General features: G+C 43.5%; 2 protein-coding genes across 6 annotated transcripts in view; both read left to right on the forward strand.

Moving 5' to 3' along the window:
- The window catches only part of igsf9bb (immunoglobulin superfamily, member 9Bb), a 93,898-nt gene extending 62,127 nt beyond the window's left edge, over positions 1-31,771 (forward strand). The window contains 15 exon segments of the mRNA XM_076980277.1: positions 2,524-2,669; positions 4,966-5,108; positions 5,788-5,904; positions 5,906-5,929; positions 6,157-6,273; positions 6,487-6,637; positions 7,582-7,693; positions 12,966-13,141; positions 13,240-13,466; positions 14,653-14,737; positions 16,087-16,248; positions 16,700-16,745; positions 25,313-26,950; positions 30,070-30,197; positions 30,790-31,771. Of these exon segments, the coding sequence (XP_076836392.1) occupies positions 2,524-2,669; positions 4,966-5,108; positions 5,788-5,904; positions 5,906-5,929; positions 6,157-6,273; positions 6,487-6,637; positions 7,582-7,693; positions 12,966-13,141; positions 13,240-13,466; positions 14,653-14,737; positions 16,087-16,248; positions 16,700-16,745; positions 25,313-26,950; positions 30,070-30,197; positions 30,790-31,004 (3,487 nt within the window). The 3' untranslated portion in view covers positions 31,005-31,771.
- Positions 31,772-42,600: 10,829 nt separating this feature from the next.
- Positions 42,601-121,354, forward strand: arhgap32b (Rho GTPase activating protein 32b). Of its 5 annotated transcripts, XM_076980560.1 has the most exons (24): positions 42,601-43,110; positions 76,397-76,510; positions 82,062-82,170; positions 83,675-83,766; positions 83,986-84,070; positions 97,150-97,236; positions 99,686-99,823; positions 102,581-102,673; positions 102,895-103,017; positions 103,181-103,258; positions 104,633-104,714; positions 106,402-106,452; positions 106,873-106,947; positions 111,340-111,489; positions 113,175-113,277; positions 113,608-113,752; positions 114,390-114,472; positions 114,703-114,810; positions 114,901-115,046; positions 115,155-115,356; positions 115,461-115,681; positions 115,778-116,539; positions 116,789-117,456; positions 117,550-121,354. In XM_076980560.1, exons 2-24 carry the CDS (start codon positions 76,422-76,424, stop codon positions 119,779-119,781), a joined length of 5,922 nt encoding a protein of 1,973 aa, XP_076836675.1. In that variant the 5' UTR covers positions 42,601-43,110; positions 76,397-76,421; the 3' UTR covers positions 119,782-121,354. The 5 variants fall into 5 exon arrangements, with proteins under 5 accessions (XP_076836675.1, XP_076836676.1, XP_076836677.1 ...); XM_076980561.1 differs by lacking the exon at positions 106,402-106,452 and having other exon boundaries at positions 42,602-43,110; XM_076980562.1 differs by lacking the exons at positions 106,402-106,452; positions 106,873-106,947 and having other exon boundaries at positions 42,602-43,110.
- Positions 121,355-121,896: the final 542 nt, after the last annotated feature.

A 121,896-nucleotide genomic window follows, 5' to 3' on the forward strand; every position in this document is an offset into this window, starting at 1 on the left:
GCCCCTAGGTCTCTGCAACTGGGTAATTAGATTCATTTGACAGCTCAGTGAAATAACATTTCAGCTCTAGCTGTTTTGTGGCAGGTTGTTACTGTTATTTAAAATATATCACTCAGTGTTGTGCAACAAGCTTGAATGATATTATTCAAAGCATATAGCACCTGCAATTTTAGTTGGTTAACTACTAAGCAAATAATAATAATGGTCATATAGCTATATTTAAATAGCCCCTATTGTGAAAGACTACCAAATGTTTGTGAGTGTTTGATCCTTGATCCCACTTTCATTAAACGCACTTGATAAGATGTAGGTCTGATGTCAGTCTGATCCCACTGTCCTTCCGTGTCTGAGTTCTGAGGCAGCTCCACACTAATCTGAGTCTGAGCAGGAGCTTAGCCTCCTGGGCTTCTAGTGTCATTCTACTGCCCTGCTACCCCACCAGCACTGCCTAGTGCCACCACGATCATGTCATCATCTGCTCCACTTGTGTTGAGGAGAGGAGTATTATGAGGGGATATTTATAAGGGGGAGTATTATGAGATGAGTATTATGAGGGGGTATTTATGAGGGGAGTATTATGAGGGGATATTTATAAGGGGAGTATTAGGAGGGGATATTTATGAGGGGAGTATTATGACGGGATATTTATGAGGGGAGTATTATGAGGGGATATTTATGAGGTGAGTATTATGAGGTGAGTATTATGAGGGAATATTTATTAGGGGAGTATTATGAGGTGAGTATTATGAGGTGAGTATTATGAGGGGATATTTATTAGGGGAGTATTATGAGAGGATATTTATGAGTGGAGTATTATGAGGTGAATATTATGACGGGATATTAATGAGGGGAGTATTATGAGGGGATATTTATGAGGGGAATATTATGATTTGAGTATTATGAGGGGAGTATTATGAGGTGAGTATTATGAGGGGATATTTATGAGGGGAGTATTATGAAGGGAGTAGCCAGGAACTGTCCTAGACCTCTAGGAAAGACTCTATAGGAAAGGGGTTCTTATATTTTCTGTGGTTCAGTTTGGCTCCAGCGTGATTAGTGCAGAGCAGGAAGCACTGTGGTCTGGAGCTGGTGTGGTGTTGGTCTGGTGTTAGTGTGGTGTTGGTCTGGAGCTGGTGTTAGTCTGGTGTTAGTCTGGTGTGGGTCTGGAGATGGTCTGGAGCTGGTGTGGTGTTAGTCTGGTGTTAGTGTGGTGTTGGTCTGGAGCTGGTGTTAGTCTGGTGTGGGTCTGGAGATGGTCTGGAGCTGGTGTGGTGTTAGTCTGGTGTTAGTGTGGTGTTGGTCTGGAGCTGGTGTTAGTCTGGTGTTAGTCTGGTGTGGGTCTGGAGATGGTCTGGAGCTGGTGTGGTGTTAGTTTGGTGTTAGTGTGGTGTTGGTCTGGAGCTGGTGTTAGTCTGGTGTTAGTCTGGTGTGGGTCTGGAGATGGTCTGGAGCTGGTGTGGTGTTAGTCTGGTGTTAGTGTGGTGTTGGTCTGGAGCTGGTGTTAGTCTGGTGTTAGTCTGGTGTGGGTCTGGAGATGGTCTGGAGCTGGTGTGGTGTTAGTCTGGTGTTAGTGTGGTGTTGGTCTGGAGCTGGTCTGGTGTTGGTCCGGAGCTGGACTTGAATTGGTCTGGAGCTGGTCTGGAGCTAGTGTGGTGTTAGTCTGGTGTTAGTCTGGTGTTAGTCTGGTGTTGGTCTGGAGCTGGTGTGGTGTTAGTCTGTTGTTGGTGTGGTGTTGGTCTGGGGTTAGTCTGGAGCTGGTCTGGAGCTAGTGTGGTGTTAGTCTGGTGTTGGTCTGGAGCTGGTCTGGAGCTAGTGTGGTGTTAGTCTGGTGTTGGTCTGGAGCTGGTCTGGTGTTTGTCTGGAGTTGGTCTAGTGTTGGTCTGGAACTGGTCTGGTGTTTGTCTGTAGCTGGTCTAGTGTTGGTCTGGAGCTGGTCTGGATCTGGTCTGGAGCTGGTCTGGTGTTAGTCTGGAGCTAGTCTGGAGCTGGTCTGGTGTTAGCCTGGAACTGGTGTGGAGCTAGTCTGGAGCTGGTGTGGTGTTTGTCTAGAGCTGGTGGGGTTTTATTCTGGAGCTGGTGTGGAGCTAGTCTGGTGTTAGTCTGGAGCTGGTGTGGAGCTGGTCTGGAGCTGGTGTGGTGTTTGTCTAGAGCTGGTGTGGTGTTAGTCTGGTGCTGGTCTGGAGCTGGTGTGGTGTTAATCTGGAGCTGGTGTGGTGTTAGTCTGAAGCTGGTCTGGTGTGGTGTTAGTCTGGAGCTGGTCTGGTGTTAGTCTGGAGCTGGTCTGGAGCTGGTGTGGTGTTAGTCTGGTGTTAGTCTAGAGCTGGTTTGGAGCTCTCCGTCATTCCCTCTCTCAACAGCTCATATGTGCCTTTAGAAATCTTTTTAATTTTTGGGGATTTTTCAGGGTTGAGGTCTGATTAGAACTGGCCAGTTAGAATTTTGACCTCTTTACACACACGTGTCAATCTGTTTTTCAGTAATGGTTGTTTTGTATTGAATGTGTCTTTCTCACTCTCTGTCCAGTGATCTGAAGCGCAGAGTGAGAATTCTGATCGATGGCTCCCTCATCATTGCCCAGGTGAGACCTGAGGATGCTGGGATGTACACCTGCAGCCCTAGCAACAGCCTTGGCCACTCCCCCACTGCATCCGCGTACCTGTCAGTGCAGTGTGAGTCTGACTACACCCGACACACACTGCTCCACCCACTGGGTCTTCAACAGTGCCTCATCGAACCTTCTGTTGAATGCACCTTTATGCAACGCATATTTTTATTACATACAATAATCGTTAGGACTTTAACCTAAATCTTTAATCCCCACGTGCGAGTTTGGTCCCTGTGGTACGGTGGAACACATTCGATTTGGTTTCCTCTCTCTTCGCGTAGTCTGCATGCAGAACAACATGGCTGAGCAGTGATTTGGGTTCTGTCCGGGTTCTAGCTTGTCTGGGTTCTGCTCCAGTCTCCAAGTCCATTCTGCAGGCCTCAGGCCATGTTGGCTTGTTGGCGCACTTTCAATTTGCAGCCTGGCAATTGGAATCGCTTTGTGTCCCGAGTGAGGGCTTGAATGGAAACAGTGACCTTGAGTTAGTGGGCTGGAAGGTTAGTCAGGCAGGGTGCTCGTCTCCTGCCCTGATGGACACGTGTACGAGAGCTGCATGAAGAGGCCGTTTGGTCTTAGAGGCTTTGGCCTGGTGCTTTGGGCAGAGGACTGAACTGGACATGCAGTTCACCAAACGTTGGGGCGGCCTGGTGCTATAAATGTCCAGAGGAGACGTGCCATTGGTGGTGATTGCGGTATCCAAGGCAACAGACATTTTGAATTCCCTCAGTCTCGGGCACGAGATTGGCCTGGAAGTGTAGCGGTGGAGAGAGAGAAAGAGAGAGAGAGAGAGAGAAAGAGAGAGAGAGAGAGGCATTACATCATAATTTATCAGAACTGTGGTTTAGAGAGGGGGGTTTCAGGCTGTAGGGAACTCGTGTACCCTGACACATACATGCCTGAAACTCCAATCAGCTCTCCAATTCAGGAGCGTGGCATCGATTTGCTTGGCGGCGTTACGCAATCTCTCCCTCCGGCCGTCCTGCTGAAAGGTTAGACAGCTGGTGGCGGCAGCTGCTTTTTTGTGGAGGCTGTCTGGAGAAGCCCCTGTGGTTGGGATGAGAGGGGGATCTGGGCTGCGCTGGGCTGCGTTGGTGGCAAACAGCCCAGGCGACTCGGGGCCCGTCTCCAGCTCCTCTGAGGTCTCCCCTCCCCAACGCCCCTGCACACCGCCAGCCTGGGGCAACAGCACTCATCCCTGCACATGTTTGAAGAGGGAGAGAGGGGAAGAAATATGGAGAAAGAGGTAGAAAGAGGTAGAGACAGACAGACAGACAGAGAAAGAGAGAGAGAGAGAGAGAGAGAGAGAGAGAGGGTGAAAGAGGAGGGGGAGATGTAAAGAAGGTGACATCATCTTATGTGGAAACCCTCTCCTCTGCAGTGACATCATCTGCAGACACTTGGCAGGATGGTGGCGTGGGCACTGGCGCCCCCACTAGGTGACTGGCAGAACTGCAGTTCTGTTTGACACTTAATCCGAGTCTGCTTCTCTGCACCTCTCTCCCTACGAGTCTGCTCTCCTTTCTAACTGATCCTGCCCTCTCCTCACTCCTCTCCTCTCTGCTCCTCTCCTCTTCTCTCCATTTTTCTCGGGTCTTCTCATGTAATCTCACCTTTCTCTCCATTTTACCCAGGTCTTCTCATGTAATCTCACCTTTCTCTCCATTTTACCCAGGTCTTCTCATGTAATCTCACCTTTCTCTCCATTTTTCTCGGGTCTCCTCATGTCATCTCACCTTTCTGTTTTCTCCTCTATCCCCCCACCCGCCATCTCGTTTCTAAAAATGGAGCTTGGCGCTCTGCCAAGTGTAAAGATGGAGCGGTGGATTTCTTCAGAGTTCTCGTGTCTGAGAGCTGCGTGTAGTCCTGCTGCTTACAGTAGGCTGCGCTCAGCAGGTGTGAACACTAATGAACCACACTGATATAGCACCTTACTCATGCACGAGTGACTGCAAACCTGTCGTAGTGTTGTTAAAAAAACTACAAAAAAAAATCACACTTTGTTCACCTTCATTAGTGCTTCATTAAAGATCATACCTAGTTCATATTTTAAAAATGGCAGTGTCAGTACATCAGTACATGTGTACCGTTAGTACGTCCAACAGAGTTAGTCTGTCTTACCCATTGTGAGTGCCGTGAGCACATGATGCTTGGTTTGGGGACTCCGCCATGATACACTTATCTGACCCTTCAGATGGATTTCCTCTTGCTGTTGGCATCTGGGGTCTGTCTCCTTCCATCGCATTAAGCTAGTAGCTAAGAGCAAGCCAGAGGTAATATGACAGCACTTGATGGTTTCTCTCTCTCTCTCTCTCTCTCTCTCTCTCTCTCTCTCTCTCTCTCTCTGTCTGTCCTCTGTGTAGACCCTGCCCGTGTGGTAAACATGCCGCCCGTCATTTACGGAGCAATCGGACTGCTGGGCTTCATCCGCTGCCCGGTGGATGCCAACCCGCCTGTCACTTCAGTGAAGTGGAGAAAAGACGGCCTGCCTCTCCGGATAGAGAAGGTTAGTCCAGCTGCCTCGAGCCAATGAGGAGCCAGCCTAGAGCGGCAGGGCAGCGGAGGAGCCAATGAGGAGCCAGCCTAGAGCGGCAGGGCCGCGGAGGAGCCAATGAGGAGCCAGGCTTGCCCGTTAAGAATATGAGAAGGAGTAAAAGTGTCGTACCGGGCAGTGAGAGTCACATGGCGTATGTGGGCTTGAATCACGTCTGAATCACATCTCCGCCATTTATGGCCAGGAGTCCAAGAGAGTGCGAGTGGCCCTGTCTTCTGGCAGGCATACGTGGTCTAGTTTCCCTCTCCTGTTCATCTACAGTAGTTCTGGCTACTGCTGGGCATATGCCCACGCGATATAAAACCGGGTAGTCAGCGCTCTCATCCAACCAGTCAGCTGGTACCACCGCAGAGATTCAGACCGTGAATGGAGTGCGATGACAGCCTACAGTGAGGAGATAATAAAAAATAATAATAATAAAAGGCGTGTGAGGTTGGACTGGAGTTTTGCGCTGATCTCTGATCTCGATTTCAGAAGGATAAGTGACTCACCACTGATGCAGGGAACAAGGGCCTCTTTGAAACGAGTGCTTAGCTGTCCTTCCCTTTGAGGAGCTCCGAGCGGAGACGGCCCGTCTGCGAGTGCTGCGTCTCCGGCGTGTGGAGTGATGGTGTTGATCTGTCTGCTGCAGTACCCTGGTTGGAGCCAGATGGAGGACGGGAGCATTCGAGTGGCTGAGATGACGGAGGACTTTCTCGGCACCTACACCTGCGTGCCTTACAACGCCCTGGGTACCATGGGACAGTCCCCCCCCCGCCCCTCTGGTGCTAAAGGTGCTCGCATACACACCTGCGGCCATTCCTGCATGAAGCACACACACCTGTTTCCCCATTGTTCCCCTGTATAAGGCGCACACACACACATATACCTGTTTCCCCATGACCCTATAAAGCACACACACTCCACTCATCCTCCTTTTCTGGAGGGAAAGACAATGGCAGAATAAGTGGGGTAAATGCCCTTAAGACGCTTGCAGTGATGTGCTCTGTGCTGTTTGCAGGACCCCCCTAAGTTCCTAGTGGTTCCAGGAGGAGAGTACAGGCAGGAATCAGGAAGAGAGCTCGTCATCCCCTGCGAGGCAGAAGGAGACCCGTTCCCCAACATTACATGGAGAAAGGTAAGAGCCGGGACAAACTCACCTTAGCACGTCCCCTTCATCTCCAGCACTAGTGGACACATGGCGTCATATTGCTCTCTCTCTCTCCTTCCTTTTTTCTCTCTCTCTCTCTCTCTCTCTCTCTCTCTCTCTCTCTCTCTCTCTCTCTCTCTCTCTCTCTCTCTCTCTCTCTCTCTCTCTCTGTCTGTCTCTCTCTCTCTCTCTCTGGCGAAGGTAGGGAAGCCCAGCAGAGGCAAGCACAACGTCCTACCGAGAGGCAGCTTACAGTTCAAATCTCTCAGCAAGGAGGACCATGGGGAGTGGGAGTGTGTCGCTACCAACGTCGCCACGAGCATCACTGCCAGCACGCACCTCCTCGTAATCGGTAGGGGGCAGCACGGCGGCCGACACACGCGCACGGACGCGCACACGCTGGCTCCTAGCCCCTTTTCTCCTTCCGGGGGTTCGTTATGATTAGACCGTAGAGTCCAGGCTACAGTTCGGGTATTTTCCCTTGATGCTTTGAAGGCAAAGTCAACTGAAGCTCCTTTTACTCCTGGAAAGGGTTGTTACACTGGCCACATGCCTCTCAAAACCCTGACCTGGAACACTGCAGGACACGTGGAAAGAGCAGGTCTCCCCTGACCGGGACAGCGGAAACAGGACCGATGCCTCTTCAATATCCCAGAAGGCAGTGGTGCATTTTGGCGAGCGACAAGGTTTTGCTGGTTGGAAGGAGCTTAGATGAAGTAGCTGCGGTCGTTTCGTTTGATTTCGGAGGCGATAACGCCAGCTTAGTGTCCGCACGATGTCGGTGGTCCCGCTCTCTGCGTTTGACTCGCAGACGGGGCTCTGTGAAGTCAAATCGTTGGGGTCCCTCTGATTAGCAGCCAGACCAGCCTGTTTGAGTCTTTGCTTCTTATCTAGCAAAGTCTCCTTAACATGCCTCTGGTGCAAGAGTACCTTTCTACAAAAGAGCGTGTTTAATTGGTTTTAAAGCCACGGTGTCTGTTGTAAGTGACTTCAACCCCACTGGATGTTAACAGTCCTGCTGGCTTTGGTTTAAAGATACAACCTAATTGATTTTCTCTCTGTCTTTGTCTCCCTCCCTGTGCTTGTCTGTGTGTACGCGTGCACATGTGGGTGTATATGGAAGATTAACTGAGATAGTCAGTCTGACTAAGGCAACTCTGTCTGCAGACAGTGCTGCAGGACACGTTGAGAGTAAAATAAAAATAAAAATAAAATAATGAAAATGTAAAAGAAAACTATTATCAGCGCTGATATACAAGTGTATTTGTTTTGACAGAAGATATTCGTGTCCCACAGGCACAAGCCCTCATGCCCCAAACAACGTCCGCATTTCGGTCTCGACGACCTCAGCCAACGTCTCCTGGGACTCTGGCTACGACGGCGGTTTCGAGCAGACATTCTCAGTCTGGTATGGCCATGTGTGAGTCATCCCAGCATGCTTTGCTTCCTGCTTCCTTTCCTAACTCTTCCTTGAGTTGCATATGTATCACACATCCGTAGGCAGGAGTGCTTATCCATGCTCAGTGTTTAACTGTCTAGGTCACACCTGTTGTTGGATGGGCGGCCTGGCTCTGATGTTTGACACATATGGGCTCTGAGCTGGCCTGCTGCTGTGAGCCACTGAGTCTGTGTACTGGGTCGAGGGGGGGGTTGGGTTGGGTCGGTAGGGCCCAGAGGGCATCTGAGGACTACGGGTCCTTAGTAGGACGCTAGTACACACAGCAGTGTGCACATAGCCAGACAAACATGCACAGAGTATCTGTGGCAGCTTAGCCAGATTGCGCCCAAAATGGAAGGATGATGGACACTCTTTGTCTCGAATCATTTCCTGTGGTGCCTTTTATCCCAGAATGCCACTTCAGACCTCAGCCATGACCGTTTGCTGTAACATTTTTAGCTCAGTTCAATAATTGCAAAAGCATCTGGCCAATTGAAAAGTCATTTGTGCAGTTGTACAAGTCTGGTTTTCCTCAAGCAGAACTTGTCTGATCTGGGTCAACAGTGACCTGCTGGGCCATTTCAGTCCTTTGCTAGCAATGATCTGTGCCCAGTTAGCTTACTGCCTCACTGTGTAATGACAGCACATAATGATAAATCTGTGTTGGACCAATCAGCCTGAAACAGCCCCTTGATTCTCAGACATAATGCATACGAAACAATTTATTAGGACAAAAAGTCAATTATAGCATAGTGTGCAATTAGTCTGCCCTTTATTAAACACTACGGCCCAGTGAAAGGTAATAACATCTCCGTCTGATGTGGAGGCAGTGGAGGACTCCTGCGTAAACAGCCAGCGGGAACGTTTCTATGAAAACACACGCTTGGGTAAGGTTTGTTTACCCACTGCTGACCCAGAGAAGCTCGGAGAAATTGGCCTTGTGTACAATGTATTTTCTTTTTCCTGCATCGGTTCAGGTCTAGCGCATATAATGTGCTCTGATCCCTCTGCTTTCTTGAGAGATGCATGTTTCAGCTCGTTCATGGCTGAATGACCCAGGCGGAGGTGACCCATGCCTTTACAGTACTGTGACTAGGCAGACGGTAAGACGGGCTGGGTGTTTGTGGACCTGCTGTGTCGTTTTAATGTGTAGATTCTGTGTTATGTCCTCTCACAGTGCAGTGAAGCACACAAGTTGTGCTACAGTAGGTGAATCCAATACAAAGTCCATTATAGCCAGTGTTGTAAGTATAACACCAAAATATGACCTTTCCTGCTGTACACGTGGGTAAGAAAGTCATCGTCGCACCTCTCTCGCTCTCTCGCACTTGTGGCGGTCAGACAGTAAATCAAGCGTTGGGGGGGTTGGCTGGAGTGCGGGGGCGTGTTCTCGCCGCAGGCATGACCGGGCCCATCCCACCGAGCGCTCACCTCAGCTTATACCACCAGCAGCACGTTTCATGTGTGATTTGCTTCTGTTCTTCTTCCTCTCTCTCTCTCTCTCTCTCTCTCTCTCTCTCTCTCTCTCTCTCTCTCTCTCTCTCTCTCTCTCTCTCTCTCTCTCTGCTGCCTGCGCTCACCCCAGTCCTGCTACACATCAGCATATTCCACAGGAATATCAGCATTCTATAGCCCCCTTTGCTCTTTGCCCTATAGAATGGACATGCGCCTTGGCTTATTTCGTCTTTGTGGGTATGAGCAGGTTGTTAATGAATACAATTAACTAAACTAGCCGTAACTAAACCCAGGCTAACTGCTTACCTGACCGCCCCTTACCCGAACATGTAATGCCATATGTATATGTATTTTTGATTGTGGCTATTGGAATGGTTTTGTGGTGTGTGAAGTCCAAGCATTAGGAGAGCAGGCAGTAGTCGTGCTTTGAGCTGTCGGAGTGATTATGGACTTGACTCAGCTCTGCAGGGGGAGTGAGACTTGCAGCAGCTTTTGATATTTAGACTGGACTTTAGAGTGGACGAGGGAGGATCCAGGAGTGGCATGGAGGTGAGGACAGGCGTGGAAAGCTTTGGCATTCACGGGTGGAGGTGACCGGGCCTGTGTGCGCAAGTGAGCTCCAGGCATCACACACAAGTGCTGATGGAGGAGAGCAACACCACCACCACACCACGACCCCACCCCACTCTCCAGATTAAGATTAGTACTTATCTCCATGTCCTTCAGCTAATGGGGCAGCTGCCACACACACACACACACACACACACACACTTATAAGCACAGTCGTATGGCCCACATATGAAGGCTCATTCCTTCGCAGCAGTGCCCTCAAAAGCCCGTGCTGGAGACCAGAGGAGCATGTTCAGGGGGAATCCCAGGAACTTCCCCTCCACACATGGGTGTAGTTTGCCTTCCCCACCTGCTTGGGCCTGATCTGAATGCAGCACGCTCTCTCCTGAGTACGGCCTCTTGCCAAGAGTGGAGCAAAGATGTCAGCAGAAGAATGACTCATACTGAATCAGCACTCCCCTCTCAACCTTACGCATGCTCCTGCACACCTCTCCACACCCCTCCACACTCCTGCACACCCCTCCACACTCCTGCACACCTCTCCACAGCATCTCACGTCAGGCCTTGTCACACCGGCACTTGCCAGTTTGATTAATGTCCTCTCAGGCCTCCGTCCCACCCTAAACACAATCACCATCCTCCTCACAATCACCACCCTACACACAATCATCATCCTCCTCACAATCGCCATCCTCCTCACAATCACCACCCTACACACAATCATCATCCTCCTCACAATCACCATCCTACACACAATCACCATCCTACACACAATCACCACCCTACACACAATCAGCATCCTCCTCACAATCACCATCCTCCTCACAATCACCACCCTACACACAATCATCATCCTCCTCACAATCACCATCCTCCTCACAATCACCACCCTACACACAATCACCACCCTACACACAATCACCATCCTCCTCACAATCACCACCCTACACACAATCACCATCCTCCTCACAATCACCACCCTACACACAATCACCACCCTACACACAATCACCATCCTCCACACAATCATCATCCTCTTCACAATCACCACCCTACACACAATCACCATCCTCCTCAGTAATCACCATCCTCCACACAATCACCACCCTACACACAATCACCATCCTCCTCACAATCACCATCCTCCACACAATCACTACCCTACACACAATCACCATCCTCCTCACAATCACCATCCTCCACACAATCATCATCCTCTTCACAATCACCACCCTACACACAATCACCATCCTCCTCACAATCACCATCCTCCTCACAATCACCATCCTCCACACAATCACCACCCTACACACAATCATCATCCTCCTCACAATCACCATCCTCACAATCACTACCCTACACACAATCATCATCCTCCTCACAATCACCATCCTCCACACAATCACCACCCTACACACAATCACCATCCTCCACACAACCACCACCCTACACAAAATCACCATCCTCCACACAATCACCACCCTACACACAATCACCATCCTCCTCACAATCACCATCCTCCTCACAATCACCACCCTACACAAAATCACCATCCTACACAAAATCACCATCCTCCACACAATCACCACCCTACACAAAATCACCACCCTCCACACAATCACCACCCTACACACAATCACCATCCTCCTCACTATCACCATCCTCCTCACAATCACCACCCTCCTCACAATCACCATCCTACACACAATCACCATCCTACACACAATCACCATCCTCCTCACAATCACCACCCTACACACAATCACCATCCTCCACACAATCACCACCCTACACACAATCATCATCCTCCTCACAATCACCATCCTACACACAATCACCACTCTACACACAATCACCACCCTACACACAAGGTTGGTAGAGTTTGTGTTGTTAGTATTTGGTTGGTAGTGTTTGTGTTGTTCGTATTTTGTTGCTAGTGTTTGTGTTGCTAGTATTTGGTTGGTTAGTGTTTAGTTGGTAGTGTTTGTGGTGTTAGTATTTAGTTGGTAGTGTTTGTATTGTTCGTATTTGGTTGGTAGTGTTTGTGTTGTTCGATTTGGTTGCTAGTGTTTGTGTTGTTAGTATTTACTTGCTAGTATTTGGTTGCTAGTGTTTGTGTTGTTAGTATTTAGTTGTTAGTGTTTGTGTTGCTAGTGTTTGGTTGGTAGTATTTGGTTGCTAGTGTTTGGTTGGTAGTGTTTGTGTTGCTAGTGTTTGGTTGGTAGTGTTTGTGTTGTTAGTATTTGGTTGCTAGTGTTTGTGTTGTTCGTATTTTGTTGCTAGTGTTTGTGTTGCTAGTATTTGGTTGGTTAGTGTTTGGTTGGTAGTGTTTGTGGTGTTAGTATTTAGTTGGTAGTGTTTGTGTTGTTCGTATTTGGTTGGTAGTGTTTGTGTTGTTAGTATTTACTTGCTAGTGTTTGTGTTGCTAGTATTTGGTTGCTAGTGTTTGTGTTGTTAGTATTTAGTTGTTAGTGTTTGTGTTGCTAGTGTTTGGTTGGTAGTATTTGGTTGCTAGTGTTTGGTTGGTAGTGTTTGTGTTGCTAGTGTTTGGTTGGTGGTGTTTGTGTTGTTAGTATTTGGTTGCTAGTGTTTGTGTTGTTCGTATTTTGTTGCTAGTGTTTGTGTTGCGAGTATTTGGTTGGTTAGTGTTTGGTTGGTAGTGTTTGTGGTGTTAGTATTTAGTTGGTAGTGTCTGTATTGTTCGTATTTGGTTGGTAGTGTTTGTGTTGTTCGATTTGGTTGCTAGTGTTTGTGTTGTTAGTATTTACTTGCTAGTGTTTGTGTTGCTAGTATTTGGTTGCTAGTGTTTGTGTTGTTAGTATTTAGTTGTTAGTGTTTGTGTTGCTAGTGTTTGGTTGGTAGTATTTGGTTGCTAGTGTTTGGTTGGTAGTAAAGTCCAATGGCAGGTGCATGGTGCCCTTGCTCCTTTGGTAAGCTGGCAGATTCTTCTGTGTTGTTGGATATCACCAAGCACTTCCCACAAGATCAACAGGCCTCCTCTGTTTCTGAGAATGTGTCTAGCTGCGGGCAGCTCTTTCATCAATAGTGCAAGTGACATGGCGATTATTATCTGAGGGTGTGTGTGTGTGTGTGTGTGTGTGTGTGTGTGTGTGTGTGTGTGTGTGTGTGTGGGCGTGTGTGTGGGCGTGTGCGTAGGTGCAGATGTGGCTGAGATCAGAGCTGAGGTCTCTTTCTACGCATGTGGCTCCCCCTGCAGGGTGAAGAGAGAGCAGCTGGGCCCTCATGACTGGCTCTCCACACCCGTGCCTGGTGGGCAGCACTGGCTCCTGGTCCCGGGCCTGGAGCCCGAGACGGCCTACCAGTTCAGCGTCCTGGCGCAGAACAAGCTGGGGACGGGCCCCTTCAGCGAGGTCGTCACTGTGAACACTCTAGGTGAGTCCCGCCGTCCTTCCCAGGTCACCTACATGCCTACTAGGAATGGCCTCTTGGGCATTGAGTGACCACCCACACCTTCTGTTTGCCTCCTGCAGTATTTCCTGTAAGTACCCCTGAACCATTGGTGCTGCTTACCCCACCACGGTGCCTCACAGCCAACCGGACACAACAGGGAGTTCTACTAACGTGGATCCCCCCAGCCAATCACACGTCGCCAATCGATCACTATGTCATGGAGTTCCGCCTCGGTGAGAGGTGGGATGTCCTGGATGATGCAATCCCTGCAGGAGAGACAGAGCTGCTGGCCAGAGATCTGATTCAGGTAAACCTGCCGACAGTATCCCAGCACACCCCAGGATGTGTGACCCCGTCCAGCTGGTTTGGAGTAAATGATGTGTCCCGTTCTACAGCTGTGGATGAAGAACATGCTGAGTTTTGGGGCTCTGCTATGTTTGATTACAGTAAGCTGCAGAGTGTCACCATGCAGAGGGGAGGCACCTGGACCGTAGTGTCAGTTCTGTGAGGAGGGGAGGCACCTGGACCGTAGTGTCAGTTCTGTGAGGAGGGGAGGCACCTGGACCGTAGTGTCAGTTCTGTGAGGAGGGGAGGCACCTGGACCGTAGTGTCAGTTCTGTGAGGAGGGGAGGCACCTGGACCGTAGTGTCAGTTCTGTGAGGAGGGGAGGCACCTGGACCGTAGTGTCAGTTCTGTGAGGAGGGGAGGCACCTGGACCGTAGTGTCAGTTCTGTGAGGAGGGGAGGCACCTGGACCGTAGTGTCAGTTCTGTGAGGAGGGGAGGCACCTGGACCGTAGTGTCAGTTCTGTGAGAAGGGGAGGCACCTGGACCGTAGTGTCAGTTCTGTGAGAAGGGGAGGCACCTGGACCGTAGTGTCAGTTCTGTGAGGAGGGGAGGCACCTGGACCGTAGTGTCAGTTCTGTGAGGAGGGGAGCCACCTGGACCGTAGTGTCAGTTCTGTGAGAAGGGGAGGCACCTGGACCGTAGTGTCAGTTCTGTGAGGAGGGGAGGCACCTGGACCGTAGTGTCAGTTCTGTGAGGAGGAGAGGCACCTGGACCGTAGTGTCAGTTCTGTGAGGAGAGGAGAGGAAGCACCTGGACAGTGCCAGTTGTGTACAGGGTTTGACTGGTGTGTGTTTGCATGGTCATCCTGCTCCAAGCACACTAAGCGTGACGAACCCCTTAGCTCAGGTACTGTCATCATTAGGAGCTGAACCAATATGAAGGTAGACTCTATGGGCCCTTGAGGATTTGGTCGGGGCCACCTGCTCATAAATGATGTACATACCAGAACGCCTTAATTATGCACTTTAATTTGTGTCTTGCATGGCAGATGTTATGGCCAGAACTTAGCAACATGCATCAGTTCATTTGTGATCAGTGTGTGTGTGTGTGTGTGTGTGTGTGTGTGTGTGTGTGTGTGTGTGTGTGTGTGTGTGTGTGTGTGTGCGTGTGTGTGTGTGTGTGTGTGTGTGTGTGTGCTGCTCTCCAGGAGGCATGGTATGAGTTCAGAGTTATGGCAGTCATGGAGGACCTCAGCAGTGAGCCCAGCAATATAGTTGGAGTCTCCAGTACAGGTCAGTGGGGCACAGCCCACAAATGTGACTATAATAATGCTTCTCTACACAGTGCACTTTCTTAAGCCTTTTGTTTTTACTACAAACTTTATGCTATTGAGAAACAAAAGCATCTTGGAGGTCATAGAATAAGAACCTTAATGACAGCGTGGCTTATTTTGAGATATTGTGCTGCCATCTGCTGGAAAGTGTTGAGTGAAACATTGAATATATGTTGTGTAGTGATAATGCAGTTTACTTTATATAACATTTTATATACTTAAATTGTTTGGTCAATATGGTAAAAAAAATTACTTTTCTTTTAAGAATTTAGAATTCAATCTATTATTTCTATTAAAAACATTTGACAGTGAATGTCAGTTAATATTGTTTGTTTTGGGCACTGTAGATTTTGTAATATTGTATACATTTTTAGTTTTGTATACAAAATTTAAGTTCATATACCAACTTAAAGTGGGAAGCAAGTTTATGGGTAAGAATTGCGCCACTGATCTGGAAGCAGCACTTTCCTTTCAAGAAGGCATTTCAAATAGTGAGCCAGTCATTTATTCAGTCATGCTAAAGCAAATCAAATAAGCACTGACGTGTGACCAGCTTCACTGCGCTTAGTCCGTTCAGGTTCTAGGAGTGATGGTGAAGTCCAGTTTCATTCCCCTTCAATTCCACAGACCCAGAAGATTAACATAAATTCCTTCATGGCATCTCGTAGAGGCAGGATTAACAGAGAATACTAAAATAAAAGTCCTTTAGAGCCTGGGACACACTCTTACTGAGCGCTTACTAAGCTTTATAATGTAACCTCATCAATAAGGTTCCAGTCAGCTGGTAATTAAATGCTATATAAACTATAATTATAGTCATTCCCAATGCAAGTCAGGATAAACACGTTCATACCCAGCCCTTTCATTCTAGATTTTCAAAGATTCAACCTTTAAAACCTTTAACCTTTTTACGAACCTGTAAAATTGAATATATATAAATATATATATATATATATATATATATATATATATATATATATATGTGTGTGTGTGTGTGTGTGTGTGTGTGTGTGTGTGTGTGTGTGTGTTTATATATATATAGTTATTTATTTATTTATTTATTTATATTATATTCCTAAATTTAAATGATTCTGCTTTGAGGTCATTAAAGGGCCTATATCCTACAATTAATTTTTATTTAAAATGTTCCCTTCATGTCTTATTACAACATTTGTGTGACTTTATGTACCTGTTAAACTCCCTGGCTCATATGAACACATTAGCCACATAGGGCACATGTCTGTGGTAAAGTGCTTCCCGGGCACCATGCCACCACGTTCACCCTCAGACCCACTCTGTGTCTGTCAGACTTCTTCCCGCCGCCAGACATGGCAGACGAGGGCCTGGCGCGGCCGGTGGTGGCGGGCATCGTGGCCACCATCTGCTTCCTGGCAGCAGCGGTCCTCTTCAGCACGCTGGCCGCCTGCTTCGTCAACAAGCAGAGGAGACGCAAGCTGAAGAGGAGACGAGGTCAGTGGCGTCTAGACGCTCCCACGTCCGCCCAACCCCCCCTCCCCTCCCCCCACCCGACCATCGACGTGCGCTTGGGCCCACATCCCCCCCCCCCCCCCCCCCCCAATCATGCTACCACCACCAGCTCCATCACCACCAGCTCCACCACATGCTCACTGTTTGGAAACGATCTGGTCTGTGTGAGAACGCTTTGAGAAACATGGATGCAAATAGATGCGAACAGCTGAGCATCGTCAGGATTCCTAGCAGTGTTTAGTCATTGATTGCCCACTAACAACCGTGTAGAACGGAACTTTCCTGCGTGATATGGACGTGAACGTGCGGTTGTGTTAACTGTAGAGGAGGAAACACGCATCGAGGAAATGTTTTGAATCCTTCTCTCTTAAATCCCTCAGTGTTGTTTTGGTTTCGCTTAATTGTTTGTCTTTGGTCCTGCCTTTTCCCACAGATCCACCACTCTCGATAACACACTGCAGAAAAAGCGTGGAGACTCCGTGAGTAACTAGCACATGCCCAGACCCTGTGGTGTTTTTGTCTATTGATGCTTTGAATGATTCTGTGATATTCCACAAATTGACAGGCACACAAACTCATTTGAAGCCTCTGTTGGCCATTGTCTGTAATTACTGGTCAAATACAGGCCAGTAACTCGTGGATGTAAAGTGGTCCCAGAGCAGACAGTACAAGTTCAGCTCATCAAGCACATTAGCAGGTTCTACATTTCTTCATTAGTTGCTGGAGTGTTTAATATTTATTTTATATGTTTGCCTTAATTACTGTGTTAATCTACTCCAGTCACATACTCCAAGTAGTAATTACATAATTACACCTGCTCAGGGGGGAAGAATATGAAGGCATCAAGTAATCTGCACACTAACGTAGATTTATTGTTTGGTCTAGCAAATCACATGTCAACGAATCAGAGTAATGCTAAAGACTAGTGGTTATCCTACAATATCAGAGTAATGCTAAAGACTAGTGGTTATCCTACAATATCAGAGTAATGCTAAAGGCTAGTGGTTATCCTACAATATCAGAGTAATGCTAAAGACTAGTGGTTATCCTACAAGTAGCTCGCAAGCTGAAAACTTGTGGGCACCTCTGCTATAGACGTTTGCTACCGTCTACTGTTACATGGGCTTTGTGGAGGGAATGTAGGAGTGTGCTCTTCAGGAATGTGCTCTTTCAGGAGTGATCTTTCAGGAGTGTGCTCTTTCAGGAGTTCGCTCTTCCGGGAGTGCTCTTCTGTAGTGTGCTTCAGGAGTGTGCTTCAGGAGTGCTCTTTCAGGGATGTGCTCTTTTACAAGAGTTGAAAGTCCAGGTGCAGTATTTGCAGTTGCACAGCAGAATTAAAACCGAAGTAGCATAAACGTGCACTCCACAGAGCTTTAGAGACATAACGCTGTCACGCAAATAAATGCCATCCTGAAGACACTGTGATTCGTTTATTTTTTAATTACTATTGTATGATTTGACAAAATGCTTTTCACGGTTTCCCTGATGAGCTATATCTCCATAAGATTGTGAAGTGTTCATTTTAATTAAAAAGCTCTGCAGGCTGATGAAATTAATCTAACAAGAAAAAGTATTGTTTTTTTCTGTCTTATGTTACTGCAGTTTATTAAAGATGCAAAGCAATTCATGGACCCACTCATACTCCCTCATGCATTCATACTGATGAGTTAAAACTCACACACTCCCTCACGCATTCACTCAACACAATGAAGAGTTAAAACTCACACACTCCCTCATGCATTCACTCAACACACTGAAGAGTTAAAACTCACACACTCCCTCACACATTCACTCAACACACTGAAGAGTTAAAACTCACACACTCCCTCACACATTCACTCAACACACTGAAGAGTTAAAACTCACACACTCCCTCACGCATTCACTCAACACACTGAAGAGTTAAAACTCACACGCTCCCTCACGCATTCACTCAACACACTGAAGAGTTAAAACTCACACACTCCCTCACACATTCACTCAACACACTGAAGAGTTAAAACTCACACACTCCCTCACGCATTCACTCAACACACTGAAGAGTTAAAACTCACACACTCCCTCACGCATTCACTCAACACACTGAAGAGTTAAAACTCACACACTCCCTCACGCATTCACTCAACACACTGATGAGTTAAAATTCACACGCTCCCTCACACATTCACTCAACACACTGAAGAGTTAAAACTCACACACTCCCTCATGCATTCACTCAACACACTGAAGAGTTAAAACTCACACGCTCCCTCACACATTCACTCAACACACTGAAGAGTTAAAACTCACACGCTCCCTCACGCATTCACTCAACACACTGATGAGTTAAAACTCACACGCTCCCTCACGCATTCACTCAACACACTGAAGAGTTAAAACTCACACACTCCCTCACGCATTCACTCAACACACTGATGAGTTAAAACTCACACACTCCCTCACACATTCACTCAACACACTGAAGAGTTAAAACTCACACACTCCCTCACGCATTCACTCAACACACTGAAGAGTTAAAACTCACACACTCCCTCACGCATTCACTCAACACACTGAAGAGTTAAAACTCACACACTCCCTCATGCATTCACTCAACACACTGAAGAGTTAAAACTCACACACTCCCTCACGCATTCACTCAACACACTGAAGAGTTAAAACTCACACGCTCCCTCACGCATTCACTCAACACACTGGAGAGTTAAAACTCACACACTCCCTCACGCATTCACTCAACACACTGAAGAGTTAAAACTCACACACTCCCTCACACATTCACTCAACACACTGAAGAGTTAGAACTCCTATGGAAGAACCAGTGCTGCTTTGCATATTTGACACAATATCCTTTTATGGAAACATTAAAAAATGTAAAAATATGCAAAGGTGTGCTGTGGATGGCACAGACGCTACTTCAGCCTGGCACTTCTGAAGAAGACTTTTGTCTGATTATAGCTTACACACGTGATTACACACGAGTACAGTTCTCATAACAACAAAGTCATCTGGAACGAGGTCTTTGACGCTACCTGCTCTGTGTGAAAAGATGGCATATTGATATTTGGGAACATGACTTTAGGCTAGGGTTAGGGTTAGGGTTTGGGTTAAGGTTTAGCCCAGCACACTACAGCTCCATGTAAATGGGTAGTGCAATGTGACATGCTAGTATTTTTACAATAGTAAGTAACCACATTTGATTATATAATGATCCCATCAGCATGAACAAAGTGCACGTGAGACAGTTCAGCAGTCACAGTGGGTCAAATCATCGATAGCCATAATAATTATAATATAGTTATGCTTTCTAACAGCTCTAGAAGAGGCATCCTCGGGATGCTCAAAATTCTGTTCTAACCGGTTCTCCCTAATGCTGAACATCAGGCAGTGCGGGAGGTGTAAATATCAGTGCCCTGGCATTTTTAGACCTGGGCAAAGAGATGTAGGTGACTGAGGTGGTATTTTCTTGTTGTCTGGTTGTCTACATCAGAACAGTGTATGCTAGGATCAAGTGCTATTGAATGCATTCATGTGCTCTAAAAAGAAATGGAGGTTGTAAAATTGCTGTCAAGGTTTTCCATACATCATTCAGAACAGAGTTAAACAACAGAATAGTTCAGTGGTTCGAATATGTGGTCTAGCAGTTTAGTAACAATAGTATGTACAAATGAATCTGTACAAGCTGGCCATGTGGTGGACTGGCGGACTGCCCATTGGACCCCCCCCCCCCCCCCCCACCCCACCCCATCAGAGAGGCAGACCTTCTCGGTGGGGAGGCCGAGTTCTGAGGCACAGGAGCCTCACTGCACGAGTTTCGATGGCTGAGCAACTGCATGTAAGCTTTACATCATCAAGCAAGCCAGCTTTGGATAGTGTGGTGTAAGGCACACAGCCTCTGGACTCCGCAGCAGGGGAACCTGTTCTGTGGAGCGATGAAACACACTTCCCTTCCCTGATGAGTGTGGGTTTGGCGAGTACCAGGAGAACATTACCTGCCTGACTGCAGCGTGCCAAGTGTGTTTGGTGGAGGAGGGAGAGTGTTGGTGTTTGGTGGAGGAGGGTAGACCTCAACCTCATCAACACCTTTGGGATGAACTAGAACATGAGTCAGGTATATATTAGGTATATATTAGGTATATTAGGTATATATACCTAATGTTTGGAGGAATAGGTTTTGCTACTCTGTTTTAAATACACATGCTTTGTTCTGTTTTGGTATTAACATAAACATGGGCATAACATTTCCTTCACACCTGATACTGCCTCTTACTGCTTATATTTTATGCTCTTCTGCCTTATGCTGATATACCACTCCTAAACAATGTTCTCTGACCTTTATTCAGATAAAACAGCCGTGCTATTTTTTATTTATTTTCTTCCCCTAGTAATAAAAACTGCAATGTAGGATTATGATGAAATGATCATATATGCCTTTTTGCTCAGCAGGTATGCAGCATGTACCTTCTGTCCTTCATTGATTTGGGTCTTTTGAGGGTTGTAGAATATGATTACACACCAGTGACAAAGCTAGAAGGAGCCTGTCTATCTTCCCTCGTATTCACAGTAAGATTTTCTTCAGCTGTGTCTGAGCCTACGAATATCAAATGATATAGAAGAGTGCCTTTGGGGCATAGTCATATTAAAACAGATTGATCCTTAGCACTTACACTACATAGTTATCTTTCCATTATCCTCCTAAAGTGGGAGAATGTTTAACACGATAGTCAGTATTATGTGTGTTAGTAGAACCACAAAACAGGGTTATAGTTGTGTAGAATTATGCAGAAGCTTTCAGATGTTGTATCATAGTAGAGTAGCCACAGCTCCCACAACTTCATTAACTCACTTCAAAAGCCAGAACGTAGTCTGAGAAACTACTAGCCTTCATTCCACAGTCATTTTTAGTCTAGACTAGTGTTGAATGTTTCAGCTCTAAATGGCCACTTGTCAATTTTTCAATTTTATTTTTGTGGCGCATTTTACAACATATGCTGTCACAAAGCAGCTTTACAAACGCATGGGTTCAAGTCTCTAATGAGGCAGACTAGGCCATTGGGCAAGTCAAGGGTTTAGTTCTGCTGCACCATGATACTGTAAAATACAGAGAAATAAGTTCAGACCTCGGTCTTACCTGCATATACTGTGACAACAAAAACCATCCAAGTCCTATTGATGGTGTTGTTTAATAAATGTGGAACTGGCCCAATTGCCTTAAATCCGTGTCATTTCCTGTTCCTTTTAGCTTGTATTCTGTCTCCGCCTCCCCTATTCCCCTGCCCGCCCTCACCTGTGGATCGATTGGTTCTGTGGAAAAAAGGTTCTCACCGGTCCCTGGCCCCTCCCCCTCTTCTGTTATCTTTCCCACCGCAGGACTCCTCTAACCCCCTTGCCTGGCATAGAGCCCTTCTTGGAGGGGACGGGTGTGAGCAGCCAGCCGCCCCCACACGACAGTCCTCCATGAGTGCCTGTACCTAGTGCACCAGTGTGTACTGGCCTGGCCTCGTGTTGCCATGCACACTACTTGGCAGGGGCGTGGCAGTTGTTCTGCTAGGCCACGGATACCTTCCCCTCCCTCCCACTGCTGCGACCCCAAAATTCTTCAATCTCCTTCCGTCCCTGCAAACACGTCTCGCAGACATGCCTACCCAACTCTAAGCAACTAGGCATCCTTCACAAATGCAATTGTTGAGTCAGATGTGTCCAGCAGAGGGCGATGCAGCTTAGTGATGTTTATGGAATCCCCAGGCAGGTTTGGTATATGGAGAAGGAAGGCCTTCGCCTGATGCTGTTATGTAATGAAAACAGGGCACTGGTTAGCGACACTTTCACATTTCATACAAAAACTGTACGCATTGTACTTTGTAGATGTGTTGTGGCTGATTCAATACATTTACACCGCACAAATATGCACAGCTTGTGTTGTTAATTCTGCTCAAATTAACACTCAACCTTGAGATTGATAGCTCAGTTAGGGTTGACCAAAAGGGGGTGGAGGTGAATCTTTTTTTTTTTTTTTTTTTTTTTTGACCTCGCACGTGAAGCAGGTGTAGCTCCACCTGCCTGGGCCTCTAGAGGGCGCACTCAGCACCCTGCTGACCTTAAAGTCGGTTCTCCCCTCTGGATCTACCCGGCCAGGCCGCTGCCTGTCTGCCTCCGCCTGCACCATGGGAACTTGATCTGTGCAGACTCACAGCTCCCCAGAGTGGATGTGTTTGCACAAGCAGAGCAGAAATGTTTCAAGGTGTACACGATGTTGGTTTCGTCTCAGGCAAATGTAAATCCACATTTCAGTGGAACTATGGTGATTTTGCTCATGATCACAAGCATGAAACATGTCACTGCACCTGCCTAAAATGTGTTGCTCACAGGATAAAATATCAGACCTTGAGAAGATAATGAAGGGTATTTAGTACATATGATACATTTGGTTATCCCAAGTTCTATAAAACTCTTACATACTTTTAAAAAATCTGTTCAACAGTATGTTGGCATGTAAAACTTACAATGTAATCCTGAATTCTACATTATATTCTATTTTGTAGATTTTGTAGTATTTTATATGTAGAATACTTCAAGACAGACTCTTTTGCATAGTTTTAATTAATCAGTCCATGCTATCAATATCAGTATGTTGGTTTGTTTTTGTGCATTGTTTTAATGATCACTCCATGATGTTCGTTTCAGATGTTGAGGTTTGTCTGCTCAGCGTCCTCTGAGCCTGTTTCTGAACAGCCATGGCTGGCACACCAGAGCGTAACCACGCAGCAGCACACACTCCTGCCTCAAACCCACTCATGCCTCCTCTCTTAGATTTTGTTGGTGTAGGGTATTCCCTTGTACGTGTCTTTAGCTTACAGTTAATGTAACGGTAGACAACACAAAGATGCCAGCTTCGCACCTTTAACCATCGTCCTTTAGAAAGGGCCTCTGCACTCTGTGTGACATGATAGTGGCTTTAAGCTTATTCAGAGTTTTAGTATCAAGTGAGCTTGTGCAAGACAAATTTACCATTTTGGGCTCGTCAGATCCTACAAGCTGAATGGGCAGCAGAATGATGGCTTTGGAGACACGTTTAAATGGGTCTTACCTGAACGACCTTCATTTGCATTTCTGTCAGCACTCTTAGATGGTTACACAAGAGAGATACACTTTATAGTATTCTTTATAATCTATTTATTGTCAGTATCAAATTAAATATATCTTTGGTTAATTCATATCTTTGGAATTTATATTATATATATTATATACTGTATATTCTTAATAGTCTCAGATGTATATCAAGTTTTTAGGAATACTCGTATGGCCAATTTCATAGTTTCCATATGTCACGGTCACAGCTCCGGACCCTTCCCTGTGGGCGTGCCGCTACGTTGTCTGCGTGCTGTTATGTCCATATTAGTAGTTCTGTGGGTGTGGGTCGTTTGTGAGCGTGTTTGTTGTCGCACCTGTGCCTTGTCTCGAGATCACGAGGGTATGAGTTAAACACCTACTTATTGTGCGTTCGCGCAGTGTCTTGTGCTCGTCTTTGTCTAAAGCTTGTGTCAGTGTGAGTGTTACATGTTCAAGTGCTCGTTGTGCCTTCCTCGTCCCACCATAACACCATAGTGTTCTAGTTTGTATATCTATCTGTCCAGCAGGTAATAGACTTGTTACTGCATTGTCAGACTGATAAGAGCAAATAGATGTAAAGCAATGCATCTGTGTTTTGCCTAAAAAAAAAAGTATTTCCAGACAGCATAAAAGCAAAAGCTGTTTGCTTTATGTAATTGAATACAAATTGTAAGTTATTGACAGGTATTGAGCTGTTGTAATAGATTCAGTATTTACCTTGGGCCAGTTTCATGTCTGCACATATCTCATACTGTTGATGAGTGGAAATTCTCCTCCTCGGTGCATGATATTGTCTCTAGAAGCAGCAATGACCTCATTGCCTCCAATGTTGGTCACCGATTGGCAGTTGCCGTGGAAACACAGCTCCATCACTGCAGCCATTAAAAGCACAAGTGTAAGCTGTAGTGATTCAGCAGAAACAGAGATTCAGCCACCATGTGTGTTTTTACTACTAATAAGGAACTGAAGCCCCAGGAAAGCTCCAGATTTTATCCCTTGATTATGATTTTATCCCTGGATTATGGATTTGTTATGTCTTGTTTGGTTAAATAAATACTCTCTTAGCCCAGAATCTGATTTCTTTCTTCTTAAAAATTCTACTTAAAATGGTGATCACTAATTATTACTTAATAAGGAAGAACTCTTCTTCACCTAGATGCAAACACAACTTATAAGCACAATATAGAAACAGAGGCATTTATATTTGTACATTCTGGACTAATGAAGGTCGAGGCACTATGGAAGGTCACAGAATCAATGAGAGTGTGGTAAGATTTTTCCTGAAAGAATAATAATATAAGTTAATAAAACTTATCCTGGGTTCTCAACAAGACAAACAAGCTAGAATAATCCATAATTACACTCACCTCATATTACAGGCACATGACAAAACCACTATGAATGTGCAAAATAAATCCTACTATCATCTATATGTAGTGATAATGTTACAGGTCTGAAAGCACTATTGAATTGTATAAAATGGATATTGTTGGTATAAGTGAACAACATGTTTGACGTTACTCATCATTCAGACATTAACAACAATAGCAGCTAATAAATTAAGTCCAAGTCAGTGTTAAACTTAATTTGTTCCTGCAATTTTCAAACTTGATCAAAATGAACTGCAAGGTGACTTCATAAAGCTTTATCTCTCTATCAGAAAGATAGGTAATTGTTTATGTTGCTTGAGATGTGGCATTGGAGGTTGGAGGTTACATTATAATTTTATGATACCATTTGACCACTTGGTATTTCACACAGCAGGAACAGACCATCTTGACCTTTGACTGGCTCCAGAGTTTGTTTTCATTTTAAGGACCCGATAAACGCAGAGAATGCTTTGCTTCATGATCATATTAAGAAGCTGAAAACAGTATGTCGATGCTGGTGTTAACCTTGTAAGTAGTTTTGATGAACTATCTCCCTGACTTTCTTTTAGATCATCTTCTGGAAAGGTGAGTCCAGAAAGCGTCCGTTCGGTGGGAGCTCCATCCGAGTCCTCTGATGACGGATTAGGACCTAAAAAGTTTCCTCAAAGTCCTGCCAAGGAGAAAGAGCTGTCCTTATACAAGAAGACCAAACGAGCAATAATTAGCAAGAAATATAGTGTGTCTAAGCACGAGGCTGAAGCCACCACACCTATCGAATTGATCAGCCGTGGACCAGATGGTCGCTTCGTCATGGATCCCACTGACACAGAGACGCCCATCAAGCCCAGACGTATCGAGGGCTTCCCCTTTGTGGAAGAGTCAGACCTCTATCCTGAATTTCGACAATCTGATGAAGAGAATGACGATCCGGGTCCCATGCCTCCCATGATGGCCACTCTCAGACCCCATCAGATCTCCCCCATCTCTTCCAGCCAGGAGTCTTACTTACAACCGCCAGCCTACAGCCCTCGCTTCCAGAGGCCCATGGAAGGCATGACCATCATGGAAAGCAGTCGTCTCCAGGCCACAGGGCAGATCCGTGGTGCTCCTCATTTTCGGGCCTTTTCCCATGGCCAGTTCTACAGCTACTTGGGCAGCCCTGGAGAACCTGAGCCTCCACCACCTTTCTATATGCCAGACACCAGCCCGCTAAGCTCAGTCATGTCTTCACCCCCGTACCACCTCGAGGGGCCTTTTGGTCATCCCCCTATACCGGAGGAGATTGGTGAAGGAGAGATTCAACACTACGCAGTCTCGGGCTGCTCTCTTCCATTGACACACACCACCTCCCGCTCCCCGGACGTCTGGCAAAGGCCTGAATTCTCCTTCGCCACGCTTGAAGGTCCTCATTTTATATTCCCACCCCACCACCCTTTGCAGTTTCACCGGGAACCTCTTCTTCCTCCTCCTCTTCACCTCCCTCCTACCGCTCTCCCAACCTCTTCCATCCACATACCCTCATATCCTGGTATTCTGCAGCTGGAGGCCCCAAAGAGTCAGCCAGGCAAGTCTCCCAGCAAAGTCAGGCCTCAGGGCCTTCCAGCCAAGCGTTTACCTATGCAAGAGGCACAGAGTCTAGGGCAGCTAAGACACACAAGCCACGGTATGGGTGTGCCGGTTTTGCCTTACCCTGACCCAGCGTCTCACATGGTTGGCCCTAGCTCCTTTGGGAGCCTGGATACCCACTGGTATGAGCTAACTCCCCGGCTTAGCCCCAGGCAGCCCCGCAGGATGGAGCCCAGCATGGTGGTTCTCCAGCCGTCTCGCCTCTCACCACTCACACAAAGTCCCATCAGCTCCCACGATGGTTCTCCAGAAATTGTCGTGCGACCCAGGCCCCGTCCTAGCATTGTCCAGCCACACATCCCTCCTGAGATGTCCGAAATCACTTTGCAGCCCCCCTCTTCAGCCGTCTTCTCCAGGAGGTCCTCGCCCTCTTCTTCTCCTGCTCAAGGCCAGGGCAGCCGAAGGGCAAGTCCTAGCTACCGCTCCCACATGGCCTTTGCCACCTCAGCAACAAGCTATCCATCCCAGTCCCCATCACCTCCCATGGAAAGCAACATCTTTGGGCAGATGCCAACCCAGAGGAGGACTGAGGAGGAGATCCTTCCGTCAGAACCTTCTCCACCCCAGTTATCAGCTTCAGGGTAGGTGCTATGGATTTACAGGAAACAAATCAAATGACTAATGTACCATTTGCCCAGAGTCTAATGAATAAGACTTTGTTGAGGCCTCAGTCAAGTAATATATACATACACATACAAAACTTGGCTAAACTCAAAAGGCATTATTTGCTCACAAGTGCGAGAAAGAAGTTTTGTAATTTCCCATGGAGGTAAAGGACATGCTAATGTAATAGAAATTTAATTGATGCTAATTTAAAAGAAAATATTTGCATTGAACCTTTGCATTGAAAATTCCTTAGATGCCTTACATTTTCCAAACCATTCAAAATCATTTTTCTACATAGATGAGTTTTACAACATTGTAGCTCTCAGTTTCACTAATGCTGCTTTTCATATCAGACATCAAATTTCATTCATAAGGTCTGTGAAGCACTTAAAAACACTTGTCTTAGTCTAAAACTTTTAAAGGTTTGTTTTAATACTAAAACCAAATAGATCAACTCAAGGCATGATGGCTTATTTGCTTCACAGATATGGTGACAGACCTTTTGGGGCTAAATCTCTGGAGAAGTGCCATCTTAAGTCCATTTAAAATGCAGTAACAAAGCCCCATAAAATCTTGGAATCAGAGGAACACCACCACTGGACCCCAGCCTTTCCATTCTATGTCATGCTTTACCCTGCCTTTCACCCAACAGGAGGAACCCCACAAGTGCATCCCAATTGACCATTCTCAGTCAAAATGAAGCCCCGTTTTGACTAACTCCAGGCTTTTTAGGATGACTTACAGTATGTATGAAGTGGAGGTTGACTTAGACGTGTCCAGCTCAGCAGGCACAGGGCTTCTCTCCTGTTCCTTAGTAATCTGACCGCATGATTGCCTTCCCCATACCCCCCCAACCCCCTTTCTCCCACCTCATCACCCAGGTCACCCCAGCTCTGACTGCCAATGGGAGGCTTGTTGGGCGAATCGTGTTGCAGGGACTGTCCGCTCTCATCTGTTGTAATGTCGTCATCATCTCAATTAGGGGCAATTGGTCATTTTTGATGACTCCTGGAGTCTTACCTGCTTTGTTTTTGATTGATCTCAGCTATCTGGGCAGCGTTGTTGTGACCAGGTCCTCTACACCACAATAGGTAAGGGTTGGATCCATGTCTGAAAGGGGGGGGGCAGCAGGTGGGGCTTTTATTCACCTCGTTCTTTAAAGGGGAATACGAGTGTGTGGGTCTTGATTTCTTTAGTTTGTTACACCAACCTGCAATGTTTTTTTTTATTTTTGTTTTATAGGTAGCCACGCATTTAAGTTCTGCAGTCTTGAATCCTATATGCATTATCACATTGGTATGCATATGTGAATTTTATAGTAAGTAATTAATTATTGAAATACAGCATAAATATCATCCAGTCAACACAACCTCATGCTTTAAAGCCGGCTTTTTTTTTTCTTTTTTTTTCCTTTGGGTAAGTGCGAAGATTTGATAGTTAATACTAATTATATTTTTAATTAAGTACACTAAACTGATTGAGCGTTTTTGAACAACACACTATCATGTTCCATGTGGAACATACAGTATGTGTTTACAATGAAAAATATTCCTTGTAATCTAGTTCTGCTGCTGATTACACTATAAGAACCGTCCAACATATAGTGGTTGTGAATAATTCTCAGTGTCACAGTAGGGTACGAGCAGATTTACTTTCTGGACTTTTCAAGCATGAGACTGAGTTGCATATTGTAATTCACTTTGGGTAAGTGCTTTGATGTCCAGAAAAGACAATATGATTAATATAATATGGATTAACAAAAATATTGGCTTTTCTTAAGCACTCTTACTGACACTTATCATAAATCCAAATGTACAAGTTTGTACTAAACTGCACTTGTAGTTTGGACTGCAGAACATTCTTCCAATCATATGTGGAGAAAATATGCTTTAAAAACAGCTTATGCACTTTGTTAAGTAATGGGGAAAATACTACTGGCTCTGGGCACCAAATAACATAAATCTCTTTTATTTGTGGTTTTTGCCCAGTAAAAGTGCTTTTCAGAGTATTCCCCTTTAAAGTTCTGTTCCATGTGCAAAATTCCATGCATGCCATCGCTAAATATTGCTCCTCAGTTGAAAAACAACAAATATCTGATTAAATTCTTGTTACATTTGTTGTCTGAGTGCTTTGTTTTATTTTTCATTATGTGACTGTTCCCAAGTAGCCATTTTCCCCTCCCGCCATCTCTCCCCCTGTCAGCATGGTGAAGCCCATTGTAGACAGTTTTCATGTCTATGAACACATTTTTGATGATGCTTTGTCGCTGAGCTGTGATTTCCCCCCTTTACTAATGGCTTTTAATTTCTCTCGACAGCCCCAGCAGAAGGACAGCCTTTTTATAATGCTCTTTTCCTTGTTTTACCGTGCCTCGTCAGAGCTGCGCATATATCTCTGTGTGTGTGTGTGTGTGTGTGTGTGTGTGTGTGTGTGTGTGTGTGTGTGTGTGTGTGCGTGTGTGTGTGTGTGTGGCAGAGTATGTGGGCTGCCATTTTAAGTGCCTCCATACTGTCTTTGGATGGGAAGACTGTGAATACCACCAAAATGAGAATGCATGCCTTTATTTTCACAAAAGTATATCAGTCTTATCACTATATTAATACTGAATATTAGCATTCCTATTTCTTAGTAACATTATATTTTTATTTCCAGTAATTTATTTAAATGTATTACATATTATGTTGCCATAACAAGGTATACCTGTATATTTATTGACTCATATTAATGTGAAGCTGAGTTTTCAAAATTTTCAACAATTTTGATTGATTTGTTCCTCATTGTTTTGATCATGTGTAAAGACATTGTAAGGATATTGTAGACTGTGAGAAAGCATCTGTATGCCTCTATAGTTCTGAGTATACCTCTCCTTCCACTCAAATCACTTTGCTTCATAACTGTCATGCTGACCAAACTGCCTGATTCGGAGGTCTTGGACTGATCTATAGGTAATCTGGTGCGCCTATAGCTTGGCACTGACAGCAGCACTTGAGAAGGATTGGGCCAAGCCATACGTGACCAGTGTCTTCTCAGTCGTAGGCCACAGCACCGCCTTGCCTCCGTGTGATAGTTCTGCCTCTGTTTGTCCTCTGCACAGAAAACGTCGAGGTACGCCAAGTGGCCCTGCAGGGTCTGAGAGGATAGAAGCACTGAGATACCAGCGTGTGAAGAAAGCCAAGAAGGTTGCTGTCAACAATAACAACTCTAAGAGCAGAAAGAAAATGGGTGAGGTTTCACTCGTTGAACACCATTTGCAATAACGCAAAACTAAGGTGTTATGGTGGCACTGCTATCATCCTACATAGAGTCCTTACTCTACATCCCAAAAATTATCCACCATTGGACCAAAACTTCTGATAATATAAATTTTTGGCTACATCATTTAAGTTCAGACGTGATCTTCAGACATGTAATAAAGCACCTTCACTCATTTTACTGGACGGAAAGGTTCTCTTAAGATGGAGGAAATTCTCATTCGCCACATTTGCCATATTAAATATTCTTGCAAATTGCCAAGGCTTGTGGGGAAATAGATGTAGTAATTCAAACAATAATTTGCTAACTGCCAAAATATTTACTTTAATCCTTAGTGAACTCTGAAAACACTGCTTAAGTAAAAAAACTGGTTAAAAACTGGCTATTAAAAGTACTTTTCTACATTACCTTTAAAATCACACCACACATGTTAGGGCTTATTCCTGTTAGATTGTTTCTTTCTTTTCCATGTTAAGCTCTGTACAGAGGTCCATGTCTTTCTTAGTCCACCATAGTTGTATGTGTGCACACCTGTGATGTCTTGCACCTTCTCTGGACGCAGGTGTTCCAGCTTCTCAGGCCCCGCAGCCCCACACCTCTCAGGTCCTCCCTCCAGAAGAAGCGCTCTACCTCCGGAAGAAGAAGAGGAAGATGACCAGACAGGACCCGTACGCCCGTTTCTCTGCTCTGCTCTACCGCCGCCCGCCACGAGAGGACCAGAAAGCCATTTTGGCCAGTATGGACACAGTGGACCCAGACCACGCTACTCTTCTGTGAGGGCCCAGAGACCAGGCCACACTCTTCCCAAAGCCCACTGATCCTGCACTGAGCTTCCCCACCAACGCGGCTCAGCCACGCACGCTCTGAATCGGCACCTCGTACCCCCCTCCATTTTGTGTTTTTTTTTCTGTTCAGTTTCATTGTCATAAGATATCGATGGTTGGTAGTGTTCCAGGGTTTTGCTCCAGTGCAAAAATACCTCAAATATTTGTTTGTGTGTTTTTGCTTAGTTTTGCGTTTCTCATACAGCAGACACTATGTCCACATTTAGGCTTATGCATGTAGTTTACAACTCCTCACATTCCTGTATTTGTTCCATCCTGCCACTATTTTCACTCTGTCTCAGTAGAACACAGGGTTTTCAACAGACCAAATATACCTCAGAGTCGCCAGACTCATCAGCTCACCACTGCTCTGCAACCAGTCAATAACCTCCTAACACACTCAGAAATTTTACTCCTAGTATAAATGGATTAGGTTGAGTACTGACAGTAAGGGAACAGCACCTGGTCTTTGAAGGAATCTGTGCTATTAAGACCGTGATGGTATTATGTATTTACATACATAAATACAAAATAAGCACTGTTTGTGTGCAGACTTTTCCATTTACTTATACTGCAGACTCCATCATTTGCTTCTCCAGGAATGTGGAATAATCACTATTTCCATTTTGTGGGAGGACCTCACTTTTAAAGCACAACAGTTTATGCTTTTCTTTGTATACATCTGACAGGATAGTCTATATTGTCACTGAAACAAGAATACTGAAAAGGGGGGGAGGGTGGGTGTGGAGGGGGTTCATCCAGAGATGCACACGAATTATTTCCGCTTTAACAAGAAGCTGCTCCAGCCCTGTGTGTGCATTATTCTGGATTTTGTTTTCTGTGATCAAGTTTCTGCACTGGAGCAAGATCTTGGTAATCACTGTGATGTGATGCTTGGACTTCACCACTCTTGATTTCGTGAGCTCCTGTTAAAAAAGTACTAGATTGATGCCAAAATACCATAGCTTCTTTAAACAATAAAACTATGAAGCGTACTGTACTGTGAGGAGGATAGGGTTTCGTGCCATATTATACTGTAGTATTTTTTTCACCATTATGAGATTTCCCCCCTATATATCCAGAAAAGCATACTTAGGCCTTTAATAAGGCTCGTGAATGCTTGCCTAAATTTTGTTTATCTCTGTTTTTGTTTAGTTTATTAAACAAAGTAAACAACTGCCTTTGTGGGCCATTTCTGTAGCCTTTTGTTTAGTGGTTGAACCAGGCTGCAAGCAGAAGCAGCTCCCGAGAGCCTGTCTCGTTCCTCTGGACAGACCTTACGGAAAACGCCTGTGAGGTGAAGCGGCTTTCCCATGTGGCCAAAGTTTTTTTATTGTGTATCTATCATCCAAGGGTGCTTCTTTTCTACTGGTTAATATGTATTCTCACTGTCAGGACAGAAATATCTGGGCTAATGTGCATTTACTTTGGTGGCCAGTGCAAGAAGGGGAGTGTTGGTGGTGGTGGTGGTCAGGAGTGGTGTACCTCACGTGGGGTTTTCAAATTACTCTGCTAAAAAGCTCACCAGGGCATAGCTTGGCTCAATGGTTTACTGCTACTTTGGCCATCTTAATGGAACTCCAAAATTAAGATAGAATGAGGATTATCTGAGTTAATTGATTGTGTTGGTTTGTGGTCAAGCCCCTCCCAATGGCCAATAAGTACATACAGGCATTTTCAACAGCCTACTTCAGGTGCTATCGATCTTGGAGTCTTCAGACTGTAATCACTTGATGTTGCTTAATTTGACTATGTAGATCTTCCAGCAGACATGGCTGCTGCCTGTCACTTTAACACCATAGTATTTGATGTTTAGGATTTTGACATCATCCTGCATCATCCAGCTATTATGGATTAACCTTCCATTGTCTGCTGTGGACATCTTGAGGGTCAAAACTTAATGACTATCCGAATGCATTTTTAGAGTTAAGGAGTTCCTCATTCATACTTGACTTACATGTGGGTGCTGAATGTTATCACCAGTTCGCATTTATGTTTTTAACTACAGTGAGAACAGCTCAGATGCTAAGAAGAAGGGCAGCAGAATTCAAGTAAGAAAAATGTACTGCCTGCGGTGCTGGTATGAGGATGTAGTTTTATTTTGTTGTGACTACAGTTTGTCTAAAATAGGAAGTCCTTTGATGTATTCTCTGCTTATAAAAACTGACCAGCGCATTACAAGTGTCCCTGTGTAGCCATTGTGATTCTAAACGAACATCTTATGTGATTTTTTTATTTATTTGTACCTTGGTCATGGGATGACTGTCATGACTGTCAACTAAACATGCACCACTTTTACACATACTGTGCTGAGCTTGACAATTTTTGATTTAGCACAAATGTATGAGGTTGGTATGGATCACATCATTTCTTATGTTGTTTGAATAGTTTGCAATATGCAAATAATTTTTAAATGTCTGTAATTGTTGTTCCATTTATAATTTTAAAAACCTGTCTGATTAGATAACGATCATTCATGAAGCTAGGTGTGCTACATGAAGCTAGGTGTGGCAAGTGGCAACACACCTTTAGATAAATGTTACTAATAGGTCAAGTAGTATAATTTGAAGATGTGCTCATCAAGTATTTATATACATTAAGATGAGCAAACTTTTTGTCAACTATGGTGCTTTGTAAAAGATATAGAACTATTTAATTACCTAAATATTGTTATTTTATGTTTCTTTTTCAAAAGAGTAATATCAAGAGGATTATTCCAAATGCTAGGAATGTATTGTAATATGTCAGATAACTGTATATAATAGCATATATTGCACAATGTATGATAAAAATTTTAGTAATTTTGAATAAATTGGACAATATATGCATGCATCTAAATATATTCATAAAACATATTCCCATATTTTGGATTCTGTTTCTAACAATGTGCTTGTGTGGTACTTTTTCACGAGGGTTGCTTGAAAAAGTTTCAGAAAAAAAAATGCAAAAGAAAAACATTTCAGTTGACCCTGCATCTTAATATTTGATCAGTTTCACGTTTAGGGGGATTTCATCTTTAGTCATCTAGTTGATTTTAAGCTTCATGCAAGTGGGGTATAGGCCTTTATTTATTTAATCCATGAAATCCATGAAAGAATTCCTCTCTAGCATCATCTGGTAGTTTTTCCATCTGGTACATATTTAAGGTATAATAGGGGAATAATATTGGCTTATAAACAGTAGAATAAAACTTGCAATAAAAATTTTTGAATATTAATTTGAATATGACAAATTCTAAGGCTCACACAGTAGCATTGTAGTTGTCATAGTGTTGCAATGGCAGTTAAATAGGACATTTCTGAATGCACTGTGTTTATTTTATATGGCATTTCCAAGAACAAGCATATTGCTTTTCACCTTTTATTTCCAGAGACAATTTTCCATTCCAATCCATTATTTGAGTTTACATAATTTTGAATAAAACAACCATCTTAGTAAAGCTTGAGTCTTTGTTTTGATTGAGTTCATATCACTTTTTAGTTCCTTCATTATATATATATATATATATATATATATATATATATATATATATATATATATATTAGTGCTGTCAATTCCAGGTGCCGCAATTAAAAGTCCTCACCAGGATTTTGCTCAAGCTTGCTAAATTTTCTAATTAGCAATCCAGGTAAAATTGGAAAAGTGGAATCAACACAATCCAGGGAGCCTGAGCAAAATCCTGGTGAGGACTTTTAATCGCGGCACCTGGAATTGACAGCACTAATATATATATATTGCCATGCATGTTATCTGATGCTCTATGTCTGTGAGAACATAACTCCACCCAGAGAACTTCTAAACAAATCTGCTGCTGTTCTGACTGTTCCATCTCAGAGGATGTTTCATAATCAGATTTGTACTGTCATTGGTGCTATATGTATATTAACATGAATCATTGGTGTGAGTCATTATGGCCCACAATTGGGAATCCGTCCTTTAAGGGGTCGCAAAACAGTGGCTTTCTATGGCTTGCATCTGCTTATGAATGACACACTAACAATAATGAATGCTTCTACCAGCTGAGTTATATTAATTACAGTGTCAGTGTCATCTAAAGTACATACTTATATTAAATGTACTGTTGATTTCTGAGCAGGGCCCTGAAATGTTTACCAGTGATTTGTTTTCTTATCATTATTACATTGATTGAAGCTTAGTTAACATGTGTCACTGTTTTGACAACACTTGTATCATAATCAGGGGCAGGCAGATTTGCATGGTCTTGCTATTTTGTTGAACGTTATTATCTATTATAGATGTGTTTCAGCATGGGTGCAGGGGACTGTCTGCTATTGGTGTGCTTGAACAAAGTAGATGTATTTTCTTTGTTAATGTATTTATGTATTCGTTCATCCCACCTGTAGTGATGTTAGAGATGTGATTAGGAAAAAAAACACCTGCCAACATTGCCTATCATTGGTCTTTGTCTGCCATCATAAATTTAACATAAATAAACATTAAAACAAATTTATCAAAATATATTAAATAATATCAGGTCCAGGCAACTTTGTTATAAATAAATATACCATGTTGTTTGCAAGTGTTTTGTAGAAACATATTCTAATAGCTTTAGAATGAAAATATATGGCCATAAGATATTTTAATCCAAGTCTTGTTATAAAATGGTGACTTAAATTTGACATATATAATCAAAAGCAAAACATGAGAGAAAATAGTTTTGTCTAAACCCACTCTGTTTCATGCTTTTTATATATTTTGTTGGTGGTGTTTGTTTTTGGTGTTTTTTTTTTGTTGTTTGTTTTGAGTAGAACGAAAGTTTTAGTTCTAATGTCATAAAAAATCCAAAATTCCTAAATACTTTATAGAATCACTTTAGATCTATCTGTCTTATGAAAAATCACTTGTACCTCTGCAAAGCCTGGACATTTATATTTAACCTATTTGTAAATGGCTTACATAAAAGCTGATTTCTCGCAGCATCAGTACATCAGGGATTTAATGTAGGATCATTCTGCTTATTTACGTTAGGTGTATTTTTTTATGCACATTTTCAGATAGTGGAGGTAGGGGCGTGGTATCAGCACAATATAGAGAACTGGGAAGCATGGAATGACCTTATCTGACACCATGTTTGTTTGTTTAAACAAATTATCAGGACATCAGACCACAGCAGACACTCACGCATAGACACACAACAGTACTTTTGTTAAAAGGTGTAAATAAAGAAAACATATCTTGCAATACATATATTTTGTATATGAGAAATTGTTGCACACTGTGGATATTGATGGATGAAAAATGAATGAATGAAAAAAATAATAAGTGAACCATGTAGCTGGCCCTCATTACCGAAATAGTGTGAATTATAGTTATAAATTAGATAAAGAGCTCATAAAATTATATATATATATATATATATATATATATATATATATATATATATATATATATATATATATATATATATATATATGGATGGCATTATCTACTCTTGGGGGAGAGAAATATGTTTGCCTCTAGTGTGTAGTTCTGCTTCTAGTAATATAACATATTAAAGTATTTTCACAGTAAATATATCAGTTGTGTATCAAATGCCATTAAAGTAGTGCTCAAATACCAATGTCTGAAAATTTAATTTTGTACTGCAAACTGCAATTTTGTCAGACATCGGTTTTGCATGTGTAAAAATGAAGCATGAAGTTGCTTAGACATATCTGACTTGACATTCTCTCAATGGTTGTCCTGCAGGATGGTTACCATATATATATATGTATGTATATATATATATATATATATATATATATATATATATATATATATATATATATATATATATATATATATATATATATATATATCAACCAGTATGTGAATATGTTTTTGGGCTTATGTATAAAGTTGTAAAGTATCCATTTAACTCTACTACTACTTACCAGTTTAATGCAGACTTGATTTCTTAATCACAAATGTTACCACAATACATTGACCTGTAATGCTGTTTAGGTCTTCAGTGTTATTGATGTCTTGTCTCTCTAGCTTTAATAATGGCATTTGATTGTTGGGAGGTGTGGGATGGGGCAGGCACTATACATTTAGCAGCACAGTGCAGGATATGTGTAATATGTATTCTTCTAGTAAGCAGACTGTACAAGTAGAGATATTTTGATAGTGTACTGTAAGTATGAATAACAAATATTTATAGCTAATTATAAAATGAAAAGTGTGGAATTTTACTTTTTTATTAAGGTAACAGTCAAGAACCTGTGCTCTAATTTGGATGTCTTATGAAGATGTATGGTTTTGTTTCGCTTTTGTTTGTTCTGTTTCTGCTGCAATAGTAGCAAAAGTGTGATTATTAGCAACTCAGCAGATGCTCCAAACTGCTTTTATAATACACTCTTACACTCACAGTAACCCTTTGTAGAAACATCAGTGTGGCGCCTTCCCACTCAGCTATACCATTTACCATATTTTGACTTGGTGCTAATTCTGATCAAATTTGTGGGTCAGACAAGAAAAGACCTTCGCTCATGTTCAGTCAAAGCGCTCTCTCACACGGTACATCATATCACACATCTGTAGACTAAACTAAATATCTAGTTGAAAGTATTTTGTTAATGATATTTGATACAAAAAATAAACATAAATAAAAAAATCTATTACTTCTATGTCTTAGCAATGGTGTAAAGAATTGTGATACCACCACGAAAAATAAATTGTGATATTGTGATACTTACAAAATCCTATACACGTGCCCTGGTCAGAGACAATATCAATAGCTTTATATATATATATATAATAGCTTTATAGCTTTTATAGCTTTATATATATATATATATATATATATATATATATATATATATATATATATATATATATATATATATAATAGATTGTATTTACATTGCAAATTGTCCTAGAAGAAAAAAAATAAAGAGAAATAGTTACTTTTTGAGAATTGCCTAGTCACACCTTATTTTTAGCTATTAACTAGTTCTTCCCACCACATAAATATTTTATCATTTATTTTTTAAGTCAAAGAAATAGATAATTATATGTGTGTGTGTGTGTGTGTGTGTGTGTGTGTGTGTGTGTGTGTGTGTGTGTGTGTGTGTGTGTGTGTGTGTGTGTGTGTGTGTGCAAGAAGTTGTTCTTACAAATTTTTCTCATAACCCATTTTTCCCAGCAGTATGCAGTATGAGGAGTGTTTATGTTTTTAGCAGCTGCTGTATTTATATGTGTGATGTAAGTTCAGCCATAATTCCGCAACATTTTCCTGTTCCTAATAGCTATGTCTTGTGATTGTGATCAATGCCTAAATTGCTACAGATTTCATTTAATAATGTACTGCATTCATTTTCAGTTAATGCAGAAAAACAACAATAATGTACAGGAAAATTCACTGTAGTGAACATCTTAAGTATATCAAATGGCCATACACCATGGTTCTGAATCTTTAAAATATTAGGAGTTAGGAGTTTGGAAGCACCTACCTTTCCTTTAGTTTTACAATTTTCTCCATATTAGAGCTATGATTGATGTTTCTCCATGTGCTGAGCGCTTGCTGGCTACGGGACGAAGCTAAATAAGCTCATCTGCTTGTTTTACAAATCATTAAGATTAGGATTTAGATTATGAACAATAATTGTTTAATATTTTTATCTTATAAATATTTATGATGTCTTTAACATTATGAAAAACATGGATTTAATTTACATGCATCCCAACTTATGACTGGTGCTGTACATGCATATCATAACTTCAACCTAAAAACAAAAACACAAAATATAAAATGTATATTTCTGCTCATAAAGAGGTCATTATCAATTACAATTGCAAGTCAGGCAGGCTGTGCAAATGGAAAATATAATGGTGACAAGATTAATAGTGTTTGAAAGATCTAACGTCCTTTTATTATACTTCATGCAGCATATTTCAGCTTTTATATCTGTTCATTCAAAGCCTTCAAATCAATTTCAAATCAAAGGGACGATAGTGTGCATCATAGTGAAAAATGAAATATACACCACCCACCCACCCACCTCCAGTAAATTTCTGCATTTCAAATGTGAGCGCATTAGTAGCCTGTAGTGATTCAGGACTGTGGAAATGTCTCTAGGGTCACTCATAGGCTCATGATTTAATAACATGGCATGTCGTTTGAAATGTATAGTTCTAGTACTGAATGAGCAAATTCATCTGAAATATGAGTTTACTTTTTTTTGCATCCCCCATGCTTGGTAAATTTAATTGAGTTTACATGTTCAGATGCTACAGTGTCATGTAATCTTTACCTTGCTTCAGAAATGTTTTGTATTTTGATATAATAAAAGAATCAAAACAAATGCTTATTTGCCAGACTTTATTTAGTAGTAACTGGAGACTCATCCACAAATGTTTGGGGATAGTTCAAAAACAGAGGCATTTTTAAGATTTTAAAATATCCAGAGCTAGAGTCAAAAGGCATACAGTATATAACCATCCTTCCAGTGGGTGATCATATCTTTTTCCTTAACCATGGGCCTTCTACCACAGGCCTAGATCATCATTCCTGAAATTTGTTGGAGACACTTAGTGGTCACATACCCCCTACGAGCACAGGGACAACCTTGGTGTAAACCTTTCACATTCTCTCTGCTTCTTCTTTCAGAGTCTGGTATTTTTCCAACTTCTCTTTTTCCTTCCTTTGAATTTTTCTATCATTTGGGATTGCCACGTCTATTACTACAGCTGTTTCCTGTATCTTGTCAGCCACCACTACTATCTGTCTGTGATAAATTCCACAGAGGAACCTATTCTGACACCGCACCTACCCAGAACTGTTTGTCGAGAAGTTTATCGAGAGCTGATGATATTTTGATGGCAAATGTATACAGTTCATATATCAGAGATCTTGGATGTTGTTCCTGGGATCTGCTAGAGTCATTCTCCCAGTTTAGGAAGCTCTTCTCTCAGCCCTTGGTGTTTCTCAGGCTTTTTGTTTTGTGTGTTCCTTGTTGCTGACGGTTGGAATTGCTTCATCTATCGCTATGACCCTCTTCAGCTGTTTGTCCATTACTACTATGTCCAGTTTGTTAGCCATGTCAGTCTGTATCTGGAAATCCCACAGGATCTTTGCTCATTCATCCTCGACCACCTTCGGGAGTGTATTCCACATTGACCTTGGAACATCAAGCCCATATATAAACACAGATGTTTCTGTATACTTTGCCAGCCACTTGGTTATGGTGTCCCATGTTTGCTTTGCGTGCTAGCATCTTGCATCCTGATGTTCCTGCGTTGCCATGATCACTTGTGGCCTGATCTTGTCATACTCCTGGATCTTGGAAGTTTCATCCTGGATAGTAGTTCTGATGCTCACTGTTCCCCTCCTTCTGCTTAGTGTACAGTCTCAGAGAACTGGCTTTGGGATGAACCTTGGTGCATTGTGAGATGTTTACCTGTCTTGATTGCTTCTGACTCCTTCTTTGGCCAGCTTATCTAAAGACTGATAGAGCACAGGTGTTGGTAGCCCAGATCTTGTTCTTCTCATCGAGACTTACCTCACTCTTTGTAGGTAGCAGCTACATTCCCTGTAGCCTCTTCATGATTTCCATTTGCCTATATGGTTTCAAGACAGTCGTAGCTGCCCTCAGTATGTATCATGTTATCTTCTGGTAGAATAATACCCTTTGTTCTAGCCACCTTCTCTCTCCTTGTAACAATCAGGCCTCACATTCCAAATGACATGTCAATGTCATTGCTGTATATCCTGGTGATATGGATTACTGAGTCCATATTTTGTTAACTTCTAGCATGCAGCTTGAAGTCATCCGTGTAGAGGAGGCATTTGATGCTCCATTCAGTAGCTGTTATCAGTATACACACTTGGTGATAATTTCCCTGTGGGGAAGCTATGCTGAATAGCAGTGTGATTAGGGCTTCTCCTTGGTAAATCCTGTCCTTGATGGTGACTTCTGCTATTGGCCTGATGTTGGACTCCAGGGTCATCTTCCATAGCCCCATGAAGTTCTTACTGAAGGCTCTGACAGTGCTGTTATGAAGCTTGTAGCATTCTAGGCTCCATGTGTGGGGCACTGAATGATCAAGTCAGTTCAGGTGGTGCACATGTTGGTCTGTTTGGTCTTATAGTCTTAAGTGATTGTTTTATTCACCAGTAGCTAGTTCTTGGGTCCACTGGTTTTTTCCCACCTTTCTGGACCCTGATCACGAGGCATATGCCTACTCTTAGCTGCAATGAATTTAGTATACTTTTCCCATATACTTTCACTGAGAGTAAAAGCCATGAGGCTTCATTCAGCTTTTCTTATGTACCTCTTGAGGCATGCAACCAGTCTGCTTGGCTTGGACACCTTACTCATCATCTTTCTGCAGTTTGTGTCACCCTTTTTTCGATCTCCAAACTCTAGATAACATCCAGATACCATCCCCAGGTCAATGGCAGGTGGTGAGAGCTAACCAGAAGAAGGGATGGGGCTCACCCCCTTCAAGTACATGTTGGGGTACCAGTTGCTGCTGTATTCATGGAACTCCCCGACCTCAGACCAATGTGGTGCCACGGAGTGAGCAAATATGAGAGGAGACACAGTGGTGGCTATTCTCAGCCATTGCTACCTACAAGAGGAAGGTTCACTGATTGTGTCAGGAAGAACACCGATGGGCATCGGCTTCCCAGGTTCTGGACCCTGACCTAATTTTCCTTGTTTGCCCTCTCTTGTTCTCCCTATTATTTAAATCCACAGGTACCTGGCGTCTGTGCTGCCAGTCGCCCTGAGCTGAAGAGCTGTGAACATGTGCCTGAAGCGCTTCCTTGCTTGCTGCATTTTTAGTTTTATTTTTCGAGTTCGCTCTAGTCGAGTTGTGATGAAGAATAAAGATTCTCTTAACCTTCCCTTGCCTCTTCCCTACCTCTGAGCTGCCACACGTTACCCCAAAAATAACTTAAAAAAGCAACTTGATTATAATTTTATTTTTCGAACTTTTCTAATGACACACAAAGAAAAAAAAACCATGAATAAAAATCTAATCAAACAAACATGAAAAAAATAATACAGTGACTCCTCTTACAAAGCTTTTCATGATAAATAACAAGCTCAATCGATTGTTTAATAGACGATGCTAATATGATAATTTAATAGAGATGACATGTTATGAGATATTTCTACTTCACTGGCTGGTAGCTAAAACGTTGAACCCAAATTTGGTAACATTTGAGAGCTCGGCGGATAAACACCTGAGGGTGGTTTTAAATGTGAAACCTTTATGCTACATTTCGCGGTGAGCACAGTTCACACAAAGTATTTATTCTCACAGTTTGAAACAGGCCTACATCAAGATACCAACCGACAGGGATTTGTTTGTAGACAAACAACATAGATGTTACAGCTGGTAGGTAAGACTAAAATAAGCACCCCAAAATTCCACGTACATAAAGTGTCTCACGTTAGACTTGCTTAGGTAACGCGGGCGCGCTAAAAATAGCGTCCCCCCGACAAGCGCTCGGACACGGGGCCTTGCGAAACGCGCTGCTCGTGCGCGTCACGTCGGCGGCGCGCAGCGGCCACCTCTGCGCGGTCACGATTTCGAATGTTGAGCGAAAGTCTCCGCTGTGAGTGGCGGTAAGCGGCTGCTCTGTGGAGTGTGTTCCCAGGACCATTTTGAATAGTTTTTTAATGACAGGAAAACTACATTCCGCTAATTTCTAAAGCTATACACGGTCATTTTTAAAACGTAGAATACATATATATCTGGAGACTACAGAACCGCTTCATAAACAGCTGGTTGTTGGTAGCCAACCTCACAGCTAGCCTGTGTGCGCTAGCCGTACGTGCTGGCCACCAACCGACCATTTCTACGCGGATATTTTCTGAGGCGTTTTTTTTTTCGCTGACAACGTTTCGTAACATGTGATACTTCTCCACTAGAAACCATTTTTTTGGTTTTCGACTATTCGGCGGTGTTAAATGATCTTGGGTGAGATATGAGAGTGCGGGGCAGCGGGTTTCTCAGCTGGGTTTCCGCGGCGTCTGTGGTGGCCGACCACGGGGAGGTCTGGTGAGGCGACACTGACATCCAGACCCACGACTGATCCGTCACAGGTAACGACATTACTGGATACTCGCCGCCTCCACTCGTTTTTCTGCAGAAATATTTGCCCGCCTGTTAAAAAAAATCATATAACTATTTCAACGAGCTAGGACGTAACGACATGCGTTCATTCAGGGACGGTGGTGCTCGTGTAGTTCACCCAGCTGTCTGAAGACAGGGGGGTTGGATAATAATCCAGCCAGCCTGCTTCAACTACGACCCAGCTGGCTGTTAACGAACCAGTCTGTCCAGCAGAACCGAGTCGAGGGGAAAGTTCGTCCAGTTGACTTCACTGCATAGCTAGGTTATCTGCATTTATTCAATTATAACCACACTCTCCAGTCTCTGTGGGTGTAACGTTAGTGTTTCTTGTGAGTTGGGGCTTTTTTCCCCCCAGAGGTTATAACCAGAGATTCCCTTCTTCACAGGTAAAATGACCTTACTCCAAAATGTGTCATTGACAAAAATACATGTTGCACATTTTCAACTATTTTGCTTCTGTTGCAATGAGGGTTTGAGCCAGTGTTGTAGTCCCTCCACCCACCACTATGGTCTTCATTTTGTCTTTCTTCGCACTGAAGTTTCATATGGGCTCATTTTTACAGAGAACAACTAAACTGACAGTGTGATGTAAACATTCATGTTCTCCCAGGTGGTTTTCTCCACAACAACATAGGCTTGGTAGACCTGTTTTTGTACGATCACCTTTGTAATGCCTTTTTGAGTTGCACTTAATTGGAAGAACAGAATTGTTCCTGCTTATTGCTAAGTCTGCACTGGCAATGTGATTTCACATCAGATTTAATTGATTGCACAGAATCCACTGTGGATTTTACAATGTTTGCTATACAAGAGCATAGGTTAGTTCTTTCATGCTATCATGTTACACTTCTTGTGATCCTTAGTAGATTTTTCTGTAAATCAAGAGCAAATGTTTTACTGGTCTTACAATTTTTTGTGTTAGTGAGGTTTGAGGTATCCATGTTTTACTTCAGCATTCTGTAAGAATAACCTGCTTTACATTTAGACTAAGCAGTACAGCATGTTTGCACCCTTAAAGTATAAATATAGACTGTTATGTCTTTAGTTGGGTGACTGTATTGGAGTGCAGTAACCTCTGTACATTGTGTCACATTTGTGAGCAGATTTTGACCTAAGGACATGTATTACTAGCTTTGCTTTTAATTCATGTTTGATCTGTAGTTCCTCATACACTTACACACACACACACACACACACACACACACACACACACACACACACACACACAACCTGGCCCCAAGTCTGGGTTTTTCATTTGGCAATCGTGCTCTTTGATTACCAGACCAAAGCGCCAGCTCCTTGGCATGGCAACCAGAACAAGCATTTATCCTCTTGAGTGGTCTGTGCCACACTGCCCTCTCCTACAGGGGGTAATGGTCTCTGTGACCGTGCCTTATCCTTTGGGGCAGTACATCCATATGCTTCACATAGTCCTTGTGCGTCCACCCCTCACCCATGTTAACACCCAGGCCCTTCACAAGGAGGTCCACACTTTACACCATTCCCTCACAGCAGGGGAGGTTCCTCTGGCCATGAGTATGGTCCTGATGGCCTCACCATACCATCCCACTTAGGACACCAAATGTGAACAGAAGCAGCCGAGAACTGATAAAAGTGTACAAGACCTAATTAAGTGTCGTGTGTGTGTGTGTGTGTGTGTGTGTGTGTGTGTGTGTGTGTGTGTGTGTCCGAGACAGATGTGGTTATGTACTTTTTCACTGAATTGCAAGTGGAAACTTTACAAGAGGAATGAAGGAATGAATGAATGAATGTTCAATTTATATAGTACCTTTCAGAATACCCAAGGCGCTTTACAATTTTAGGAATACAATAAGGAAACATAATTAAATAAATTCCCCATGTCTGCAAAAATGGAAGAAGATGGTTTGCGGTATGTCCTCACTTCTAGACCCCTCATCAGGGTTCTCACTGGGCTTCACACCATCCCTCTACAGCAGGACTGGACCTTTCACCATCATTATGCTCCCGATTACTTCCCCACACCATATGTAGTGAGAGCAGAGGAAAGCAAACATACCCAGTCTCACGTTCAGGGCTTCCAGGTGGCAAGCCATTGCTGCTTGGCAATGCTGCCAGGGCGCACATTTATCCTCCTGAGTGAGGGTCCCTCCTGACTCTGTGGAAAAGGCCACCGCAAACATGACATAATTGTATAGAGAACAAGCCAAGTACAAAGCACTGACCAAAAAAGGATAATATCAAATTAACTGGTAAAATGGTGTATATATAAGATACTAAGTTTTCTCCACATAAAATCTTAGATAGCTAATGATATAGCTAAGTGATAAGTGCATTGTTTTGATTAGTAATATGTGACAGATGTGCTTTATATAGGCTACTTGATCAACTTTTTAAATTGGTGAAATGCTTGTTGTCTTACCAACATGTTTATTTTTTAAACCTGTTTTGTGTATATACATAAGGGCTCACAATGGTTAAAATAAGTTACTAGGCAACATTCAAATGAGTAAAGCTTATGCTTTTTTCCAGAATAGTGTTAAGGCAGGATGTGGACAGAAGCAGTATACTGCAGTTATTGCAGTGACATGGTTAAAGATTAAACTGATTGGTCATGTTGGACCATGTCAATGCTGTGACTCATCAGAACCCTTTCAGAACACATCTGGAACATCTGAAATTATTAAAAATGATTTGATGATTAAATGATGATTAAAAAGTGTGTACATCAGGCCTTAATGCATATTTTGTCACACAACCCACAGATGTATAATCCATATATTCAGTTTGTTAATTTTTACCTTTACACATGGATGGATGGATGTACATCACTGCTTGCACAGCAGATAAATGACATGTATGAAAACTTGTGTACTTCACAGCAATTTTGACTATATCTACACTGTGGTATGGCTATTTATTTGACTTGTTATGAGACATATATTGCTAACAACTAGGGTTGCAGCGGTAACCGGTTTCACGGTATACCACGGTATTAAAATGCACGGTTATCATACCGTGTGCGTTTGCTTATTACCGGTAAAAAGCAAGCCAGCGGAGAAACTGACCCGCGCATGCGCAACTACGCTCCGGTTCAGCTACTCAGCACACAGCAGTGAGAATGGCAGAAAGTGCATCAGACTTAACACATTTTTTAACAAAAAAAAAGCTAAACTAAAATCAGTGGCGAAAATGACGTAATCGCGGTGGCTCCGCCCGTGCGCGAGGGTCTCGCGCGCTGTCGATTCGCGAGGTCGTGCACCTCTCGAATTTTGTAACTAATGAACAAAGTCATGTTTGCAGGATTCATACACGTTTAAAAGGTGGAATTAAAACACTTGTACGTCACGTCACTTTAAAGGTCCGTTTCAATATTTCCCAGCACCTTAAACTTAATTAAGTTAAATATTTATACATATACTCGAAATAATTCGCTTTTTCATCACATTATTTAATGGTTGTTTATTTCCAAAACGCCCAATCTTAACGTCTTCACGTTCTCTCATGTTTCGTCCTGGAATTAAAAGAGGCTCGTATTTGTTAACGTAAGACAAAAGAACTGCGGAGTCGCGTGCTACGGTCACTAGTGAAAGTATAAACCTAGCTTTTTATGGTCCTTGCTTTCACTGGATGTGAAAGACGCTATTAATTTACATGCGTTCAAATTCTAACGTACCTGTTTTTGATATGTTAAAACCAGACTCGGTGTGAAAACCTTAAAATAGACATCTCTATTGTGATGATGTCAGAAATAAATCCTCTCTTCCTGCAGTATCTGGTTATATTCTAACTTGGCAGTACAACGGACGTTTACAACAGTTGTTGATCAGACACTGACCCAGGCTGAGTTTATCAGATATTAAATAATTTAAACTTAAATAATTGTACTGAAATCCATGATTTAGGTTTCTCTAATTTTGCAGTATTTATATAAACATGTGTACAGCTTATTTTTTTAAAGGACACATTTTGTATACAATAGTTCCAGGTTTCTACAATAAATAGTTAATTGAACAAAAATAACTTGTTGTAATTTCTTTAAGGGTCGGTGTATATTTTAATAATATACAAACTAACTGTGATACCGTGATAACCGTGATACCGCGGTATTTTCTGAGACGGTTATCATACCGTGAAAATCTCATACCGTTGCAACCCTACTAACAACAAACTGATATTTTTAACTACCAGTCAGTTTATTATAACAATTAGATTATTAGAAACAACTTGTATGGCCCATTTGTTGCAATGGACAGTTTGTGTTGGGTTTCCTCTAATCTTGCATTAGTGGTGATTAATGACAGTACCACCACTATTAGTATTTTGGGGTGGTGGATCACTCTCAGCTCAACGGTAACACTGAGATGTGTAAAAACCAAAACAACCCCGTTCGTGATTTTTACACTTGAATCAGCTCATCTTTCACACCCATGCCAGCAGTGTTTGTACTGCGTTGAAAATGGTCCATGACTTCAATAATAATAATCGTTCAGCAGTGGCCCTGAGGTTAGAAACTGACCACCAGTAAAGGGTGACTGATGAACTCTATATGCTGGCTGATGAGCTACAGTCTATTTGTTTACTTAATAATCTGCCTATACAATAGGCGTCTAAATGGTGGTAGTGAGGGTAGGTAGAACAAAGGTGTTTCTACTGAAATGACATGCAAGTAGGTACATCAATACAAATAATATAATTTTAGGTTAGAGCTTTTTGGTAATCCAATCATGCTCTTTAAATTGTATATAATGTGTAGCCTAGTACCTCTGTTTTTAGGTAATTCATATAAAAAAAACAATTTAATTATTTTTTTAAATTAAAAAAATAATTAATATGTGCCTTGCATATATTAATGTATTAGCCTAGTATTTAATAATTTCCCAAATTTAGAGGATGTAAAACAATAAAACAAAAAATCACATTGTTCTGTTTTAGAAACAGTCCTACTATAGGTAGGTTGTACTAATAAGCTTATGGAAAGTGTTGCTTTACCCTAAAGAAGAAAAAAATATAGTTACAGGGTAGCCTTACATTTGTGTAACTGCAGATGTCTGCTTTCCAAATGTTTAGAGTTATTTCAGTGTCTAGCCTATTTGCATATTTTGTTGTGTGCATGTGGAATGCCTTTAGGTCATAGCACTACACTGTGAACTGTACAAAAATCTAAAATATTTGGCCTAGTTGTAACTGTTAAGAATTTGTATTGAAAAACAGACTTGTGGCTTTAACAAACGATCATTTTGAGCCCATCAAGAATGTGTGTCAACTGAGATCAAACCAGCATTTATACCCTTGGTTTCTGTTCTAAATTTCCCTTGGCATATCATGAATTAAGGCACAGTCTGACTTGCTTCAAGTGAAACAAATTGAGTAGTATTGCCAGTGTCTATCATGGTTTGTTTTCCGTCAGTCACAGACGATGATTACTAATATAACATAGTGTATAGTGCGGCTGAAAACTCTCACACATTTCCATTTTGCTTGCCATGCATTGTAGTTTTATTCAGTTAATGGACATTCTATGTTTTAGAAGGACATATCAGTTGTGTAAGCGAACGGACAATTTGATAATTTAGCTCTGAATCGAGATTCTCTCTTTCTTGAATTTCTTGCATAACACCATTTTTTTGAGTCAAAGTTATAATGTAATGGAAGAGAAAGTGTCATTGAATGAGTGGAACCTTGAGGCATGTTGCTTAATTATGAGAGTCTCTGAGGGATGTGCGTGGCTCCTGGCTCAAATATGGTATATTTGATGGTTTCTTTTGCTCGGCAGTGACCAGGGATGCAATACGTGGGCTGTGGGGATTGCTTTTTGAAAAGCTGACGAGTGTGTGAGCCCTGAGGCGATTTGGGCAGGGCTGATTTATTGATGGGTGTTCCAGTCAACTCGTCGCATTGCAGCCTCACCAAGTAAGCTGAGAAAGCAAGGGAAGAGGGCCTCCCAGACGAGTGCTGTGTAACCGAGGCCTGCTCACCTTGAGCTGCAAAATGCTTGCACGCTGCGTGCAGGTTTTTCCTCTGTGCTCTGCTTCCCTCCCAGGGATATGTCACGTCAGCAGTTATATTATCTGTGTGGTTCTGCCATGTTGGATATATTGGACTTTCACATTATTTTGTTCTTGTCCTGGTGAGAACAGCATAGTGTGCACCTGTTTTGTTCTTTAACACTTTGGTACCAGTTATGTGTTTTATTTTTGCTTGGAGCAAGGCTTAAGGTAGTTTTTTTGTACTAATGGAGTCAATGATAAATCCATCTAGAGATGATCAATATGTTATTTTTCAGAAAGCTTTTGGTTTTTAAGACATAAAATAAAACATTATATAAAAATATAAAGCTGAGATACCCAAACTCTGTGGCTCAAAAACGCCACTGCTTTGTGTTTTATTATATTTGCCAAACCAATCTAACATTAAAATCATGTTCTCAACTGTTTAAAGTTTATGGTCGTATGAGAAGGTTCATTGTCTTTTCAGCAATTGGTGCCACACACAAAGCTTGGAGTGACCTCTAACCCTGAGCTTTGAATGCTGGGGATGCTTTGTGCAGTAGTGAGGGCTTTGTCATTGCAGTCTGCATGACCATTAATTACAGGAGAGTCCTCCCTCAAACCCACACATGAACTGATAGACTGAATCGTGCTGAGCATGAAAAGCATTTCCATTGGCCTCTACCACACATTGGCATGCAGAGTTGTCTGGAATTCCCTGTTGGATTCTTTGCTCTCAAACAATTCCTGCATTGAGCAAAGCTGTTTGAAAATAGCCAGGGAATTCCTATAATGGAGGCATAATGAGAAAACACGGACAATTAGAGTTTTCATTCAGGATTCAGCTGGCAGCTTGGTATGTGTGAATCTGAGTGAGTGAGTCTGTATAAATACCTGAAATCTGCACAAAACATTTTTAGAAAGGATTGGGTCAATTGAGGTTTTGGTTTATATAATTGTATTGCATAACATCAGGAAATTTGTTTGATTCTCTCCCCTCCTGCTATATTACTTTGACAATTAACCAGAACTTTTGGACAGTCTTTCCTTGATACTGCATATTGTGTAAAAAACATTTGCCTTTAAACCTGAAATAAGGTATATTACTAAGATTGATGTTCAGTATGTTAACTAACTATAATATGTATGAAATGTGAGATGGTGAGCACTTTAGTAAATGCCTCATCATGACTGCTTTTTTTCCTGATTTAAGCTACAGTTACACTGGCCCTTCGTCAGCGAAATTTCACAAGCAAAATAATATTAATTTCGATGCTATTTGCAGTGATGAGCGATTTTATGCTGCAGACACCCTGGGCAAATACACTCACTTGGTGTGGAAGACGTCGGTTGTGATGTTGAGCCATGTCATGTGGATAGCCACCCACAGCTTTGTGGTATTTTTGGGTGCAGGATGTCTGGTGCAAGTGGACCTCTCTACCATATCCCATAAATGCACAATTGGGCTCATGTTGGGTGAATATGCAGGTGAAGGCATTTGTCAGAACTCTCCAGGGTGCTCCTTGAACCAGTTCTGGACTTAGTTCAGAACTGGGCCCGATGACATATTGTATTTTCCTGTTCGAAAATCACATCATTGTGGGGGTACTGCACATTGTCAATAAGCAATGAACTATAACAGGCTCCAGTCAATGATGTGTTCATGTGGACCCAACCCATGCCAAGAGAACATTCCCCGCTCCAGTATGAAACCACTACCAGCATGCACAGTGCCTTGTTGACAACTGGAGTCTATAGCTTCAAGGGGTCTGTTTTAACTCGCCTCATCAACAACAACTGAAACACTTGTTACTGTGACGCACTGGACCACGCCACATGTTGCCAGTCCTCTAGGGTCCACTTTGCAACCTCACAAGCCCAGGTGAGGCACTGTGTCTGGTGTTGTGATGTTAACAGAGGTGCTCTGGTGGGGCCTCTCCTCCCATACCCCACGGAGGCTAAAGAATGCCGCACTGACATGCAGCATATGCATACGGGGCCTCCTGCATTGAACATGGATGTGATTTCTGCCAAACTTGCTCATGCTTTTGTACAGACTATACTAGCCAATCTGCTTGCTGCACCAAAATGGATGACCATTTGCATGACCAGTTTTCTAGCCCTGTTTATTCCCTTCTTATTTTGCAGAGCAATGTGAACTGCAAATTTTTAGCGTGACCTCGGCTGTAGTTGTTTCCTTCTCTCACTCCGAATAGACCTATTTCATTTCTAGTTGTAATTGGTTCTCACAGTGTAACCTGTGTACAAAATGTTTGTTAGTTTCCTAATGCGTAGCCTATTTATGGCAACCTGAAGCAAAAAGCAGGTTATTTGGTACGTGTTATTAGTTTCCTATGCCGTGTCAACAAGATGATGATGGGTTCTGCATCTGGTCCCTTTCATGTTTTCTTCCTCTTGCTCTCAGTGAATTATTCCTTGCTACTGTCACCTTGGCTTACTCATTAGGGTCTGGGGCTCAGGTTTTCTGTATGTATGACTTGTTTTGTGATGTGTTGAATATATATGTGCTATACAGAGAGATTTGAATTAAAATGAGCAGAACAGAAATATATGAGCTTGAATGGGCAGTGGAACTGTCATACTGATGGACAATTGATAACAGTGTTTTCATGTTTACAAGTAAAGCTGCTCAGTCTGCTGGCTAACTTTGCAATACTTAATATGCTGAGAGCATTGTAGGCTTTATAATATTTCTTTCTTTCTTTTAGAATTCAATGATGCATCGGTATACTTTTCCGGTTTTTAGTGTCAATTAAAATGTTATTCATTTTATCAGGCTTATTTGATTTCTGCTGCTATTTTACATTGTATAAAAGTATGTGAATGGTATAGATTGATGCTTTTTATTGTATTGTCTTTTTTAACAAAAAATATTTGTATTGTTTTTGAACAAAGGCAGGGTACCCGCGGGTCCTTAAAAAGTCTTAAAATGTCTTAAATTTAGTTTTCCATATTCAAGGCCTAAAAATGTCTTAAAATGTCTGGAATTTTATGAGGGGAGGCATTAAATTATTTCAGTTGTTCTGGCGCGATGTGCACTTCGCCGAATCTAGAAAATCGCATTGAATTTGAGATTTAAAAATGTGCAGATACCCTGAAAGGTGACTTGTGCTGTCTGGATACAACCTATTGTTTTTGTGACACCCATCTCACTGGCCCCTAATTCCAACCCTGTATTTAGGGACAGAAGTGGTGGAGCTGTTAAGCTTATAGTGTAGGATGTTGTGATGAACATAGTGAATGCAGAATTCAGCAAAGTTCTGTCTGTATTCTTCACATTGTGCAGAAATACATTACTAGTAATTAGTAAATAACCAACCACAACCTCTTTGTTATATTTGCAGCACATATCTAAAACCACATAATTCACATCAAGCTATGAGTCTCATCCTCCAGCTGTGGGGAAGAAGCTATTTGAGCAATGACTCATCAGCCAGGATTTTTCTTCCAATCCAAGTCTTGACAGCTACGGCTTATTATTATTACCCATGTTGCTTTTAATTTGACTGAAATGCAAATTGAGTGTATGCAGGGCTGCTGTTTTCATCTCCCCGGGATGTGACTAGAGATTTGAGAAAGATGTGAGAGGGAATTTGGCTCCAGAAGAGATGCACGTTCATGGCTGATGTTATTTTTATGCAAGCTTCCCAGAGTGGTGGTGCATGGATGCAAAATGTATTCTATAATAGCTTATTGAGTTTAGATGATCAATGACATGACCTAAATGCCAACGTTGATAAATGGATATCCCAATATGGTTGTGGTTTATTTACATAGGTAATTAACTGCACTTTAGTGTTTTAGAATAGATTGCATGGCCCTCAAAGTCTTATTAAGGATAGAGGGGGAAAACGAGGGAAAAAAAGTGTTAAAACATTTAACAGCGAGGCACAAGATTTCATCAGGCAGAGAATACATGGAACACCATAACCAAGTGGCTGCTGTAATATACAGAAACATCTGTAACGTCTGTGCCAAGTATGGGCTGGGAGTCCCATGGTCAAAGTGGGACATTCCCCTGAAAGTGGTGAACAGCCAAGCTAAGATCTGGTGGGACTTCCCATTACATACTGAAATGGTAGTGGATAACCAACCAGACATTGTGATGATGGACAAACAACAGAAACGGGCTGTGATGATAGATGTGGCTATCCAATATGATGGCACCATCAGGCACACGAGAAGCTCGAAAAATACCAAGGGCTGAACGGAGAGCTAGAAAACATGGGGAAGGTGAAGGCAACAGTGGTTCCCATGGTAATCAGTGACCCCCAAACTGGGGAAGTGGCTCCTAGAGATCCCAGGAACAACATCAGAGGGCCAGGGAGCATTTACGCTGGATGAAGGACCAGTGGAACTCGGTGCTCTTCACTGATGAAAGTCGATTCACAGCGTGTGGAAATTATGCCTGCCAATGATGATGGAGACATCAAAATGAGTGCTATGCATTAACAACTGTTGTCCCCAGACAAGCTTGGTGGTGGTGGTGGCGTTACAGTAGGGCTAGGCAATCAATCAAAAATACCAACATTCAGAACCTCTAACCTACATAATTTTGACCATGTTTGTTATTTTGGCTTTTAATTATATCATATAACCCAAATATATGTTAATACAGTGCCCACTGTAAAAATATTCTGCATGTGTAGTCTGTGACTCCACCCCATCCAGTCAGCAACCTTTTTGATCATTTTATAATCACAACATTATGGCCTCTTTAATTATAAAAAAAAAGTGCAGTATTTTCCAGACTATAAGCCGCTACTTTTTTCCCCACGATTTGAACCATGCAGCTTATGTTGAGGTGTGGTTTTTCTGTAGATTTTTCTTCACCCGTCAGGGGCGCAGCATAAAGTTAATCCGGTGGTAGGTCAGTTGTAAATCAAAGAAGAAAGTGCTCATTTTCATTTAGCATATGCAAGCAGCAGGCACGACAGAGTTCATCCACTTTTTTTTTTACTTTTCATGCATTTTTTCAAACCCCCTCATCACACCTTCATCATGGACACCACATGAAGAAATTCGTATAATGCCACATATAAGTTGAAGGCCAAGAGAAGGAAATAGAGCTGCTTCACATCATCTTGGCGTGAATGAATCAATGATTCTGCGCTGGAAACGGCAGCAGGAAGAACTCTGTCAATGCCAAAAAACAAAAAAGGCTTTCAGAGGACATACAAGCAGGTGGCCTGAACTTGAAAATATTCTTGAGGACTGGATTAACACTCAGAGAGCAGGTGGCCGAGGTGCATCCACCGTGCAAATCCGGCTGAAAGCCAAATCTCTTGCACAGGAAATTAATATAGAGGATTTTAATGGAGGACCGTCCGGGTGTTTTCGATTCATGAAAAGAAAGAGCTTGTCCATCAGGGCGCGGACAACTCTCTGACAGCAATTCCCCCCGGACTACCAGCACAAACTTGCAAATTTCAGAGAATTTGTTAAAACAAAGATCGCGGAGAACAGACACCGTTCGGAAACCGATCAGTTGAGTTATCGGTAAATGTATTCAGCTTAGCCCGGTGTGGCTTATACAATGTTTTCCTTTTTTTTTTTTTTTACTTTGTAGGTGCGACTTATATTGAGGTGCGCTCTATAGTCTGGAAAATACGGTATCCCAGCTTTAGTAGTTGAACACTTGTTAGTGAACTATGACAAAAAATCACAAAACCGTACATTAACCATAATCAAGGTAAAACGTTCAAATAATCATGATATTGATTTTAGTTCATATCGCCGAGCCCTATTTTACAATGTGGGCAGGCGTGTCTAGTCAATACAGAGCTACCCTACTATCTACCCTATTCACTTCACTTGTACATTCACTTGTGAATGGTACAGTGATAAGCCCACACTACTTGAAAAACATCATTAATCCAGTCATTGTGCCTCTGCATGAACAACGCAGGCCTAATTTCATCTTCATGGTCAACAGTGCTCCAGCTCATCAAGGTTTCATCATAAGGGAACAGCTGCTGGAGACTGGGGTACCTCAAATGGAGTGGCCTGCACTTTCTTCAGATCCTATGGGATCATCTGTTGTATAGAGGCTCGTAACTCTGTACCTCAGAACCTCAGTGATCTGATGCCGCCCTTCAAGAAGAGTGGGATGATGCAGTACCTCAGCAGACAGTCAGTCAACTTGTGAAATGCACACGATGTCCTCATCAAGCGGTAATTGATGCTTAAGGGCATTTTTTGCTGCGTGTACCCACCACTGTTACCTTTTGTTTCAATTAATTGTTTGAGATGAGAAAAATCACCATTGCATGCTTCTACTTAAATGCTCTTTCATGATATAATATCACTGTAGCATTTTTACATTTTCCTTAAATATCCCTAACTTTTTGTGAGGTGTGTGGATGATGTACTTTCTGTTAGGTAAATAAAAAAAATGGAATAATGATATAATAATGATATAAAATAATGTTAAATATGCACATAATGTATCACAATTATATATTATGTATTTACACACACACATACACACACACATATCAAATTCCAAATTTATCATCTTGCAAGAAGATAAAATGCACTTCCCTTTGTTACCTATAGGTGAGTTATTTCTGATGGGGCCTTTGGTTTATAAACATAGTGATCATAATTGAGCTGTGCATTAATGTAAATTCATGGAATTAATTTCTCATTTAAATGCTTGTGCATCTTGTGTTTCTATTTATAGATTTATTTTCACCTTAACTGTAAAGGTAGATTTAAGCTGGGTGTACACTGTGCGATTTTTGGCCCATTTTCAGCCGATTTTTCACTCGTGCGACTATTTTTGCGATCGGGCCGAGTTTCGGCTCAATCGCGTGTCGTGCATCGTATAGTTTACACAGGTAAACGAGGAGCGATTCACACCTCACGACCAACTCCCGATCAGAAATCGCAGCGTCGCAAGAATATCAAACATGTTTGAAATTCAAATCGCTCCTCGTGAGATCGCATGAGAGCGTCGGGGCGTATAGTGTGAGTATATGAATCGTGAGCTGTGAACTTTTAAACCCTGCGATTTAGTCGTACAGTTTGAGCTGGAGCGGAGTACACGATTTAAAATATCGTACAGTGTACGCCCAGCTTTAGGGCTCCAAGAGTTCAGTGATACCCAGATACTGAATTAGTTCTTTCAGCCTCTGTGCTTACTATAAATCCTGATGTGCTTTGGTCTTTGTGCACATATTTGCATGTACATGCGTGTGTTGGCTGATATGTGAATAATGTGATGGGAATAATGTCACTTCAGGTATGCCAGTAGTGTCAATAAAAACAACTTTTTAAAAAATTATTATTGCAAAGTAAAGGGGCACATAGTAGCCCAATGATTTTTGAGAATCAGGGCATTGACTTTTTCTGCAAGTTTTGCAAAAATACTACAGACAGGCCATGAAAATAAACTTGCAGTGACCCTGTCAAATCCAAAACACACTTCACGAACAGGGTGAAGTCAAGCTCAGGGAGAACGCTTGCAAGTAACAACAGGCATCCAGCGTGCACTTCATGTTGACAGTCCTGAACCGTTTACTCCTCCTGTCCTGTGGCATTTCTTCTCATCATTGCTGAAGACATGAAAGGCTGCAGGCTAGCAACACCACTTATATTTACATCTGGCACTAATCAACGCCTGTCTAATTATTAAAATGGTATTTACTATGTTTATCTTGTTTTTATTTTTACTGTGCAAAATAATTAAGAGAATTTTGAGGACACATTTCTCTTCAGTTTTCTCAGAGCATAAGGCTGGCAGTGATTTTATTTTTATTATTTTTCATTTTTAAGTTTCAAGATACGTTTCATTATTCACCCTTCCAGTACTTGAAAAAGGAGAGAAGGCATGAAACCTCATGTAACCTTTATTAAACTTAGCTTGGAATGTTTCTGATGTTACCATTAGACCTAGAAATATATACTGTGGATTTTAAATGCTTTTCCATTACTGGTCTGTACTGCCTTCAGATCTGTCTTAATTCTACATGGCATAGATCCAACAAGGTGATGGAATCATTCCTCTGAGATTTTGGTCCAAATGGACATGATTGCATCACACACTTGCTGCAGATTTGTTGGCTGCACATCCCTGGTGTGAGTCATTTTACCAGATCCCAAAGGTGATCTATTGGATTGGGATCGGGTGACCGTGGAAGCCATTTGAGAAGTGACCTCATTGACGTGTTCAAAAAAACTTAAGCTTTGTCGCATGATATATTATCCTGCTGGATAAGTAGCTATCAGAAGATGGCTACATTATGGTTATGAAAAGTTGAACATGGTCGGGTAGGCTGTGGCATATAAACAGTGCTGAATTAGTGTTAAGGTGCCCAATGTATGCCAAGAAAACACCACCACCAGCCTGAACTGTTGATTCAAGAAAGGATTCCTTTTGTGTTTAAGCCAAATTCTGACCTGCCCATCAGACCAGGCAATGATTTCTCAGTCTTCTATTATCTAATGTTGGTGAGCCCATGTGAATTTTCATGTTCTTAGCCGATTTGATTGGAACCTACTTTGGTCCGCTGCTGCTGTAGCCTGTTCACTTCAGTGTGTTTTGTGTTCAGAGATGCTCTTCTGTATACCTTGATTGTAAAGTGGTTATTTGAGTTACTGTTGCCTTTCTATCAACTCGAATCAGTGCGGCCATTCTCCTCTGACCTCTGGCATTAGCAGAGCATTTTCACCCAGAGAACTACCTCTCACAGGAATTCTCTGAATTCTCTTCTCTATAAACTCCCTAGAGGTGGTTGTTCCTGAAAATGCCAGTAAAATCAGCAGTTTCTGAAATACTCAGATCAGCCAGTCTAGCCAACAACCATGACATGTTCAGAGTCCTTTAAGTTGCCTTTCTTCCCATTCTGATGCTTGGTTTACATTTCAGCGGGTTGTCTTGACCATGTTTATATGCCTAAAGGCATCGAGTTGCAGTCATGTAGGGCTGAACCAGTTCTTTGAGAAACTCAAGCAACTCCATTACAAAAAATTGATGCAGATTATTGGCATCAAAGCTTCTTTTAATCCATATAACTGCAACCACTATATTCCCACTCCACATTGTGCCTTGAGTGAAATATGTGCAAAGCATCCATCAAACCAAAAACAGATTCAGTAGCTAGCTAGGCTCGCTAACAACAGAAAATATGGGTGCATACCAAAACCATGTTAAGTTGAGGTTGTATTTTATTACTTCTACTATAGAAGAGTATGAGGTTAAAATAAAGATGCCAAAACTTTAAGCCGTAAGCTCCCAGAATCCAGCATCTTCACAGTAAGGTCAAGTGGGTTCTAGTGAAGACAACAGGCAAATATGTTCACTTTAAATCAGACATCCACCCTATGTAGAGTCCAAACACTCTGTACCATCATACTTGGGTTGTCACTGCAGAGAGAGGAGAGGTTCACACAGCAGGGTTGCTGTCATACGGTTGCTGTTTTACCAAAGGTTAGCTGGTAAAGTAGCTAGTTCACTAGCTATGTGAGATTTGTTGAATTGTACCAAAGCAGTTTCTCATGTGTATTGGCAGTGAAGTTGATTTTGACATTTTTGGATCTATGCAGTAGGTATTATAGTAAACTGATTTAACTAAGTTACAGTTGTATTTCGAACTAATTAATTAATTGAATTAATGAATGAACAAATATAGGGAAAGTAGCAAATGGCAAATTAGTTTAGTTTATGTTTGTTTGGATTTTTCATACATGTACACCAATCAATTTTTGTTGAGATTTTTTTGCTGAGATTTAACAGTTTTAAGTAATCAAGATTTCATTTTCCGAAATATTTTTAGGTGGAAACGTTTGCACAGACTGCAGTATTTACGCCTATATGTTTACTTTGATGGCATATTCAGAACACCTCATTGCTCCCTGTTTATTGCCTTTTTCATTTTGGCTCCGTGTCTAATGCCACAGGCTACTCTATGTTCTTTGATCCAGTGCTGGCACTTGACCCTGGTTCACTGTGCCCGAGGCTCGTGTCAGCCAGCTGCCCATGGTGAGTGAAAAGCATCAGAGTGTCCGTGTCGTGCTCCTGCTGGCATCAGGAACTCCGCGCTCCCCTCTCAAAAGCTTTATTGATGAGACGCTCATGGCCTCTTCACTGTGAGATCTCTTCAGCTATGGTTGCCTTGGCTTTTCAGACTTCTCGCTGTCAAGCGTATTCATCCCAAGAGCCCAGTCTCCTCATTGCCAGGGATTCCCATGGATTTTAATTACAGTTCTTGTATTTTGATTTTAGTTGTGGATAATGACTCGCTTGTCCATCCAGCGGTATTTCCACATCACTTTCTCGTGGTTTTCTGACTTCTTCAAAGACACCACAGTGTTTGAGAGCGATTCTGTGCTCTGTTTTGCATTAGCATGCAGTGTGCAAACTCATCCCACATATTCAGCCAGAAGACATTTTGCTGGTGTATGATAGGTTATCAGTGTATCTTTTGTATTCTTGGCTTTTACTTTTTATAATTCATTATAAATTGCTATAAATTTGATCAAAGTTCTTATAAACTATATCTAATGTACAGGTCGTATTATGTCTGAAGAGATGGGTAGTGGTTGTGAATCTAGGAAGGAATTTTGTTATGTTGATGAAAAAGAAGTTCTGGTATTTCTTTTAGATTTATATCCCATGTATCTGCTGGCACATTCATCCTGATTTTCCCACTTCCAATGGGATTGTTAAGGCAATGACTCCAGTGGACACCAGTGGATCAGCGAGATACCCGGTCCCTCTGACCTCAAATGGCATTGAGAAGATTTGTTTTGTCTTTGTGTAATCATACACATTGTGTAATCATTTATTCAGGTCTTCAACACATTTTATACTACTTTAAGGAGTCTTCTATTTAAGGAGAGGGCCAATTTGTTTTGTCTGAACTTTTCCTGTTGGATTCATTTTGATTTCAAAGGCTTTTAAGGCTTCGTGAACCTCTATCATTCACGCCTTTGTGTTGAGAATGTAGAATAGCTGATGTCAGTACACCTTGACGTAAATAAACCGCACAACAAAGAACTGCATTTAAAATTTTTATCCACTTGAATCATTGTTTTATCATTTGGATGACAAGTGTTTCCTCTTTCCCCCTTTCACAGAAACCTCACTGCATTTTGCTATTAGCCAATAAATGTTCATTTCATTATTTCTAGAATGAAACACTGGCTTAGTCATTAAGGTTCTATACTGTCCAACTGTTAGGGCGTCCAGGCTTTAAAGAATGATGTAACCCTACAATATCTCATCTTATTTCAAACACCCTGTGCTAGCAGTAGCCAGTTGTAAACCTATATTTATTGCATAAAAAATCTTGTTTGTAGCATTGGAAATAGATTCTCAGTTTTCTCTCTGTTTTATCCCACGTAGGGTCAAATGGTTCTGATTATGGACAATAACTGCCCGAAATGCTTCTATTACACAAATGCGGTTTGTCATGAAACACTTTTCCATAGCATGGTTAGCTAACAGTTCTCAGATCCACAGATCAGTTTGGGTTGGATGGTTTAATGATGCTGGGATAGGTTCTTCACAGAGGTAAGCCTCTTTTCTCACGTTGCCAACATTCGGTATTTGAATCTTGTGTGGCTTTGCACCGTTAAACACTAAAAACAGTCAAAACATTTCATAATTATCCAAATAATTTTGTCACACACATGTAGTCAGAGAGGTGTCAACTGTGTCAACTGAACATTTATTTATTTATTCTACAAACCCAGTGCTGCCACAGTACTTTGTTGCCCTGATTTCCAACACAGCACGTTTGGACAGAGAAAGCATACTTGGTTTCAGGAGTCTACGACAGTATGGAACAGCCTGACAAGGCCTTAGTAAGTGTCTGGCCCATGAGTGGAAAATCAGGTGACGTATTTTAACAAAAGCATATTGTACTTTTAATGTCGGAGAACTACATTATTTAGCATTACACTCAATTCACTGTGAGTACACTTTAGGGAAGCAGTGAGTCTGGGCCCTAGGGCACAGAGAGAGTACTGCCACCTGCCCAAGGCATTCCTGGAGCATAGTGGCCACCCTCTTTTCCAACGGGGTCCCTTCTGCCGATGGAGGTGTGTCCTGTTTCCTCAACAGGACCCTCTGACTTGACCAGCAAAGGTGATGCAGAAACTGCTCTTTTTAAAAAATAACATATTCATAAAATATCACATTTGTCAACTAGTGAAATGTATTCAAAAAGGGTAAACTTAAAGGTAATCGGACTGTTATGATTTATTTCTGCAGTTCTCTGTCTTCATTAGAAAGAAATACCATACCATGCATCTAGGGTGCCTCAGTGTCTTATATTCCACGCTGTACAAAGCTTTAAATGCCACCATATCCATAGCTACATACTATGTGATTGCCTCTGTCCTTTGTTGCTTTTATGATATTTTTTAATGCTGTAATACAGGGGTGCCCACACCTTTTCAGCTTGCGAGCTACTTATAAGATGACCTACAATAAAAATGCAAAAACAATTTATTTATTCTATATTATCATTATTTAAGTTATTATTACTATGAAATATTGTGTATTCTTTCTTTCTTTTTCCTTTTAGGATAAATAAAGTATTTTTATTTATAAAGTATTTTAAAGAATCTAATTGTAGCGATACTTGTAATTGTAACTCGATAGCTGGAGAGCTTTGATCGAAGATAATATTTCCGATTTGTTTTTAAAGTCTCGGAACAAGGAATTAGTGGCTTCAACAAATGCCTCTTTTATCATCTCTCCGTCTTGGAAGATCTTCTTGTGCTTAACAATACCCCGAAATGATGCTTGAACAGTCCGAAAATGACGCTCCACATTTCCCTCCACAATTTAGGTTTCTTTCTCGGACCAGCTACGGCACTCATTTTTATACCGTTTGTTGTATTTAGTTTAAATAAATTGGAGGTTAGCTATGCAGCAAGGTAACTGAACAAGTTAGTGCGGTTTAACGTGCATGCGCAGGTGGTCAGAAGTTGGCAACGGTCAGTGCAGATGGATGATAGACTGTCATTCATCTACTTTTTAATGTCATGTGATCTACCCACACTTCCTTCGCGATCGACCAGTAGATCGCGATCAACGTATTGGGCACCCCTGCTGTAATACATACACCAATGATACATTTATATTTTGGGACCTCATGAGACGTGAATGAGTGGGGTTGTAGTACCTGAGTGAAACACACATGGCATGTTCCTTCAGATATGGCGGAAGAATAGCACTTTCAGAGATTATACAACAAAGCTAATCAGTGCGCAACATATTTTTACTTTGAGAAAAGTCTTACTGTGTATAGCAGTCATCTTCATATTACTGAAATACATTTTAAAATACATCACACATGAAACAGTCCCTATGGTAGAACAACGTGGTATAATGTGTGAGTCAGCAAAGCCATTTAGTATGCACTCATTCTCTTGGTTTGTAAAATGTAGCATGGATCCAATTTGTTACTGTGTTAAGTTACTTAATTTTTTACTGTGTTAAGTTACTTAAGTTTCGAAACATCAGTAGGAGAGTCCCTACCTTTCACTTGAAAAGTACATTGTGTCTTCAAGATCGGTCAGGGTATAAAATCATCAGATTGCTCACCCCTGGGAATCCCCGTGCCTCCTGGTTCAGTTCCTGGGGGTAACTGGAACAACCAAACTAACCAAAATAAAGACGCATGTACCTGAAAACACCAAACGTATACAGACGGCAAAAGACTTACCAAACATTTACATCAATTTACAACTTAAATGCCTCCTCTGCCTTTGTTTACCAGTATTCTTCACCAGTCTTGCCTTTGTTAATAGATCATCTGCTATTTTGGATGCTGTTTCTTTAAAAGTCTTCCACACGTTCCTAACCACTCTGGACCACTCTGCAACCCTAAAGGACCATGTCTTCATTATTTCTTTTAAATTGCCATTAAATCAACTGTTCATTGCATCACAGTGTTCTGCTCCAGTACACCAGTACAAAAAAAATTGTTTGTAACCAAAGCCACCATTAAGAAATATGGTCTTTATAAAACATTAGCTTATAAGCTTTAAGTGAAATATGAAATATCTTGTGGTGTAAATGCCAACTTTTAAAAATAGATCATGGATTTGTTACAGCTAACTAGATTGTTGCCATAGACAGACCTATGTTGTTACTGATTGGTTTCGGATAGATTTCCAGTGTAAAGCATTTTGTTAGCAAGTTTCCATGTCAGCCAAACCTGCCCTTCTCTTTTTGATAAATGAATAGCTGCTCAGTCGTTTACAAAGTAGACACAGCCTGTGGCGTGTTGCCCACTGGCTGCTATTGGGAATGAATTTAGGCAGGAGGGATAGCTGAAATACTCAAATGCTTAGGAAGCATGGGATATCAGATTGCTAAGGGAGAAAAGTGGGCACTGGGGGGTGGTGGTGGTGGGGGGGGCTTCTTCATGCCCTCATGACTATTGATTTAGTGTTGAATAGCATGGCAGCTGGGAGCCAGTCCATGATGGAAGGTGGGGAGGCTACGGTCTGTCTACCCTTACTTGTGCATGAACAAGATTTCTTCAAATCTCTCACGGTACCAAAGGTAGCCATGCAAAGTTCAGCTGCTGAGGTTCAGATGTTTAGTTCCCCGTCAAGGCAGTGAAATTAAAGTATGTTTGTTTTTAAAAAAAATAATAATGTTAGCTGTTTTCCAAGAGCGTTATTTTGACAAAATAAACGAAGGGCCGAATCCATAGAGTGCAGCAGTAAAAGCCCTCGGCAATATTTGCTGCACGCCCAGCATAACCAGAGCTGGCATAATAAGAAAGTGTATGTCTCTGTGTGTCTGGTCTGTCAGCTTTGGGTTTATGTTCAGCCATTTGAAACCCAAACCATTTCTTAGTGGTTCCTCACAGTCCTTAGGGTGGCAACCTATTTCCTCTACCACCCCATTATAAATTACCCAATGGATACATGCTACCTGCTGAATTAGGGTCAGTGCTTTCTAGAAGACCAAAGAGAGCAGGAATGACATGCTGAAAATCCAGGTCTTTGTACTACATCTATCAGAATGGGCAAGTGCTTGTTCTTCAGGGTCTGTATGATTCACCCTCATGAAGGTCTTCCTGTCTCTCCCACTGCATGCTTTTGGAAAAGCCCAACATCTCTGAGAATGTTCTCTACTTATTTAGATTCAGCTTTTGTCTTAGTGGCATTTGTCGATTAGATACAGAGTGGATTAAAAGTAGCATGATTTGTTCATTCATTACATATTTAAGATGTTATTAATGATGTAGAGCTCCTGTCATCAGTATTTGACACTGTTCTGGCAAGAACTCTACATAGATCATTCTGAGGTTACATATTTTAAATAAACTGCAAAAAGGAGAAGCAAGTCTTCCTTTATTAAGAACTTGTGTTCTTATGGACCTGCCGCTTGCTTCTCCAAAACCATGCTTATCAGTTAAACAAATGAAGGCTGAGCATAAAGAATTACAGCTTTTGTATGTGTACCCTGTGGTACTGAGATCTGCTGCTCACAATTAAAATAAATACTACAGAAATTGGAGCTTTGTGCTCTGTGTGCTCACAAAGATTTTAAGGGTGTTATTAGGGACTTTCTTTTTGCCATTTGGTGAATGTGTGGTCGATGGTTTGTTTTCTGTGTGTGCCAATAATAATCAATATGTGAGAAGTCTTTCCAGTTGTCTGTAATTATACCTTATCACAGTTATTTGAGCTGAACACAATGATTTGCTGATTGTGATTATTTTGCATAATAATTAAATTAGAGCTGGGCAATATGGCCAAAAAGGTCATCACAATAAATGTTTCTGTTTTGATTGATCTCAGTAGTTATGACAGTATAACTGTCACGTTGAGGACCCCGGCCTCTCCCTTTTGGGCGTGTGTTTACGTAGTCTACGTGCATCGTCTGCGTCTGTGGATATCCGTGGTTATGGCTATGTCATGTGATAATCTGTCTCACCTGTTGTATGTTTGAGTGTTTGCGCAATCCAAGTGTGGAAATAAAAGTGATGTCTGTCGCAACAAGGACTCTGTGTCTCGTCCGTCTGCCGCCGCCCAGCGTCACAATAACATTTTGTAAAACTGTCACAGCTTTTAAAGAATACCCCTTTTCTACCATAAAATATTATGTGTCCTCAGTAAACATTATTAGGGCATTTTTTTGTATAGGGGTAAAAGTAACTACTATTGATTGTTGTTTAGGAGAAATGCTACTGCTTGATTGCTGAGTAGTGCCACTGCTTAGCGGCTAGCTAACCACCCCTGAAGATACTTTTACACTTTCTCTGTACTTGACTGGATGGATGGTATTTTTCAAATGGTAAAATTAATCAGTAGAGTTTCTGGACTTGTTTGCACTTCACATCAGCATGTCTTCTATTTTGAGCTTAATTGCACTCGATGAGACAGCCGTAAGATATTCAAACCACTGCCATATGATGGATGGGAGGTTTCCTTTCTTTGACATGGAGGGCAGAAGGCTCACCTTCATGTGTTCTCTCAGGGTCGTCTCCATCGGCCATCATGCCATAACGTGCTTCTGTTTATACGTGATCCACCGACTGAGCCGGCTAATGGGCGTGCGGTGGGATGGTGCGCTGCGTGATTTGGGTGGTGTTGGTGGCGCCATTTAGATGGCAAATAGAAATGGAAGTTTTATCGAATTATATTGCTCAATGCTTATTATTGTTATCGAAGAAAACTGAGATTGTTTCTGTCGCCCAGCACTATTTCAGACATGACAACAAATGTGAGATAAAACTGACTGAGCACAAGGTCATCTGCCTTTTTATTTCATTTTACATAAAGGAATACAATGAAATGCACTTTTCACTGATCTTGAATGTATAGCTCAGTTTTTGGTGTCTGGTGATTGTTTCAGTTTGCATTGGAGCTTTGAAGCTCGTTTAACTAATAAGTGCTGAAAGCATTTGAGCACTATTTAATATTTTTCAAATTCAGATTGTTATTTACTATTTGTTCAAAAATAGTAACAAATACATGACAAAGTCTGTCTTCCCGACACTCTCAGACGTTGACAGGTCATTATGTAGCCTATTCGCAAATAGCTTCCTTATGTGGTTTTGGATTTTTTATATGCATAAAAATGAACCAAAGTATAGACAAAATCTCACTTTTACACAGCTGCTAACTGTTGTGCATAGTTTATCTTGGTAATAAACAGGCACATTTTCCATTAGTTAATTTAAACCATGCAATTCTACACATTAGTTTATAAGCTGTTTAAAATATGTGGAGGAGAAATGGAAGCCTTGTTGCAAAATGTTTGACAAAATGGTTTTGCTTCCTTTGCCAACGACAGCATCATTTTAATAACTTTGAAACAGATTTTGAAAGAAACAGTGATTTGGCCCTAGTTGCAAAGCCAAACATATCAAAATTGTGGTAACATTTTGGTTTCAGGTGAAATAGGAATAGGAGCAGGGGCGGACTGGCATACATTGCTACCGGGGATTTCCCCGGTGGGCCGATGGGTTAGTGGGCCGGTGGGCCGCCGGCCGCTGGCCGCCGGTGGTTTAACTCAGCCCGTGGAGGAGCCACTGCCACGCACTGCGGCCCCGGCCCGTAGTCACGCTGCTGTTTAACAGTGTTATTACCTCCCCCGTCCCAGTCAGGCAAACCTGCCTGTAAACACGGACCGGGCCGCGGGCCAGCTGATGCGGGCTGACGGTATGCAGCGGAGATAAAAAAAAAAAAAAAACAACTTGTCCCAGAAAATCCGGGCCGGACTACAAAAACATACAGCAGTTTAAATTGTAGATAACATGTTATTTTAAATGTACTGCTGTCGCCTCTGCAAGGCACCATGTCTAAATTACCTTAACACGGTAAACACGGACGCAAGTGGCGGTCTTAAAGGTTCCAGAGCACTGCGCACTGTTTTTTTAAAGCTATTGAAATTCTTAGATTAAAACTAACGACCACAAATAGGTAAGAGGAAGAAATACCCACGTTAGAGTTGTAGGTTGTTCTTTAGGATGCACTTTGCGTAAAACAACTTGTTTGGTGGTCTTGTGATGGACTATTTAAAAGCCACTATGTGGCTTTGTAATCATATTATTGCTGGAATTAATATTGTCCATATGACAATAAATGCAGTCATATACACTACGTGCCATGTATAGATTCATATTCAGTACACACACACACACACACACACATATATATATATATATTATATAGTGGGCCAGTCTGTCAGGAACTCCCGGGCCACTTTTTCTCCCCAGTCCGCCCCTGAATAGGAGAGGCTAATAACTTGGAAGCTCTTTGTCGGATTTGCAATAAAATTGTGGCAGTCAGGTACTAATACCTGAGGAATAGATAATTTCAAAATATTTTGTATTTATAAGCATACAATAATAAAGGAAAACAAAAAGACTATTACATTGTTAATCTGTTCTTTGTAAAGCAATAATCATGACCTACAAATGCAGCCCCGCTGTAATCTTATAAGCTTGTGTTAAAGCTTAGACCACTTAAGAATGGTGTCCTATATATACTATAGGTTTACATTATTCTGCATTAATTTAGGGACTTGGTTAGGGGTTGTTTCGAAATTATATATTCAAATCCATGAAATAAAGTAAGCCTGCCATTTAATTGTGAAAAAGAAAATCACAATTCAAAATGGCTTGTGTGGTATTCATTTGAGCTGTGGTTTCTGTATTACTTTTTTGCTCAGTATGCAGTGATTCTTATCAATGGTACCCCCATGGATCAATATTGAAAGGTCTGCATTACAGGTTCTGTTTTAGCATCTTAAAGCAGAGCAAATCTAAATCTGAAAGCTGAAATCTTGAATCAAGGGTCCACAGGAAGAAATGTCCAGGGTTTGAAAAGGTTTGAAACTTCTGTGTAAAACTGTTGTGTGTGTATATAATCTGAATATGCCTTATCCCAGTTTAGCATGGAAGACAAACAACCACAGAACACCATTTTCAAAGGAGGCAGCATTGTCAAAAAATTGGTTTGAAATTCCCTTTTCTCTCTTTTTTTTCATAGATTGGATTTTGTCTTGGCTAAAATGCCTCTCCTTGTATGTGTCCGTCGTATCACTGGAAGATATGCTCAATCATAATGATGCATTCAAGCATGCAAATATTTTTCCTTTTGGAAAGATAATATCGATGAAAAAGGGGAGGATTTCTGACAGTGTCATTAAAACCAGCTCATATGTTTTGTTGTGTGACTGATATAATGCTCTTCTAAAATCTTGTGTAAACAGCGTTAGGCTGGAGCAGTTGCTCATCTGTCTTCACCGTGAGTGCCTTGTTACGGATGAACGAGGCCTTGAATGTGAGCTCATTCTTTGTAGGCTTGAAATATGAGCAAGTGATCAACTCGTACACCCTTTCTAGGGAACATCAGCTAGTGGATCATTTTGGTTTTGTTTGGGGGAAAATAACAGAGATATTAATAATGTGAGTTTGTACTGCTTATTGCTCACTTTATTGGGAGTTATGTCTGACAAAAAGGCTATTTTCTATTTAAAGCAGAGAGTTATTCGATCAGGACACGTTTTGATGTGTCAATCCTACCTGATGTGTCTATCTTCTCTAAGATGTCACTGACAGGATTATCATGGAATATTATTTGCTTCATTAATCAAAGTAAGATGCAAAGCAATGTGATTGCGTCGCTTTTCCGGGGGTGTAATCTGTAAAGCATTGATGTGTAATGTTCAGTTTTCCTTTACTGCTGTTCCGTGAGTTGCGTGAGTGTTGAATTAACCAGTACTTTCATTCCAGTAATATCAAGCATCCTAATGTCTAATGTATGCCGCATTATCATAAGCATCAGCAGAAACATTGTTCTTTAGGTTCCCTCATCATCAATTGCACTAGTTAGTGCTACAAAGATCACTGTTTTATGGTTCCCTTCAAGATAATGCAGATTCTAACTGATATAATCTTTGTGTATACGCCAACAAGGTCTACTTATTTGTCTCTGCAGACCTTAGCTTTGGTTTAAGACTACATATGTCTGCAGTCTGCTTATTAATTTAGTGTGAGTTTCTTTAGCTCTATAACAGCACCCAGAAGGTCGTGATGTGCTGTGTTATTGATGACCCTCTAAGCCATGGCACTATAAAGGTTGTAAAGAAAATAAACAGCCAGCCTAAGCAAATTGACAGTAGGGACGTGATGTCGTGAACCCTTGGTGTCTTGCTAAATTTTTATTATGGTTTACTGTGGCTTGAGAAAGGGTTGAATAAAAAAGGAACAACCACAAGCCTGGAGTAGGCAGCTGGAACAGTAATGACCCTTCGTGGGAACGCTAGACACTACATAGAATGTCAGTGTGAGAGATTTACAAGTAATTTAAATAATTGTATTGTTTTCATAGCCCGGGCTCCTCTTATTACAGCTCAACATATATGTGGCTACAGTGATGATCCTTGTTTTTATTTAAAAAAATACAGAATGACAAACAACTAAAAAAAAAGCAGCTCAACCCGTCTTAGGTGTTGTCTCACCAGTTCCCAGTCTGCGCACCCAGCATTTCAAATCCACCCTATGAAAGTGCTCGTCTGGCTCTGTGCATAATCAAAGATCCCTTTGTGACCTTCCGCCTACACAGGGCTGTGTGCAGTGCCACAGTGGGCAGGGTGCTCCAGGACCTGTCTGTACCGCTTTTGTGCCCTCACTCCACACAGGCCTGAAGGTTCTGGGCTACATTGTTTGGAGTGGAGGGCCGTGGTTGTGAACACACAGGGACACGGGGCTTTGTCCTGTCCTGGGAGACTAGCAGGACTATAGATTCTTTCTCCTCTTTGCGCACGTTCTCAGACATTTAGCAGACTTCCTTGTTTCCTGTGCAATCTGGTAGTTTAAGTAGACTTCCAGTTTCTCAGACTTAAGTCCCTTTAAGGCTAGATTAGCCCTGATTGATTTCTGATGTATGGTTCCATGTGTGTGAGCTGTGCATTCTATGTGGGTACCTCACATTTTTACTCTTAATTTTGACTGGGTTTGTTTAGGTTTGTTTAGAATCATATTAATTCTGAGTTTGATGGTTGATCATTAATTAGTTAACTGAGTTAACTGCATATTTTGTTTTGATGGTTGGGGATGATCTAAAAATTAAAGTTTCATTAAAGTTCAAGTTGAGTTTCCTTTAAATTGTTAGGCGAATGAGTGCACATGTCTCCTTTACTGCATTGGAATCCTATCGCTTCAAGCGTGAGAACCTACATGTTCACTTGTACTTCTTGGTATACTTTTGTTTTCTTAGCCTTGTAACCTATATTGCAAAGATTCACAAGTTATTACTGACCGTACAATCATATCAGGTACATTTGTGCCTTGTTATAGTGAATTAGCAGTCCTCCATGTCCTTTATTCTGGCTAATTAGACTAGACATAGAATAGACAATACTCTAATGGGGAACCATGTGGGACAAATAGCGAAGGTTTTCAAACCATGCTCATTATTATTAGGCATGGCATTCACAAAGCTGGAGAAACACCTTTATCTAAAACTTTTAAGGTTCATCAATGTAAAGTGTCAGGTTGGTGATCTGGTGAGGTGCAAATCACTTTGTTGAAGTGAACTTTCCATTGCAAGTTTTCCATTATGGGGAGTTTGGCAATCAGCAACTATTGAATCTGGCTTGGTTTTCTGAAGACTTCAGATGAGAGGGGAAGAACTTGCTGAGTCATCTTTTGAGAAATCCTTTTGGTATATTTCTCCTGTGTTAATAAATCACCCAACGCTGCTATTGCCTAACAATAAATTGTATACTATTCCAATACATGCTTTATGTGCATCAGATTAAAGCACAGCTTGCACAGCTTGCTGTAATGCAGTCAGCTCAAAGCAGGAGGCGTGGACGCTGTACCCCTAATTCCCGGCAGAATTTGTGCTTATGCAGTGCTGCACATCGATTTTCTTCGAGCATTTGCTGTCATTGTGTCCTAATCTGAGGTGCAGAATAGTTCATTAAATTCATGTGTGTCTGCAGCTGTCACATGACATGATGTTCATATCAGTCATATCAGTTTTTTTACATTTGTGAAACAAAGTGGACACAAAATAATCCTAAATCACCTGAGCTAAACCCCCGTGTACCTTAGTATAAAAGGTCTGAAAATGAAAGTCCTGTGTGAATACTTTGTGTTGCAGTACTGTAGGGAAGCAATTAAGTGGGCAACACCTCAGTCCTCTTCTGGCCTTGTTGTTTTGCACCATTGGAGAGTCACTCCGTTTCTTCCAGTCCCTTCTTGGCCTCAGGCGGCAGCTGTGCTCTGCTGTACAAGGCAAAATAATTGCTCATTTGCAGAGCACAAGTTTGCTCATCAGCTTAATCTTTGTCTTTATTAAAGTCAAAGCAAGTGTCTATATCTGTAAATCGAAGACGTGCCGTAATACCCATCCACACTTTATCACCAGCTCTGCTGTCTGTTTATGGTGGTGCACATAGCGTGCTCACTTTACAACTTGCTTATACAACGAACAACGAGGTTGATTTGTTTATTTTTCAGTTTGAGGCTGTACATCCAGATTACAAAATGTAAAAACACACCAAAATTAATATGATCTGTGTATGTTTATGCTTACTTTGTATAACTGTTAATTAGGGTTCAAGCCCATAGTGGTTGGAGCCCTGTTGTTTTTGCTGGAGTTTGTCTCATTATTCCTTTCCTGCAACAGAAGAGAAAAACATGCATCACAGAGCTTAAGGCCCACAAACACACAACTGGGCTCCAGATGCAGCAGGTGTGGAATGACTCGTCATGGTAAACGCACATGAAGGTTGTGATATACTGTACCATTTTACAATTTTGTTATTTTGTCCCACACCGTAAAGCATAGAGACAAAATTCCACTGTCACTGGATTCCTTGACAAATTGGCAAATAACAAACAACCATTAAGCTTCACCCACTTATAGTTTTTGCTAATTTGCATGATATATAAAAACCATAGGGTTTTTATACCAACATCACAATTCTGGTGTCTAGAAGTATTCATCTAATGTAGTCTTCTAATGTAATGTTGTATGTAAACCAATAGGGGTTATAAAAGCTAGAAAGCTATATGTCAGCATTCTGACATCAAATCAAGATTCAGCTTGGCATGCTGCATGGTTATTTGTTATAATGATGAACTGAAAGACTTACCAGTTAGGATCTAACATTGGCCTAATTCTTAAAAATATCAGCACTAAACTGAACTGTGCTCATTTGAATTCCTGGGTGTCTGAAACTTTTGAGAGTAAAATAACTAATTAAATCTCCGAGGCAAGTTTTTGATGGAGGTTGAGAGGAGTGGACCTCATTTAATTATTTGTGAGGTGAAAGGGCTTTAACCTCAAGAAGCTATCTGTTTAATGTTTAAGAGCATCAATAATTTAGCAAAGGTTTGGCAAGAGACCTAATACTAGAAGGAAGCATATAGTCATGCACTAACTCTAACATTATGTAGGGGCTTTGAATACAGGGTTTTTTTTTCAGAAATGCAGTCCTGTGGTATGTTTCAAATCTTGTGTAATTTGTGAGGCTATAATTTTGTAATTAATATAATAATTATAATTTTGAGGTGTGTTTGTTTCTGGTGAGCTTCTGTATCACCTTATGGATGCAGTATGTCAGTGGTGTGTGTTTTCATAATGTTTGCAGGTTGTAACATGTACAGTTTGGGTGCTGATGATTTTGTTGTTTTTTGGCTTATAAAAATTAGCCTTCCTTTCAAAAGTCTGATTGTTAGACCATACTGCTTTAAAAAACAAGCATTTATTTCTGTTTGACATTTGCTGATGTTTAGTGCCCATCTGGTGATGCTTTTCTTGATTTGCAGACTTGATTATCTTGACTTGTCTTCTGGTTTTGTATAGAATTCCTGTCTAACCATAATCAAATCTAAATAAATCAAAATTAGGAAATCTCATCAAGTTTATGTTGTAATGTAAACAACTTCTAAAACATCACAGTGCTGATGGACGTTGGAATATGGACTAACACTATCGATCCATACTGGTTCATGCTTTGATTTATTAGTGCCAAGGGCAGGGTGGCAGATCAGAGTTCAGAACAGACTGTCCAGTTGAGGCGTCGCCGTCCCGTTCCATCAGATGAGGTCATCCTCAGTAGGGACTAAACCCCGCCCCCTGATGTAATGTCATGGAAACCAACTCCCAGCTTTTTCATATTAGCGCAGGCATCCACATCTCCCTATAGACATCGGCTGCCTGTTGGTCAGATCACATTTCACTTTGAGTCACACAAAGCTGATGATCCAAACTAGAGTCTCAGCCTGTTCTTTACAGAGTGAGATTACACAGTGATGTGTCCTGGCTGTACGTTGTGCAGCAAAAATATGTCAAATAATGAAACACTGAAAATAAATGTTTCGTCTTGGGCCCTGTTCAGATTGGATTCGTTTATCAGGGGGATATTTGTAATGAAACATTTTACACATCTGAGTGACTCATGCATCTGGAAGGCATAAAAATTACTTCAGGGTGAGTTTCTAGTGTGTTGGATTTTGATTTATACCTATAACTATGATTACCCCTTTAATCACCCCTTTAATATGCCTGTGGGTTTGATTGGCCAGTTTTCGACGCCCATTCCAGCCATGTTCAGCCATGCAGAGAAGGTGTTGGGGTTCATTTTGTCACACTGACATGACTGTACTTATCTGTGTTTTGACACGTTTAGCTTAACAAGATGCTGGAGGCTCCAACAACTTCCAAAACATAACAGCAATGTTAACAGCAATTTCAACCGATTAAAATCAGGAATGCCAATCAAAAGAGAAAAAACAACTATGAAAATGTGATCTTTCTCTTTTCACCTTCATAGCAACAGTTAAAATGACTAACAGATGAAAAAATTACCAGACTTTTAAACCACATTAATAAAATTACTAAAACTGAATTCCATTGTTCAAGGAATATATAGTGAGACTCAATCTCTGTCTGCAAGATGCTAAGAAATTGCTCCATTTCCATAATGTATGAGTAATGCAATTTATATATATATATATATATATATATATATATATATATATATATATATATATAATATTAGTATAAGAGAGAGAGAGAGAGAGAGAGAGGACAAGATCAAAGAGGGACTAAAATGATCAGATGTTTGCTGAGTTAGGTGAAGTACAGTGGGTATTTATAGACCTGTAATTTTCTTGGGGCAAGAGAGAAAAAAGCCCCAGTATGGCCAATCTGGATAGAAAGAAAATCTATAAAAGACACCTATAAAAGACAAAAATTACCCCAGAACCCCGTGTAAATGTAATCTGCCTGAATAGAGCTTTAGATACCTCGTACCCCCAAAAAGCTGTAATTACATGTCTTAACATTTATCCCAGATTATTTGAGTCTGTAAAACCTAAGAGGGCTTGTCTGTATGGAATAAAATCATGCCTTAAGGACTGGACAAAAACTACATTTGGTAGTTTAGTTTGTGGCTAACTTGAGGAGATTCGACACAGTCTAGATAGTGGTGTTTGCTAAGATATTCAAATCCAGAATAACAAAATGACAACTGCCATGGCCTTGACATGTTCCACAAAAGAAATTATGTAATTATTTGTTTATCTCTGTAAGTGTTGACAGATCATCATGGAATGAGGATTCCCTGTTTAATCGATGCTTTTTTTCCACGACTAAAAAACAAATGCAGTGACAAAAGTCCTCACAGTCCCAGTGGGAAGAGGCACTGTCTGGCTGTGACGCATTCAGACCCTCGTCCAGATTGCTGTTGGTCAGATGTAGTCAATTAGGTAGCGTCACAGTCATTTGACTCTTATTAAACACAGACTGGTGGTGGGGATAAAATAAATGTCATGTCTGACTAATGCCATGCTGTGTGGAGAGGAGCGCGTGCCTGTAGCCTCTTGGAGAGATGACTAAACACGGGAGATCTCCGTGGAGGTTCCCAACACCTAGACGTGCTGCAGCGCCGTGCCTCATTTCTGCTCTCAGGATTTCCCAGAGGGCACCACTCCTCTCCGCTAAACGCTTGGTGGTTTTCACCTAAACATTGAGTTGTTTGTTTTTATTTTTTATTGAACATCCTAAATGTCTGCTGCGTCTTTCATCACGGCTGTGGATTAACATGCTGTAATGATCTCTAAGCTGGTTTGAGATGCCAGGTCTTACATGAAGTCTGATCTCTCTGATGCGTCCGTGCTGCAACTGGAATTGAGATACCTGAGATGTCTGTCGTGACGGTACGCGTCACGTGTTCTGACAGCGTCGGTCATGAGCGAGTCTGCTGTGATCTGCTTGGTGTGACCGCCTCAGGGTTTTGCTGCATCAGATGCAGCACCCGTTTAATTCCCCTGTGCTAAAGCCTCTGCTTTAGGCCATGCAGACTCCTCCAGGCAGCCTGGGCAGGGGCAATTAGACTAGACCATAAACCAGCTGCTCCATTACACCCACCAAAACAGTTTCCTGAGTCATTTGCCAAGTTTCTGAATGGATTTTGGACTGAGAACGTTGTAGTACGCTGCACAGAATGATCCACTTTCGCACCAAACTCCAGCAAGAGTGTGTGGACAACAGACCCTCCCCTCACACCAAAGATGAGCTGCTTTTGGACAGCACGTGGGCGTGTTTTATTTCTTTATTTTACGCCTCCTGCAATTTCCCTGCCTGCCACTCTTTTGATATAATTTCCTTGTCTGCCTCTGTGGCTGTGGTCAGAAGACTGTGTGGGCTTAGGTTTTGTTCTCTTAAATGGATGAGGAACGGTCTTTTATTCAGTGTGTCGTTCGCCTGCTACTGTCTCCGCAATTAAATCATGTAGCACAGCAAGCCCCGGAGTGGGAGTTCCTCAGTGTGACGCGCAGTGCAGCGGGTCGCTGTGGGAAACTCTGTCATAGAGGCACGCCACCTCCGTGATCGAAAATATCAACCAAACACGCACTTTCACACCACGGGGAAACGCATGTATCTCACATGATGTGTGGGGTTTTCTTATGGACAGAGAACACACTGTATTAGTTTGTGGAAATGCTGTTTGGATTTGTAGCACGGCTCGTGTAATCCGTGTGCGCGATGCCCACTGTTTAAAAATAAATGCTTCAGCAAGCTATGCGGAGTTTGCCAAGAATAGGCGAGGGACAGAGGGGGGAAATCCTTCAGCTTGGTCCCGTCTTTCCCTGCCTTCATATTTCCCTTGTCTATCTTGTTTTATCTGCTTGTCTTTGTGACACTACATTTCTTTGGTTTTCCCCATCTTTTGCTCTCTCTCTCTCCCTCTCTCTCTCTCTCTCCCCCTCCCCACCCTCTCTCTCTCCCTCTCTCTCCCTCCCTCCCTCTCTGGCAGGCTGCTCCTGCAGTGAGTCAGTATCATGGAGGCAGGCAGCGGGGCTGCTGCAGTGGTGGGGAGTGCAGTGCTGGGACTGCTCGGAGCCACAGGGAGTCATGACATCTCCGACAGGTAAGACTCACTCTCCTCTCTCCCACCCCGCTCCGCCAGCCCGACGAGGGTCATTCTCACGTCCGTGGGTGTCTGCTGTGTTTAGACAGGCTGTGTGCGCGCTTGTGTGTGTGTGTGTGTGTGTGTGTTCATGAGCATGTGTTCTGCCTCTACTATCTGGCGTCTCTTTCAGTCATCAACAGCGGAGACATCTGCATGTGTCTGTGTGCGAGCCCTTCTGTGTGAGTGATTACGTTCAGTGTTTGTGTGCTTGTCCGTCAGAGGCAAAAGTGGAAGTGAGCGTGTTGTTGTGTGTGGGCTTGCGTAGTCTGTCTCTCTCTTGGGGCTCAAGGAGAGATGTCAGAAGTGTGAATGTGTGGCGCACATGCAGACATGACTGGGTTAGAGGGGCTCTCACGGGCATCGATCCTGATCCTGTCCAGTCCAGTTCTGGCCCACTAAGGAGAGAGAGAATCATTGCTGCTGTCATTGATTCATATTCTGTATGAGGTCATTAATCACCTGTGAATGACGTCATTACCATTACCCTTGCAGCCCATTCTGCATGTAGCATGAGATTGTTGGTGGTTACCACCATCGTCATGTGCAGGAGGGGGGGGGGGGGGGGGGTGTTAGTCGATCAATTACAACGGGCACTGTTGAAACGCCGGTAGGTTCCCACCCACTCACGGTGCCACACATCTGAGGCAGAGCTTAGAGTGGAAGTCACATGATCACAAGACGCTCACGAGTGCCTGCACGCTCTGCAGTGTAAACTCTCTCTGCGGTCCCTCCTTTCTGAAATTTCAGCACCCGATCCTTTTCCCAGGACAACCTTTCCGCCACCAGCTGGGGGCACGCAGGGCCAGGAATCGTCTGTATTTGAGGATTATCGTCCAGCCATTTTTTTTTTGTCCTCTGCCGTACTTGAACAGAGTCCAAATCCTGTATGCTAAGGGGTTGCCATGGCAGCCACAGCTTAGCATACATTAGACATTAGCACTACGTTACCGAGGCAGACGAGTGTAAGGGCAGGGGGAGAGGATGCCGTTCTTCCTTTAATCTCCTGCAAAAAAAAAATGTGGATGCCATCAGCAGTAGCTTCTGTGACTCACTCTCGCTTGGGGAATGGTACATTTCCTCCGAGGCCTCAGTGTTACGACCATGTGCACGGCGCCGCGCTAATCCAAGTGGTGGCAACAGCACTCTTTATACGCCGCCGTCTTGCTAATGCCCTGTGTGCATATCTTAACGCCGCGCTCCCCCGGAGCCTCGCTCCGACTTTGAATAGCCTCCAGCCACTCGGCGAAGACGGGAGGATTCAGGGGTTACATGTTTTATGACATGAATCTACAGCAGTCTGTGGAGAGCGCTCTGAAGCACCTCACTGCAGAGGGCCTAGAATAACCAAAATGTTGCTGTTTTGTCCTTCCCAGAGTGCAGAAGTGAAACCTCCTCAAGCACTATTACCTGAGAAGACCAGCTCCTTCAGAGCTCTTGATCTCTGTGCAGGGGGGACACTCCTGTTTGGCAGTCACTCTTCATTTTTATTTTGATTCCTCTCCCGGAGAATGACTTAACAATCCATGACCAGTTGCCTCATTTTCACCTGACTTAAGCTCTTGGGCCTGAAGTGATTGCAGGCTAAATAGAGTTATTAAAGCATATAATTTTCACCCAAAGAAGTGGTTATGACATAGAGTGATGTTCTTTGAAAACTACTGTAATGTGGTTGGGGTTTGTAGAAGGCTTTGGGCGTAACCCCTGCGTTACGGCTGCACAGTGACAGAACACTTTACTGTGATCGTGTTACTACGTCCTGCAGTTTCAGTACGGCCTTGTGATGTATTCAGAATCCTGGTGAACACTTAATGTATGTTAGTTAAAGATTGGCCTGAATTATTTTGACCAAAAATACATTTGTTGGATAATGTGAATTACAGGCTTCCTCACAACACCCATTGAAAGCTCATCAGAAACCATTTGGTCAGCACACACACACACACACACACACACACACACACACACACACAAAAAGTTAAAGGGCTTATTTGTGTATTGCACAAGCTTAACAAATGATACATTGTCCAGCCCTGTTCGTCATGTAACCCTTTCCAAATGTCCTCAAGTACACTCAAGTGCCACTCGCTAAAGATGAAAACAACCTCAGTGTGTCACTGCTGTAGACGGCTGTCACACTTTACAGTCAACAACCACTCATTCTAAAACAATCTGTCGGCACCAGTGAGCTCAGTGCAAAGTGGTCCTCTGTGCGGCCTGACCTGGCTCTCAGCATCGCCTCACCCACACCTTGCTGCAGATAGTTTGCAGATAGTTAGCGTCCCTACAAGTGACCACTTCTTTGAAGGCTTCGCATCTCCTATAAATGCTCTTGCACGTTGGCGCTTTGAACAGGGTCGCCAGTGCGAAGCTTTAAGGTAGTGCGACGGTTGTTTTGATCATTACTCTCCACCCATAGACGCCGGTGTTTCCTGCTGATGTCCATTACAGGAATTGTATGTTTGTCTGTTCTAGCAGTTCAGAGATGGTTTGAATTGGAACAAAAGATCGCGCGAGCTCCGTAATGAAAGTAACAGCTCCGCTTCTCCCACACGCTGGGGGAGCGTAATACAGCGAGATTGCTGTTCAATCGGCCGTGCTGCGTAGTATCATATTGTGTTTGTTTCAGCGAAATTGCATCGAAGCAGGATGTACATGCCAGATAGGGAACTTGCTGCAACATCTCTGGTTTCCAAATCCAAGACAAAGTGCCTTGCGGTGTCGCACGGTGGTACCAGCGTGCAGCGTGAAGAAGGACTCTGTTCAGATCGACGATTGTTGCTCGGCCTTCTCGCCCATTTTTTGCTCTCTTGCAGCGTGTAATCGTCATATATAAACTTGCTTTGGGTAAGTCCTCGAATAAAGAGGTGCTTCCGTGATTTATGAAGTCTCAGTTTAAATGCTATTAGCCTCCCTGCCCAAATGACCTCGTCTGGGCTGGGCCTCACAGCCTCCGTCTGGGCCTCACAGCCTCCGTCTGGGCCTCGGAGCCTCCGTCTGGGCCTCGGAGCCTCCGTCTGGGCCTCACAGCCTCCGTCTGGGCCTCGGAGCCTCCGTCTGGGCCTCACAGCCTCCGTCTGGGCCTCGGAGCCTCCGTCTGGGCCTCACAGCCTCCGTCTGGGCCTCGCAGCCTCCGTCTCGGGGAGGATTTCTCTGACATGATGCAGTTGAGACCAACTTCCTCTATATATTTTCCAAGTTGATCTGAAAAATCAGCATTCTTGCCAGTTGAGGCATATTTTAATGTATCTGTATTGGCCGAGTTTATCAAGGGATGATTCTTTATTTTTATTACACATGTATAAATAGGCATTTGGAGGACTACACTATATATATATATTCTCAGTCTGACTCTAGATCTAGAAATAATGATATAGGAAGCAATGTGGTATCAAGATAACTTTGTGGCTTGCCTTACAACGTTTTTTTTTTTAACTATCAAGTTTGATGGTAAATAAAAACACATGAAAATATGTGGTTAGACTAAATGTCCGACAGTGGGAATGGGATTCAGACGGATTTGATGTAGTGGAATGATGGGTCTTCGCATCAGGCTCTGACTTTAAACACCGACATCTCTGTTCAGGCGACTGCGTTTGCAAATAACTTTAAAAGGTTGAGCATGCGTCCTAAGTGGCGGTGTCTGGTATTTGAGCAAGCCTAATGGACTCTGTACAACTGCCGACAACAAAAGGCTGACAAAATCTTCATTAGGAACTATTGGATTGGTTTTACATGAATGTGCTCATGTGCACCATTCTCCTGACATTCAGTACTGAATGATTCGGATTGTGATTTTCCTGTTCAGTTCTCTGGTTTTGAATTAGGTCATAGTCAGCAGGGTCACCACCATTGCTTTGGCTCACTCCCCATCACCCGATGCCATTAGACGTTGTGACACGGTGACTAGCGATGCTGATCAGATGTTTGGTTGGCCCTCGGTTTCTCCCAGGCTCTGTGTCATAATGCAGCGTGGCTCGTTGGGCACCCCCCTCCCCTGGAGATTAGAGAGGCAAAACCGCGTTACTCCAGACCTGCCTAGCCGATGACGGTGGAGGTCGTCCACGTGGAGGGCTGTGGAGGGTGCGTCCGCTCTCGTGAGAGCGGGCCCCAGACGTGGGGCGGAGAGGGTGCTCTGCATCATGTAGGCTAGCTCATCACACAGGAATGTGTGCTGGAGAGGATGAGATAGATCTTGTGGGCTGTTGTGGGCCATATCTGTATATCCTCATTCTTAGTACATTGCTTTCTTTTTTTATGTTTTTTGTTTGCTTGTTTGTTTGTTCCTCAAGGGCTTGCGGCAAACTAAATGTGTCGGAGATGACTCCGTTTCAGTTGCCCGTAGCAAATAGAAACCGCTTGCTTCAGGGTACGTTTATGTTTCTTGTTGAGTCTGCTTGTGATTGCCCTTAATATTACTGCTTATTATGATAGTCTAAACATCTGAGCTGTATAGATCTTTGCAGGGATCCAAATGACCTCTTTGCCCAGGTAAGCATGAAGGCCCAGTTTGGCTGTGCAGTGCTTGGTTTACTTGGTTATTGGAACGTGCACCGAATGCCATCATACAGCGTGGACTACACGGATTGGCTGACGTGTTGTATCACAAATTGCTGACCTTAATGCCACGGTTTAAGCTCCAGTTTCAGATGCGTTACCATACCACTCGGGCCGAAATGGATAAATAAATACGCAGTGCAGTTTTCTAGGTCATCCAGACTAGTGTCTAATCCACTGAACGTATGATTTATGTAATTGTTTCCAGATCTTTTCATGGAAGCAGTTTTCTTTTTAGAATCACATGCAAAATGTTCCCCTCACACAGGAGAGTGAAATGATACTGTGGACAGTGCCATGTTTCTCATCTTTGACCACTGGCTGTTATTCATTATGTTCTTTAGACCACGTTGCTTCCTCGCAGACTCCCAGACCTCACATGTCATTGTTGGTGCAAGGTTGGCCCAGATCAGGTCTCCCTCCTGCTGTTTGCCCTCATCTAGTCCACCGCTCAGTACTAGCAGGCAGCATAACCTTCATTAGGATTACGTTGAACATGGTTTCATTTGGGGGAGTGCTGTCATGTTGTCCGTTTCCGCATGGCAATAAAAACCAATGTTCATTACTTTATTAATTACATTTATATCTGCTTGTACGCTCACTAAGATGTCTTGATTTTTCTTGAGCATGCTTAATATAGTTTTTTTTTTTCCCTGCGTGTCACAGTGATTGGATTCGATGTTTGTCTTAATTGAAATGGTGCTGCCATTACAGCCTCTGTGAGCTGAGACGATTCAAGTGCTTCCTGGTTCCTCGCTCTACACACGATGCCCTTTTTCTCTTTTCACTTCATACTTGATGTTGCTGCTCCTCGAACGGAGGCAGTCGTACCGATAAGACCGACGCAGCTCTGCCTTCCTCTCCATGTCTTCTTCCTCCCGTCTCTTTGCTCACTTCTCTCACTCACTCCTTCCATCCTCTTCTCTCGGTTCCCCCCCCCCCCCCCCCCCCCCAGGGGCCTGAGGCCTTGCCGTCACCGGGAGGAGGACGACATTGTGCCTGAACTTGCCAGGAGTATTCACCCCAGAGAGAGACCCGACTGGGAGGAGACCATCAGCGCTATGGTGAGATCAACACGTCTCACGTACACGTACACGTTTGGTTTGTATTTGTTATATGAACTACATTCTGCTTTGGAATAAATGAACAATGCTGTAAACGGTGTGTTTATGTCTGTGATGCAGCAGGTGTTGTATAGATCAACGTATGGGCTTAATATTCATTACAAGTGTTGCGTTTACCTGATCAGTGTGGATGTGGCCGGTTTCATCGTTAGTTCAACAACTCTAAACATGCTTCCACTGCAATCCGTGCAGCTGCAATGAGTCGGTCTCCATAGCAACCGCACTGTTGGCTGAGTTTGATTTGAGCACAAACAGATTGGGGGGGTAACTGTTTACGATGGCAAGAGAATCACTATTTATCAGCTACCTTTCATGAAACGGATTCATCCGTCGTCTCTTTGACTGGGTTTATATTACTGCATATCGCACTCGTGTGGTTTGTGTGACAGCTAGGAACATTTTGGGTGCATTATTAATACTGTGGTGAGAATGAGATCAGTATCCTGTCCTGTAGATGTTTATAATTATAATATGCATCATGTCACAACTTGTAGAAACCCTAGACTTTATCTGCTCCCATTTTGCCATTAATTGGACTGGAAATCATCCTGTTACTCAGTAATAAATCTGCAAGCGTTGCCAGCACTCTTTTGATTGGCTGCTGTCTGACTGTGGATCCAGGATGATTCATATTTAGTCATGATCATATTAGATCATGTTATTTATTTTTGACTCACTTGGATTATTTTAGTTGGCCTCGCCAGATTACCGTGATTGTCTTCTACTTAGCACTGACTGGAAACCAGCTGTCAAAGGACTTCTTCCGTCTTCACAGCACGGATTCGTGGGCACATACGTCACTGTGGCTATGAGACATTCATCCAACTAAGTCGTCTTCTCCCTGCCTGCACGGGCCTGTCACCGGCTCTCTTCATAGAGTGGCCTTCTCTGACCTCTGTGACTTACCAGCTGTAGTTGATGAACTGCAGGTTATGCATTCTGAATGTTTAATTCTGCACCTCTTTACATTTACAGCACTTTTATCCAGTCTGACTTACAACTGACTTACAATCTGACTTACAATTGTGACCAACTTGCTCAGGGGCCCAACCGTGGTAACTTGGCGATGCTTGGGCTTGAACTGGCAACCTTCTGTTTACTTTTCCATTACTTTCATTCCTGGGTTACTCCTGCTGGAGCTCTTTACACACTTTGTCTGAGCTGTGGATGCGGCTCGCTGTTATTAAAACGTCATGGAGAAACTGCTAATAACCGACCTCACAGTATGGATTAGGACACTGGTTGTGTCCCTACCCTTTCCAATTGACTTGTGCTGAATGTATTGGTGTATCAGTGTTTTGGCAGGTTGACTGTTACAGCGACGCAGGCTGACATTTCGTGTGTGTGCGCGTGCGTGCGTGCGTGCGTGTGTGTGCGTGTGTGTGTGTGTGTGTGTGTGTGTGTGTGTGTGTGTGTGTGTGTGTGTGTGTTCTGTCACATATAGGCACGAAGTGCTGAAGTCCCCGAGCTGAGTTCTGAGCCCCTGCTCCGTTCCGGTAGCAGCACTGCCAGCATGAAGGTCAAAAACGTTAAAAAGTAAGTGTACCCTCACTTTATACATGTACGCACACACACACACACATGGATGTAAGCCTGTACTGGCCTATAAATGGAGGCACACTGACCCAAGAAATGACTGGCATTTTGACACGGGCTGCTTGCTTGTTTGCTTCCATGCTTGCCCACACAGTGTAGGTCTACATAGCTGTCATATGTGAGTCCTCACCACAGTCTCCCTTACATAATGTTTTTCAGGCTCTCGTTCACCAAGGGCCACTTCCCAAAGTTAGCTGAGTGTGCCCACTTCCACTACGAGAACGTTGACTTTGGGAGCATACAGGTAAGGTGTTTGGTTTTGTTTTTCTGCTGAGCATGCTCAGAGTGAGGTTCTGCAGAAGTGCTGGTGGGGATTGGTATTAGATCCGGTGTTGTGTGTGTGTGTGTGTGTGTGTGGGCCAGGCGGTGGCATGGTCTTCACAGAGGTGCTGGTTGTTGAGTGCAGTAGGGTGGAAGCAAAGACTGGAGCAATTAACATGCCTCATAAATGAGCAATTATATCAGTGCAGATGTTCCAAGTGCGAGCGACGTGAGAGGTCTGTAGAACGGGCTTGTGGTGGCCCAGGTTACAGCCTCTCTAACTTAAGTAAATGGAAAACTGCGGGTTGCAAAGTAATGCCATCTTTTCAAATGTCAGCGTAAACATCTTTTTCAGGGTTGTATCTAGCTGGCTACTGTTTGGCAAAATAAAAAAAATTGAGCTTAAATTTAAACTGAGATTCAACAGTTTAATTTTCTAAACTTTCTTTTTTGAAAAACCTACAGGATGTAGTATTTTTGTGTGTGACATTCTCACACACACGCCTATGTATATAATGTATGTAATTTTTGTGTGTGTGAGAAAATGTAATCATTCAGACCCCCACCCCCCCAATCCTCACTCATTTTACATTTCTCTTCTTAAGGAGTGTCGGTGTGCCCAAAAGCCTAAAAGGATTGGTGAGAATAGTGAATAGTGTCTTGTTGTGTGGAGACAGAAGGTGGTACGACGTTGTAGAGGAGCCCAGTGCTGGGATCTTGTGAAGGGGATTAGTGGCTACAAAGGGCTCCATGCAGTAGGAGATAATGGATGGGGAAGCGTTGGCTGGCTGGAGTACAGGGTGGGAACAGATCACCGGGCCCTCTGCTCAGAATACTAATCCCCAGCAGACCCACAGTGACTGGGGCAGAGTCAGGGAGAGTCTAGGGACAGGCTTAGTTCACAGCTATATGTCAACACTTTGTAGGAAAGGGCTCCTTGGAGTTGTGGTATATATATAAAAAAATGTACCCATCACGCTGGTGCAGACTGGAGTTTCTGTGGGTGTCCAGCAGAGGTCAGTAGGTGATTGTGCTTGCCAGTAGGGTAGTGAGGGTACCATGGTGACTCAGTTTGACATGAATAATTCTCTTTGCTGTTTTGGGTAATCAGATCATAATCATGGTTTGTATGTGCCCCCCCCGCAAGTTTAAGCCCTGTGTACATGGGACATGGAATAAGGGACATGGGAGTGAGGCTGGGTTGCCATGACGTCTGCTCCGGCCACGAGTCATCAGCCATGTTTTGCTGCGCCACATTTATGCCGAAACGCTGCACGTCAAGCTCCTCTCGGAGGTTTATGAATGGCCTGTAATTATAGGCCCAGGCTGGCTGGTGTTCCTAGCAGGGCTGAGCCGTGATTGGCTTTCTCAGGCTGAGGTGCGGAGCCCCGAGGGCCTCGCGCTGCACACACCACGCAGCCCCCATAGCTGATATCTGAGTCATGTACACACTAACCAAATTTGCTCCTGCAGAGGAACCAGCAACGAGGTGGTAATCTGGTTAACGCTGGTATAGTTAGAACACACAGGCAACCAACCAGATTCCTCCATCTCTAATTGCTAAACCATCGGCCGCTTCTTAGTCGATGTGGCTCCATTTGGGGGTCAGCTATTGATTGTTATTACAATATATGTGGCAGTAACTGGAAGAAAATACAGTGTTTTTAATGAACTCTGAAATAGCCTTCAGCTTTGAATATGCACTTAAACCCTGCGGAGGGTATCATTTTTCTTCTTCTTGGCCTCCTCGATAAGCAGCCAGCGTTTGTGTTGCACGCTCAGCTTTGCATCTGCCTTATTAAGACAGCGGTGCTGGTGTGTGTGTGGTGGGTAATTGTCTGCAGCTTTACCCTCGCACACAATGCAGGGCTTGTGCTACGGACCTCCGGGCAGCCGTGGCTCCGCTCAGCACCGCGGCCGCGTGGTACCTGGCACGACACGAGAGCCGCCATGAGTCAAAGGCCTGCGACTGCCAACTGCGGGAAGCAGACAGGCAGCGGCTGCATGGGAGTGTGCGTTTAAAACCCCTGGACTGAGTGTTGCCTAACGTGCTGTTGTGCTGGCCAGAGGGAAGAGTTTCCAAGGATTCCCCTTCCAATCAGTGAGAGCAAGCCATGGCTTTAGCAGGGTTTACTGTGGCCAAGGCCAGGCTGTTATTGGGACACGTGTTGACTCTTGTTTTCTTCTGGGCGTCAATAGTCACCCAGCTCCGTCTTTCTCCTGAATACACAGCTTGCTCCGTGCCCGCTCCGTGTCAGGTAATGCCCTCGCCCCCCGCTCTCCGAAAGGCGCCGTGAGCCGCTTTTGTAATTCATACATCTGAACTGATTTTAAGTCGGTTTTGAAATAAAAATCATGAATAATGGGGTGGCTTATGCATTCAGAACAAATAACAGTTCATGTAATGACAAGTTGCAGACGGCAAAGAGATTTAAAAATACATTAAGAATCTGTAAGGATTTGTAACATAAAATACAAAAGCCTTCTCCTTACCTGATTGCATTGCATAACATTCCAATCTTCTATACTCTAAAATGTTTTTTTTTTGTCTCTGCTGTACACACAAGTCTGTGTTCAAGTTACCTTCTCCATTTTGGCTCCATGTCTGTCTCCTTCACTTTCTCCATGTGCATCTGGCCACCTGCCTCTGTTGTTTTAATGATCTGTAGTGAACGTCAAAACATTTTGACCCCTCAGCTGTTGCGAAGCTGCCTCCCCAGGGTCAGGCACATCCGTATGGCCACCGCCAACACTCACACATCACACCGAGGTTACAGCACAGAGGCATCGCTACCTCAAGACCACTTAGCAACATCTTATCCTTAGCACTTAGCAACATCAATCCAAAATGCCATTCCACTGAAAAACACTAATTAAGGCTGAAAGGGAAAAGCTTATTGAATCATAGGTTTGCAGTTGAGGCACTTGAGTCCAAAAAGTGCCTTAATTGGAAATGGAAAGTTATCGTCCCCCACTGCTGGCTAGGAAAGCATGATATCTCCTCTTGGTTTGGAATGGTCAGCTGTTTACTTTGAGGCCAGCATTGTGTTGATCCGCACCATCTGCTTCTCATGGGCAGGCGATAGAAATGGCTACTGCTCAGTTAACATTTCTGCCCAGATTTATGAGGCAGGGAGAAATATTTTGTTAAATTCCGCCTCTAGGTGACTGAATGGCTTTTTTCCTGCCGCACAGAGATCCAAAATAAAGCTAAGCTGCCAGAGTATCACTTCCACAAAATGGCTAACCCATCATCTTGTTTTTCAGTGATTAAATGCATTCTATATTTGAAAATCTATAATATTTTTTTAAACCATTTAATCTTCACCCTTGACATTATCGGGTTTGTTCAGTGTTGATTATATGGCCTTTGTTTGCTACTTGGGATTGACTATGAAAAGTAAGCTGTTAGTTTTTTTTCTTTTTTAAACAGTGGCTTAAATTGTTACTTTGTTCTCATCTGCTGACAGGCAAGATTGTGGGTTGATATTGGTCTTGTTCATTTTCTCTGTGGAATCGTCCGGAAGAGTTTCATTCCATCTGCAGCGCGTGTTTAACGGACAGTAGGAAGCACTTGACCCCCCCCCCCCCCCGACAGCCTGGGGGTGGTGCTCACCACAGCCCGAGCTCTTCAGCAGGGCTGCTAGATGAATGCATGTCTGGCCGTGTGTGCACGTAGGGCCACATTAATCATGTCCGTGCAGTAGCCCTGCCTCCCTGTGCCATAATGACAAGGCGTCTCAGCTGGTGCAGCCAGGTAGTGATGGAGAGAGGAAATGGCCTGTGAAATCAGCCGGGGGAGGGGCTTCCTAACTGCAGAGCTTTTGGCTCCGCCCCCTTCTCTTGCACTCATCAGCCTTCTCTAAACCTGCACACAAAGCAGAGTCTCTGACGACTGGCCTACAGGGGCAGACGCCGAACATTTTAGCTGTCTGCAGCACTTTAACGCTATCTGTCTTTGACCCACAACAATTCCTCTGTAACATAAGCAGGCTGTGTTAACTTAGCCCAGTTTCTTCTTTTCTTAGGTGGGAGAGTTTTGTCTGACCCAATAGACCAATCTGAGTGTGCTTTAATGAACATAAACGAATATGCAAGTCTTTAATGAACATGAATGAATATGCGAGTCTTTAATGAACATGAATGAATATGCGAGTCTTTAATGAATGAAAAGTGCTGTGCTTGGTCTCACGTCTCTCCTCCCATCACTTCTCCTCCATGCTGATGGTGCACGTGCTGCTCCTTCACCGATACTCCACAGCGAGCTCCACGTTCTACCGCACTCCTTCGCAACTTACGTTTATCCGTGGCGGTCTCTCTGTACTGTATAGTGCTGTAAATATGTAGGGCTGCTAATTTTGACCAACTGGTTTGAACTGGGCTACTAAGAGAGCTTCATCTGCCTGTCTGCCTCCTCTGGACTGTGTGTGTAAAACTGAAGTATGGAAGGTACTAAAGTGGGCCTGTGTGGAGTAATGCATACAGCTTGTGGTTACGCTCATAAAATGTCTTGGTGCTCCGAAAACCCCGACGGACAAATGAGACATATCCTACATAGCTGTGAAGCGTATTAAAGTATTAATAATTTCGCTCATATAGGCTCAGAGGAATTTGGACGTGTCTAATTCTACCTTCTATGTTAGACTTAGGTTTCCAGAATGTTTTTTTAGGTCTTTAGACAGGGGACAATTATCAGGGGCCAGATTTTAAACTGGCATTAGACCTAGTAACACAGCCCACGTCTCTCTTGCTCTGAAGCTCTGAATGTCACTTTTGTTTATTGTTTTAGATCTCTGAAGGCGCCTCTTAAGTCATTCAGGTTTTGAAACCTATGTTGATAAGGGTATATTACAGTTCTGAAGGAAGCTACCAACCACTGCCCTGTGCCCCATTTTATTCCAGATCTTTTACCTGCATTTTGGTGTTCCAGCCTCAATTAATACAACTATTAATCTGCTAAATGAAGTTTATTGCAGGAATGTATCTGACACATTGAACATGTGTTTTGAGGACGTGTCTCCACAGACAAAGTGCAAATCTTACAATGTGCTACTTCGTGCTCTCTCTCTAGCTTCAATAGTACTGATGCTTCAGTAGTGCTTAAGGATTTTACACCATCCACTAAAACTGCATAAAAGGTGCTCATTTCAGATTTCTCCCATTCATTATCAGGAAACTGTTCTTGGGTGCAATTGTAACATTTTTTTATTAACTGATTATTATTCTGTGGATGGTTTTACACTCCCTGCTTCTTTAAAGTGAATGCAAATAGAATAGGATCTCGGGCAAGGTATTTTTGTGGTTTGACTTGTACAAAAACCTTGATTTAATGAAGGCATACAAGAAGTAGGTTTTCATGAGTACATTTCAAATGTCACCGTCTTGCATGTGCCTTAATGCCTTTTGCTTACATCAGTCTTCATTTAGTTCTAAACCCCATCAAAATTATGCTATAATATAACTTGGTTATATTAGCATATGAGGTGTTGTATCTACAGCTTACAGGTCCCTGCAGTTCCAACTTGTGGGCTCAAAGTACTCAAAAACATAACTGCAGAACCGGACCAAAATACCACTGTATTCATTGTGTTGGAGTGGATGTGGGAGAGCACTTGAAAATCACATGCCTGCTCTTCTGTAGGCTTGCCTTAGCATAGGCATTATTTCTGCTCAGGCTTTTATAGCTTATAATGCTGCATCTGAAGGGTTTGGTTCACAGTTTTATGTAGTGAGGGTCTAGCTGTAGCTAATCACAGTATATTTTATACTGCTTCAGCTCTTATTTTGACATATTAGCTTCATTATGGGTTCAGGTGATGTCATCAGTGCCTGAAAAAATACTTGCACAAGCTATACAAATTTCTTGATAAAACTTTAATCTGCCAGTGGGGCAAGAAAGGGGTAAAGGGATTGAAATAAAACAAAAAATGCACAGGAAGGCTAATTCTCATCCAAAAAAGGCAACAGTCTATTAGACATTTTGAAGGAGGTATAGGACTTCCACTAAGAGAGAGCAACACCAAAATGATATTGAATTTGAGCTTGAGCACACCAATGCTTAAAAAAAGAAAAGGAGACCGAGACATGGATTTAAATGGCAGACGGCCATGTTTAAAATGGACATTAGATGCCAAGCAGGATGATAAGCGATGAATAAACTAGAACCAAGATGAGAACTCCTGATGGGAAAATGTACGGAGATCTTATATTTCAGGTGGAACAAAAGGGTCATGTATTATGGAATTTGAGTAAGTTAGTACACGGCATACCTGAAATTTCCCCAACTACAGAGCTCAACACAGAGAGCAAACTGGGCTCTTGCCCTAAGACCCTCTTGGGAAAAGTAAGACAAGCTATAGTCGATAATAATCAGATTTCACCACTAAAAACCAGATTGTGTGCAAGGTCTGGGGAATGAAAGTGTTTCTGAATGAGAGACTTAATGCATTTCAATCAAGACAGTCCTACAGAAGCATATAGGATATGTTCCTTAAACGTTCCTTGCTAAAGTAACTGTTGTACAAGGATGGGGTGCATCTGTACCAGACGTTGGAATAGGTGACTGCGGATATGAAGGACAGAACGCTGCCCACCAGCATGATCACGCTGAGGTAGATCCTGACTCAGCCGTCCTGCTCTGCCTGGGAGACATCAGCAGGACCGAGACAGCAGAACATGGGAAGAGAGCGAGAGAACACCATTAGGTAGAGACTGTGAGATTTCAGAAGACAGCAGTCATCAGGAGAGCTATAAGTTCTCCCTAACCTCCCATATAAATGGGAACATATGTATGGGAGGAATGCACAGGCAAGTCTTTTATACGAGTTGCACAGTTTCATTTACTGTTTCGGGTGCTGCAGTGGAGGTCCCCCCAGGGTCGTCATCTGGAGACCCAAGGCTTGGAACCATTTATTTATTTTCTCATTTGCATTTTTATGTTCTTACCCTTTTCTGGGAGAAGATCAGCTTATTCCCATTTTGCTAACTTCAGTAACCTACTGGTGGGTGAGCACACAAAGTGGCTAGTGAGACGTATATGTAATTTATTTTAATTGTCAATGGTTTGTTGCATCCAATCAAAAAATTGTAAGTAGGGTCTAAAACAATTTACAGGAAACTCATTTAAATGAGCGTGGAAAAGTCAAAAGAATGGCTTATACTTTGCCATTATACTTATTTGTTTTTTCTGCTCATATACATCAGAAAAAGGCCTTGCTCTTCTCAAAAAGGTGGTTTGAAGGTTTGAAGGTGGAGAACATTTATTCTAGTAAGGAGGAATATAGATGGGGATCCAGTAGGGGATCCAGTTACTCTATTAAATATATACACGCCTCCAGGAAGTGGTATTTGTTTCTTCCTGAAAATTACAAATATGTTGAAACACACTTAATATGTGGGGGAGATTTATATATAGACTTTCACAACCAAAGTTAGACTCTTCTAGCAGCAAAAGAAAAACATGAATCAAAGTCCCTATATAAAGTTAAAAAGTTATAAAGTTAGAACAAGATGTTAGTTTAATTGGCAGTCCTATCAGTCAAGCTTATTTAATATACCCACATAACCAATGGATAACATGAACTGTGTAGGTATGGAAAACAATATTTAAAAAATAATTTTTATAAAAAATATTTTAACATTTAAATGGTTTACATATGGTTTAGATGAATTAATTGATTTAAACACTAGACAGCCAAGTGATTATCAGCTGTGTGCAGTATAATGAAAAAGGAACACTGCCCACTTTAGAAATGGTTAAGGAGAAAAACTCATTAGAGATGCCATTAGAGAGTATAACCATATCTTGATTACATACCTCAAAAATACAAGAGGAGGATAAATGTTCAATAAATATATTTCCTTCGGCAGGTAGGAAAGGTGTTCTTTTGAAAAATACAATTTTAAGATCTGTGAGAAACATGAATGACATGCATGTAATATCTGAAATACATATCATGGAAATGTTTGTTTCAAGGTGAACAACAGCAAAAATACAAATACAAAAAGACATATTTGAGTTTAAATCGAATATTCCTGCCAAATAGGATTGGTGGAGCATTTAAAGATTTGCTGCAAGTGCATGAATCATTTTTGTTTGAAATCTGAAGTAGGTCACTGTTGGATTATAATTTTAGAATATTTGTGGTCCAAGAGCCATCATCCATCCACCCACCAGTATTTATTTAGTTTTTCCTACTACTTATTTGAAGGTCCTTCACTCTGTCAAAAACACACATTGTCCCTTGTGGTGTACCCATACTTCATTGAACATCCTCACTCTAGTATGAATGTGGGTGACGTGTTTCCTCCTTGAGTGCACGCTGCACTGTACATGTTGGTATTGTCCCTCCTGCTCCCAGTACACCACACTGAGTCCTGAAATCATTGTACACATAGTAAATGACTTTCACTCATTACCTCCACTGTGTTCTGCTGGAACTCATTATTTTCTTGGCAAACGATGCATCATATGACCTTGATTAAGGCAAAGTTATGACAGTTTTTAAATTATCTTCACATATTGTCCCCTAGCATTATTTCTCGTGTCATTTATTTATGTAATATGCATACGCGTGTGTGTGTGTGTGTGTGTGTGTGTGTGTGTGTCAGTCAGTGTGGTGTTTGCATATACCGTATCTGACAAACATGTGATACGACCACACACACGGGGGAGAGCCTTCTCATTTCTGCAGGTTGGGTATTCTGCTTTTCACATCTTTCTCCTGTTCCGTTTGGCTGCTCTGCGTCTTGAGGCGCCTCCAGGAAAGTTCTGTAATAGTCTTCAGATGCGATAGCATAACTGATGCTGTGGCACTTCCATACAGCCCGTGTGTGTCTGTCCGTGTGTGTCTGTCCGTGTGTGTGTGTGTGTGTGTGTGTGTGTGTGTGTGTGTGTGTGTGTGTGTGTGTGTGTTGATGCTCTCATCAAAACCATTGCTCCAGGCCCTTACATCTCATCATAGGGCATGTGTTCTCAGTGGTGTGAGGGATGGCTAGCCCTTTGAGCCCCACTGTCCTTCTCTGGGAACACCTCCTTAGCGCAGTTTTAATGGGCTGACCTTCAGTCTGCACTGAGCTACAGCACTCAAGCAGCCAGCAGAACAAACCACATACAGTCCTGGCCTTTTCAGAAAAGAGAAAATGAAAACGAAAGATGGGGGTGGCGGGCAGGGGGGCATCTAATGAAAAACAGTTGGGGTATGAGTAATCTGGAAGCCTAGGGCTGCTCTGTTTGTTTGCTTGTGATTGTTTAAATAGGTACAGTGAATTTTTCTTCATAGTGTCCATGGCAAAGCAGCCATTATCCTTCACAAGACAACCTATGGGTGCACAGTCTTACAGCTGGAACATGTATCTATGTCGGCCTCTTCCTCCCTGCCTGGGCCCCGTTAATCCCAGAGGGTGTGGGGGCACGTGCAGGAGAGGCACTGGGGCAGCCCCCCACCCCCACCGGTCCACAGTGGTCTGGGCCGGCATCCTTGGAGCGACAGCCCTGCGCTTTGTTACTGAGACTGTACCAATGAGAAAGAAAACAGGGGGGGGGCCTGGGGGGAGGTGTTGGAGGCAGCAGAGAGACGGGAGGAGGCGGCGGGAGAGAGGGAGCGCGAGACAAGAGGAGGGCGCTGGAGCGTGTGATGAGAGGACACCCCGGATTGGTGCAGAGGGAGAACTGCTTTTGTCATCATTCTGGGCTGAGTTGTACCTCCTTTGGCCAGCAGATTGGGTGTGCTGTTTACGTTAACGCTGGAGCGGGACGTGGAGTGAACGTGGCCACACGGCGCTTCTGCACACTGATGGGGGGTAACAGCAAAAACAAAGGAGCTGCGAAACCACAGAAGTCTTGTGGAATCCATTAAGGAGCCGTCCGGCTTATTCTGCGCGCGTTTGTCTTAATGCATCCACGGGAGGAACTTTAGAGTGCTTTCACCGCTGAAGTAAGACCGAGCTCTCGAGGGGCCAACACCACTACTATCTGTGCGTCGCTCAGTGGATTTGTGCCGCGCAAAAAAGAAAAACCGTGCGCCTAACCCCCCTCCCTTCCACACGTAAACCTGCACAAACACACTCCTCTGCGGGGTGATGGAGGAGGCACGCAGCGTGGGGGGAGGGCGGCTCCAGGGTGGAGGAGAGCTGCTCTGAGTCCAGCAGCCTGCACACAGCTGCACCCTCCGCGCGAACAAAAGACTGGCTGCCTTAAGCAGCGTGGACCGGACGCCGTGGCTCTGTGAGTCCCCGCATGCTCGCTGGCTCTGTCTCTCCTGTCTCTGCTGTCCTTCTGTCCACCTGCTGCGCGGTGTCCCCGTTTCTCTCGTCTTTCTTGCTGTCTACACTTCTGCGGTACATGTTTCTACCTGAATGCTGCAGACCTTTGACGGTCGTTTCTCGGTGGGCCGTCTTGCGAATGCAGGTCTGGCCACATGTGTTGGCTCTGATCTGTGCAGACGGGTAAAGCCCAGTAGGAGCTGAGCATGAACGCTACTACGTCTGCTTGCACTTTTGAAGCATTCATGTAAATTCATCATTACTGACCTTTAAATCACTGTTTAAAAGAAACCCATGCATTTATTTTCTTTACCGATTACGTTCTTTCTCAAATAAAACATGTAAGGATTGTCCAAAGTGTAGAAGTTACTGAATGGTGATCTCCCTAGTAAATGTGTACTGGTGCACACATGTGCAAACCACCTGGCACTACCCAGAAGATACTTTCTAATTTTATCATCATTCATTTTTTTCATAATCTTTATCTTCTGCAGTAGTGATGAAACTATTTTTATTAGTTTATTATAGCAGGAAACAGCCCTGTTTGGTGTGTGTTCCTGTCAGAAGCAGACGTGACTCTCTCGGTGCTAACTGGGGCATGGGCGTCCGGCAGCACTGTAGCGGTAGTGGTGGTATTGAGCTGTTCTAGATAACTGGGTCATTTGTTCTCATATGGCCTCATGTTTCTGGAAGAGGCCTGCTGGCTTATAAATAGTGTGATGATTACTATGGCTCAGCTGGCTAGACCTGCAGCTTTGCTAATGAATTAAGCTCGAGAGGGTGAAGGGAAGTGGGGGAGGGGGGGGGGGGGGGCAGTAGCATGTGCTCCACACCACGTGTTCTGATCCATCCTACAGCTGTTGGATCTCACCTTCCCCAGGTCAGATCAGACTGACCCCGCTTTGAGCTTGGCAGCGATCAGCCTACGTTTAACTCGTGTGTGTGTGTGTGTGTGTGTGTGTGTGTGTGTGTGTGTGTGTGTGTGTGTGTGTGTGTGTGTGTGTGTGTGTGTGTGTGTGTGTGTGTGTGTGTGTATGCATGTGTGCGTGTGTGTGTCCACGTGGGACAGTGAAAGTGGAGGAAGCAGGAGGGACAGAGGAAGTAGAGGGACCGAACTGTTGGCAGGACGGTTAAAGTCCCCTGCACCCTCTCACACAGGCTGCCTTTCAATACAGTGTTCGCCCGTCACTCCCCCCTTTCTTCTTGAAAGGAATATAAGGCCACACCTGCTTTCATCACCAGAAACTCTCACATGCTTGAAGGACTTTTGACTACGTGCTAAGAGGCTAAATAATACGATATGCAGCTGATGGGAACACCTGCATCACTAGATCAGTCAGGATGGGGTGGTTTGTGTACGCAGGCACAGAAACACTCTGTCAAAGCTATTGCTGAAATAGCTTTCTGGTTCTGTTTTATGGTGATGTACTTCTCCAAATCACATGGCCCACCCCATATATTGATGCTTGTGTATTGACATTTAGCAGGCAGCCATTGTCTGTGTGAGAGTAACAGCACATGATTGACCTTCAGGGTCTATTTTCCTTTTGGCAAGACATAGACATTCACATATATATATATATATATATATATATATATATATATATATATATATATATATATATATATATATATATATATATATATATGTGTGTGTGTGTGTGTGTGCATGTGCGCGTGTGTGTCTGCACGCATGCCTGTGTGAACGCACGCCTATTGGTGAAATGGTGCTGATGTGCGTCACCGCTCTCGTAGTGTGAGCACCCCATCTGAGCCATCGCAGTAATGATGTGCCAGTCACAGTGCGGTGCAGAGCGGGCCCCTCCAGGCACAGGCGACAGTGGCTGCCATTCTCTCTCTCTCTCTCTCTCTCTCTCTCTCTCTCTCTCTCTCTCTCTCTCTCTCTCACCCCCCCCTCTCTTCCTATCTCTGTCTCTCTCTTACACACGCAAGCATGCAGAAACACACACACACGTCCAGGCACAGAATCTGAAAAGCCCCCCAGACTGACACCACATTCTACTGCTTCAGTCAACTGGACAATATGAATGTATAATGCACTTGAAGACATGAAAGTAACAGTTTGTAGAGCACACAGAACTGCATCTTCTAACTAATTTTTTTTCTGTTTATTTAAAATAATTTGATAAAATGTTTTTCATTTTAAAATGAAAGACCTTGATCTAGAAACGAAAGGGGCCATTTTGTTTCTGTTTTTAGTGTGCACTAGCTAGCTGACATTGAGCAGGAAACACATGATTGTGTTTGGGCCCATTCTGATTACATTCTGATTACATATGCAGTTTCCTAATGATGCACAGTGAGTGGGGCCGTCAGCTGATGCATGTGATGTACACTTTGCTTCCTTTTGTGAGCTTAGTCAGCATATCGAGGGCCGCGTTACTTTACATCCCTGTATGCCTGTGAAATGTAGGCTATGGATGATTTGTTGTGGACACATTTAGAAGAGTCAGTCAGCAACCCCCTGGCAGAGTAGCAGAGATCTGTGTAATTCTCCTGCTGTGCTGGTTTAACGGCGCTGCAGTTATTCCGTTTATGCTCATCTATTATTCATAGTATGTTGGGCAGTGGTCTCAGCTGCTGACATCATCCAGCGTCTCTGTACCGTGTAGCACCTATCTGGGCTGAGGAAGACTGAAGTGCCTTCCTCACCTCAGATTGTAGCGTTATCTGTGGACGAGGGGGGGGGGTAAGAAACGCCGAGGTGTCTTCATTTACAGCCAGCACACTAACGGTGAAGCACGGACCTGCTCACGGTGCACTCTGTGTGTCTTACAGCTGAACCTGGCCGAGGAGCAGAACGACGTGACCCGCAATGGCCTGGAGTCCAAAGAGCTGGTGTACCTCGTGCAGATCTACTGTCAGGTGTGATCGCATCTCCTGCGCACCACTCACTGTGAACACACACACACGCACACACACACACACACACACTTGGGTGACAGTAGCCTTCAGAACAGTATGTGTTGCCAAAAGAATCAAATTGGAAGGGTGAGACAGGTGGGAGGGAGCGTTGGGGAAAGAGGAACTGTCACTGTGAGACTTGAAAATAAAAATATTGATAAAAAATTGCAGCACAGTTTCCTTGATACATGACCACCAAACCTCCCTCACAGGATTGATAAGTTAAGCTATTTTTGTGAATGTCAACTGATTCTGAATACATTTTAGAGACATACAGCAATTTTCCAAATACAGCTCAACTATCTGGGTCAGCTGGTCGTTGTGAACTAGAACGGGACAGTTATTTCCCTCAGGTTGAAGGGTTTTATTTATTTTTGTTTTTTGCAGATAATGTAAATAAAGCATCTGCCAATCACTGCCAAAGGTTTTTTTTTTTCCTGAATGTTCACAGACAACCATGCTGTTGACGTTTTGGAGACAGTACGCTTGAGAATTGTCCTAGTATGATTTTGCAAACTTGCTAGATTCCTCAGAAAATAACAAGAGAAACAGTGAATGCGTAAAAAAAGCATGGAAAGACTTACAGACTGCCAGTTCATACACTTGACTAATGGCACCTCTCATTCTGACCTTGAAAACGTGGTGGAAAGTGTGTGTGTGTGTGTGTGTGTGTGTGTGTGTGTGTGTGTGTGTGTGTGTGCGTGTGCGTGTGTGTGTGCGTGTGCGTGTGCGTGTGTGTGTGTGTGTCTCTATGTGTGTGTGTGTGGTGTTAGCATTCCTATTCTGTGTCCGGGAGCAGAATTGGCGCAGAGCCGTGTGTGTAGAGAGCCCAGACACAGGAATATCGCTGTAGCCCCACACTCTGTCAGAGCAGAAACCAAACAGAGTAGCAGGTCCAGAAGGTCTCTATGAAATGAAAAGTGAGGGGGGGGGTTATTGCCTGGCGTTCTGCGCCCCCTTGTTTATATTCCCCGAGGCAGTGCCAGGTCTGCACTGGTGCGGGGCTCCGGCCAGCCACTTTGGTCCCTCTACTGTGGCCCCGTTTCTGAAGCATCTTTTAAGGCTATTTCAAAGGCACTGAGGGTTTGCGTTCCCTTGGAGTTAGACTGTAGTGGGCTGGGGCAGCAAATTGAAGTGAGGAATTGGAGACATGTTGAATTCTAAAGGTTAATGGGGAAAAAATGTCATTCTAAAAGAGGGTTGTCCATTTTTGACCTAAGCTCATAGTTCAGTGAAATTCCAGAAACAACATACTGATTTCAGCTGGCGTTATCTATCATGCTGTACAATCTGAATAAATAAGACTTTTGAGTTCATGCTTTTGTATAATAAGACACTTGTGCCTCAAGCTAAGTACTGAATCCCGCTAATATTTACATGCCGCAGTCTGTCATGAAATTAGACGGCATTAAGTTTGTTCGGAGAGGAGGTTCTTTACAGTGCCTACTCTGCAGCATTGTGTGTGTGTGTGTGTGTGTGTGTGTGTGTGTGTGTGTGTGGCTTTACGGTGGGCTGTGAGCCAGATTCCAGAGATCTGCCACCATGATGCATGCCCTGCACAGGACTGACACGTGAGCGCTGGGGCTGACTAGCCTCCCGCTCTGGGACAGGGAATAGTGTGTACACTCGGGCCAGGATTATCCTGCTAGTGTACTACTCATGTCCTTCTACTCACCTGCAGCTTTTAGCTTCCACCTCTGAATTGTGTTTTTGAGGCTCTGAGGACACGTTAAAGTCTTCAGTCCGCCCCCCCATCCCCAAAGTGATGTCGTTTACTTCATATAGATGAATGCTGCGGGTTGGGACGAGGCTGAGCAGCACATGGGAAGCGTTTACAGCAGTAGCTCGTGTACTGAGTGATGTATTAGCTTGAGCGGTGCTGTTCTACAGCTGGAACTGAAGCACAGCCCAAGGCCATGTTTCAGCATACTGTCATTTATCTGTATTCTGCAGCTCAAAATGACGTGACCTGTATTTAGGTGTTGTGCAGGTTGAAAGTTGCACGTCATTGGCCTGGGAATGAGTGCGTGAAAACTGATACTGTCCACTTAGCGTCCCGGTAGCGTTTGTCCCCTTCACGGGGGCCCGGTGAGGGGGACACTGGGCTGTGTGTCCTCCTCTCTTTCTTTTGGGAGGAGCTGAAATGGACGTATGGCTACTGAGGCATCTGTGGTGTGCGGTGTGTGATGTGTGCTGTAACTCACTGGCCCTGGTGGGCTCCAAGCTGGGAGGGGAGAGTTTGGGGGGGGGGGGAGGGGTGGGGGGGGGGTTTACGAACTCTTGTGTTTACCCAGCAGTGACGGAGAAGGTGTGCACCTGATTTTTGGTCTTTATAGAGTTGTGGTGGGTGTGAGCAAACAGCCGCGCACCTGTTCACGTACCTGTCTGACCACCTCTTGCTACTTCACAGGGACGAAGCTGGATGGTGAGGCGGAGTTATGAAGACTTCCGCGTCCTGGACAAGCACCTCCATCTGTGTATCTATGACCGTCGGTTCTCCCAGCTCCCAGAGCTGCCTCGATTTGACAGCTTGAGGGAAAGAGCAGAGGTAAGACCCTCCGCACCCTCTCTGCACTCCGCAACTGGTTCAGGTCCCTGGCCTTTCAAAACACGAATAACAGTCAGTTGTGTGTGTGCTTATCCTACATGGCCTGGCTCACCTGCTGAGCTTTGTGTGGTTTTAACCATCTGGGAGGTGAGTGTTACAGCTGGTCTGTGTAGTGGCCTCTAATGGTTTGGGATGCCTTGGAAAGGCCTCTTCTGTCCTATGTGCTGGGCGTTCTCTGGGTTTGCTTTCCTATAAAAGTGTGCTTGAACTATGGCATATTTTCCGAAATGTGTCAATCTGGAGTGAAGATGAAATGGCTGTGGATGCCCGTCACAGTTAGGAGTAATGGGAGGCTCTTTCCTCCCTGCTGTTTTGTGTGGGGTTTGTGTATAATCAGCTTCTCTGTGCAGACAAACACTCTCTCACAAGAAAAGGGTCATATTTCACCTATGAGCAAGACCACTGAACCATTGGTATTAGGCTATATTTAGAACCTGTGGTTAAAAAGAATCCTGTGTTCTTCTTGAATTACATGAAACAACCCAGTTTCTTAAGTTGCTTAAGCCAAGTGAAAACCATGGCTAGTGTGAGATGGTGAAGGGTTGTGCAGAACTGTCAAGCCCCTTTCACACATTTTCACCATATTCCGCTGCCGTTATGAACTTTCCTTGTTCTAAGATTATATGCTGGAAGCTCAGGAGTGTGAAGTTCCACAGTGCTGCAGGTTTACGTCTCGTGAAGAGTCATCACAGCTTCCTGTGATGTTGTGGATATATGAGTTAGTAGAGTGTATAATCTGAAAGGACTAAGATGCCACAGACCCTGATTTTAAAGCCTGTGCCCACATCCAAATCCATACTTTGTGTGTGTGTGTGTGTGTGTGTGAGCTGGCTTAAATTGATACAAGATGAATTCAGCAGGTACTGTCAGTGTAAAGATTGCCCATGGATTGCAGTGTAGTCAAGTCAAAATATTTTACAACACTCGTCACAAAGCAGCCCATCAAATGTGTGGTTCCAGGTTCCCGATGAGCAAGCTGAAGGCGACAGTGTCAAGGGGAAAAACTCCTGCTTTTTCCTTATTTATTAGTGCAGGTAGCTGCTTCAGTGTAGATATGGAGCCTCTGGATGGGTCTAGGGGGGGTGGGCTGTTTCTGAGGGGGGGGCACACGACAGGAGTAGATTCTGTGGAGCAGTAAGAATGCAGGAACTGTTATCTCTGTTCTCTTATTGCCAGACCAGGTAACATAAGAGTGAATGCTCCGTGACAGTTTCAGCTTGTATTATCTTATTGATTCATTTATACAACCATGGAATGTTGTTGCTATTTCTCTTTAAGCACCTCTGTGTACAGGGTTCAAATGACTTTGACTTGTAAGCCCCACTATAAGTGTCCAGTACTCCCCTTTACTTCGCTACGGTAGGGTTAACAAAGTCCTTCTTGGCCATTATGCGGAGTTTGGACCGGTTTCCTTTGGCCAGTGCCAACCTGTGTCGGGGAGAGAGTGTGACGGTAGGGTGGAGGCAGGAGAGCAGCCTCGCTGGAGATCAGTCCATCCGCTTCTTCTGAGTCACGCCTCAGTTCTGTAGTGGGACTGCAGTACAGCGTTTGATTCCCCCACTCTCTAAGTATTCATCAGGCATGGACTTCAGTGACCAGTACCTCATGGGATTCCTCCTTAAGGAGTGACATACCAAAGGTCTGACGCTGTCGGTGCTGTCGGTGTGGGTGGAGGTAGTTCCACCAGCCATGGTCCATTCTTGAAGCTTGTTTGAAGAGGGGAGTAGATCTAGGACTGCGGCTGAGATATCTAGAAAAAAAGACAGGAACCTACTTCAAGACAGCAGATCCACTCTGTTCAGTGTATTTTGTGTAATATACACAAAAAAAATGTTGTGTAATCCTGCCTCTTAAAACAAGTAGACAGAATGCATACAAGCATTAGCCTAAAAGAAAAACTGAGTTTCGAGGAGTTCTCCACATGTGTACATGACTGGATTTTTATTTTAATTCATTTAGACATGCTTCTGATGAGGGGAATCTTAGCATTTTCTCCAGAAGATCGATTTTGGTGGTGCTGGCTGATTCATGACCTTTTTCATAGGCAAACAGATCCATGAGCTGCATTAAAGTTGAAACTGCTCCACCTCACCGCCCCTTGCCATATGACTCAACACCAGAGCCATGTGGAATTCTAATTGAGCTCAATTTATCATTCTGAGCACAGCTGCAGATTTCTCAGCTCCCATTATTCTCTTAAAGCAAAAGAAGTCTTTTATACCCATTCACTCCTCTCTGCTGCATGCACACACATGTAAACTAATACTCACAAAACACAAGCACTTGGGTAAACCACAAACAAACACATGCCACGCTTGTTGAAGTGTGTCGACGTGATTGTTATGTAACTGTTCTCGCCTCTCCTCCCGATGTCTTCCAGCAAGGTTGTTTTATAAGGATATGTAGCAACGAGGAAAGTCATTCATAACTCGCAATGGCAAACTGTCTCTCCCACTAAACAGCGAGTGCCATGACATTGCATATTTTAAAACTATTCTTTATAAATTACAGTATAATCTTTGTTCACTTGTAGTTTTGCGTAGTAGGTTTGTACCTTACGTACCTGCAAAGCCACCATAAAATAATTTAAGAGGTACTCCATCAAGGTTTAGATGTTTTATCGCTTGAAACGTCCTGCACCAAGACCTTCTGCGTTTTCACCTTTAATCCCCCCCCCCCCCCCTTATTTCCTTACAGGCAATTTCCCAGATGCTGATGGCTTACCTGTCTCGTCTCTCAGCAGTTGCTGATAATAAGATAAACTGTGGGCCAGCCCTCACATGGATGGAGGTATTAACCAGACAATGTATCATTTTGCTCATATCTGTGAAAAGGGTAGACTACCTTTGTATGATCTTTATGGGAGCTCTGACACCATCAAGGATACTATGGAGGACCGTGTGACGACAAGCTTCAGAATTCATTAGCTTGCAGTAAAACAGCCTTTCAATACTGCAATTAGCCAGAGAGCCGCGCCACGAGTGAGCTTGACGCGTCCTGTTCTTCTTCAGGTTGACAACAAAGGGAATCATTTGCTGGTGCATGAAGAGTCCTCCATCAACGTCCCAGCCATCGCGGCTGCCCACGTCATTAAACGCTACATAGCCCAGGCGGCTGACGAGCTGTCTTTTGAGGTAAATTACCCGAGAGCATGAACGCAAGCTCGATCGAGGAACCGGGCTGCTGAAATGAGGCGGTTTACACGTGTCCGATGCCGAGATCACGCAAGCCGGTGTCTCACCGGCCTTCTTGTTTCTCTGGTGCGGAGGCACTCATAGACGGTTCGTCGTCTTTCAGGTGGGGGACATTGTGTCCGTGATCGACATGCCGCCTAAAGAAGACACCACGTGGTGGAGAGGGAAGCACGGCTTCCAGGTGCGTGTTCTAACGACGCAGTTACGCAATAAAATAGTTAACAATTTAAATGTTTTTTCTTTTCTTTTCTGGAAACGTAAGCATTTTTAAAGACAAGCCACATTTGGGTTTTTCTAGGGTTTGGCTCTAACACGCTCAGGGCATACATACACATACGCACACGCCTGCAGGCAGCAGGAATATTGTCAATAAGGCTACGTTGACTTGGGCTTGTGTGTCACTGAAGTGTGTGAGCAGCTGTCTGCATTTTTTGCTTGTGCTTAGATCTTGTTGTTGATGGTAGCTCATTAGTGTTTGTTTGTTTGTTTTCCCTTTTTTTCCTTTTTTACTGTTTTTGGCAGACAGCGACATTTAGTGGCTTGAAAGTTTCTGCTGTACTGACCTTGTCAGTGTCCCATAATTAGGCTCAAAAATAAGCCCGGCCTACTTGGTGCACCATTGAGGTGGAGTGTGGGACAGTACTAGTTGCTAATGGTGGCAGATGTCAGCATGGCCACCAGGGGTCAGTGTGATTCAGGGCTCCTGCTGACTGCAACTAGAGGTCATCAAGTCAGCATCTGTCTAGACAGGATGAGTCTAAAGCCACTCCGACTGTTACACAGAGCACATCTCTTAATACACACACACACACACACACACACACACACACACACACACAGAGATACAGCTCACAGGGTTAACAAGAGTGCATATGAGTAATCAAGATTAGTATTAAGTTGGACTGAGTCAACATTGTGAATGTGTAGATTACTTTGAGAGTTTGGGCAGTTCAGATCGGATACAGACTATCAGACGATAGTCTATCATTGCTTCTAGTGCATAAACTCACTTTAGCGTGGATGGAATCAGATTTCAAATTTTATTTCATTTTATTAGTTTAGTTTTGTTATACATATTCATACTTTTCTTCGTATTCATGTGAGAGATAGCTGAACTGAACTGAATCCTCCTGTGTCTTCCTTATCTCGAATTCTTTCCCATGGTGTGTAGAAATTAGATTTATTTTTCTTGGACTGAATAAATTTTCATGTGGATATGTGTTAGTTCTGTTAAAAAATCTGTCTCAACAGATTAGGACATACTTACATCTGGATAACACAAACCCAAGCTACTGTAACTGTAAGAACAGTCAATTACATTGTAATAATGCCACACACTGTTGCCCATGATAGAAACACCATTTTGAAAATTCACAGCTTTTGAAAGCTTTGGAAATAACTTTTCTTCATATACTCGTCACATATATAGCCATCATATACTCTGTGTTTTGGTATTCTGACTCTGCTATAAGTTCAGGTTGTTTCTTTTATACATGCAGAACTAGAATTGGGGATTCCTGTGTGTCTTATGGATGTTTACTCTTCCTCTTTTTAGGTTGGCTTCTTTCCCAGTGAATGTGTGGAGCTGATTAATGACAAGGTCCCGCAGTCTGTCACCAATTCAGTGCCAAAACCAGGTACATATATATACACACACACACACACACACACACACACACACACACACACACACACACACACACCCAGACAGACTACTGACACTGTTTAGATAATAACCTCTTTACCCCTTATGCTGAAGCTCATCCTACATTATATATTTCAGAAAGCGTCCAAATGACAGCAAAGGCTAAATGTTTGTCTTGCCTTACACAGCATGTAAATCCTGGTCAAAGCTGTGGAGGGTTTGGCAGGACGCGATGCCTCACGTGTGAAGCACGCGGGTTGTGCTGGGTGCACTTGTCTCTCAGCGTTGTGTGTGGATAGGAAGGGGCGCGTTTATAACGCACACGACTGCGGGGCTGGGGGTGGTGTGGCGAGGTTGCGCGCTACAGCAGCGGTGCGGCACGGACCTCCGCCGTGCGAGCGTGCGAGCGAGCGTGAGCAGGAACAGGTGCTGGGAGGACATTCCTCTCACTGTCAGATGAATCACTGCTCCTAGGGCCCCTGTCAGTGGAGGGAGGACTAAATACTGCCATGTGATAGCGTACTGGCTGCTATGCAGGAGGAAAATGCAGGAATATATTTTCACTTCCTCTGACGCCGTTTCTTAAACTGTCAGCCGGGGTTTTGAAACTCTCGACAAGCCAAGTGGGAGAGACGTGAAATATTTCAGCCCTCTAAGCACACTGTCCAGCCGCTGTACATGCAGTGTGCTTTACGCTCACCCTGGGCTTTCACTCCCAAGTAGCCCCTCCCCCAGCTCCCCCCCCTCCGTGCACAAACCCTCCGACTTTTGTGTTTACATTAGTTGTTGTAAAGTTCTTTATTTTTCCCTAATTCAGTTTCACACTGAGAAATGGTGATGTATGTCTTGCGCTCGTATATCATGACCTGTATTGTGCAAGTATTCGGATCTTCATTTACTGAGTCGTAGGCAAATAGCTTATGTGGCCCAAACCCTACAGCGACTGACAAAATAAACTCTGTGACTAAGAGACGTGTGAAATGGACTGTGTCAAGCACTAACATTCTCCATGTGAGTAATGATATTTGTCATTTCTGGAGTCTGTGGAATGTACTTCAGGAACCAAAGAGAGGTCACTGTACATCGTGTTTTGGAGCAGCTACCCTGCCCAGCGCCCCAGAGGGCCTTTCAACAGCGTTGGGTCTTTGGCTTCTTTTCTGGTCTCCTTGGGCCTTGCGTCACGACTCGTCAAACTAATGTGAGCGCTGGCAGTGAGCGGCACGCAGCGATGCGCTTAAGGCAACAGTATCGGCACAGGGACACGGTGACACCGCGCCGTGTGATCGGGGCGTAAGCAAGGCCGGCTAGATGAGCAGTCATGCCCCGCCTGAGGTTGTTGTAAATGTGGGCAGCGCGGCGTGTAGATGCCGCATCTTTCCTACACAAGCGGCCCAATTACACATAAAAGCATTTGCTGTGGTTTTGCTTTTTTTTTTACTTCGCTGCTCTGTGCTGGCTGATCTCCAGATGTGTGTGGTGTTGATGGTGTTGTTTGATGTGTGTGTGTGTGTGTGTGTGTGTGTGTGTGTGTGTGTGTGTGTGTGTGTGTGTGTGTGTGTGTGCGTGCGCGCGTGCGTGCGGGTGTGCGTGTGTGTGCGCGCGCACTGCTTTGCTCTGTCCCATGCATGTGTACTGACGTATCGCTGTACCTACCCCCCCCCCCCCCCCACCCCCCTCAGCGTCCCCCTGCTCTGGTCTGCGGCCGGCCTCCTGGAGTCTGTTCCCACCCTGTGCGTGCTGGTACTCCCTCCCCAATGCCTCATCTTTCTGCCTTACTCATCTACACACACACACACACATTCTCACTCTCTCTCTCCACACACATCATTTACGTTGTGGCCATATCAACGAAATATCTAACTCCCTGCACCACAATGCACTCTGACCTACACAAAGCACTGTAGCAAATAGTAGCCTAATCTGTTTTTCTTTAAGTAGGTTTTACTGTGCTAGCTTGTTTATCAGTTTATGGCACTCTCTGAACTGCTATAAAACATGAGCTGATAGATAGGGAATGCAGTGGGGAACGTTTCCCCTCTTCCCTCGTCTCTCTTCACTAAGTCAGCTGCCAAGACGGTGGAGAGCAGCAAGGGCAGCTGCTCCACTCATGTTCTCTAACCTCCCCTGGCCTTTCTGTGTCCTGCATGCAGATCTGGAGATGGAGACTGTAACGCAGGACAATGCATGGGTACCCGACCCATTAAACCCCTACAGACTGAGCTCAGGTAGACCCCACGGCTTATTCTGTGTACCTAACCATCTACTAACTCCAAAAGCCTCTCCTGTGCGTCTCTGCACCCTGCCAGATGCTTCCTGAATCTCCTCGATGACTGTTGATCACTATTCTATCCTAATATCACTACCTCACTACCTCTCCCTCGTTCCACGGAGTACCGGGTCTGCACTCGTGTTCTGGTACAGCTAGACCTGTGAAGTAAAACCTTTTTCGCTCCTTTAGTGCACTTGGTTCCTGTGTGTGATGTTTGATTCTCCACCTGTCCTCTTCAGTTACGCTCACTTCTGTTCTTTCTCTGTTGCGCTGCACACGTCTTTGACATCGAGGCCTTTGTTTCAACTTTGCATTTTATTGAGGCTGGGTCAACAGTACATGTGCTGTTGCAAATAGCCCAAATTTCTCTCTCTGGGTGAATATTTTCCTTCCTTCTAATCTGACCTGCTTCTGATATCATGCTGATTGTTGCAGGACTACTACAATTTTCATCGAGCTGTACTGGTAGAACACTGTGCTTTTACTGTCGCAAAGATGATTTACTAAACCCTGAGAAACGAGGGTTATAAAATAATTTCAGTGTTGTTTTCTGACGATATAAATACCAGTCTCTTTATGATTTAAATAGCACATTCTTTTAGGCTACCCTGGTGTGTTCAGATGCAGGCTTTTATTCTGAACCTCAGCAGGTGAAGGTTGTTCAGTCTGATTTCTGTCTGAACTGACTGCAGTCTGCTGTGAATCATTCAACCAACATGATGTTCCTGAGGCTGACGTTCCCTGAGTGAATGGTTAAACTCACAATTTCTTTGCCTGGTTAAAATGATGCTGAAGAAATTTCAGAACTTTCATTAATTTTTTATGTTGTATTCACAGAAATTAAACAGACACACATACACACAACATGCTCATAAACACAAAGTATTTAGTTTGGAGCCCCAGATAGAGGACATTTAAAACTCATAGCAGGTGCTGGTCCAGATGTAAGTCCTCGCGCTCTCTCCGGATCCTTCACTTCCTTGTGTATCACCAGCACGTCTTGGTCTCGTAGGAGCAAAGGGCAGCTGTGTCTGTTAACAAGCCAAGACAGCTGAGTTTTACTGTGAGAGACTCTGTAAAGAAAACTTAGCAGTAACTGTCCTCTTCTCCTAGGAGGTATTGTCCATTTCCTGCCTGACCTGTTCTCTCTCTCTCTCTCTCTCTCTCTCTCTCTCTCTCTCTCTCTCTCTCTCTCTCTCTCTCTCTCTCTCTCTCTCTCTCTCTCTCTCTCTGTAAGCAAGCTTTGTGAACTGTTATGAGAAAAACAGATCAGTTGTTGCATATTTCATGTGCACTTTCTATTTCTCTCCCTTTCATCTGACTAAGAAGACTGATCATTTTCAAGTACGCTTTCTTTGCATTCCCGTTGCAAAAGAATAAGTTCATTAACATTCACATTTCATAAACAAGTAAACACATTTGAAAACTCAGTTTTTACGAAGAAATATCTACTCGTATATAGATTTAGAAATTGTTTACTAATACATATTTGACTACAACATATGTTTTGTATCTTGTTCAACACGGAACCAGCATTAAATCATCGTATAGGTTAAGTAGTGATTAAGACCAGATATGTGTTTCCTTGTCAGTGGTTTATGATTAAAACTGTAGCTCGTGCTTTCACAGTTGAATGTAACTTGGCCTTCTTGAAGAATATATTTCAGTAGTTAACAGATAAAGCCCTCTTCAGACTTAAAACAGTATGAAGGTAATGTATTCTGATCTGATAAGGACTAACTCTGGATCACAGGACTCGTTAGCTATGGAAAGTGAATACTTTAACCGTTGACTTAAAACGGAGGGAGCTGTTGAAGTGGACGAGCTCTAAAAGGTCGTGCAGGCGTGTTCGTCTAACTGTAGTCGCGATTAAACCGACTATTCGACTAACGTTCACGTCTTAGACGGGAGGCTGATATCTCCTCTTTGAACGTCGAGTGTTTTGGCTACGTTGGTGTAAATCTCCTCTCAGTGGCTTTCGTGGCTGAAAGCTGATACTGGGGGCAGGACAACTACTGAGGGAAAAATCTAAGGGGAGGAAAAAAGCTCACTTCAAGTTTTACCGGGTGACGGGAAGAATATTCGTTCGTTGCGTTGTTGGGTTTTTAACCGCTGCTCGTGAAACGGGAAGATGACGGTTGTGTACACACGTAAATGATCTCGTCTCAAGACGGGTTATCGCTAACTGAAGTTGGGCTCGTCCTTCACTTTAATGCTTTTATTACTACTGCTGGCGTTGAGGCGCAATTCTCCTTTATTTTGAGGTAAGGATTTAGCTATTTGCAGCATACTCACAATAACATCCCAAGCACTTGGTTAACTCCAATCATATTTGTTGTATTGCGAAGTGTTTTATCGACAACTTTTCTTGTCCCCTTTATTTGATCCAAACCGGTCCCACTGTCGCAGTTTAATCTGATCTCATTTTTCCACGGACATAGTTCACCAGGCTTAGAAACCGTAACCGTGGACTTGCGATGGACTTTTATTCACTTGGCACAAATCTTCAATATAGGCTAGTTTCCGTATGTGATGAATAGCCTGTCCTCGTGTGTAGTTTTGTGTGCTTATAAGAATAATAACACTATTTCTAGATCAGGTAAGTTGTGTGTATTGTAAATGACAGGGTACATTTCCCCACATAAACGATACTGGGTAAACAGCTTGTTGCAGATGTAGCGCTTTAGTTTTTTTCCCCAAGTACAAGTGCCTGTGATATTCATTAGTAGGGCCCATTCTGTCATTCCTCTGGCTGTCTCCTGAGCCAGGGTGAGGTACAGCCTCCTGGAACACTCACTCTCTCTCTGCTGCACAAATGACATCTCTGCTGGTGTGGTGCAAACCTGCCTCTCCTGCAGCTTCCCTGGGCCCTAAAGCAGCTCTGTTAGGCTGCTTCTCTGTGCAAAGAAAAGCCCTTGAACAGGAAGTTTGTTAGTGGCTTATTTTACATTCAGCCTTTTGAAGTGGGAATTTTATTTGTTTTGTTTTCAACAAAATGAGTCAAAACTGGAGGGAGCGTGGCTTAGGGATCAGGTTAACTGGCATTTCGAAGAGATGGGGTACAAAAATAAACAAACAACATCATTGACCGAGTCAACTTCAGATCTTCCGTGTCTGTGTTTTCTCTGTAAATCACGTCCTTTAAATTAGTCCTTTAGATACCTTGGAGTCTTTGCAGTTACTTTGCTGACAGTTTGTCTTTCGGTGTAGGTGCGTCCACATGCTAACTTGCGCACAGACTGTGTCCATCATATGGGAGCTCTGGGAGCAACAGTGAATTTAGCAGTCATGTCAGATCTAGTTTGGCTTGTTAAGGTCCTCACATGTGCTTCAAGCAACAGCTGACTCTCTTCTAAACTACTTCCAGATTAAGGCAATTCTCAGGGATATTCTGGGAGTGTTTGTTTGGGGGGGGGGTGTAAAAATGTAGTCTTTATAGATGTAATAGTGTACATGTTTATTACAAAAAGAGACATGAAGCCAATTTTAAGGATCAGTTTCTTAGGAGGTACTAATTTGTAAGGCTAGTTTGCATTAAGCTTGGTTCTGATTTAGTGATATTTTTGTGTTTTTATATGTTTAATCTGTTTTTCCATCTGTTTAATCTGCATATGAAAATTATACAGCAAGCTGCTGGGATTCATTTATGGCTGTGACAGTCCGTACTTAATGTCAGTGAAAACAGCACACCCAACATTTGAACTCAAGCCATATAGTACATCCTGCTTCAAGAGTCAAATGAATGAAAAGCTTTTTTTTCATTATTAATGAACTTAGAGTTGTGTAATTGCAGCTTGGCGGTCAAATTGTGAGGCTTTCATAATTGAGCTCCCAAGAGCATTTTGTAATATGTTTGGTAGGTTGTTTCACTGTGAGGGCTACTAGCTCTATATCCTCATCTGGTGGAAGTCACTCGATATCATGCATTCAGAGTAAAATGAGTGGACAGTTCAGTCTCATATTGCTTCGCCAGCTGCAAAATAACTAATGACCAAATAATATGAAGGGGGAAGGGTGGAATTAACCCTTTACAGGAATTTGAGTCCATCACTGGGAGACTACAGCAATCCTCTGTAACAGCAAACGTCTCTTGATATTCAACAGAGTTAGCAAAAGCTTTTGGTAGAGGATTTGGGAAAATATATATACGTTTTGACAGACCAACCAAGGCCACCCCAGTTCTAAGCCCTTTATTCTCTCTAACACCAAGACTTTGTGTTGTAACCCAGTGTCATTTCCAACGATGTGGCAGGAACGTTCTCTTTGCTCACTCCATGTTCGTTAGGTTAAAGGCCGCGTGTCTGTCTGTGCTCTGATGAACGTTTCCTCGTCTCTCGTGACCTCCCAGTGTCCAAGAAGCACGGGAAGCTGATCACGTTCCTGCGCTCCTTCATGAAGTCGCGGCCCACCAAGCAGAAGCTGAAGCAGCGTGGGATCCTGAGGGAGAGGGTGTTTGGCTGTGACCTGGGCGAGCACCTCCTCAACTCGGGTCATGATGGTGAGTGCCTCCAGCCCCTCTCTGGGTCGCTCTTACCTCAGGTGAAACAACGATTGTGGCGCCCCGTGTTGATTGGTTCTGCCTGGCTCCGGCCTCCTGTGAGGTTTAGCTGTCTGTGTGGCCTGCATGACACATACCGGACCACCCCCAGCACCGGTCTGGCTACGCCTGCTTAGTTCAGTTGCCACAGCAACGGCTTGCTTTAAAAGGGTATAAAGGTCAGAGGGAATGGTTCGAGAAGCAGTCTGGAGATTTCTTCACCACTGATTCAAAACTCCCTGGAAGCCTTCTACCTTTTATTTAACCTTAAAATCCTCCTGAGCTTTGACTGCACTCAGAGCCCAGAACTTGTCCCTCCCATTCAGCTGGTGCCATGCCACTTGGTTTCTCGACCCTTACTACAGTTCAAGGGTAAAGCCAAACTGGGCTTTCCTTAAACGCTGATAAGAATTTTTACACAGCATCTATAACAGACCCAAGTTTGGTGTAACAGAAACGGACCCCCCACCCCCCTTGTGGTTATCAACATTTTTATTGTCTTCCAGTTTGGGTTATTCATTGTCAGACAGTTTGGGCTTTAATCATGGTGAGATGCAGTTGATGATTGTACAAGCCTGAACTCTTTGCTCCCTTAAGTGTTTACCCTCCCTAACCTAAGAGTCTTTGAAGATTGTGTATGTGTGTGTTGGTGTGAGAGCACACAGCCATGCATGTGTATTGGTGTGTGTTGCATGGTTGCATGGGCCTGTGGTTGTGTGTGTGTGTGTGTGTGTGTGTGTGTGTGTGTAGGTGTCCTAGGAGGTCTTATGAGTGTACTCAAGCCCAGACATTTTGACCTCATAGGAAGAGGACATCGATGAACTTTCACTTCAAACACTCAATCATTAGCATACAAACCCTACTGGCACATTACTATAAAGATTCACAGATAACATAGCTGTTCATTCTTTGTTTTGGTCATTGTAACTGACACTGCAAAGCTTTATAGATTTAACCCTCCCCCTTTGTCCCTCTAATTAAGTAGCTGCAGCAATGTCTGCTTTTCATGGCCTTTATCATCTGCAAGATAGTGCCTCACTCTCACCCTTAAGGGGATGTTTGAGGTAAGCCAGAATGGTCATATATTGTGTACGGATTTCCTGCTGCAAGTTGCTATGTGAGGAATTCAGTGAAGCAGCTGCTTCCACGAGGGCAGTGGGCCTAACTCATCATGTGGATGATGTGTGTCGGGAGTGAGGGAGCAGACACGGGCAGCTGCTGCCTCTCACTGCCGTTCTCTTGAGTGAAACGTTGCAAGGTCAAGTTGGAGCCCTCTCTGCTGCCACCACGGAGAATGTTTGTCACCGCAAGCATTGATGATGCAAAATGCATTTTATTTTTTAGACCACATTGGTGAGCTGTAGCCATGTCAAGAAAACGTCCCTTGGTTGCTTTTCTGTAACCGATGCCCTAGGTATTTACTCTCTGTGAAAAACCATATTAAGTGCAGTGAGGTGGGTAATTAGTATTACCAGTTAAACGTTGCACATTACTAGGGTTCATTTGAATCTAGAAAAGTGCCTTGCTTGTGTGTTTATAATATTGCATATTGATATTTAATGTCTGTAAGGTTTTGCATTGTACTTTTCAGTGAGGTACCTGACTAATGTGAACACACTGCTCGACTAATACTCCTCAATCTGTAGTTCCCCAGGTACTCAAGAGCTGCACAGACTTCATTGAGAAGCATGGAGTGGTGGATGGAATGTATCGACTTTCCGGGATTGCTTCCAACATCCAAAAATTGCGGTATGAGAGAGACTAATGCACTGAGAAAACAAGAAACACACTAATTGGATTTAATTGGAGTTCGTTCTCATTGAAACAATTGCTAGTGAAATGTTTAAATAGTGTGTAGAATGTGGTTCCTATTGTGGTACAGTCAAGATATTGCATTTTCCTTCAATTCAAAAAAAGTTGCTATTTTAATAGGATATTGACCTACTAGAGTTCTGAATATTCTATTAGTGCTTAATTAAAATTACAAACAATAAATTGATTCATGCATGTAAATTTTTTTCTTGAGTTCTATTTTATTTTATTTATGATTTTTTTTACTTGCTTTGTGTTTCTGTTTAGACACGAGTTTGATTCGGAGCAGATCCCAGATCTGACAAAAGATGTTTACATCCAGGACATCCACTGTGTGGGTTCCCTGTGCAAGCTCTACTTTCGAGAGCTGCCAAACCCTCTGCTCACCTATCAACTCTACGAGAAATTCTCAGTAAGCACTTCTGGCGTGGTGAAAGTTTTGCTGTAAAGCAGCACAGCAGACACACACATACACTGGAGCAACCACAGAACACATGAATTCATATGCAAATAGATGCTGCTTGATTGGATTGTGTTGTATTGAAAGACCCACTGTGTCTATACATTAAACCCCTTTATGGTGTCACATCTTGGTATAAAACTGTGTCGGTCACAGTTATGCAAAATAGTAAAATGACCTTTGTACTGATGATTAAAGCAGATTTATTACACTGACCAGTGTTAAGGTGATGTTGATATGCAAAAGGCAGGGCTCATTTTTATTTTTAGAGATGGAATTCAGCCCAAACAGTTTGTCCACATGCAAAGCAGTACAAGAACATTTATAGCACCTCGAGATAAAAGCTCTCCCCAAATAAAACGAGCAGGAATAAAAAACAAGCCCAAATGTTTCCAGGTTGCTATGGCACTGTGAAATAGAGAAGGCCACAGAGGTTGGGCTGGGGCCTTGTGCTTTTTATGCATGTGGTCCAGTGGAGCTTAGCGGTGCCAGAGCATGTAGCAGCGCCTGGCCCGGCCCGAGAGAGCAGCCTCGCGGGACAGCAGCGACACTGATGTGGTATCCCCCCTCCCCCGCTCTGCCCTTTCAGGAGGCAGTGTCAGCAGCTACAGACGAGGAGAGGCTGATCAAAATACACGACGTCATCCAGCAGCTGCCTCCTCCACATTACAGGTATTTGAATGGCCACAGCGCCCCCTGCAGCCTGCACTGGCACTTTTCTTCAGAAATTACATTTTTGCACCACCTTCATGTTTAAGAGGGACCGACATGGGTTGAATCCTGAAATCGGTTTTAATTGCTTGAAATACAGAATACAATTTCACAATTTAAAATAGTTGCCAATATATTTCTGGGAAGCAGCATTTCAGAATCCTGATTCAATTTGTCTGTCTGGTTTTAAGGACTCTGGAGTTTCTGATGAGGCATTTGTCGCGGCTAGCAACGTTTAGCTACGTCACGAACATGCACAGCAAGAATTTGGCCATTGTTTGGGCTCCAAACCTACTGAGGTACGTTTGAACAATTCCCCATACATGGATCTTTTCATGGAAGTTTATCCTTTTTATCATCAGTCATTAACCTCATTTATATCCATTCAGGTCTAAACAGATAGAGTCCGCATGCTTCAGTGGAACGGCTGCCTTCATGGAGGTGCGGATACAGTCGGTGGTGGTGGAGTTCATCCTCAATCACGTAGACGTTCTGTTCAGCCCTAAATTGAGTTCGCTCATCAGAGAGGGAGCAGGTTTGTTCATTAAACTTGTTTGTCCATAATCTTACTCAATTGATTGTTGTATCATTGGTTTGTTTCACAATTTTTGTGTTATTTTTGCTCTATTCTTTTTTTTTGCAGGTCATAACTCGTTATCTCGTCCTAAATCGCTGCTGGTGCCCTCCCCTTCCACGAAGCTGCTAACACTGGAGGAGGCCCAGGCTCGCACTCAGGCCCAGATCAACTCCCCCGTCACCGCAGATAGCAAGTACATTGAAGTAGGAGAGGGGCCTGCTGCCTTACAGGGCAAATTTCACACAGTTATTGAATTTCCCACTGAGAGGTATTTCTATTTCACTAACGTACATATACACTTGTTTTTCTTTCTGTATATTGTTTGTCAGTGTGATGATCTTACCATGGTGTATGTTTTTTCCCTCTTCACAGAAAAAGGCAACCTATAAAGTCAAAGAAATCTCCAGTCGGTAGTTGGAGATCGTTCTTTAACCTAGGCAAGTCTTCCTCTATGTCCAAGCGTAAACTGCACCGCAACCCAAGTGAACCAAATGAACTCAAAGCCATGGCGCTAGCTGGAGGCAGAGGAGACACTGGCACACTCCGCTCTGCCAAAAGTGAGGAGTCTCTCAGCTCGCTGCACAACGTAGAAGGTAACTCGCAGATTGCTCTTCAAATCTGACTTGCATTGCCTTTCTGCTCCATCCACGGTTGTTCTATCGGTCTGTCTGCTCTTTCTTTCACCCTAGGAGAGTCTAAGGTGTACCGGCCCCGCAGGCCTCGTTCCAGCAGTGACGCCCTGTCCACGTCCTTCAACGGGGATCTGCTAGACAGACAGCACTGCAACTCTTATGATAACGTGGGCCACGGAGACAGTGACGGGGACGACGGCCCTATCTGCGTGCCGGCTCTCATCTCTCCACCCCGCTCTGCTGATGACGTGGACTTGAGCCCCCCTGACATTGGCATGGCCACTCTAGACTTTGATCCCATGTCTTTCCAGTGCAGCTTGCCCTTGGCGGAGAGCTCCGTCCTCTCGAGCGAGGCCGACGCTGTGAGTCTGAAGAGGAGCCCCGGCAGCGCCGGCGGCTCGGAGGCGGTTTCACCCGTCAGAGCGAAGGTCACCAGCCCTTACCGGCCTTCTAAACTGTGTCCGGCCTTGAGAGATGCTACACAACTGGGCTCTAACGCTCCTGAGAAACCCCTGTCCCAGACTCCTGCCAGCTGTGAAAAGTTTTCCACACTGGCACCCCTGAGTATCTTTGACCCTAAAGACGCCTCTACACCCAGTAAAGGACCAGAGAGCCCCCTGCTGCAGCCATCTTCTCCTTCTTCCCCCCAAGATTCTCCCTCCAAAATGAGCTCATTGTCTTTCAAATCCACTGATCTGCCTCTAGGTGAAGCCATTAAGCTTGAGCTTCTGTCTAAATCTGCTTTGTGTGAGAATAAGGAGACCAAAGGGACATCAGAGGTGGAGCGAACAGGAACCACCAGTGCTCAAGAACCGCCCGGTAAATATGACCAAGCTGCACACGCACATCTTGGTTTTGAACTTCCAAAGTTTCAAATAACCATTTTATTTTCAGGCTTGGTGAACTAATCTTTAACATTATGCATGGCTCTTATAAATATAGAATAAAACTGAACTACTGAACAGTAATCATTAATGCATAGTGAGTGAGTGAGTAGATATTGCTCACTATTGGTTGTTGGCATTATCCTTTATTTTCATATGCTTCCTGTGTTTTGTTCTTCCCTAGGAACTGTAGCTTTGGACCCACCAAAGGGTACTGCTCCAGTCAGCTCTGTGTCCCTGCTCCCCTCTCCCCCCCAACCAAAGGGCACTGCTCCAGTTAGCTCTGTGTCCCTACTCCCCCCTCCTCCCCAACCAAAGAATGCTGCCCGCATGCTGGCTTTAGCCTTAGCTGAATCTGCTCAGCAGGCCACCATTCTGTCTCAGGGGAGATCCTCTGGACCTCCTACACCACTCTCACCCCTCAGGCCACAGGAGCTGCTGGAAACCCTGGACTGGCCGCCCCCTCCCACCCTCCAAACGCAGGCGTCCAAGGAAGGAGCAGCGGAAGTGCCCCAGACTCCTGCCCCCTCCTCCACGCCCCCTCCCTGTAACTCGTCTGATCCCGCACTAACCCACTGCACTAGCCTGCACCTCAGCATAGTCGACCCTACAAAGTCACCCAGCACTCCCAGCAACACTGAGGCCACTGTAACTTCAGCTGCCCCGAGCCAGAACGCTGCTCCTGCTAGCCAACCCGTTCAGCTTTCTCCACCTCACCAAAGTCCAGAGGGGCAGCAGCTTCCTGTGGCCCACACACTGGTCAGCACTTTTACCACAACCACTGCTGCTAATGCACTCACCGTGGGCAAGAAGGAAGTCACACATGGGGTCACACCACAACCAAGTTCTGAGGTGAGCTTTTACCATCCCAATCATCCACAGGTTTAGGAGAGGGGGAAAAAGAGCAAACTGATTTAACACGACTTACTGTATTTTATTTTTCAGTTTCACGCTGCTGAAAGTGTCTCGACACCATCGGCTAAAAAGTCCCCCGAGCAGCCGGTTGCGATTCTCCAGCCTCAGCGTCAGATGCAGAGTCAACCTCAAGTACAGTTCCAGTCACAGCCTCAACCGCAGCACCTCCCCCAGTGTAAGGCCCCAGCCAGCGCTTGGGTCGCACCCACTCCAGCTGCACCCCCGGAGCAGTCTGCAGAAAGGCCTCGCGAGGCCGTCAAGCCGGTGACCCCTCGAGCGGAAAGTATCCCCCCCCACCAACACCACCACCACCCCCATGGCGCCGCTCCGCCCGTGCCACCTGTTCGCTCACTGGAGAGCAAACTAGCAACGGCGGCCCTCTCTAAGGCGGAGGCGAACAGCGTGGCTGCCTACCACGCCATGCTGGCCGAAGCTTCGCTGCCTCCATCGCTGGACGACACCCCTCCGCAGTCCCACTCATCACAACGCAAGTCTTCCGTGCATCAGTCAGCCTACGTTTACCACTCTAAAGGAGAAACGCCCTTGCTAGATCCCGCGGGGGAACCTTACTACCACCAGAGGTCCGTTCCCGCTGGGCCGCAGTCCATGACCTGCCATTACCGGCCCGAGAGCGTTCCCCCGCACCTCTCTTGCGTATCCAAGTCGGAGCCTCAGATTTCCTACAGGGGCCACGGAGATGGCCGCTACAATACAATAGGACCAAGATCCTTGCACCAGTCCATAAAATCGCGTGGTCCAATAAGGGGCGAGTACATTTCTTCAGGATCGATGCACCGCAACCATGGCTACGGTCCCCTCGACGGGGCAGCTGTGTATCCCACTATCCGCAGGGTGCACTCGCTACACGTGCCGCCCACCGCCATTCGTTCAGTGCCCATGACCAGAACAGAGGTCCCTCCAGCCGACGAGCTCTATTACTACCAGCGGCCGGTCTACCACTGCAAGTCTTACCAACAGCCCTCACAGACCGAATATCACGTCACCCAGCTGCAGCCTTACTTCGAGAACGGGAGGGTGCAGTACCGGTACAGCCCGTACTCTGGTTCCCACCCTCTGGATGCTCCCTATTACGACGTGGATCCCTACGGTACGATCCGATTGCGCCACTTCCATTCCTTCAGCAGCCGTGACGCTGGCCCTCACCTCGCCAGGTCAGGGGGCAAGTCCGGAGGCTATCATTACCTGTCACGCCACGTCATTCCAGTGAAGGAGCATAGCTTCGTAAGCAGGGACATGCCCCCTTACCATGGCACCAAGGGGGCTGTTTATTTCGCCTGGGACCCAGAGGAAGCCGAGAGGTTTCGCGTCCATTCTATTCGCAGAGAAAGTCGAGCCAGGCAAAAGGTGAAAGGCCCCGTCATGTCCCAGTACGACAACGTGGGGCCCTACATGCAAGCAGACATCGGGGGGTTGGAAATGTTGCACTCGCGGAGTAAATCGGATCCGGGTAAAGCTGGGCTGATCACCGTGGAAGGGAAGGACGGGCGATACGGTGGCGCCCCCGCCACGCAGCACGTTCCTCGACACGTCACCTCAGACCCTGATGTTCTCATGTATATGGAAACCGAGAAGTACTGCCAGGGAAATGGAATGGGAGATAAGGTCGCTGCGCCCAAACAGAGCAGCTCCCGGACCCATCAGTCTGCCCATTCGCAGCCGCTGGCCCGAAGCACGCCACACCCGTCGGACGGCGGCCATCTCGAGTCCAAGTTTGAGCTGGCGGACAAGCAGTCAAGTGGCAAACAGTGGCAGGATCACCCCGACAACAGGAGCTACCAGCCCAGGTACGATCGCCCAGACCTGGAGCGGCACGTCAGCAGGGTCAAAACCACTAGCAGCGAAGAAGACCAGCAGGCAGTCCCAGTGAAACCCATTCCCCCTCCAAAACCGGAGAGATCCCATAGTGTCAGAGAACGACAGCACTTAACTCAGCCTAACCCTCCTCCTCACATACAGGACAGTCTGGACAGAGACCACGGTGGGTCTTGTTCTCACCTGCCACATGGACAAAGGCAAAATGCTGTTTCTCTACAATCCCACTATGATAATCTGGATGATTACCATCTGGTACCTCATTCCCAAAGCTCCCTGCTAAGCCGTGGGGGCTTGAGCTCCTACCAACCCCCTGGATACACAGCCACACACAGCAATCGCGCATACTCCACTGCCTTGGGACAGGGTGCTTTCATCCAAGCTGAGCTTGCCATGCAGCGGCCCGAAGCGGAGATTAACACGGAGTGAGCAGATTCTCACTGATGGTTTGGGATTTTAAATGTTGGTAACTGTTTCAGACTTTCAAGTTCAGCAGTCTCTGCAGGACAGTGGACTGTCTCATGACTGTTTCCATTTGATTTCACTTTTTTAATGTGTAAAATTCTGAAAAAGACCTTTTACGGAACTGAATGTACCACGACTTCTTCAGTAGAGTAAAGAGCCACAAAGTGATGTTGAGAAAAGTGCCAGTTATACTGTAGATACTGTATGTGATAGATAAATGGTACATGCATCTGAACCAGAAACATAATAACTGAAAAGAAAATACTACTGGTTATAAGGGATTTTTTTTATGTTCTGTTTTGTTTATATTAGGATCGCTTGGGTATCGGGCATAATTGTGGGAGGGAAATGGTTTGCATTTTAGAAATGCATGTAATCTATCTTACAGAACAGTTCTGTGTACCTTGATCTCCATTGTGTACTTCTGAATGTTACAGTAATAGTGGTGGGAGAACATCCGTGCTAACATCAAACCCTGCCACTATGTGTACACAACTAGGTGGTACGTTAACCTGGACTCCTCTGCCTGTGGGTTTGGGGCCCAAAATGTGCAGTTTGATCATTCGTTCTCCCAACTGTGCCATTACAAGTATACAGTGTATTTTTGCTATGAGCTGAATTCAACAGACTAGATTTTAATTAACTGTTTTTGGTGGCGATGATCTGGTTTGTCAGAAGGACCAAATGATGAAATGAGAGTTGTAACTGAGAAAGCATTCCTGCAGCTGTGCTGGTTACTGACTGAGCTTCTGAGGGCCAGAATGCATTAGCAGAGATAACTGGTCTCGTCTTTCCCCACTTATGAAGATGGCAAGGAAATGTTTTATTGACTGGGTACTAGTGATAAAGTTTAGCAGGTGAAAACATGAACATGCTTTAGTTGGATAACCTTTAAACCAGCACCTTAATGACTTATATTTAAAGATTTTCTTCAATTAACACTTAATATTGACACATTTTACAGTAGAATTTGCTATGACATGGTTCTGTCATTGGAACCCCTTATGAGAATTGTTTCCATGTCTTGCATCATTTGTGCTTTACATGTAATCCAAAGCACATGGTCTAAAGAGGGAATGGAAAGTTATATTTCTGAAATATTTAATATAGATATACTCAGTTAAAGGAGTGTTTCAAAATGAGGGGGGCTGTTTTTGTTTGTTTGTTTTATGTTTTGCCACATCTGCTGCATGTTTGTGTTTTGTTAAATTGTTGTAAAGGTATAAGTTTATTCTACATAGCAAAAAAATAAATATATTCTCTGAATAAGATCCCCAACTGGAAAACCTAGGAACATACTTCATCAAATGTTAATGGGGATTTTAAGTGGTATTTCCCTGCCCCTTATAACTTTTTTGTTTGTCTTCAGAAAGTTGTCTCACCAGTAGCGCTATGGAATCATTTTTCATCGTTGTAGGCAATTTTATGATTAAAATCTGCCTTGTTGTTTTCATTTGTTTGGGTTCTTTTAGACTGTGAAAAGATGGTTCGGTTTGAAAACCAAAAAAGCGAAATAAAGTATAGGACTTTAATGGGACCTATTGGAATGTGGTTAATATACACTCACAAGCCATTTTGAGTTACCTGTCTTCTGTGTACATTTAATAAGTGTATAATAAGAGTTAGCTCATCTGTAAACATGTGGACTTTGTCAGCCACCCTAACTTCATCACTGGTCAGGTACTGACCATATGACCACTACTACTATCTGGATATTGGGATATTGTTTGGGTGGTGGTGGGCCATTCTCAACATTTCACGCACTCTGACATTCTCATGGCTTGGATGTTGATCTGGTGGTTTGTTTTGGGGGGTGTGTGTTGGTGTCACTACTGGGTTGAGAGTGGTCCACCCCTGTCCAGCTGGTAGTGACTCTAATATTTCTGAAGAAGACCACTGATGAAGGGCCAGAATATGGCTGCCACAGGTGCACATTCCAATAAATGGACTGTAGTTTATAACCGTCCACCCACAGGGTGTTTATAATAATGTGGCTGGTGAGTGTGTGTTAAGATTCCTTCAGTAATGACTTCCCCTAGAACATGTGCATGGAGGTTATATGAAATGAGCCTTCCAGAC

The sequence above is a fragment of the Brachyhypopomus gauderio genome, chromosome 18 (genome assembly GCF_052324685.1).
Source record: "Brachyhypopomus gauderio isolate BG-103 chromosome 18, BGAUD_0.2, whole genome shotgun sequence".
Lineage (NCBI taxonomy): Eukaryota > Metazoa > Chordata > Actinopteri > Gymnotiformes > Hypopomidae > Brachyhypopomus > Brachyhypopomus gauderio.

Excerpts from the sequence above, each read along its gene's own strand:
- arhgap32b (XM_076980560.1), top strand. The coding sequence starts at position 76,422 with ATGGAGGCAGGCAGCGGGGCTGCTGCAGTGGTGGGGAGTGCAGTGCTG. Across the intron at positions 83,767-83,985 it reads AAGGTCAAAAACGTTAAAAA|GCTCTCGTTCACCAAGGGCC; the intron begins GTAAGTGTACCC and ends AATGTTTTTCAG. Across the intron at positions 113,753-114,389 it reads AACTCTACGAGAAATTCTCA|GAGGCAGTGTCAGCAGCTAC; the intron begins GTAAGCACTTCT and ends CTGCCCTTTCAG.